The 144,179-nt window shown below is 32.0% G+C and overlaps 1 protein-coding gene across 17 annotated transcripts; it reads left to right on the plus strand.

The window, feature by feature from the left end:
* The first annotated feature begins 266 nt into the window (after positions 1-266).
* On the plus strand, positions 267-118,876 carry LOC129799618 (GATA-binding factor C). Of its 17 annotated transcripts, none has more exons than XM_055843653.1 (10): positions 267-461; positions 5,914-7,102; positions 49,669-49,737; positions 55,953-56,215; positions 60,292-60,685; positions 77,767-77,912; positions 102,835-102,969; positions 116,566-116,764; positions 116,828-117,039; positions 117,109-118,876. In XM_055843653.1, exons 2-10 carry the CDS (start codon positions 6,901-6,903, stop codon positions 117,133-117,135), a joined length of 1,647 nt encoding a protein of 548 aa, XP_055699628.1. In that variant the 5' UTR covers positions 267-461; positions 5,914-6,900; the 3' UTR covers positions 117,136-118,876. The 17 variants fall into 17 exon arrangements, with proteins under 17 accessions (XP_055699628.1, XP_055699630.1, XP_055699638.1 ...); XM_055843655.1 differs by having other exon boundaries at positions 116,849-117,039; XM_055843663.1 differs by having other exon boundaries at positions 60,292-60,427.
* Positions 118,877-144,179: the final 25,303 nt, after the last annotated feature.

Genomic DNA, 144,179 nt, shown 5'->3' on the forward strand with positions numbered 1-144,179 from the left:
CTACGTGAGTGCCTCCTTGTCATCTTTTCCCAAACATATTCACGGGGATTGCTCTTGCAATACAAAAGAGACAAATGATAAAAAACTACACCAGGAGAGGGAACACCACTGTGGTATCGTTGGTAATCACGCCTAGCCGGCTCGAAATCGATTGTAACTCCGCCTCGAATGTGTAATCAATTCCCAACTGCGAACACCGATTTTTTGACAAACCGAACACCAACGATTGTAGCCCGAAATGGGTAAAGTGCAACGAATATGGCTTTAGTCGGTCCAAGACCGTTGTCGTGTTTGCGTGTTTTTATAGCTCGCGTCGCGCTCGTGTTTCCAGTCCAAACAACATAATTTTGGATTGAGAAATTGTTTGTTAGAAAAATTATTTACCACGATTGCATTTTGTTTTTTTGCAACGTCAATCGACAAATTTGTTATCTGTGAATTTTTTTTGTGTGAACAATGAGGTACATAACCACTAAATATTTCTTACTGTAGAAAATACAAAAAAAATGCTCAAGTGTTTCGTGCATAAAAAAAAGTACCATCCGAAAAAAAACATCACTGATAAGTTCTACAATCATTTGGGATTTACTGTGCAAACGACTCTCAATATAATCAACTTATCTCCAATTTGTTCTTCATCTATCACATCAACATTTATTGACAATATAATGTGATTTATTTGCCATCATCGATGGATGATATAAAGTTCATGCGTTTTTGTTACTCGCATATTTCCATCTAACTCCATCAATAACCCATTGATGTGAATTATCTTGCCAAAAAAAAATGATTAGATTACATATATTGCTGTGAAAACATATTTTGACACAAAAAGTGATAAATAATTTTACAATGAATTTTTATTCATCCCCAATTGCATATGATTTGAGCATCAAGTTCAAATTTTCATGGAAATTTTGCAATATTGAAATAGTTTCTAAAATTAATTATGTGGTGTTTATTTTTAACGCTTCAACATTGAATTCCCAAAGGGAAAAAGAATTTATTTCACAATATTAAATAATATATTCTGCCGGCCAATTGTTTTAAAAGTATAAGTGAACTAGAGTCAAATATTTACCTTGAGGAATTATAAACTTGGTCTGCAAAAGAACTAGCGACGGGGACTTTGACTTTCAGAAGTTGAGGAGCGGCCAAGCGAATAATTTTCAATGAGAATTGAAGCTAAATATAAAAAAACTACAATTTCTACACTTAACCTTCCATCCAACTAATAATCTATATTTATTATAAATTCATTATTTAGCTGTTATGAGCTATAATTAACGACATATTTGATGGAAGAGCCAACACCTCCCTGAAGAAAAGGTTTAAGATAAAAAAAAGAGCAACAGATTCTTTCGCTCTTTCAAAACGATCATCAATCGATTATTCGAATTTGAAAAATTGAAATCACAGCGTGACTGTATTTCTTGCAGCTATTCTAGCAACATTAATGTGTTTGGTGGCGTTTTGAGTGTAAATTGAAAGTTTTTTTTTTTTTAAGTGTTACACACCTTACGCTGGTCCATATCTCCATGAGATGATTCCTATAGAGTTTTTGTATTGTATTGTGATTTATTGTTGAGTGAAATATTAAAAGAAAAAAAGCAAAAATTTTAAAATGAAAAATAATGGAGATAGTGTTGCGTAAAGCTAGGGCTTCACTCGGAGAAGAGAGAAAAAGGCTTTAAAAGTTTTTATGACTCAAATGAATTAATTTTAGCACAAAAGTAACTTGGATTAATTCGGAAAAAGAAAATAAATAGCGAGTATTATAATTCAATTGAACAAATTACGAGAAAAATTGATCATTTTTCTAGCTTGTCAATCCTTTGAAATTAATAGCAGTGTCTTTTTGGTCAGTAAAAAACAACAATTTAAATCAGTTAAACAAAAAATTGTTCCGTATTAATTTGAAAGTTTAAAAGAAGTGAAATTATTTTGTAAGTTGTGGCAAAGAGGAAATAAAGAGTACATACAGTGCAACTACAACAGTGCGAACGAGATTAACGCATATGTTTATGCAGTTCTCTACATGTATATTAGTCGTAGTTACTAGTTTACTTGTTAAAAGTTGTTTGTAGTTACTAAAAAGAATTTATTAGTTCGTCGTGTACTCAGTAGTTTTTAAGCTTTATTGAAGTCGCAATCTATTTAATTTTTCCCGCACTGTGAGAACCAAAATTAAAATACATTTTACGGTGGCTTAATTTCAGTTCCGCAAGAATAAAATATTTAGATGAAAAGAATAATTTTAAATACGAAATAGATTTAAATGAAGTTGTAATGGTGGAAATTTTTATCCAGTCTCGGGACGCCAGTCCTCAATTCTATTCTCAATTATAGGGAAAAGCGTACTACCTTCGGACGACTGAATTTGTGCCAAGTTTTAAATGGATTTCCCCTTACCTCTTTCCTGAAAATTTAATGCATTGGACAGTTATTAAAATAAAATATAATAATGGGCCAAATTCATTTGAAACACATTTTAGAAAATAAAATGTTCGAAGCTTGAGTCGTCCGAAGGTAGCGCGCTTTCCCCTATTATCTCAGGACATTTTTTAAAGAAAAATCATGAAAATAGAATTTTAATAACATGTTAAGTAACTTTAAAAACGATTTTTTGGTCTCTCTTATTTAAACTCCTACCTCATTCTTAACGGCGAGCAGTGTCCACTCAATTCTCTGTTTTAAATTAGTCACTAATTTACACCGAATAAATATTAAATAAATCACAAAGTATTAAAACAAATTAAGAGAGCCTCAAAGCCAAAAATCCGATTTAATTTCCGTGAATTTGATAGATTTTTCGCCGTTACATCAGGTAATACTAAAACTCGTTTTGGCTTTAATACTAAAGTTTATTCTTTTCGACTAAAATTAATAATTACTAAATCCTTATATTTAAGGCAAAAAAGAATTTAACTTTTTTCTCTCACTCAGTGGATAATAAACTATGCAATTTATATAAATTATTTTCATTTTTCTAAGATTTTAAATTAGTACCGACCAAAAAGGCTTTTGCAAATATAATGGAAGATTGTCGATTATTAACGTAATTAAAAAAAATTTGCCTTTGATTTTTGAATATTTTCACAAATTTTATGAAAGTTTTCCTTAGAATCTAATTTATTTATCTACATAAATATTAAGGTGATGTATACTTAGTTACGTACCGTAGATGCGACTGACCTTGCACTCAGGGGGTGAGTTTGCATCCTTACATTTAGCAAGCTTTTCCTTAATTTTAGCACCTAAAGATTATCATTAGGACATTTTAAAGTGCTTTTATTGTCTCTGGACCATCCTTAACCCTTTAATGACGAGACAGTTTTCGCTGATCGAAAATCAGCAATAAAAATGAAACCAATAAACAAAACTTGTGAAACGTTTTACATCTAACCTCCGAAAAGCCAACAGAGTCTGATTTGCTATATTTTTTGTCTCTATGAACGATAGGGACAAAAATAGCCCAAAAATTTAAGTATTTTGTCTGACGATCGATACCAATGATAGATAATTTTCACTCTAACGAAAAATATTATGTTTGAGTATTGTAGTTTCTTATTCCAAAACGGTTATGCTTGAAAAGAAATTGGAAGTATAAAAAATAATTAAAATCAATTTTCAATATGAAGTTAAAGGGTTAAACACTAGAATTTAAGAAAATCTTATGAAAAGCATGGTTGCAAAGTCACTCCCTGTATGCAAAGTCATCCGCATCTGCGTTATTTTAAATATATGCTTGAGTACTATCATTGATACGCTTTTCAGACTAAAGGATTAACCTTGTTCCTGAACGTAGTAAATGTCTAAAAAAATTTAGAATTAAAAGGATTGATTAGCTTAATTCTATTATTCTGAGTTAAGAATTCTCAAAGAATATCGATATCTATGAAATTATTGAATTTATTTGTAATTCGGACCTAATAAGGACTTCAGGATTAAGCTCTAGTCGGTTTAGCTATATGATTTAACTCCTCTCATTTCTCATCAGGCCAGATTTTTGAGAAAAATTGAGCTTGAACGTTAAAGACAAATGATCGATCAGAATTTGAAAAAATATAAAGAATACTCATTGTTTAGGATTCCGAGACGGTCGGGACCTGAGATACTCGTACAAGGTTTAACTCTGTATCTGAGCTTCTGCAATTTGGCATTAAATATGATTTTTACGGACATTTTGACTTAGTATTCTACACAATGTACATTATCTAGCAGATATTGAAAAATTACTGCAATTAGTTGTATTTTAGAAATTCTAATTCATCGGAAATCGGGATAACCCTGAATTGTCTACAAGAGCTTTTATAGCATTAGCTTTTCATTTATTTGAATTGAATAAAACCGGGTACAAATTCGATATTAAAATTAAACTTTTTGATTTATTTATTAGGAAAATGCAGAAAGGTTGGGGATACCACAACCATTTTTCACGTTCATATTTTAAAGAAATAAAAACTGTGATCATATTCAATTACATTCGGCAGGCATCTAGTGTTTATTAGCCAAAAAATTAAAATTATTAAGAAAAATTTTAAACATAATTCTAAAATGTAAAATAAGCTTATTCTAAAAGAATATCCCTATTGGGGAGACTGGTGCAGATTAACCAGCGGTAGAACTAGGCAGTTGGGTGTTATAGATCCCTAATAGGCTCAGACTGATCCTCGACAATATTTAGCCTGTAAAATTTAATAGTAAAGATTTATTCCAAACTGCCATATACTGAGGGCTTAGGATCATCGATTACCGGTCTTTTGCATGAGTTTTCTTTACCCAACCCTTTAGTGCTAAATTTTACAGGATTTATTCTCAATGTTCTCAAGAATGTTCTCAAGGATCAGCCTGGGTCTATTTGGGCCTTTACAGTTTTTCTTTCATTAAAATACTTATTTATCATTCTAATTTAAAACAGTTTTCCACAAATTATGAGCTAAGAAAAATATAATTTGTCGGCCAATCTGCCCCGCTCTCCTTTACTACCCTATTTTTCTCTTAAGGGTTTTAATTTTTTTTGAAACTGCACAAAAAGAAGGAAGTACGTCGGCAAAAAAATCCATGTTAGAATCTTATCGCAGTTTTAATTAAAACATGTAGTATGTCCCCTTTTCTAATCAATTTTCCCAAATAGACTTGTTTGTCAAATTGACTTTCTCAACAATGTGACAAGCTTCACGAAAAATTGCAAGAGAGTTTCTTTACCTTTTACCGACATTTTAATTCATAAATGTTCAAAAATGTCACATGCCACGTATGAGTCAGGGAACAACAAAAAATCTAATATTTATTAAAGATGAATCGTTTAAAGTGATCGATAATAAAAAAAAATTATTAGATAAGACGTACCGAAATTTTGCTTTATCAGTTTGTATGCACAACCTCACGCACATATCAACAATAGTTATATATTTTACAAGATATTTCCATCAAGATAAGACTAACCATCGAGTGTCTGCAATATTGGCCCAAAATATACTCACTTTTTTTTCTCTACTTACTTCTTCAGAATACCATCACAAATAAGGTGAAAAAAAGTAGTTCAAACACATATGAGAATCCGAAATTCATATATTAGTCTCGTAGATCGATCGGAGATGATCAGTTTGCTGGTGCGCCGATCGAATATAGCAATCAAGTTGTGCGAAGCAATAAATCATATACCCAAGAGTTAGCTATTGAATGGTTTAAAACGTGTGATTTGAGGTGTTGATTATTTGAAACATAGTTTAACAAATTATTCAATCTAACTCTTGCACTCCCAAGACATTTAACACTATGCCATATAGTACCATCTCTCATATAGATCCTCTAAATGCCATAAAGGAGGTAGCTTGAGATTTTTGGACTTACAGAGCAAGGGAAGAAAAAGCCTATATAACTTATTTTTCGTATTTGTTTTCATTGCAGGTTGGAAATACAATTTGAATGGTCTCCGACGACAACTGGAAGGCTCTGGCGCCTAAAATCTTTCCATCAGCATTGACCTGGGTGTCAGACATGACCGTAACAATAGAATGTGTCCAAAGTTGAAATTCTCAATAATGTGTTACTTTTACTAAAAGATAAAGAAACAGTGCATCCCTTTCTTTTTGATAATTCAGTGCAAAAAAAAAAGAAGTAATAAGCAAAAAGAAAGAGAATTTAATGAGTGACTGAGTGGATATCCAAGATTTAGGGCAAAACCTAGTTTAGGCAATTAAAAGAAAAATCTTTTTTTTTATGTGATAACAATAAAAATTGAGAAACTGCGAGTTTTTCATACCCCATTAAATGCCGAAATTTTGAAATTTAAACGACGGAGCATAAATAGCAAAAATGTATAGTGTGGCCATTATGCGACATGTGAAAAAATTGCGTTTATTGCCTCTATATGAATGAAAACGGCTCGGATTTTTTTTTCTTCCTCAACTTCCAAACCTCTACTAACAATTTATATCACTCATTTTATGCACAACACGAATTTGATTTAAAACGTGCATCATAAAAAGAGACGCGGAGTGTACAATCGAAGGTAGAGATCTCCAACTAATTATGACAGTTCTATTTTTCGAAAGTTTTCACCAGCAGAGATCTCGCTAATAGGTAAAAATTTTAGTGAAGATCGAAGGGTATTTTAATAATAAAAATTTTAATCGCACCAACATTAAAAGAATTTAACGGCTTAAGAGAGTAACTGGGCAGAAAGTAGCTACGGGTTGCACATTAAAACGCTCAAAAGTGAAGAGATAGACAGAGATTGGCAATCAGCGACTTCTGAAAAAAAAGTTTTCTTGATCGAAAGTTTCGTGTCTTGCAAGTGTTCGCGAGTTCTTTAGTCCTACGAGTGTTGTCGCGAAATTGTGCTAATTTTGGATTGTGGACGCAAAGGCACCCTACCAAACGGATCCCAGCACAATGGACATGACATCAACGGCGGAAGCCGCTCGGTGGTATGACAACCCACGCCTGGGTGGCTCACCAAACGCGGGAGCCGCAGCTGCCAGTGGGGCCCATCAGGCGGCCACCGGTGGCGTCGATACGTCCGATATGGGCGCCTTCTATGCTTTGGAGAATGGAGGGCATCGAAGGTATTACTCCACCGGATATGCACCTCATGGTGAGTTACTCTCCATTTCACTAATTCACCTCATTATTTCTATGCACATTTTGTACATTTGTCGCTGCCAAAAAAGCATTTTGTCGTGCCAAATATTTTACATAAATCGACGGCTGCGTGCAAGACGATCCTGAGGCAAGAAAATGTCATACATTAAAAATAACGAAACAAGAAGCAAAACTCCTATTGATTTAACACCTTTAATTATCCATTTTATAAAGGCTCAAAGGTACAATTTGACCATCCCCAACAAATATAAATTCGATGTCATCTTACATCGATCTTCGTTACGGCCTCTAAAGACCTGAAGATTAGCCAGGTAGTTTAATGTCTACAATTTTCATATTAGGAGAGATCTTAGATTTTATACTAGGAGAGGTTGTTCTTCTTATGGTGCAAAACCTGCAAGTTAAGGTTAAACCTTGAATGAAGAACCTATGTTAATAGGGCTTCAATTCTAAGATTTATCTGACAGTCTTCGGACTGGAGGTTTAGCTCAGTTCATAAGTGTCTTGAAATATTAAATAACATACAATATTATTGATTTTTTCAAAATCTAATGGATTTTTTGAAATTCGCGAAATTAAGCCATAAATCTAAAGCTTAGGTCTGAAGCCCGTGGAACCCTTATCCACCTTAGTAACTTAAAAAAAAAGGCTTAACTCTTTGAGGATTGTTCTACAGGCTTGAAATCTAAAGTTTAGCCATATGCCTTAACTGCTATAATTGCTTATCAGTCAAGACCGTTCTTTTAAAAAACCTAACTTAGGACTGGATTATTAAAGGCAAATTATCAATTAGAATCTGAAAAACCAATCGGGAATTGGACTAAACCTCTAGTCTGAAGAACACTGTTTAGAGTAATATTCTTAGATTTTATACTAGAAGAGGTTGTTCTCCTTATGGTTCAAATCCTGCGAATTAAGGTTAAACCTTGAGTGAAGAACCTATGTTAATAGGGCTTCAATCCTGAGATTTATCTCTGACAGTCTTCAGACTGGAGGTTTTAGCTTAGTTCCTAAGTGTCTTGAAATCTTAAATAACATGCAATATTATTATTTTTTTTCAAAATCTAATGGATTTTTTAAAATTAGAAAAGTTAAGCCATAAATCAAAACCTTAGGTCTGAAGCCCGTGGAACCCTTATCCACCTTAATAACTTTAAAAAAGGCATAGCTCTTAGAGGATTTTTATAGACTTGAAATCTAAGGTTTAGCCATATGGCTTAACTGCTATAATTTCTTATCAGTCAAGTCTGTTTTTTGAAAAACCTAACTTAAGATTGGATTGTTAAAGGCAAATTATCAATTAGAATCTGAAAAACCAATCGGAAATTGGACATATTGAATACAGGAAAATAATCCTAGACTTCTGCATTGCGTTTGGATATATAATCGCATTTTAAGTACAGGTTTATAAAATCTAAATGCAAAAAATCATATACTCAATCCGAATATTAGGTACTCTTGCGGTATTCAGACCTGTAACAGTCGAGTTGGTGGTCACATTGAACAAGAGTCAAACACCCTTACCAATTGCACCATGGACCTCTTTTTTCATTTAATAACTTTTATCAATTTTTGCAACTTTTAAGCCGTTACGATGACAATGCTTTCTGGGTTTTTAGCTGATATTCTTTACAATCTCAGCTTTTGTTACTATAAGTTGGTGAACCAAGAGAGTCGATCCGATCTAAACTGACAGAGGAGGACGTGTAGATTTGGATCTCTCGGAGAGTCTGGCTGACTTCCAACCTAACGTAGTGGACATACATGAGACTTAACCCTTTAAGGACGATTGGAACACCGCTGTCCCATAAAGAAAATAATTTTTCCTGACTACCTAAAGTTATTTCTTCCTTATGTACGTAATCGTAAACTAGAAGGTTGAAGGAATCTAGGATATCTTTTTGCAAGTCTTCAGCTATTTGCTACTAGTAAATTTTTTAAGCTCAAAGATGGCGAATTTTTAAATTATCATATTGAAATTTTATTTTAATTATTTTTTATACTTCCAATTTTGTTAAGTCAAACCGTTTTGGAAAAAGAAACTACAATACTCAAACATAATATTTTTCATTTAGAGTGAAAATTAACAGTCACTGGTATCGTCAGAAAAATTACTTAAATTTTTCGGCTATTTTTGTCCCTATCGCTCATAGAGATAAAAAGTACACCGAATCAGACTCTGTTGGATGTTCTAAGGTTAGATGTAAAACCTTTTACTAATTTTGTTTATCGGTTTCATTTTTATTACTGATTTTCGGTCAGCGAAAACTGTCTCGTCGTTAAAGGGTTAAACCGAGAGACTGCTTAACATATAATCAAAAAACTATCAGATTCAACTTATTAAGACGAAAAACGGTTTAGTTAGCGGGAAACTGATGGGAATTTAGTCAAGTTCTTATTTTGATCATAATTACGCTAAGCTACCTCTCGACTTAAGCCGTAAGTCTGTCTACAGTATAACGATCCTACCGGTAGTATTTTACAAATTTTTCATTTCTTCTATCTTTATTTTGCATCTTTCCACACTTAACCCGTAAGAAAGATAATGAAATGTCAGAATTCCACGATATAGACTTTATCAGTGTAACAAATAACTCTACTTAATATCTCATTTAAGTATTTTAATTTTACGTATTTATATAATAATTTTATAATAATTTATTCAAACTCTACATATCCCACCCTCCCATGCGTCTGCCGCCGTCTTAGCGTTGATGACCAGCCTCCGAAGCCAAACGGCAGAAATGCTTCTTCATTGGCTGTATAATCTTTCAAATATTTGATGTTACAAAATTCATTTTAAACATTACAATGGCAGAAATCTAGCGCAAAGGCACAAGGATGTAGAGTGCGTTTTTTTTTTTTGCAGAGTTAGCGCATAGCCAAAAGCTGTTCGCGCTCTCTAAATGGAGATGTGATCTCCGAGAAGTTAAAAAAAATGTAGAGATAGATAATTAGATAAAATAAAATGCAAAGAAAAATTAAAAAAAAGAAAGCAAAGCTAAACCATATCTCTTTTATTATTAATTGGCGTCATTGAAATTGAAATCCGAACGGACCCCCGCTAAATTTGAGTAAATATGCGATCATACATCTGGGAAATAGACATATTATCAGCTTAGCACAAGAGGGGTGCTTAACCCTAAAGCTAGGGTCATAAATCCGTTAAGTCATTTTAGTTTTTTGTCTAAAATATCTGCATGGGAATGGGACACTCTACCTAATGCTAAATCCAAAAAAACATAAGTTACGACTTCCGGTTCGTCGGATATGCACCGCTAGTAAAAACAGCAAGTGTTCTTTTATATTAATTCTTTGAATATTTTAGTCCTACTACAGTAATTGCAATGAGAAATAGGCTACTAAAAAGAAAAAGAACCGTATTTTTTTATTTCTGAATATTATAAGATTTTTGGAATTTTTAGCAATCAATGAACGACTATAAAAGACAAAGATTGGAAAGTAAAATTAGCTTTTATGTTTCGATGTTAATCGTACACTTGGTCTAAAACATATTAAAGATTTTTAAAATGGTGGATTTGAGGTGTTGAATAGAATGTTAAATATTTTTGTTCTTTTTTATTTATAATTTACATATCGTCTGTTGCATTGTCCGTTGCCTTATATCGACGGGTGCACTTCATACTATGCTATCGACAGTTTTTCAGGAGAGCCATTTTAAATTGGTAAATACTTATGGTGCCCGTTATAAACCTTGAAGGGCCTTACTTAAATAAATATTATAACTTATAAAGGGAAATTGGGGAACTGGAAGTGCCAACAATCTTTCAACTTCCTCGGAGTGAACTGTCCACCGCGACTGATGCTCACTCACAAAAGTACGGAGGCCACTGACTCAAACAAAAGCCCCAGTAACCTTCAGAACCCGCCTACGGATGATGAATGGGCGTGTGACAAAGAAATAAAGGATTAGGATTTTTTGGGTTTGGCCATCGACTGGGTTAAGAATTGTCGACTGGGCTCTACACGCTCTAAACGCTCTACACCGCGTATTTTTTTTTAAATTGCATATCTCGTCACCTGGGTAGGAATTCTGTAACTCTGTAAACGCTTGACTAGTGAACGATTCACAGTAAAAGGTTCACTAGCTTCCCTTCACAACTGCTAGAAAAGTTATTCTGTAACTTTGCGTGAAGCTGAGAGGGGAAATGTGTTAAAATTTTCATTAAATTTAAGATTTTCATCAATATTTGAACTAAATAACAATGGAAAACACTAGAATTGAGCATTAGAAATGATTTAATGTTGTTTTTCAAGCTGAGTATGGAAGAAAATTTCACTGGCTTCACCGAGTGATAACATCATCTTCACCGAAAAATTTAAAAGTGAAACACATAACCTCAAAGTGATCCTTTCACGTGAAGCTATCGCAAGTTACAGAATCTTTTTTGCTCTCACTTAAGAGAAGCGTTCACCAATTTTGACAGGTGATCACTTCAGAGTTACAGAATTCCCCCTTGTACGTCAGATGTTCACTAAATTCTCACCAGATAGGTCTATCTCAAGAAGAACATATTCCTCGGAGTAAAAAAGGTCTAAAACGATATAACATAGTATGAAACAGGTCCGTCGATATGCATTTGATATAAAATATTATACAAACATCGTCTCTTGCTTCAAATGATAATACCAAAGAAATGCAGACCATAGATATCGAGTTCCTCATTAAATTTTCTCACTAAAGCCTTGAACAAATAAAAACACTTTTCTATAGATCCAATTATTTAGAATATAATTTTGTCAATCTCAGCTGATGACTTATTATTTATATTTTTAAGTTCGTTGGGTTGCCTAAAATCTTACCCCTGAAATTTCGACGGTCAATGTGCTTGAGGCCTAAATGACATTTGAGAGTCTTGAAAATTCACACATATTAATTCTCAATTTGCAACTCCGTAACTACAAAATATTCTGAAGACAAAATTATTTTATTTAATGTCATTTTCGCAATATTCTCACGAAAGTTGCTTTTTGTCTTAACTTAAACACCTGTTAATCGTGGTTTTCACCATGGATATAGGTATCAGTACATATAAAAGACATTTTCAGTCCAGTCGCCATCAAAAGCCAAATTGTGATAGTCTTGCCCGTAGCTGTCGATACAATCTGCCAAGAAAATGGGATGGTTTACGAAAGTAGAAGAGAGATTGTTTATACGAAGAAAGAATTTGCGCGAATGCTATTCCCCACAAAACTACGCAAAACTATGTCACTGAAAATGATGTCTCAATTTTTTTTTTACTTCTCACTTGAAATGGCAAAATTCGGCAAAAAAAGAGGTTTTAAATGTACAATCCCCAACATTAATAGCATTTTAAGGCACGCCAATAACCATCAAACTCCCCATCAAAATTTATATTAGAAATTTATTGACTTTTGCGTGTTGTGTCTGCACCAACAAGTTACAGCCAGTTATTTCCTTAGAAGGAAAATGAAGAAAAAAAAGTTAATTTTAAACTTTATATAGAACTCCTATGCTCTCGATGCTTATTTATATATTGATCAATATCATTTTATTTAATTAAAATCCAATTCATTTGGGATTCTCAACACCAAAGTGCGGTCTAAGAAGTAGTCAACACTTAAGTGTCAATTTTTCTATTTGTACAACATTAAATGGAATCAAAATTTTAATGGTTATGTGTCCAATTAAACAGATATAATGAATGGTAGTATAAGGTAAAAGTTTTATATATATATTTTGAAATTCCCAAGAGGCTCTACTTTTGGAATAATCAAATTTTTATAGTGGAAACTTTGATGAAATTCGTTGATTGGATCTTCTGCAAAAAAAATACCTATATTCATTCATATCGTAAAAATCGCAATTTTTATCAAAAAGACAATTTAAACTTTATAGTTCAAATGTCAGAAAAGAGCATCCTCTTTCACAAGAACTGCTTTTTACCTCAAATATGCAATATTACTCTATTTGAGTTGTTCAACAAATTTTTTTTGCTACCATTTGCGTGTCGGTAGTAAAAGAAAAATTTAAGAGGCCCTCACTTTAGGCTCATGTTGTGACTCAAACTTGATGACCAGTCATTATGGACTCGTTACTGAGTCTAGGTAACTATTTTCCTTGATTACTATTGAACTTGAATTTTGCATGTTGCACTTGTTATATTGTAAGGAGGTACAAAAAAAACCAATGTGAATGGGATAATAGCCCCAGACCGAATTTTTTTTCTTTCAATTATCTCAATAAGAGTTGGTACATGAAAAGTAAATTCCTTTTTTGAGATTGGAAACCCCACCAAGAGATGCGTTAATTTATAAAGATACATATTCACAAGGACTCATTTATATTATTTTGTAGCTCGTAAATGTCTTGCTGGGCTCCATTTGAGATAAACAGTGAACAGTAGTTACTCCGACAAGCACTAATGGTTCACATTAATTTTAAATCGTCCGGCGTGATGGTTAAATTGAATTATCAAATGTAACAAGTTTATGTTATAGGGAAAAAAAGATTGAATTTGAATAAGTGTAGGTTGTATTTTGACTGAAGACGACAACTACTGGTTATAACTATCAAATTTTTCAAATCATTTCACAAATTTAAATTGGAAGCTTTATTTATTGCCGTACAACTTATTCATTACATCGCTCTTGCTAGATCACAGAGGCATAACACGAGTTTTTGCTATATTGAAATTTTGATGTACATTAGGAGATGATAAATTTCTGAAGATAAATATTAGAGTTATCTAAACAACTGAATAATTCCTTTTTTGGAATTTTGTTTCATTTATTTAACTTTTATTTTAAAATAGGTAATATGGATAAATGAACGATTTGTGATGATCATTGTGAGAAACTTTCGTCAAAATTGTGCATTTTGACGAGAATTCCTTCAAAGTTATCATTTTTGAGGAAATTTATTTTTAAAAAAATACGTTTTGACGAAAATTCTTTCAATTAGGGTAAGTGTGCCAAATTCCGGCCAGCTTGCAATTTCGGCCACCTTTTTTGTTCCTCGAATTTCCATGAATTTTTAGTTTTTACATACTCCAGAGATTATACAATGCAAAAGAATAACAAAAAATATAGCTTCGACAAACGAGATGATGTGAAAAAGGCATTGGAAGAATTCCTGAAGGGCAAGGAACTATGAGAATGAAGGTGGCCGAAATAGGGCACCAAGTCTACACTTTTATTCATTTTGAAATGTATTAAGAATGATTTAAAAGTAAATAAAGACGATAAACTGACTACAAGGTTCTAAGCAACACTCCTTAAGTAGAAGGAATAAAAAAATCAATTTCTATTAAACATATTGCATTTGAAACTTGAGACTTTGGCGCTTGCATGCAACTATGCCGAAATTTGGCACACTTACCCTATCAATTATTAAGATTTCTTGTGACATTTTATTCATTTTTTGAATGAGAAAGAAGTTCTTAGAATCGTTTGAAATAATGCTGGTTCCATTCCGTACTATTCTATCTCAGAACAACAACTTTTCATGAGAGCCATTTTAAATTGACAAATTATTATGCTGCCCATGTATTTTTTTCGCAAAAATTGAATATCTCGACCAAATTTTTCACTGGTTGTGGATCCCGATCCCATAAACAACAGATGTGTCTGAGTAATATAATTTTAAGATATTTTAAAGACGCATTAGTTTATGTCCAACGAAAAAATTTAGAGATGAAAACTCAAAATGGTTTTCGCAGAAAAATTGATGTATTTTTATGTCTAAAACCGAAATTTTATTATTTAAGAATTTATGATTAAATTATATGAAATATTTCAATTTTATCTCGATCTTTTTTTGGCTAGAACTTGAAAGTACTCCATTATTTAGCCAATCACATAACACAAAGTAACTAGGGGAACTGTATAAAATTTCGGCCAGCTTTCAATTTCGACCACTTCTTTTGTTCCTCTAATTCCCACAAATTTTTAGTTTTTGCATACTCTAGGTAAAGCTCATACGCTTCAAAAAGAAACAAAGAATGTCGCTTCGACGAACTACATAATTATGAAAAAGACTGGAAGAATTCCGGAAGGGCAAGGAACTATAAAAATCAAGGTGTCCGAAATATTACTCAAAGCTATGTCCGTATTTTAATGAATTTTAAATTATATTAGGGGTAGTTGTGGAGAAAAGAAAGACGATAAACTATCTACAATCTACAATCTACAAGGTTCGAAGTAACACTCCTTAATAAGAAATAATAAAAAAAATTGTAATAAAAATATTACATTTCAATTCAAACCTAAGACCTTGGTGCTTGCATCCATATATGCCGAAATATGGTGCAGTTATATCAATCACGACAAATTTAAACTTTTATCTTATATCGAGAATAGCTGTTCAGAATGAATAATGCCCCTATGATAACAAATGTGCGATAAGTCTTGTCTGTTTAAAAAAAATACAAGTAGTAATGAGAGATGAACTTTGAATATTTGCTCTCACCGTTCCAAATTAGATCTAAACAATTTCCAGTGAAGTCCTCCAGTGAAATGCTCCTACATATTTGTTTTATGAATATATGTAATGTTTTCTTCAAAACATTTATCATCAAATATTCATCTTATTTCCCTTATTATTGTTATTATTATTACGATTTTGTGTGTGCCTTTGAGGCATTATTTATTCGAATATTGTGTATGCCACCTCGATGGGACACTCATTGTGACAAACCTATTTCAGGAGTCCTTATAAATAAATATTAAGTTTTTTTTTCGTCTTCTTCTCCGGTAATCATCGCGCCACACAACAATAAAAACATCAATGTAGTATAAGAAGGTGAAAGAAAAAGAAGATGAACAATAAGGAGATAAAAGACATTGAAAAAAAAACAGAATTTATATTCGCTTTTGTCACCTTAAAATAGATTTTCTTGTCATTATTGCTGTGCACTTCGTCAATGGAGTTTTGAGTCTGTTAAACAGACAAAGAATAAAATATAAAAGGATCGACATTTTTCCTTACATCTTTTCTTATTTCTCCAAAAGGGTTTCAATATATTATAAATTTATGCTATAAGAAAAAAATAAAGATGCGACGCCATGGCATCTCAGGAAATAACCAAGTGAATGGACCTATATTGAAACTATCTAAAATCACTAGAATTCCCTTTTTTACTACAATGTTGCACTTTCGCTAAACTGTACAGTGTACACCTTGAACGTAATCTGCATTAACTACAAGTGCCAACTGCCGACGGCTTTAGGGCGTTTCTGTTATGTTAATTTCGATATCAAACTGCCCCATAGGAAGTTCATTTAAAAAAAAGGGAAAAAGATCAGAAAATAATTATATTTTATTGATCTAGTAATTTATAATAGAGCCATAATTGCTATTCTACCACGAAAAAAATAACACATCAATCCCCAATGATTGAATTAAATTTATTTATTTATTTCCATAAACTTATCTAATCGTACGCATTTCTCTAATTCATGCACAATTTAGCTTTGTTGAGATGTGTATTGTGAGTGATACGTGCGTTTTTATGTGTATTTGTGTAGGGAATGATGGAAACACAATAAACTAATTAAATAATCAAACTAATTCGCGGTATTATCGAGGTGGTTCATTTAATAACAGAGTGGCAACCAATCGTGAAATTAAATGACTTAATCGCACTTCGATTATCGATCGGTTGCTAAATCGATCAATCAAAATCACTTATCTTAATATTTTTTTGTCGCCGCATTTGATCAATAAAAAATGATCAAATAAGCTGAAACACTGTATTGATGCTATTCATTGTGTTTCAGAGCTTTTGACGTGTATCGGGCACTTTATATTGATATTATAGGGTGTGAATAAATTATTTTTACTCAATTTAGTGTATATTTAAGATTAAAATTTAAATATTTAAAACATATATGCAAATTCTCGTACAAAAATTAATAAGAAATTCTCAAAAATTAAAAGAAAGAGTCCAAATAAGTTTAACATTGCTGAAACATCAGTCTAAATGGTCTCTGAGATGGAAACAAAAAGATCTGAAAACTGCTATTAATACATTGAGTCTTTTATAAGCTTTATCCAGAAACAACTAAATATTTAATCTCACAAAACTATACTCTGATTGGCTAGAACTTAAGAGCTTTCAAAGCTTTAACCAATTAGAGAACGCTATGCTTTGCTTTACCATTTTAAATAAATTGAAAAAAATATATCTTTCGCGGTATTAGTTATTCACAAATTTGAGTAAAATTGCACAAACGTAAATAGAAAACATACTAATTGATAGACTAACATTTGTAATAAAAAGAAAAATTAGGTAAATGCAGTATTTAAAAAAGGCAATTGAATGTCCCAGCAGAGCAATATTATTTATTTATTTTTATGTACCGTGTCATCAAAGCAATACCTTAATTAAAAAACGATCTAAAAGTATTCATAGACTTAAATATAACATTAAGATTGCATTCCCATATAGAAAAACGTGTTAAAATGGTTTTCCAATGACCATATGTGGATATCAAAATATTGGCCTCTAAACTCACTAAATAACAATTACTAAAGTCCCAAATAGACTTATACGGGCTTCAGACCTAAGGGCCTCGACAGACTTGAGGATTAGCCGAGAGACGACTTAGCGTAATTTTATCCGAAATAATGGTTAAACCGCATTTCTATAATTTTCCAGTAAAAGTCGACTCTCGGCTTAAGTCGTAAGTGTGTCTAGGGCGGCTTAGCCATATGGCTTAAATCCTCTAATTCCTTATCAGGCAAGATTCTTTAAAGAATTGTTGCTTCGGATTCCATATTAAGGACAAATGGACAAACAATTCAATGGATTTTGAAAAATAAACAAAATTGTTTGTTATTTAGGCCTTTGGGAAGTGAGTTAAATCTCCCGCCTGAATCCGGTATTAGAGTGCATTAGATTAGATTTTTGGGGCGGAGTACAGCTCCATCCAAGTACCATTCAGCTTCACACTCACAGCCCCAACCCCAATTCCTGAACTTCATGTCCTTGTCAGCTCGCCGTCTGCACCCAGGCTTCAATATGGGACCATTGTATAAGCCTGTCCATTATAAGCCCTTGACATAAGGGTTGTGTGTACCGAGCCAGCCAGTCTTCCAGATAAATTCCATTATACAAGCTGGCTTTAATTTTAGTATAGATTTTTAGTAGTCTAAATTTAAATAGTACAAATAAAAGTTCTGCTTTTGTCGCAGAGGTAGTAAGTAACACCAAGTCGGTAATGGATAAATGAGTAGTAAAACCAGAAAATTTAAAAATTATACCGTAAAATTATATAGGGGAAGATTGTTAGCCTTCAAATATCATCATTCTTCGATATAGGGGATAGTACTCTCCCTTAAAAACGTTCATGCCTTCGAATAATGTGAATTTTCTTTTATTTTTCCTAAGAGAATTTTCCTCATTTTTGCTAAAGCAAAAAAAAATTAAAAACTCTTTCTTTACTATTATTCGTATTCTATTTTATTAATAAAATAAGATTTTTGCTTTTGAATAAATACAAATATTGCAATAGTTAAAGACTGATGACATACAAAGGCTGCCGACATCTTTTTAATTGTGGAACTTATTGGTAATACGAGTTTCAAATTCTAAATTTAGCCTCAAAATTCTAAATAGGCTTTAGTGGTTTTTCAGAATTTAATGGATCATTTGCAACCAATTTTAAGTGGCATTTTTTCAAAAATCTTACTTGATAAGAAATTAATGAAATTAATCTATATAATCAAACCCTAGGTCCCAACCCTGAATAACTCAAAATCAACCATTTTTGACGATTGTGAATGATAAAAATGATTTAGGATGTTGGAACAAATACGTTAGCTCTTAATTTAAATTCAAAGTGGGTTTTTAGAAATCAAAAAATGTTACGGTTTTTTTTTAATTAAATATATTGTAGCTAAGGAATTAATCGCACTCTTGTAAAAAATAGCTTAGATTTGGACATCCTTGTATTTTAAAATCATCTACAAGAATTGAATTCTTATTTACTCTGAATTATTAAAAAAAAAGGTTTTTCCTAGATTATCTATATTTTACTTTGGGCACCCACACTGAGAGAAATCCGAAAAAGTTAAAATAACATTCCAGAAATGTTAATTTTACTCTGCAGTATTGATCCAAAATCGGTGTAAATATTACCCATTTTAGGTGTATTATGGGTTGAAGGTACCCTTTTCATGTTAATTTTACCATTAATAAGGTGTAAAATTAACATTAAAAAATGTTTATATATTTTTATACGTAAAAAGTGCAAAATTTCTGAGGAAAAAATGTTAATCGCACCCTCTCTTTTCTCAGTGTAGAGTTAAAAGCTACGCGAAAGGGTTAATTGGATTAATAATTTGGAATTTTTGATAGTGAGAATACTTTTTATTCTTCAAATTTTATTTAAACACTAAATACGTATTAAATAATTAAATATTTTCTTCTGATTAACTGGGTAACAGTTGAGACTTGAAATACCTTTAACCTCTAAAATGTAAATTGAATTGATGTTTAGAGTGTTGGAGCGTATGTATCAATCGTTATTCTACAGTATAATTGTACGATTTCTCATAGATAAAAATGCAAACATTCAATTAATCTGTCGATAAGTCAAAACCTGGGCACTCTTCACAATTTAGACAAAACTTTACTTTTTCGATTTCATTTAAATATTTGCTAAAAAAATCATAGGGTCGGAGGAACGTCTGTTCGACAGGGAACCCCTATTGACACTTTTGTCAAAATGTTGAAAATTATTTAATGTATCTAGTAAAATATAAGTAATATAACGTTTTTTCTGTAATATACTTTTTACTATAAACAGAGATGTTCAAATTTCGTATCCCAAATGGTACAAAGTAGGGTGTCAATAGGTGCTGACACGAATTCTTCAAGTGTCAATAGGTGCTGACACGAATTCTTCAAGTGTCAATAGACGTTCCTTCCACCCTACTTCTATTTTTCTATTGTTTCCAAGTATTGAAAATGAGTCGTCTAACACTAAACCGTGATCATGGGCAATAGTAACATCGACAAAACATGGATTTAAGGGGTTTAAGACAATTATAGATAATTTTTATAGTTACCTGGAGCTTATTGTATATGGGTTATGATATCTTCTTCATAAATATCGTTATCAATATGATCACAGAGAGTGAAATATTAGTTGTGTGATATCATATTACACTCACGTTCTGGTGGAGCGAGAATTCTAAGGGAAGATCCAGAAGGGCAACGGGAAGGAGATCAACTCTCATATGTATACATTCCACGGATATTTTGTCCAGTCACTGTGTCTGTCGCGCTGGGGGACCAGGTGTTACCCTCCACAGTTCAGGAGATCCGCATGTCGCGCGTTCCATCCGCGCGCGATTTGGTTGCGATCCCACACTATGCCCAATAAAATCGACCACATACTGTGCTTCGATTGAATTTCATATAAACTTTCTTCACCTTTATCATTGATCCTGTCCTCACGTTATGCCTGCAATTCCTGGAGAATTGTAACAAAATCGAAAATCTCTCACTAAATATTGCTATCTTTGGGTAATTTATGTGATTTTTGGATGGGTTTGTTTGATTTTCTTGTGACTGTCCGGTGATTTAATTCTCACAGCATCTTGCCACACCAGAAAAATTTATATCTGCTTACACGGTTGTCAACTCATTTTTCCAAGAATCTGTGTCCACTTATTTTCGTAGCCATATACATTTTATTCCTCGTCTTTATACATATTAAATGTGCCTTCAACCCTCAGCCCATCGGCTCCGCATGCATTTTGTGTATAAGAAGTTTTGTCTCAAGAAATGCAGTTTTTATTGCAATTTTGCTCGTGCCTAATAAAACAAAGAAGTGCTTTATTATGAATTTGAGGACAAAACTTTGCAGAAAATACTCCGTGAGGCGGTCTCCCTTTATTAATTACTTTGAATTTTCAACTGTCTGGCGGTCAATTTACTTTCTGTCCGTTCCGTACAATGTTCCACTTTTTCCACAAAATTTTCTCCATCTCTATGCAAAAAGTTTGCTGTATTGTATACTTTTATACTTGTTACATTGAGGGGGAGTTGGAAATAATTACTATAACACAGACAAACACTTGGGCATATTCCTCAGAAATTCATCCAACTCCATAATCTCAACTCTGTTTTGCTTCACCAATCTCTCAAATGGGATGATTATACAAAAGTCTCTGGGTTCTTGCCTTAGTACATAATGTATATGGATTTGTACATACAAGTCTTGGTACGATGATGGCCCAGTGTGCCTGTGGAATTTGATATTTCTTGCGTATTATTTCACTGACTTGGGTGCTGCACTGCCGTATAATGACATAATTGTACTAATTAGAGTGTCTTATGCAAGTTTACAACAAAACACTGAACCAAAAAATGGACAATAAGTACTATCAAGAACATGCATTGAATCTCTCTCCATCGTCTTTTGTTTCATGACCATTCTGTCTTGTACAAATTACAACTCATTGATCCGTTGATGCATTATAGGGATAATTCTGGGAATCAAAACCAAGGTAAAGGTGGAGGATATCTTGTTATATTATTTATTGCCATCAATACCAATCTCTATCTTACCAATCTTCAATTTGCACCTACCATTTCCGCCGAATTATTGGGCTTTTTAGTTCTCTGATCCCATGCTTGTTATAGCCGAGATGTATAATCATATACCCCTCTAAATCAATGAATGTACAATTGCATCAAACTTAAATGAATATAAAATTATTTATATAAAAATTTTCTTCACTGAGAGATATCCGAAAAAGTTAAAATAACATTCCGGAAATGTTAATTTTACACTGCAATATTGATCCGAAATCGGTGTAAATATTACCCTTTTTAAGTGTATTAGGGTTAAAGGTACCCTTTTTCATGTTAATTTTACCCTTAATAAGGTGTAAAATTAACATTAAAAAATGTTGATATATTTTTACACATAAAAAATGTTAAATTTCTGAGGAAAAAATGTTACTCGCACCCTCTTTTTTTTCTCAGTGTTTACGTAGAATTTAAAATTAATTCGAAGACAAAATATAAGAATATTGAGCTAAGACACTTACCCTACAGCAGATAAGTTAAAACATTTATGATACATTTATTTGTACTTACTTATCTCATTATTCCAGTAAACCTTACCTACCATATATTCTAAGTTGTATTCTAATCTTTAAAAAAAATCTTAAAAATCTCTGATTATAGTTAAAATGACCAATGTAACAGGGTTAACTAAATTTTATAGGTGTGTCTTGGCTTATAGTTAAAATATAGGAACTCTATTGTAATGAATATCAATTTTTTATTTAGATAAAAAATTTTCTAAATAAATTGAATTGAATTTAATCTTTTATCCACTTAAAATTTAGAACTAAAATGTAGTTTAATTTATAAAGTCAAAATTAGAAAACCTTTAGCCATGACACACACCATATAAATCTTAAAAATCGGACATTTAGATTTGCACTTATCTTTTTGATTAAGTAAAACATATTCTTTCTCCATTCTTATTAAAAAGAACTTATGTATCACTATTAACAGTAATGATGCTCAAGATAGCAGAGGCAACTAAATTTTTTAGTGAGTATCTTGGTTTACTGGTAAAATTAGTAGAACTATTATTTAAAAAAAGTAAAATTATTTTGATAAACATCGTCCTCTGAATTTAGAATTTATAAATAAAATTAAGTTTGAATTATAAAGTCAAAAGAAAAAAACGTTTATCCGAGACACATATCCTACAAAGAAACGGATATTTAAAAATTTTAGAATTGTATTTAGTTTTTCTTGATTTGAATAAAATATTTCCTCTCGTATGCTCTTAGTTCTGAGCCTTTTCCTGTTCTCATTAAAAAAGAAAATATAGATCTTCTCTGATATAAGATAGAAAACAACCAAAATCGCAAGGACACCCAAATTTATGGTGAATGTCTCGACTTATAATTAAAATTTCTGAAATACTTCAACTTTTACATTCTTTTTAACACTAATTGAGGCTTTCAGAGCAAAGAACTCTAAGTCGTATGCATTTCCCTATTAAAATAGCGTTTTTTGGTTTGAGCGCCTCAATTTATCATTTGTAATGTTTAAGAACATAAAAGGTATGATGAAATTTCACTATTGTTAATCAAGGAATTTTACTATTTGAAATGAATGTAGAAATAAGAAATATTTATAAACTATCTATGATCTGTCATTTTCAAAAGTAAAATTTTTTTTTTCATAAATAATTTTCAATTATTTATGAATTCTACAATCGGAGTATGACATGCTATTATATGTATCTTTTGACTACATATTAACATCAATATTAGAAGCACGTTTCTTTAATAATACTAAACACTAAATTCCACTTCCAGCTTCTCTACCAAAAATGTCCCCACGCATTTTGCAAATTTCGTGTCGGAAACAAACAAACAAACACCATATTATTAAGCTTAAATTCACCTACTGAATTTAGTGAATCACTAATGTACCCTATTGACTTACAAAGTAACTCTTGATCGAGGTGATGTTTTCAGTGTCTCTTTTTCCACCATTGTGTTTTCATCCTTCTCCAAAAAAAAAAAGCATACCATAAACTTTCAAGAGTGTGAAAAGACTAATTTGACATTAATGTACCAGAAATAAGCATTTTGCACAGAATAAGATTTTGTCAATGTGAAATGTCCATAGGGCGATGACTGGCTATGCCGGTACTAAGCTTTTATCCAAAGTTTCAATGTTTTTTGTTTCAATTATATAAGATTTTAGCTAAGACTTTTACTTATCAGTCGCTTTCGAATACCTAGATTCATTTTCAGAACAAATTCTTGAAAAACTTTCAAAAAAAAAATTTGTTAATCAATCTTAATTCACCACTTGTGGTCAATTAGAACAATTAGGACCGAATTTGATTTTATGTTAATCATGCTGGGTGTAATTAGTTCACAATTGAGCTATTGCTGTGGGAATTATAAAAAAGTATTTTTTTTTGTTTAGTATTGAAAAACTATTTTTTTATGAATTTTCAGGATTGTTTTTTAGAAAATTGTTCACGAAGTGGTACAACTTTGTTTTATCTGAAAATTCTTGCATTTATCTTTAAAATTTCATCTAATTTCTGAGGAAATTTAATTAAGTAAGACTGACGATGATATAAAGACTGTAACAAAGAATTAATATATCTGGCCAAATGGTGCGGCCATGAGCGTAAACATTTCTCAATTTAATGTACACTTGTGGCCACAATTAAATTCATTAAAGATTTTTAAATAATGGACTAAAATATGAAACATTAATTTGTTTATTATTGAAAAGAAATCAATAAAGTTTAAATGAAAGGAAAAAGGTTAAGGGGGTTCCCCTAATAACAAAGTCAAAAAAGATCTATATTTTTTTTATTGCTTAAATAGACAGATAAATTATCTAAGAATATATCAGACGCCAATTCAAAATATTTCTGAAAATACAGAGACTAATGCCTAACGTACAATAACTTCTGTTTTGTAAACATGTTTGCAACATTTCAATGAGAGTGAATGAGACCTAGATCTAGTCATCTCTCTCACTCTCATATCCAATATTTAAAACATGTTTACATAACAAAAGTTATTGTGTGCTGGATATAAAGCAAAGATTAAGGAAACCTTGTTGCCCAAATGAAATAAATAAGTCTTTATCCTTAGAATTATTTTCTTTTCTATTTTAACTAAAGGAATTGATGTAATATTGCCTCAAAAATGCACTAAGAAAAAAACACTGAAAAATACGATTTCAAGGTTTTTTTTTCTGGTTATCTTACTTTAAATATTAAATACACTTATACGAAATGATTTATTTAGTTGCTTTTTCTCAGGCAAGAATTACGGGCTAGAGATTTCCCGAAAATTATGCAGTGCTGTCTTAAGGCAATCCAGCGAATTATTCATTAATTCGCCATTTTGTTAATATTTTATTTATTTTCTTTTATTTATTTATTTATTTACAATAACAATGCGTGCTTTTGAGATTGATGCCTAGCGCACAATAACTTTTGTTTGTAAATGTGTTTTCAAAATTTCCTATAAGAGTGAGCAAGATGACTAGATCTAGATCTCACTTACTCCCATTAAAATTTCAAAAACATGTTTGCTAAACAAAAGTTATTGTGCGTTGGGCATAATGCCCAGCGCACAATAACTTTTGTTTATAAATATGTTTTCAAAATTTCCTTTGAGAATGCGCAAGATGACTAGATCTAGATCTCACTCACTCTCATAGAAATGTCAAGAACATGTTTACAAAACAAATTTTATTGTGCGCTGGGCATAAAACCTCTGAAAGTACAGAAGGGCTTTAAGCAATTGAAGAAACAGTTATCGTCCACCGCCGTCTTAGCGTTGGTGACCAATCTCCATATACAAACGATGGAAATGCTCTTTCACCTGTTGTATAAGCCGTTTGAGCCAACCAAGTTCAGAAAGTACAAGTTAAAAAAAGAATTAAAAGAAAAACTAATATCTAGACAAGGGAAAAAAAGAATTCAATAGGGGGAACTGGGGCAGTAGTAAACTGGGGTAGTTGTAAACACTGTGATTTTTTCATTAATTTTAAGACTCGAGAGGATAAAACCCATAAGCATTCATAGATACCATGGGGATGTATGTCCACAGAAGATTTGGTCAATAAAATCCTAATACTTTAAAAATAAAAATCATTTTTCCCGAAAATGTTGATATTTCAATTATTTTGGTCATTTGGATTTCCACCTGGAAATTAAAAACTGTGTAAAATAATCGAAATGTAGCAATACCAGTTCTTTCCTACATCTTTTAGGATTATATTTATGGATTTACTAGACAAATTGAGATTCTCATTATTTCAAAAGAATTAATAATTGGTCAGAAAACAGCATTTGGGGTAGATGTAAACAGGCAATTTCAATTTCACAAAATGAGTAGGTAAAAGAGCGGGAAATTGACCTTCATGCGAAATATCTATAATTCATAGATTACGAAAAAAATTGGTGGCACTGTATTCAATAAAAAGTCACATGATGTCAAAATATGGGGAAAATCCATTGAAAAATGTCTTTGATATGCATGCTTTTAGTTTTTTTGCTATTTTAATTATTCTTTGTAAAAAGTGTCGTGATTTTTTGAAAAATATACAGTCTTTATATATCTCTTAAGTAATTAAAATAACCGAGAGTGGTGCAAAGTTAATTTCAAGGGTGGGAAGAAAGGTGTTTACATCCTCCCCAGAAAGTGGTTACTTCTACCCCAGGTATTTTGTGAAAAGAGAAAAATGCACAGTGACACAAATTTTATTTTTATGGAAAACTCAATTGTTTTCCAGCATCCGCATTACCCTCGACGAATTGCCTATACCCAAGGGTAAAACATGAGCTGAGAAATATTTTCCAAAAAATTACGGTGTCCTTGGAAAATCACCTCAAATTCGCATCTATCGAAAATGGTTACATGTGCCCCAGTCTCCCCTACATCACAAAGGATCGAATGAGCCGCTGTCTCATCTCGTTGGCAGGTCATTGCATAGAGTCACCCCCTTGGCAAAGAGTGAACTCCACTGAAATTATTTTATTAAATAATTATTTATTAATTATTAATTTCGAAAAAAAAATATTTAAAAAATTTCAAGAAGATTGGTCGTTTCTCTGTACTCAGAAAAAAAACTACAAATTGCGGCTCGGTTTTAACTTCCAAATCCAATTTAGGGGAACCCCCTTAAGTGAGGTTTACCAAGACTAGTTCCTCTCCAGTTCTCCTCTTCTGCCCTTTATTGTAAATCTAAAAATCTGTAAATTGATTGAAATTGACTTGAAATCATATTTACTTTCTAGATAGAGAAAACTATATCTTCTACAAACTTGTAAAAAGTGAAATACCCTATTTTACACATTTCCGAACGTTCTCTAATTTTGATTAGTCTTTCACATTACTGAAATATTTTTATACTATTAAAATATAAATTATTTAAAATTAATATTGAAAAAACTAGTTCAATAACTTCGATTGATGATAGTACACAAGATTTAATAATTTAGAAAAATTATTTAGATTTAAAAAAAAGAATATTCTTTGACAGATATAAGTTTAACAGACCATAATACATTCCATCACCCTAAAAAATATTTTTTGGTGAAACAATTTCCGCTAATATTTACTTTAGTGTCTTTAGCATGGCATAAAATTTCTAACACTATTGTTGTGTCAGTTGAGCTCTAAAACAATTTTGCCTGGTTTTTTTTCTGTTAGTTGATGGAATCTGAGAGAATATTTTGACAAACATATAAAAAAGAGCGTGTATATTTGAACGGAAGCAAACACCATGATTCTTGCCACTAGTGAGATTTAATCAACACCGAAATTAGCATCAAATTGTCGTTTATATTACAAATTGATATTAGAACATTTTATTGATACATATCAATAGTGGTTAAAGAGCATGGAACATAAATAATAGTTACAACGATTTTAGCATAATGCCATCTAAAAATTAAAAAAATCCCGTGCCAGTGTATAAAACTATTTATTTGTAGTGATAAGCAAGTGGTTCTGGTCAATTTGGAAAACATCCAAAAAATTTAATATTTTGTTTTTTACCAAAAACATTTTGTTAAAAATAAATCAATTGAATAAAAAAAAAGAGAATTTAATTTGTTCAGCGATGAGCTATTTGTTTGTATGAATAACCTAGTTTTTCCTTTTCAATTAATATAACGTGTAGTAAAAAAGTAATATTTCTTTCTTATTGCGATGCAAACACGCGTCATAATCGCAATTAATTTCCATTCATTATCATTAAATGTTAGACACTTGTTAACACAGGGAAACTATAGCTAACAAGACATTTGCTGCAGAGTAAAAGAATTAAAGAAAAAACTTGGAATATTCAATATTCTCTGAAAAAAAAAATATTCCAACGATTATTCGCACGGAGACAAAGAACTTTGGTGTGTATGCATTTAAGATAATTAATTAAATTACAAATATGACTCTGTATGTGCGTGGAAAAAAATAAACATATTTTGTTGAAGTTTGGCATGTACTTCAAGGGGAAAAATGCAGAAGAATTGGAGAACCTTCTTCAAACTCATCAAATTAGATATTTCCAGCAATTGCCAGTTTAAGTAGAATTCTTCTTTTTTTTTTCATACAGCACATCACTGTAGAATGCCCAGAACCTCGGCAAATGGATAAAAGAGTTTTCACTTTCTTTAGACACGCCATGTCTTAATCGTCAATAAATATTCATATGCATTCATGAAATAATGTTGTGCATTTGTGTTAAATGCACAACATTATGCAATTCCATACATACATGCAATTTATGCAATTCACATTAAAATAAAAAAAAAGAGAGAAAGAAAAAAAATACCATAAACTCAACACAAATTTCATTGAATGGAAAAACATGGGGCATTTGAGGTGTGCAAAATGGTAAAAGAAATTGAGGCGTTAGGCATGTTCTATGGATGGCATTTTGGATTTAAATGTTTTGTGAATGGGTGCTATTGAGGAAAGCATATTTGGATGCATGCGCCATCGAGAGTCAAGTGCAAATCCCGCCAGCTGGCTCTATTGGCATCATAATTGCTGGCCAGAGTCACCGCAAAGGTGCTCCTGGGCTTCATTTTCAGAGAGGCCTCTCGGTTTTCTCTTCTGATGCTCTTCCCGCGCCGTCACCCCAGCTAAAGGCATGTTCACATTGGGCGGCAGCAGCAATAAAATACCAAGTGCAATAAATAAATTGCCAATGAGACGATGGGACAGCCATCTATCAGTCGCGAATAAATAAAGCACGTCTCATGGAACAATACAAGAGCACCATGGTCACAAGCTGGATGATACAGAACTAACAAGCAGTGATGTTACATTACAACTTTTTTTTTGTTAAATTAACCACCCTTATTAATGTAAACAAATAAATTTCTACGTCGATATAATTAGTAGGAGTAAAAAATTACATTTTTCTACTTCTCTCTGCACCGTAATACATTCCTTACAAAGAATTGTAACTCTTTATAACACTTGAAATTATTCAAGGTGGCGCTAGTGTCACTAAAGGATTTTATTTTTTAACGTAACCTTTAATCGACTAAGCTTCAACTACTAGGGCAATGCTCCATGAAAAACTAGCCGTAAAAATTGGTTTAAACGCCTCAGGAATAGACTTTTTTCCACTGAGGACAGAAAGACCAAAATGAGTAAAAGACGCCTATCTGCAATTGTTATTGACTGCATTCGGATAAAACTGACAATGGACATCGTGAACAATAATCAATCAGTTTGAATCCATCGGAAATTTGTACATATAGGTTAATTCTAAATTTCAATTCACATAAAAATTATCTAATCTGTCCATCATGTATTCTTTATTACTCAAAAGGGGTGGAAAAGCATCCCAAGCTTTTGCAAAATGCTCAAAACTTGTGACATATTTGCTAAACCTCAAAAGTACTTTAGCATAATTTACCATATACCGTTTCTCAAGAGGATCTCAGTGGCGCAATAGGTAAGGCCGGGTCTTGGGCAGATGAGATCTCTGACTCGTCTCGCAAAGTTTTGAATTCGAGTCCAGGCCGGTAAAAGCAAAGCCCACCTCTGCACAAAGAAGCATCCACACTACGGGGATGGCGCTCTTGGGCGGTTTATATAGACTTAGAGCGAATTCTAAGCGGATTTTGCAGTAAAATATTCCGATACGATTAATAATAACTGATTCTCAACCGATTTGAAGCGATTCATAAATCACTCAAAAGATCCCCCAAAATAGTTTTAAGAAAAATAGAATTGATTAAAAAAAACTTATTGGTTCACTGTTCACAATCGATTTCAACCGATTTACAATTCACTCAAAACATTGCCCAAAAGACCTTAGGAGTAATCGGTTAGTTATCGGTTGTGAACCGGTTTCATTACGGGTTCATAGCTGATTGTAATCAGTTCAGGATTATCAAGAATTCTAAGACCTTCTCCAACGAGCACACACATGATACCATCCACTTGAGAAATACGTTCTCTAATGCCTATTCAACCTTTGACCTTGAAAAACCATTATTAGCAATGGTTCAACCCTATTTTTGCATCTGGAAGAAATATCCGCCTAGGTAATCATATCCAAAAATGAAAAAAGCAAGACGCGTTTTCGAGCAATCAAGCAGAGCAAATGTGATTTTAAAGTAATAAAATTTAAGAAAGTCCTTTACGAATCTTAAAAATAAAATTCATTCAACTTGATAGGACTAAAACGTTTAATCTGAACCAAGTATTTTATATTTTAAAGGATTACCGATTGGGACTAATACATCCACATTAGGGTGAAAGGAACACTTATTGACACTTTAAGAACTCGTGTCAGGACCTATTGACACCCTACTCTGTACCATTTGGAATACGAAATTTAAACAGTTATCCTTATCGAAAAACGTAGATTAATGAAAAAACGCCATATTACTTACATTTTATTAGACATTAAATAAATTTCAACATTTTGACAAAAGTGTCGATACGGGTTCCCTATCGCAGAGGTGTTCATTGGACCCTAATTTCAATACCTGTCAAAAAATTCCAAATTTGACCAAATTGATTTAGAAACAAGCCCCAAAATCAGTTGAGCTTTGAACTTTGTGCAATGCTTAAATAAAGAAGTTTAATTGAATTTTAATAGCCCAAACTCAAAGAGAGGACACTATGTATAATACGGGCTTCGGACCTAAGGATTAGCCATATGGCTTAACTTCTCTAATATCCTATCACTCAAGATTTTCTAGAAAATGTTGACTTAGGATTTGTTTATTAAGGGCAAATGACCTATTACATTTAGAAAAATCAATAAAATCGGTTGCTGTTTAAGGGTTTGAGACCCTCGGGAACTGGGCTAAGCCTCTAGTCTGAAGACGGTACAATCCGCATTTTCAACTTGTCATCGATCTTGAACGAAAGAGTTGTCAACTTCTGGTCTTCGGCTTGATTATTTTCAATTATTTTTCTTTGATTTTCGAATATATTTTCGATATAGCTTGAGTCAATATTTTGTCAGTAGAAACCTATGATGAAGCAATTTTTCAACATCGAATTTTCGAAAATCAAAATTCAATTGCTTTGTGGGGGGGGGGTGTTTAATTTCTAAACCGATGTGGTCAAATTTAGAGTTTTTGACAGGTATTGAAATTGATAGTACTGATTAATCGGCAATCAATTAGTAATGTACTTATATGAACGTTATGGAGGTATCTTTAGAAATTGATTTCAGCCAGAAAGAATGAACACCAAATCCTCAGTTCTAATCTGGGACAAGAAAAATTCCTGTCTCTACTCGGACTTGAAGAGAGGACCTTTCGTTATCTATGTGACAGCTCTACGCCTAAGCTGTGGGGGCACTGTCTAAGTATTCTGCCTGACTTTTACCAATTGCGCTTGTACTTCAACTTGTCTCATAATGAAAGGAACAATAATAAGTTCGAAAACTTGCTAACGGATTAGAAGCCAAACGGAAAGAGATATCAATTTTCGATCTTGGGCGACCCCCATAATTCGATGGTGTCTCAATATTTTTTCTTTTATTTTCAAAGTCACACTTAAATTACTACACAGGGTTCTTGTGGTTCTTGTAGAAAAATACATACAGTACGTAAATGTAATGTATTTAAACATCACTGCTAACAAGGCTTATTGATGATTTTTCTTCCTCACTCCCTACATATGTCCATACATACGTACATATACTTGTGCATGCGTGAATATTTGATGGGAAAATGAGCAATAAAAGCACTTGAATTGCATCTCAACGTCCCACAAAAGCAAGATACGAAAAGGAGAGGTTTCCAAGATGTTGAAAAAAAAGAGACTACCCCGGGATGACACACGAAGAAGATGAATGCGTTTTTGGTCCATGAAGATCCATCCCATGTGGAGTGTGAGCGAGAGAGGAATCCCCATTTATGCGTGAATCAATTGAGTGCAGATGGAACTACCGTTTTTGAATGTGTAAAGAGAACAGAAAGTTACTCACTTTTCATTTGATTGACGGCTGATTAAACCACCGAAGAGACCTCCAAACGTTCTGTCCATTGTTGGTGGTTTGATGCCTCTTTAGTCACACAGTCACAATTTTAAAAGCCCCAAACAGTTCCCTTGGGAGATGTTTATAAAAGAAATCAGAAAATTTTGGAATTCATCGGCATCACCATTGCCCAAGGAGTTATTTGGAGAACTCTGAAGATTTTTGTGAATTGACACCCCATGGAATAACTTTTGATTGGTGGCAGAATTAATAAGGTACAGTAGTAAATGGGCTATCTTGTGTGACATCTCCTGCCTCAAAGTATTCTTTTCGGCACGTCCATATCAATGGCGATAGCACCACAAACGTATTGTCATATGAATTATGATTGCTTTGTCTTCAATGGAAGCCCTTTGGGGATGTGAAAGAAGAAATCCAAAAAAAAAAATTGATGGTGCATTGTAAATTCAAATTCATTCTCCTTCGCATTATATGTATAACCCATCTACTGGATCACCCAATGATCTTTGGGGGCAAAAAGGAAGGAGTGAAAAATAAAAACGAGCAAGGATTGAGCGAAATCTTAGCTGCGATATGACGTGTCGACCAAAATGTTCCCCTTTTTGAATCCGCGAATCTCCTCTATGATAAATTGACGGGAGATCGCTATCGCGGTCGAAGCGATTGATATTTTGCGGAACAACAGCCACCGGCCGGTAAGATGAACGCGATAGTTCTTTTTTCATTCATTACTGCACCACCAGCAGTAGTCTTTCACGCTAGAGTTGCTTATGACAAAGATCGAGAATGTGAGATCGCCAATTTATCATCTAGAAAAATAAATAGCTATAACACCCATACCTTTGAGCTTACTCTTAAGGCACTATGCTACGGTGTAAATCGTAAAATTAGGACGTTCCGCAAAATAATAAATTTACCATTTGCTCTTACTGAAAGAAAGTTCACTTTTTTTTCGCTTCGCTTTTCGTTTACCTAAACTTTGTTAATTAGTTCACATACCGCCATCAGAGTCAGTACACAATTAACAAAAAAAATACCAAGGGTTGTTATCATTTTACAGATACAAGATGTTAAATCCAGATCTCTAATATGAAGAAAAAGCAACATAAAATTAGTATTAAAATATAATTTTCAATTGCAGTCTACATACTTTATTGAAGAAATAACTTACTAAAAATATCATACGACTGACAGGCTTGCGAATTGTGCAGAAATTTGAATTAAGAAAAAAGTAATAAAAATACTTAAATCGCCCATTAAAAATCATTCTTTTCTCCCCCTTTAAAACAAAATAAATAAAGAAACATTTTTTTTGTTTTATTCTATTTTAAGTAACGGTGTTTTGAATATATTACTTATTTTATGGTTTTATTTGCTACAAGCCATTAAAAAAAGAATAATTAGTGACGTACAATTGTTTTTGATATGTACAAGACTTAAAAATTATGCATTTGGAAGAATCAGACAAATACTTTAAAACAATTTGTAATGGTCTTTGTTGAAACTTTATCAAAAGTCATGGAGCATTACATTACATTAACTAAGATAAGGATTAGCATAGTGTGTACTAAAATAATAAAAAACTCGATTTTTGAATTAATTTATTATGAAACGGTTGAAAGTAAAGACAATTATTCAGACTTCATATCCCAAAAGAAAATCTTTTTAATTCTCTTCATTCAGGCTATCTATAGATTTTCTTCTAAAAGAATATTTCTAAAAATTGTACATTGATTGGTGAAAGAATAAAATAATCCAAGGATACCAAGAATCAAAATCATGGAGAAACCTGCAGAGATCGAAAGAATAAGTAAACTTCAAAAATGAATAAAATCCATCAGATACCCAACCTGGAGAATAAGAAATAACTTCATTTATTCTTATAGTTTTTTTTTACGTATTTTTTATATTAAAACGAATAATAATAATATCAATGAAACTAATATTGGGGCACTACTAAACACGGGGTAGCACCAAATACTAATTTTTATTTCTAAACTTCTTGGACTATCTCGACCATTTCTTTAGTGAACAAGCATCTCTATAATGCCTAAAAATTTATATAAGTCTTGTCCTCTGAAGTCGAATATCCTGTTAAAAAATTGCAGTGTTTGGTCCTACCCCGTGTTTGGTGGTGCCCCAGTTTCCCCTACATCAATATTCTTTCTTATACAAATAAATAAAGAAATTTTAAATAAAAAAGTAAATCGGATTTGCAGTAGGGTAACTGTACCAAATTTCGGCCAGCTTGAAATTTCGGACACTTCTTTCTTACTCAAATTTCTATGAATTTTTAGTTTTTGTATTCTAGCTAAAGCTTGTATACTGCAAAAAGAAACTAAAAATGTCGTTTCGACAAACAAGATGACGTTAAAAAGACTGAAAAAATTCCGGAAGGGCAAGGAACTAAGAGAATCAAGGTGGTCGAAATATTACCCACAGCTATGTCTATTTTTTTTACCATTGGTTTGAAACGGTTCTTACTCACCTCTGGACTAGAGGTTTACCCAGTTTCCGAAGGTCACAAAATCCTAAATAACAACCAAGTTTATTGGTTGTTCCGAATGTAATACATCATGTAGCCTTAACGATCCAATCCTAAGTCAAAGTTTTCCAATATTTCTTGACGACTGATAATAAATTAAAAAGTTAACATTAAACCTACCAAGACCCGGTCAAATTGACCGGTTTAAAATTAGCACATATTTAAACAGTACAATGTCATTATCAAACTTTTTGAATTTCTTAAAATTTGCATGTAATATATTTTTCAGTGTTTAAATTTTAATTTTTCGCTGTTTTTCAAGACAAAATTGGTGAGTTTCGTACCCTACCGCGGTTTGTCATTTGATCGAAAAACGAACAAAAACGGTCGGTAGGTTTAGTGTTAAACCATATGGCTAAGCCTTATAGGTCCGAAGCTCGTATAAGTCACTATTTTATTTTGATATATTTTTTGCAGTCTGTGAAGTGTTGAGCTTTTAAGAAGAAAGTAAAAGCTGTAGAATACTAACAATGAAAATTATATCTTAATCTTCATTCAATATATGCTTATACACATATTTTTAATTTTGGCTGTATCAGTTAATTTTCAACCTAAAGCACCGACTGCTTATTAACAAATTTATATAGATTCATTAAAGGACCACGGGGAAAATATTAAATGTTTGAAGTCAGAGTGTGTGCGAAGCCTGAAAGCTTTCCCCTATGTATTAATAAATTCTTTTATTGAATTCTTATTCTAAATTACTTAATAATGTAGATATCTTTTGTTGTAAATCTTAGTCCCTGGAAACGATATATAAAATTCTATGATTGAAGATTTTCCGGTGATCTCCAGTGGGAATGGAGTCACCTCAAGATTAAAATACTTTTTTTTTAATCTTCCCCAGAGCTTTCGGTCCGAATATGGACCTTGATCAGTGGTCGATCCTTGAGGATCGTTTGTCTTATTTACAATAACATAAATCATCACTATCAGTCATCATCAAATCATCACTATTTTCTCTACACTGTGTGATCTAATTTCTAATTTTTGATGAAGAGACTCTTTTTCCTTGCAATTTGGCGCTTTTACTAACAACTTTAGCGCCAAATTGCATGCAAAAAGAGTCTCTTAATCAAAAATTAGAAATTAGATTACACAGTATAGAGAAAATATTAAGAAAAATACAGTCCCAATTGATAGTTCCTGATAGTGATGATTTATGTTATTATAAATAAGACAAAAGATCCTCAAGAATCGACCACTGAAGAAGGTCCATATCCGGACCGAAAGTTCTGGGTAAGATTAAAAAAGTTTTTTAATCTTGAAGTGACTCCATTCCCACTGGCGATCAACGGAAAATCTTCAATCATACACTAATCACGCCAGTCCAAACATCCAATATAAAATTTCACGTAAAAGAAATTTTACCCAATAGTATTATTATCTAGAAAATTCTGTACTATGCTCAGCACTCAACTTTATCTGGCACAGAGGATTTGGTGAATTGAATTTTGCGAATAAATCTCAACTATGTCGATGACGGCGAGTAAAACATTTGAATGGGTGCGAGAGGGAATCATAAAAATTCATGTTTTCGAAAATTCGATTGTTGTCGAGATTCGCTATACAAAATATAAATTCGGGACCACATATTGAGAGTGTTGAAATAGCCGCCTGCGTGAGTCTCGCGACAAGAGAGGACCTCCTGGAATTCAGAATAAATTCGCGATCAATAATGGGGCATTTATCTTTTTTCCGGTCACAGTTGATTTAATGCGCCCTCCAGATTGTTTGTATGTATTTTTTTGATGGAGATGATCTCTCTCCTAACTAGAGATAAGATGCAATTTCACATATATCTAACCCATGCTCTTTTATACCTTTATTCTTGTTTCACTTCAATCTTGCTACTATTTATTATCATTGTTCCCTTCTGATGCTACATTTGTTGGCTATATATTCAATCCCAAAACATATCTTATGGGCCACGTAATAAAAGGGAAGCCAAAACTTCTACTTTTTACTTCCCTCAATTCCAATTTCCAATGGTCTTTTTCTTTTTCAACAAGTTAAGGGAATTCTGTCGATATCGAATAAAGTACTAAACAGGAATCACACGATCTGCGATTTTAGTTAATGAGGAATGTCCAATTACTATTATTTTGTAAACAAGTTTTCGAAAATGAGTATGAGAGTCCACAAGTCAAGTTCAATTTTTCATCATTTTCTGAGGATATTTAATTAATCTAAAACGAATATTACCTATTAAGCTCTAGTTCAGAATTGCTTTCTAGTGGTGTTTGATTCAAAATCGAAAATAAATTGTACCCCTAGTATTATCGACTTAATAAATATTTGCCTAATTTATTTGTTTTGACTGCATAACTTTAATATTTCTTAGACTTGAAAATATATTTTTTAATATTATTCTTTTAAAGGACAAAAATAAAATATAGTTTGAAATTTTATTCCAGTTGAGGACCTTACCACTTTCCTTTAATCCTCAAGTTAAATTTTACAAAATAAATATAATTTCTGTACTGGCTCATATGGGTCAAATACAAGAAGAGCAACAAAAATAATTCTCGTATCTTAATTCATCTTTAACCTCATGTCTTGAGTAGATTTCACAAAATTAAAAATTATATTATTTTCCTTTTTTCTGCTCAATGACTTGTGCTTTTATTTGCCAAGGAATTTCTGAGAGTAACCTTTGAAAATAATAACAATTTTTCATTAAGAGAAAATGTTAATTTTCTGTGATTGGACTAAAAGCGAAAACAAAAAAAATAATTAATTTATCAAGGCATTAACTTTATGAATTTCAGAAAATAACAGTTTGTTACATTTCCTCCTATACTTTTTCGGATTGTTTGCAGATGTGAATCTGAAAACAATTAAATCCATGGAAGAGCAATTTATCAAAAACAGTCCAATTCAAAACCAAAAATTTCAGCATGAACTTATTCATGAAAAAAAGTAAATACAAAGGGGGATTCACGACGTCATCGTCACAAGGTGTGAGACTTTTTGGCGGACACTGTTTTATTCATTGAGCTATAAGACAAGCTATTGTAAACAGTAAACTGTGTGGATTTGCCATATATTTCTTTTTTATGTGTTTCTCACACCAAAATACTTGATTTTGCTATATAGCCGTTACATTTGGCGAAATAAAGGTTTAGCACATGCCTGTACTAATGGATCTAATCACAGATATTTTGAGTTATTGTTATTTATTATGGCATGTTTGAAAATAAACACAAACGTTAAGGCTTTATTAAATTACAAGAATATAAGACTTAAGAATTAATACAAACATTTGTATTTGTACTAAAAACTCTGGTTTGATTACATGAATATAAAAAAAATATTTCTTAGCACCGAGCAAATGACTTGAAACAAATAATGTTAATTATGAATAATTAAAACGATTTTTATAATATCTTTTATATTTGCCATTTAAGTTTTCCATCCAATTTAACGTTTAGTACAATTTAACGCTAAGTCCCTCATTCCAGTCACATTCTCCAAATTCTAAAATTTTCAGGTTTTGAATATGTTTTTTCTCGCCTCAGTTTAATAGCTTTTCTCTTTGTTTTTAAGAACTTTTGTTAATACTCCTAAGTTTATTCCCTTATCACTTTAGTACACACATGTACTAAATACCTAAAGGGATAGCCGACGGTGGTGTAACTGAGCTAGGTTTTTCAGGACAATCTGCCCTTCCAGTGAGCGTCGGAATTTGTTGATCAAATCCTATGAAATAAACACACAATTTTACCAGAGCTTTCAACACTTATCGTGTCTTCCTCAGTACTAAATACCTTTAAATACTTTTAAATACATAATCTCTAACAATACTTCTTAACTCAATTTTACAATTCCTTTTATCTTTTCTTTCAATATTTATATATTGTCCAAAATTTTACTCATGCGTCGTTTTAGTACATGCCAGTACTAAATATTTATATCGAATGCCCAACATGTTCTACTGTAGAGTTTTTTCGTAAATGTAATTCTTCCCTGAATCATTTTCCACTGTAAGAATTTCATGTAGGTCTGAGTACCTAAATTGCTGACGGAAGAATTTTTTATTGGGTGAAATTAACATGGAAAGAAGACGAAATTGATCATTTGTAGTCGGATAACGCAAAGGCTCTGCTTGGCTGAATTCTTGATGCCTCCCTTGAATTCGTTCACCTGGTGAGCTCGTTCTCTTACACTCTCTTGAACACGCTTTGACATACACCTTCTCTCAACATTTTTTATCGTGCCACGATGGTAAATTTTTACATAATTATGGATATTTTTCATCAAGGCACCACAAACTATCCGCCCACGCCGTTGACCATTCCCTGGAACGTCCTTTTAGTACTTTAATATTGCTTTTACCTCCATCGCGACAAATTGCAAATGCACATCGCCTCCAAAAGTGATTAGTTTTTCCACCATCAATGTGACAGGGGACAAAAGCTGCGAAAAGGCACGAGTGTCAACCAAAACGCCAATAGAACAATTTAATTAAAGAGTAGATTATAGAAGAATGAAAAGCATACAATTCCAAGAATATAGACATATTCCATTTAGGCGGAAATGCATGGTATTTGTGAGAGAACACTTTGAATTTGCATAATGGAGAACGCGTTTCAGATATACAGGAAAATGGGGCAGTTTCGAATATTTTATTTTAATTTCATGGGTTTTCTAAAGAGAATAAATGCTTTTGATTAAATCATTTTAAAATATTGTAGGACTGTCGAGCTTAGAGGTGTTGGAGGGAAGGGTTCGTTTTGACGAAGACTCTTCTAAGCCAACGATACGAATTACTGTTCAGCTGTGGTGGTGATTTGAGGGGAGCTATAACGGCGGCTAACTTCAAGTTACGATATAGCTATAGTTTCTGTAGATGGGGTTGGGAGTGGTCGACAAGTTATACGACGTTAAATTCGCCTAGTAGTTCTTTCCTTAAGGCTTCTAATTTAATCAAATATTGTTAATTGGGATTAAGACAAAAATTTTAATATCTTTGGAAAAAATATTCATATTTAAAATGAATTACATTAACCTACATTGCTAAATTCAATATATTCTCTACAATAATATCAATCCAAAATAATTGTTTTGTTTACAAATAAGAATCAACAATTTTTAGTAGAATCAATCAATTTTTATTTTTATAGAATAATAAAAATTCCGTATTTTCCCACTCTCCCCTATTGAAATTCGTGGTTAATCTATACGTGGTTAGTTTATAGACAGTCAATACGATTCCACAGAGCCAGATGAAGTACAATGTCCGATAGATATTTTATCGAGAACTCACCTTGGACCCAATAAGTGAGGATTAAAGTCCTCAAGGGTGCACTTTCGACCCCACGTCATGCTCTTCTGTTCCTTTTCTCCCAGCCAACACTGAAAATGCTGGAAACATGATTAGTGCCAGACGACGATTCATTTAGGAAAGGTTGTTAATCTTCAACAGCGAGAATAGGGAATGAAACGCCACCGCAATTCCTCAGCAATTAAGGGCACTATATGCAAATTTCATCAACGAATTTCAATAATTATTGTTGTACAACTGCATGTTCTGTTGCATTCTTATTTATTAGTGGAAAGATGTGCAAAAATATGGGGGAGAAAAGTCTAAGACCCCATCTTATATTCCGCAGACGGTGAAAGATGGAATAAGATGAGAAAAAAAAACCTTGAAATAATATAAAAGATGTATGAAAAAAAAATCTAATTTTCACTCATAAGTTTGAGGTTTGCTGATAGACTCTCCGTCAGCCACTGATCGATTCATCCGAATGGGCAGGTGTATTCTTGAGGTGTTTCGTTTTCTCTTGGCCTTGTTCCCCTCCACCCCAATCCATTTTTCTTTCACTTGATCCGCGCACACTCTCTAGAGGGGCAGGTGAATGAACACTCCAACAGACTTATTACATTAATTTGGAAATAAATACTTTAAAACGTCTTCTCCTCCGGTTTTTTTTTCCTCTTGCGGACTCTGTGAATTTAATTTCATCACATAAATTTTCGTTGGAGAAGTCCCTTGTGGGAAATGCCATAATTGCTGGTGCAAAGTTGCTGGTGGAATTATTCCAAAAAAAAAAAAAAACAGGAGGGAGGAACATCGATTGGGGCCTTCAGACGTCTGCCAGGAGTAACGGTTAAGATGTCATCAACGTTAAAAATTATTCACACTTTGGATCTTTGCCTAAAGTCTTAAGCAGATTGGGGCTTCTTTTCCTCGCCAGGAGCAAAAACACCAACCTCAACAACAAAAAAAATCATGATACACATATGTATATAGTGTACAATATAATTTTCTGTGCAAGCGCCATTCCCCAATAAAAGAGACCAACCACAAAAGAATCACTCTGAGAAATTCCCTGGGAATACGCCAGGAGAAAGAGAATGAACTCCAAATTGGGATAATTTTCTTCCACAATAGCAATACACAATGCAAGAAGTTGACAATCGAATTAAACGCGAAATGCCTGAGAAGCTCATCTTTAAATCTTGCTGGCCCCCTCGAAGCACCAGAAAAAGAGAAGGCAAAGGAAGACAAGAGACTGGAGAGAAAAAAAATAGATATATATTTTTTTTTCATTCAGCTCAATTGCAACATATCCCAAGAACTTGCGGAAAAAAAGTGGCTAATGACAATAGAAAGAAAATGAGAGGAAGCAATCGGGATTCAAAAATGGTCAAAGTACTCCAGGACAGAACTTTGGCTCCAGTTGTGTCTTCCAGTGGGACCCCATTTGGGGGCATTCTTGGGCAACAACAGAGAGAGAGTGAGGTAAAAACGCGCGATAACCAGTGCTTGTGAGACGAAAGCAAAAACAAGAAGATCGTTTGTTTAACACGCGTTTAAATGGTGAGACTGTGAAGATGGTGCCTTCTCTGGTAGCCACCAGACAGAATGTGACTACACGAATTATCCCACACATTCCGGACGTCTGTTGGTATTTCTTATATTTCGGAATGTTATCACAATGCCTCATCATCAGTATCATATGACCCATCGATCGTAATGATGAGGACTAATGAATAAATGAAACGCAGAGTCAGTGATAATGCACCAAATCAACATAAGATTCACTTTTTCTAACACATCCTTTCTTCACGGTCTAATTTATGAGAAGCTCCCAGTTAAAGACTCTATCGGAAATTATATACCGGGAAGACATTTAGGTCTTTAATTAAAGAGTTAAGAGAGATTCTTTACAATCTCATTATCCTCAATTATCAAAGAAACCTTGTTTTTTTTTAGATTATTTGACACGGGGCTTTCTTCTCATGATTTTACTAAGGGTCCGAGAAACGATTTTTTAGAAGGTAACGACTCCGATATCCCTTCACGGTTAAATTCAAAGTGCCCTATTGCTAAAATTACTATTTTAGTTTCTAAGGTTTCTAACAGAGGATAACGAAGTACTGCATTGACGGAGAAGTCCAGGAAATCCAGGAAACCCAAGGGAAATATCATTAGTTGTATTCATTCGGAACGCAACTACATAGGCTTCTTCTGGCATAGTATCCTACTTAATTAGTTCTTTATATTTTTCTCTCCCGAAGTATACGCTTAAGTGTTAATTTCTTTGCAAAGATCAAATTGATAACTTTAAAGTATTACTGGTTGGGATCCTTAACTAAGATCTTTCGAGGATCTCAGTGGCGCAATAGGCAAGACCGTTGGGTCTTAGGCGATGAGATCTCTGACTCGACTCTCACAGCTGTGAGTTCAAGTCCGGTCCGGTGCAAGCTACTGAATTTCATTAAAAGACATTTCTATTGCGATAAAACGTAACATAATGAACCGCCTCTGCCCAAAAACTCCGGGGGCGCGGAAGAAGCGTCCATATCGCGAGAAAGGCGCTCCTGGGTGATCTACAATGGAGTTAGCACATTCTTTCAAGGGTTCCGGTCAACATCCCAAAAGCCAAAATCCCGAACGCTAAAATCCCGAAAGCCAAAATCCCGAATTCTTAAAAGCTATTCCCACGATTGCACCCGCGCTTGCTGCAGGCAAAGGGAAATTTTCTGTGTCTTGGAAAATTATTTTAAACATTTTCCCCCGTTTCCCCCATATAATTTCATCCCTTTCAGGATTTTGAACATTCGGGATTTTGGCTTTCGGGATTTTGGCCTATTCGGGATTTTAGCCTTTTCGAGATTTTGGCGTTCGGGATTTTGGCTTTCGGGATTTTGTCTTTCGGGATTTTGGCTGCCACCTCTTCCAACACGGATATACAACATTGCAGCATGATTAAATTGTAAAAAAAATGTATCCCGATACGAATAATAATAATACTAAGATCTTTGGGATGAAACTTTGTAGAAGAATAATTGTCATCTAAGCCCTGAAATTATCTTTTTGAGCCATAATTCTTTTGGAAGTATTCCCGAATATTTTTAATTCTTTTTAGGGAATGCTTAATACGGGTTTCAGACCTAAGGCTTAGCCATATGGATTAACTTCTCTAATTTCTTGTCAATCAAGATTTTTTTGGAAAATTATCACTTAAGGTTGGACAACATGACAAATGATCCACTATATTTTGAAAAAGCATTAAAATTGGTTGCTATTTTGTAGTTAGAAATCATCGGGAACTGGGCTAAACCTTACGTCTGAAACCTGCATAAGTCTTATTTCAGTCTTTTGAAGACTGTATTTAAATTGTTCAAGAAGTTCTAATTTTATTGTTTATTAGAAATTGTTTATTTTTAATCAGAATAATCAGACAGAATAATTAAACATCCCACAGCCAATTATCGCAATTGAAGAATCATATCAGAAAACGATAAATCGAAAATCATATTCTGATAGAATTCCATTAAAAAAATATCGATTTTGTGTACATTGTAATTTCCGATGCAGTCTTTAATCCCATTTCCCGGTGTGACATCTGAAGAGTCACACTCAGAGCCACTTCTTCCCTTCAATCAAGTCGCACAATCACTAATCCGACTTTGGGTTTAGAATCTCCACATTGAAATGTTTGGTATTGTAAGGGAGATTGGAGATTAGATTCGAATGATCTGGCCCCTAATTTATTTCCCTCTCTCCCTAATTCATTGGGCAAAAATTGAATTTTAAACCAAATCGCATAACTTTCGGATGGTTTAACACTCTATTCTTACGGCATTTCTGTGTGCATTCCACTGGCACATGACAAACAATTCCTCACAAGAAACCCAGAATTCCAAGGATCAATTCTTCAAGTCCCAATGAGATAATGGCTTTTCTCCCTCCATGGTCCCTTATATAAAACATTTTTGGTATCTCTTGAAGATACTCACAGAGCAAGCTCCATGATAGAAGCTGCTTAGTGGTTGGAACTTTTCCCAGATTTCCTCCCTTTTATCGCGTGCGCAATCACGAGATTCCTCAACTGTGAATCAATAACTCCCCCATCGTCCAATGACTCTTCGTCTGTGTTTGGGAAAACACTATGAGGTATAGAGGAGCAATTTTGTGGTAGACAAAATTCAAAGTCATTCTCTGGAACCTAAATATGGTCACTCTATGGGAAGTTTCCTGCGAGAACCAGATGATATGACTAAAACTGACTGGTAAAATGTCCTGGATGGGTTTTCTTTGTGTGCCGTGATACATTTCTGTATGTTAATGCTGTTCTGTATGTTAAAACTGGGGAAATTCAATATACATAATGTAGCATACGTATGAGTGAGGCCAAGGGGCTGCTCACTTTCCCATTATTACTAATGAGATTTTATTGTCGAATATATATGTATTTTTGATTTTGGGGAATATTAAGAAGAGATTCTTAAATTATCTCACTTATTATTATTATTATTCGTTAGTCGGGTGGTAAAACGATCTTTCCTAAACATTGACACATTTCAACCCTTTGAACCACTTTATAACCATAGTTATCGTCATTGAAATATAGTCTATTTAAAATTATTTATTGCTATTAACTAACTAAAACTGATTAACTAGCAAAAAGAGATGAATCCATTACAAATATTTTTATGATATACTAAATGAATGATAAATACATAATATATAAATATATATGGTTTGTTTTGATAAAAAATTTGTAGTTTAATCAGGAATTTTAGGATATTTTTGCTTCTGGATAATCCCTACAAGAATTGTTGCTAAAAAAGAATTTTTGTTCACTTTCTTTTGTGTACGAAATTACGCACGGAACATTTGATATCGCGTCGTTTTCGTTAATATTTTCGTTTATTTTATATTCTGATTAGAAATTTAGGTTACGAATTCTTTTCATAGATAGTGACATTAAATAATATATAATATTTATACTGGATTTATTTAAAAACACCGTTAAAATGGGTGTTTCGTAGGAGCTCTCCACTTCCGAAATAATGAATAAATAATACAATTTTGAAAAAAAAATCTTTATATTTATTTTGATGTACTGGACTGTTTCTGCCATTCTGAACATTGTTCAGTTTTTACAAATTTATTATTCAGTTTGCAATGTTTCGTGAAAAAATGTCCTTCAGACATTTTAATCATTTTCACCGGACCGTACTCGAACTCACAACTGTGACAGTCGAGTCGGGGGTCCAACCGTCCAAGAGTCGAACAATCTTATCAATTGCACCACTAATCCCCTTTTTAAAAAATAAAAACAATTCATTTCCAATATTTTAGTACATTGTTCTAATGAGGTTATGTGAAATTGCCTACATAACATCGACTAAAATAATATACCAGACATGTAACACTGATTTCAAATTAAAAAAAAAACAAAAATCATCAAAATAAAATAAAGACAAAACGAAGAAAACAATCAAAACTTATTTAAAGATACTAAAACATTTGCTTTACAAATTTTAAAATCTAACAAATATTAGGTTAATCATTTTTATAGAATTTAATTGATTATCCTTGGTTATTTTAAGGTTTTCATATTCCTTTAATAAATATAACATCCCTCCCCTATATCCCAAATTAAAAATATTTTTTATATAGAATAATAAACTCAAAATCTAATTGTCCTGTTAAATTTGAATTGTAGATACTCCATTATTTCTTTTGGCACTAGTTTCGAATTTTTCGCATTACCAACTACACTTAAAGCCAATTGAATAGCCCCTCGCGTATGACCGAGGAACATAATGATGATGGCATATACGACGGGTGGTTCATGAGCATTAGATGGAGTGTTGGCAATGCGACTACGCGTACACATTTGGCCAGGTAAAGTGCTCAAAATAATAAAAAAAAAAGAAGAGAGAGGGAGAGAAACAGTGTAGAGGAAGGTATGAGTTCTGAAAGCTGATTTTTATCGCGGTATTCTGTAAAATGGCGGACACAGCTGTCAGTCACATTGTTGGCTTGAATGCATGAAGCAAAACGCACATAATGCCGTATATTTTATATATTACTCTTCTATGTACCATTAGACTATACGAGCTCAACTTTCTGTTACCATGTACGACCATACTTGACCAATGGAGTGTCTTCCGCAGAAGAGAGACTTTGGAATGTTCTTTAGAAAATTCTATACATCCCAAAGAATTATTACAAAAAACCATAAGTATGAATTATATTTTGAAGAAATGGGCATCATGATGATTGTATCACAAAATCTTTGTTAGTAATTCTTCTTTCACCAAATATCTTATTCCTTCTTTGGTGTTGTTGTGGTACTCTAAACGTGAGATCTTAAGGTAAAAAGAGTTAAAAAAAAATTTCCAATAAACAGAATACCAAAAAGAAGTGCAATATAATTGTTTTATTTGCAATATCTCATTAATGATAATTTAACATAAATTACAGACGAATGCAAAAGTTCAAGTACTTATTTTGTGTAATTAAATACTTTGATGAATTTCTGAGTTCAGAAGTGAGAAAGTTCTGATGAAGAAGGTTTTTGCTAATTAATAACAATCAGAAATTTAATATCATTATAATCATTTTGGGGTAGAATCATATTGATCAACCCTTAAGCGGTATTTAGACCAGAGGCTTACTCAGTTCCCGAAAGCCTCAAATTTCCAAGATAAACTGCAAGTAGTTCTAGTGATTTTTTTCTGAATCCGATAGTTTAATTGCCTAAGTACAAGTGAATATTTTCCCAATAAAAATTGCTTCTTAAGAAACTATGTAGAACTTGAATTGAAGAGTCTTGATTAAAGAGACTAGATCGAGAATAGTTAAGCCATATGAATAAACCTTAGACTAAAGAGCATACTCGTAACACTCTTATCGCCAGAGCCTGATTCCTTTTATCCAATATAAGTTTTCTAAAACAATTTTCAGAAAATATTGCGATGATAAAACTTATAAAAATGAATGAAAATGAAATGAAAATAATTCTGCCGGGGATACTGAGGATGTTTAAGACACTTTTTCGTGTTTTAACCGAGGCATTATTCCAAAGTGCCAAGAACCTCTTTTAGAATATTAATATGGCTCATCAAATATTCACAGGGATTGATTTTTATAAGAGGATTCAATGGAGCTTAGAAAATAATTGGGATATCTTGGAAAAGGAGAATGTTTCACGTGTCGTTTTGTCTCTTACACTCCCACCCAATCTGGGGTACACTAGGACCAAAAAGGGATGCTCGGGGTAGGTTCTTCTGGCATATGGTATTTCTGACCACAAGGAGGGCTGAAGGAGCTTTAGCCCTGGGTCAAGTATTTTCTCGGGTTCAATCTCATCTATGGATCGCAACCTAAATCCATTTAGTCTTTTTCCAACAGATGTTTTTCCAACAAAACCAAATTAAAAAGGAGTGGATGCATCATTGAAATTTAAATTTTATTTTATTTTAAAACATATTTTGGTTGATCAATTTTATACAATTTAATTAAGCAATTAAACAAAATATACTAACGTGTTCATATTTTGCGCAATTTTAGTCAATAATCCGCAAGTTGGATTAACAGGAGAAGCCAAAATTCCATCATTTGACCTGATCAATTCCAAAATACTTGCAGAAAAGCTTACTTTCAAATTAGATTAACCCTTTAACGACGAGACAGTTTTCGCTGACCGAAAATCAGTAATAAAAATGAAACGGATAAACAAAACTTGTGAAACGTCTTACATCTAACCTTAGAAAAGCCAACAGAGTCTGATTTGGTGTATTTTTTGCCTCTACGAACGATAGGGACAAAAACAGCCGTAAAGTTTAAGTAATTTTTCTGGCGATACCAATGACAGATAATTTTCACTTTAAAGAAAAATATTATGTTTGAGTATTGTAGTTTCTTGTTCTAAAATGGTTTTGCTTAAAAAAAAAATTGGAAGTATAAATAATAAATAAAATCAATATTCAATATGGGAATTTAAATATTTCCCATTTTTAAACTTAAAAATTTACTATATAGCAAATAACTGTAAGCTTGCAAAAAATATCCTAGATTCCTTCTTTAACCTTCTACTTTGGAATTACGTACAAACATAAGAAAAAAATAACTTTAGGTAGTCAGGAAAAATTATTTTCTCTATAGGGCACGGGTGACCCAATCGTCCTTAAAGGGCTAACATATATCAAACATTTTTGTTATCTAATTTTCAACTGAAATTTAGTCAAAAAAAATCCATCTGACATGGTGGTATTCCAGCAAGAGTTATCAGTCGGTAATTGGTACAATCAGCCTCATTCTGGAAATATTTCTGGTACTTTTCTCAGAATGATTGACTCGGTCAGGCCCACCATTATAAATAATATTTTTGATTTTGTTTTCAATTATAATTGACGAAAGATGAACAAATCAAATACCTTTATTATTATATTATCGCTTTTTTTAAGTATTTGTTATATCTGCCACGAACGAGACGAATGGCCTTATTTTCCAAAAATATTTTTATTTGAAATTTTATCTACTATCACTAACACAAGTTTTTGTCGCCGTCAAATTTGATTTTTACTGACAGTTTTTACCAAAATACTACCTTAATGTGCCTTATTCAACTCAATCACTATTTCATTACGCTTCCCTAAAATTAAAGATTAAAATTATAGATTAATTTTATAAAAATTAAACTTCAAAAGTCGGTTACATCCGTTAAACTGGAGATACTACAGAATTTTATAGATATAGACAAAAATAGTCAAAGCTCATAAAGAGTTGAAAGAATTCTCGTAGCGATCGTGAAGGTTCAGTAAAGTCACAAAGGCAGCGGAGACGCCTGGTTGTAATTACTGGATCATCCAGAGAATGCTCATCGAATGTAATTACCTGGTGCATCGATAACAATGTGCAAAATGAGAAAAATGAAAGTGCTGCTTATGGTTCTGCTGTACTTGCAATCAGTCCCTTTGCCAGCAGAATCCATGAGATGTTGATGATCACAAGCACCAGGGCGATCAAAGTATGGAAAAATATGTGTGAGATTGAGTCAACAAATTATCGACAACCTTGATGCTCTAGGGAGAAGCTGGGTATCTGGAGTGCAAGTGTAGCAGCAGCTTCAAGCCACAGTATCGTACACTCTCTGATCACAGCACAATGATTATAATTTATTTATAGTGTGATCGCGAGTGTCTGCCGGGTGAGAGATTACGGGATTTCTGTGCACCAGCAATCTGTTCGACTATGTACATACATATTATAGCGTCTACAGCAATCATTGACCAATGCTGGATGATTAATACAGAAGAGTTTCCCTCTCGGATTCACTCTCGAGAGAGAAAATGACATCACCCAGAGTCATAGACCATTGTCACGATCAAATTGTGAAAAACCAACAGGGCAATTTTCTTGAATTTGACGATTGTTACCACAAAAGATTAAGATCAATTTCTCCGCAATTTTCTTCAGATTGCAGAAGAGAATTCCACTAATTGAGTCCTTTTTGCAGATATTTGCCTCAATTCTAAACCATTATTATACGGTTATTGATACGTTTCTCTTTTTCAATTGCACGAGAATGATATTTATCGAGAAAATGAATCAAAATCATATTGTTTGTCAGTAAACTAAAATCAATCTCTACATCTATTTTCCACACCATTTTCTGCCAGTTCCATTCATTTAGTTTATTCAAATAAATTTCTCATTTTATTTGCTATTTTGCTAAACCAATTGATTTTTGATTTTTTTTTCACCAGACACATTTCATCTTTCAAGCCGAGCCGCTCATACTGCACACCAATATTCGTTACAGTCTAGATCGTCATGTAAGTAAATTTTCTTTTAAATTCTGCTATTATTGCTTGTTCTATAAATTCTGTTAGACACCTTGCAAAGCATGGCGATCGACATCGTATCAGAATGTCGCACGATTTGTCATTAGTCTTAAATGACAAGGATTCAAAAACCTTTTCTTTGTATCGATCGACAAAAAACGGTACATAACGAATGTGTATCGACTTTAGCAAACGATACCGATGACCTAGAACTTAGAACTGAGAAACTGAATAGACGATTGATTTAAGAAAAATAAAATCTATAATAATAACAGGAATAGCTTTTCACTCTAATTTACATGATAAAACTTAGGAAAGATATCTTAAAACTTTAATAACATTACTCGAAAAAACAAGAAACACATTTTCGTTCCATCTTTCCGACATCTGAGGGCACTGTTTTTACCGTAAATGGCGCTGGCAACTGTTCTCAATTTTCAATTCTCAAGTTTAAGGTTGAAACATTCTTATTTATTAAATATAAAATGAAATAATTATGAATTCTTTTTAATTTATGAAGTTTCTAATTTTGCAGAAACTGTCCAACATGTTATATTATACAAGGGATAATTCATTTCGGGGAAGTCTAGCCAATCTGGCCGAGGAACTCGTGGAACTTATACGTTTCGTCGGGAAACTCAATGAGAACTTAGGGAACTTACATATTTTTTAGAGAACTTATTTATATTTTTTCGAGGAACTGGCAACGCGAGCTACCCTAATTACTTATAAAAAAAGAACTAGATATTATAACATAGATACGAGTGACTTTAGTTTCCGAAACTGACTTTGTCCTCCGCTCTTCGTAAGTTCTTCTATAATTCTAACTTTTGGGGATGATCTTTACCGATCTGATTTACCATGTTCGATTTGTGAAGGTCATCCTTAAGGCGAAATTACGCGCATCTACGATACATTAGAAAGCTGCTAGAGAACTTCGTATAGTACACATAAAGTTCTCTCTTGCTCTCATACATAGAATGCTCTTACGAGAAAACAAGGTACAAAATTTTTTCTTGTCATCTTTCGAGCAGTTTGCTAGAATTTTATCGTATTTCGAGAACATATAATCTCTTTCCCATTGCGATTAGATAAAGAGTGATAAAATATTTATCTTTGCACAGCAGCGAATGCCTAAAGATAGCAGTTTACTTTTATTGCTAGATTTTTACTGGTTTTCTATGCGAAGTATTTAAATTAAAATTCAGCACTTATAGGCCCTGTAAAGGTCTGCAAAATAATATCATATAAATTTCCATTGTTAAATATTGGTGAAGAGAGAAGATGACTCAAAGTTCTTAAACATTTATTTTATGAGAATATAATATTCATACTCGCCGCATTGCTCCATTAAAATCGGTCAATTAACTTTGCTTCGCCAAACTCATTACTTATCACAATCAAATCTTAATGTGGCCGTGTAAAAAGTATTTATTGTTGGCAACAATCATGGCGATTGTTACTTGGGCTAAAAAGTGCCTCACCCTCCTTCCGGGCACTATTGCATCCTCTCATATCTCCTCGGAGCCATTCATCCATTTTCGTCCGAAAATTTTCAATGGTTTTATATGAAATTGCTGTTGCATATTGGTGCATTTGCAATATAACAAGGAGGAAATAATAGTGAGCACTTCTTCGTATACGCATTCTCTCTATAACTTGGGAGTCATGTGAGAGGCAAAAGGCAGACAGTATCCATAAAACACAATTGTTACCGATATAATCATATCGGTGATCTTGGGGCTCGACTGTGTACAAATTAACGGAAAATACTACTTCAGTAAGCACCATATGAGAAGGTTATGGGCTGCTCCTATTGGGAATACCTCATGGACACCCATTCAGCCCCCGATTGAGCGCAACGAGATGAAGAAAAGCAGCAAAAAAATTAAATTAAATTGGTTAACGATGCTCACTGACTATATAGCAATTGTAATTGGGAATATAATTTGGATGGAAAATGCTTGTATATTGAACAGGTTAGAAAACTGCAATTTTAGGCAAGAATTTCATAGTGAGCAATTAGCAAACTAACGATCATGCATTTGAATTATTTAAATATTATACAGGGTGCAACAGAACTTTACAAACAATAGATTATGAACAATATTTCTCCGTATTTAGCTAAATCAAATTTGGCTAGTAAAAACTTAATTTTTACGAAACTTAGTCTAATCTAATCCATAAAATTAGCTTCTAAAAATTTTATAGAAAACAACTACAATTTTTTTTGCTAAAAGTTACATCATATTTTCATGACTCTTAATGTCTCCAGCACATCTTTTAGATCAGTAAAATCTCATGAAATCGAAATTCACACCGCGTTATTGACCGAAAAAAATCACACTTAAAATTCACGTGAACTAAATTGAATTTATTGTAATATGCAAAAGAAAGCAATGCAAAAATGGTATAAACACATTGAAACATTAGAGAGAGAGAAAGAGATATGAATTTTGATTTGGGGCATTAGTTTCTAATGGATCCGACACACCTTAAATCAGGAAAATCACATCAAGTACACTAAGAAAAAAAGAGGGTGCGATTACCTTTTTTTCCTCAGAACTTTAACATTTTATAGATGTAAAAATATATCAACATTTTTAATATGAATTCTACACCTTTTTAAGGGTAAAACTAACATGACGAAGGGTAACTTAAACTTCTAATACACCTAAAAAGGGGAATATTTACACCGATTTTGGATCAATACTGCAGGGTAAAATTAACATTTCCGGATAGTTATTTTAACTTTTTCGGATTTCTCTCAATTGTCTTCCCTTTCTTTTTTAGAACTCTTGCATATGTCTATCCTCTTCTTACGCACTCTTCTTCTTCTTCTTTTAAACATCACACCAAATTAAATTTAGTTCAATACAATTTTGAGTTCGAAAGAGTGAAATAGACTTAACCAAATCTCTTGGGATAAAAGGGACACAAATTTTGATTTATTGAAATTTTACCGATCTAAAAGGTGTGCTAGAGGCATAAATTTAAATTTCAAAATCGATTTTCGGTTGACTAAATTTGTTTTATTTCAAGTATTTTGTGTAAAAAAACATCTGTAAAATGTATAAAAGTATTTATATTCAAAGATTATGTTGATAAAGCTATTACAAATCAGTAACCAACTGATTTAATTCACATTTTTCAAGTCTGAGGTAAAACACACACCGTTTAATAAGCTTGTATTAAACATCCTTATAAACATGTTATTTAAGGGAAATTTTCAAAAATTGTGTGATTTGAAAATTAGACATAAAACTGTATCCGAACATCCAGACACATTGGGATAATATCGAATATGCAAAATCGAGCAATGAAAAATGTATCAAAAACTGAAAAAATTACATATTTTTAAAAAAATGTTGATTAGATCGGTTGTAAGGGTTGTAAGAGTTTGTTAATTCTACGAGTTCTCTGGTATAACGGGTATAACCTACCCTATCTTGGAATCATCGTCGTTTTATAGCGTTATTCGCAATCTTCTGTGTAAAATCCAAAAATATTTCGTATGTTTTTAGGATTTCTCTTTTGCAATTTATATTTATGTGAGGTTGCCCTTGAGTGAATTAATGGCAAAATTTAAGGCCTAGTTTTAATAACCGTTCGGCCATTATTCATTAGTAAATTAATCTGGCCATAGTTCATTAGTAAAGAAAAGTCAATAACAAAAGAAGAAAACAGAAACCGACAATTAGCTCGTAAAATTGAGGGTAGTTACATATCATCTGCGTGCAACCGGCTACCGGGCAATTTAATGTCTTTCAGACGATTTGGAAAACATTTGAAATTTGAAATCACTTCACAAAGAAAAACACTTCTTCAATCTTGCCCAGAGCTTTCGGTCCTGGATATATATCACGGATACATATCACGCCAGTTCTTCATTCAATTATAAACATTTGAAACTTTCTAACCTTGCTGTTTTACGAATTATTCCTCGCAATTCTAAGATATTTATTTGATGTTCAAATCTTCAAATCTGGTTTAAAATTCTGATTTATATTCTCCCATAAACATATTTAATTTTGAAGTTATTCACTGCCTTAAACCCTAAGTTTAAATTCAACAGTTTCTAATTAATTAAATTGATATAAAAATACAAAAGTCTTTTCTTTTTTGGTTATGTTTTATTTTAAAAGCTCTACAGATTTGAAGCAATTTCCGGTAGAAAATTGTCTTTGTAACGGAATTTTGAACTTTGAAAAATATACCCTCATGTCGCTCCTTGGAATTTACAAGATACTATCTTAGTTTATTTTGAGATTTTGAGATTTTAATTCACTTATATAGAAAGTTTAATAAATTTTCAAATGATATAGGGTCAAAGGAACACGTATTAGCGCTTTAAGAAATCGCATCATGACCTATTGGCACCCCATATTGTAGCATTTGGAATATGAAATTTGAACAACTATTCTTATACAAAAAGATATTTTATTTTATTTGTCCATTAGTTAGAATCAAAAGGATCCAACGGAGAAACAAGCATTTTTTGAAAGGAAAAATCTGAAAGATTCGATGTTTTTATTAATGCTCAGATATATTGAATAGAAATAAATAGTTTTTAACTACTCGGAGTTCACGAAAGAGCAGTTTTTACAATCCAAATGTTATCCAGACATTCAATTGAGATAATTATTTAGATAAAATTGAATCTTTCATGCTGTCTCCTGAAAAATGATTCAGAATGAGTTGACTCCAAGGGGGAAGCATGGTTCTCTTTGGCTGCCGATCTGCACGATCCTGAAGACTGATTGCGCGATCAGCGCGACCTTGAATATAGATCGGTGCGATCTGCCGATCTGTCACTCACGGTTTACTTATTAGACATGCTTATTCATCCACTGGTTGGGCCCTAGTAACTTCGAAGGAGCGATGAAATTATTTAAATTTGTGAGATGATTTTATAATCGTAAGGCTTGTAAGAGCTTGAAGGTGTCTAGCCTTTAATTCAGAATATCTTACTTAGAATAAAGGACATGATCTTCTAAATTCATCCCGGAAATTTGGCACACCCTGTATAAAGAGCCATATAAATAATTGTTATTTTATAATTTTTTGTTTTGTCTGCAGCCTTATCTCTCACTAATTTTCGATTTAATCTTATGAGGAGGCAGAGCTAACAAGTATTACCAGCACATGTGTCATCTCTCAAGAATAAATACTGTGATTCTCAAACCGCGAGGCAATTGAATATAAGTTATGGGCCATCTTAAATAATAATATGTGATTTAATTTATTGTAATTTGCCCCTTTATTAACAGGTTCCATAGAGCCTGGGGGCATTTTGAAGAAAAAAAATGACAAGAAAAATATAGCTCATTAGAATACTTAAGAGGAAAAATTTTGACATAATAACTACTTCCTTTTTCTCAACACACTCTCATCAATTCCTCTATGGCTAGGCACAAAAAAGGTCCCTGGATAGACATTAAGGATAATTTTCACATGGTTTTTCTCAATCTTACAATATGTCTCTCGAGTATTAACACAATTATTTTATTGATGCGGCTATCTTCCTTTTTTTCATGATATATATATGGATATATGTATGTGAATCTGTGGTAGATTTTTGCGACTGTACGTGGCAGAGGCTGCTCACCACATTCCGCCGGGGGCGCCAATGTGATGTATGGATGTTCGATCTCATTCCTCTATAATTCCACCTATTAAGCGAACGGTTATTGCGAAAAATTATACACCCTGTTTGTTGTTTAGGCGAATGAATTACGTCGCAATCGACGCAAGTAACCAACACAATATAAGTACATACCATAGAAAACTTCTTTAATCCACTTGATACCGTGTTGTCTTCTTGGCTATATATACACCGGGAGGGATGACGATGCTCCATGGCAGAAGATATATGTGGAAGGAATTTTGCTTCTCTTTCAGAAAGTGCCATGTCTTATAACTATTATTATTTTAATATTAATATTACACAGCGTACAGACACTCCATATACAATAAGTAATGACATGGTCCCGACCAAAGTATCATACATATATATAGTTCGGCCTTTTTTAACCTCACCACCAGGCTTTGACACAAGAGCTCAATAACACCTTTCGCGATTTATTTGAGTATTGAAGAATCTGATAAAATGTGAAACATTTACAAATTGTTATGTTTTAACTATTAAGCAACTAACTAAAAATTGTATAGCAATTAATCCAAAAAAAAATACTCTCTTGTTTCAGCAGCATCTAGAATGCCATCATCTCATACCTCACCGCAAGTATGTAGGCCACATTTTCATGCACCTATCCCATGGTTGAGTGAACCAAAGCTGTCAACGCCTGGCAGTCCGTGGGGAAATCCTTTCGCCTGTCCACAAGATCCACAGGACAAGGTTAGTCAAGTGCAAAGTCATCAAACGGGTCAACATTTGTTCTCGTTTCCACCCACCCCACCGAAGGATTCCACACCTGATTCAGTACAAACGGGACCAGCAGAATATCAGGTATCTCTCACTTAACACGTTTGGATGGACGTCCTTTAATCCTTTTGTTGCCAAACTTTCCGTCAATCATTCGCGAGTTTGTTGGAAACACAGTTTATTTGAAAAACTCACTGTACTGCTAATTTACTCTAGTATACTCTAAATACCCTGGATTAAAATATTTGTCAAAGTTAATAGAATTAGGGGAGACTGGGGCAGATTAGCCACGTATAGTATTAGATAGTGGTATCTTATAGTTTTCCTGCGAAAGAATACTGAGGAAACCACTCTTTATTCTAAATATATAGGGGAAGCTGGGGCACCACCAAACACGGGGTACCACCAAATGCGAATTTTTACCTGCGAATTTTTAATCGGATATTCGACTTCAGAGGATAAGACCTATCGGAATTTACAGGCACTATAGGGATGCTTGTCCACTGAAGAAATGATCAAGATAGTCCAAGTAGTTTAGAAATAAAAATTAGTGTTTTGTGGTACTCCGTGTTTGGTGGTGCCCCAGTTTCCCCTACTTCCCTTCCTATTCATTGAAATATTTATCAGCCTCATACAAACGTTTTTTTGTACAAATTATACGTAATTAAAAATCTCATTTGGTGACTAATTCTGCCCCGATCTCCCATACTGAAATTGTATAAAACCGATTAGGAAATTGAAGCTTTAGTTAGAGACATTTTATTTTCTTTGGGCTCCATACTTTCTTTAAACGTTGAGATATGAGAATGCAAAACGGTGGGGGTGGTAGGATGTACAACTATAATTCAGACTGGAGATTTATACCAATTCCCAGAAGCCTTGAATTTCTATCCAACAAAAAATTGCAGTTATTTTTAAAACCTGTTAAACGAACTGCCAAAAAATTACAATCCTAATGGCATCCTTATACAATCTATAGATCGGAGGTTTATCTAATGCCAGACATACTTACGACTCAATCCGAGTGATGGTTTAACGTTATTATAATCAATATAATGTTTTGACTAATTTCTCATCAGTCTCCCACTAACTAATCCCTTTCTCGGCTTAAGCCAACAGACGGAATACTATTTAAAAACTGTTGAAAATGTCATAATGACATATTTGTTGGCTGCGATTTACCATCTCATCTGAGAATGAGAGCAGTGATTTCTGGATGTCCTGGGTACCTGTCGTGTCTTCTGGTTAGGGGGAGTTCTGCCAGAGTTCGAGGACTCATAGTACCTAAAGTTCAAGATGACTGCCTCTATCGGTCGCTTTTTGTAAAAGGCGTCAATCTGTTTAATTCTCTTCCGAGTGAGCAGCCGCAGAAATACGGCACTATATTCGCAATTTCTATCTTGAGGCTGGATCCTAGAAGCAATTAATTTGTTTCTTGAACACTCTTAATTCTGAATTCTTGTCATTTTCTATTTTTTATATTTCTCTTTTTTCTGATTTTTTTTATTATCACAATTGTAAAAGGGATGACCCTATTCTTGTGATTAAATAAAGTAATAATAATAATAATAATAATAATAAAATGTAATCTAATCATTATTTTGATTATAACTACGTTAAACCATCTCTTGACTTAAGTCGTAAGTTTTACTCTAATTACTCAAATTGCTTGTTATTTAGGATTTTAAAAAGATTTGGGAACTAGGGTAAAATGAGGCAATTTGGAACCATTTACAATTTGGGACATTTGAGATTTTCTCACTGTTTAGGATGAGCAAAGTGAAAACAAGGACCACGAAATAGAAAAAATGACGATTAAGAAAAAAGGAACAGCTTTTCTTCTTTTTGAATCTCCAAAACAGTGAAAAAATCTCAAATGTCCCAAATTGTAAATAGTTCCAATTTACCTCAATTTACCTTAAGTTAAACTTCTAATATCTAATCTAAAACTCGTATTAGATATGAAGTTGCGGTAGGCAGTAAAACTCCTGTAAATCTACAATAGGCGGTATTTCAAACGAATATTGAAAAAAGTGAAGGTAGAATTAAGGAAAACAAAAAATTATATCTTTAAAAATTAGCAGCCTTACATACGGTTTAGATATGGGAAGCCTCGACTTAGTTAAATCTGCAATATGTAGCCCGTGTATGTTTAATTTTTGATTCTACTATTTCAGGACAAAATTGTCCTTCCGGTGAGAGTCGGTGAGATTGTTTAATTCAAAATTAAAACACTCAATTAAACCACCTCACCGGAAGGACAATTTTGTCCTGATATAGCGGAGTAAATACCTCATTGTTAGTTCACCTACCAGAAGTTAAATTTTTGAAGCCATTCTTAAATGGTTTTAGACAAACCTGTTTTAGATCCAAATTACTCAGAATCGCTGCTTCTTAACAAGGGGATTGCCATTACAAAATTTTATTGCGAGAGGTTAATCATTTTAGCGATAAGCTTTTTTTATTATTAATAACACGGTTATAATAGGGCTACTGGAGACCGGAAGCAGTCAAATACCCGAACGCCAAAATCCCGAAACGGTCAATATTCCGAAAGCCAAAATCATAAGATAGTTTTTGTTAGTAAATTTCCTTTATCCGGCAGTTATTAGAACAGTTTTAATTAAGAATAATCCTATAGTACATGAAATTTCGTAATTTTCATACATTTTCAAAAATTTCACAAGATTTTCCTGTCTTATTGCACTTAATAATAAAGTTTTTCAATGTCTTATTGTCGAAAATATTACCCGAATTTAAGATTTGCCTGGTTAAACATCGTTTGCATCTGAAAGTAATATTCTTTAAAAATAGGGAACTGTATCACAATACAATGTACCGGAGGTTGGGAATTACGTTAAGACGGCGGTGGTTGAAAATGAAAGGGGAATCCTAATTTTCATGAATAAATTTGAACTAAAATGAACTAAATGAAAATATTTATAAATATCTGAAGCATCTGAAACTGTTAGAATAGTAATAGAAATTTATTAGTCAATATAATATTCTAGCTTATATTAGGCTGAATATTAAACAAAACTTCATTTCGTTAAACTAAGTTCAAATCCCCATATTCAATAAACTGATATACTTGCCTGATTCTAAGCTGATATTCTATTCTTAGCTGATATTCCTTACAATCTCTTTACAATTTGTATGTAGTAAAACAATTAGCGTAGCCTCTTTCTCCTTTTTTGATCAGTAAGCAACAGAAAATAAAACAAAAAACACCAGAAACCAATTAAAAATAATTTTAAAAAATTTTCAGGCATTTTTTGAACACTGAAAATCCAAAAATACCAGAAAAAGATTTTTTTTGAGTCCTAAATCGAAAATTGAACACTAAGTTTATTAAATTAAAATTTTTAAATAAAATTTTAATTATATAATAATTTGTTTCCTGGCAATAAATCTTAATTTTCCTTAATCGTTCTATAAACTATAACAGGAGTTGTAGCTGAGTTTAGCAAAGTTTTTTTTTCCAGTTTCAATTTCTGTTATTTAAGGAGCAACCGAACCTCGACCGATCAAATCAAAACTGTGCAAGGAAGACATTTTACGAGTTGTGTGATACATCGCGAATGCAATATTATATAAATACATTTTTAACGATTTAACTAGACTTTAAAAGTCCAAACTAATGTTCCTGTATATGTAAGCTATAAATAATCGTAAACTTAAATAATCGTTACGATCCGAACAAAAACGGTTAAACTATCTATTCAGTTGTACAAGAACATTTTGAATAAAATTCTTTCAAATGATACGGCAACTAATCTCAGAATAAATTTGGAATTCCGCTCTTTAGAATCGCATGATTATTAAATTATTATACTTGATTAACTATGTCCACACTTTCGAATTATTTCGGAATTCTGCATTTCCGGTATTCAAAAATTCTCCCCATGATAACGGATTACTAAAACCCATTACATTGATGATCGAACTTGTAAGTTCGACCCATTTATAGAAGACTCAGATTATCAAACGAATTAAAATTGCCTTCGATTAGACAGAGTTGTACTACTTTAAAAGTGCAAAGGACGTGTTAAACCGATTTTTGACCGATTTAAATTTAACTGTTTTATATTTTTGATGATTTTGGGTTTGAAAGTAACATAATCCAATGCAATGTTTTAACCATTGTTCTCCAATTTCAGGCGGCAGTGAATGCATTTATGCATCAAGCACAGGCGTCCACAACTACCTCAGTCACAACAGGCGAGACGAACTGTGCTCTGGATGTGAAGCCACAAATCCCAAATGGGGCCCAATCAACCCCAAAACAACGTGAAGGTACGACGACTGCCAATAACAACAACACCAGCAATAGCAATAATAATAACAATAGCAGTAGCACAAGTTTAAATGGTGGCGGCGGCGGCCTCTTCGATGCATCCCAGAGTGCCGCCGCGGCCGCCTATGCTGGATATGAGAGCAGCGGTTATGGCTACCACCAAAGTGGCACAGGCACGTTCCAGACGGGCCCTGCGCGCCCCACAATGAACAGTCCTCATACGAAGCCCCAACGAAATAAAGCGAGAACAAGTGCTGGTAAGACTTGGACACGGTGTGGGTTTTTTTCCAATATTTTTTTGTTTTTTTTTCACTTATGTGTATCATCTTTTTTTTAATCTTATGTTCCGTCCCTTCATGTTCTTTTCTTTTAATTTTAATTTTATTTAAAAAAAAATTGTTTGGTGTTTTAGCATAATGACATAAAAAAAGCTTCAAAAACAACTTTTAAAAAAATAATCAGCAGGAAAAGCTTTTCATTAACATATCATTTTTACGTGTATTAAAAGCTTATTAATCAAACAAAATTTTACGCTAAATTAGGGTGTGATTAGATGTGAATAGGAAATGAAACTGATAACGTGTTATCGTGTTTAGTTAACCTCACAAAAATTAATGTTGACACTCACACCATTTATTGACTTTCAGTTGATTTTTATTTATTCACCGTATTTCAAAACTACTGAAAGTTTTTTTTACTAATATATTTTTTTAATTCTGTGATTTTTATTAATTTTAATGAATATTTTTTGTATATACCATACTCGTATGTATCGTGATCAATGAAACAGGATGAATTTACAAGCAGGGCTTTGATGCAACATTCAGACTAAAGCATTATTCACATGTTTTTTAAATATTTTATCTGATTGGCTAGAGCTTGAAAGCATTCAAACCTACTCCAATCAGAGAAAGCGATGAGACTGATATACTTTTTTACGGGATGAAATATACAATAATATGTGGATAAAACTTTACGTTCAGGAAAATCTTTTCACTAATTCGAAATGTTAGAAAAAGCCCTAATTGTGAATTAATCAAATGGAAAATGCACCTAATTTCACTAAAATTGTGTTTTCTCGCACACGATGTTTTTTGTTTAATTCACGTTTGTGTTTTTTTATGATTAAATGGAAAAATGGGTGGTCTATATTCCAGGATAACTGTACTAGATTTCCTAGTCTATGAAAATACTCCTTTATAAGGAAATCTTTCATTCTTTGTGGTTTAATTGATTGATAATTTACTTTGAAATAAAATATGGCTTAATTTAAGAAAAGAAAGAAAATTTAAATTCCTAAAGTAAGAAAATGATAATATAATAATGATAATAACCTAAACATGTGACAATGTAAATCTTAAAAATAATTAATAACGTAATCATACTTACTGTGTCGATTGAGCCACTAAGTATCGTATAAGCATTTCGACAATTTTTAATTATGAAATTTTTAAGTCAATATACCTTTAATTTTATTGATTTTTTTATAAAATTAAGTTTATTAAAAAAATATTGGTATATTTATTGAACAAATTCGGAAAATAAACGAATTTTTATCTCGGTCTTTTTTGGAGGTAAAAACTGCAGTATAGCTTTAGAAATATTTCATTTTAAAGAAGAAGTTTTTAATAAGATTTATACCATGTTCCTTGACTCGAAAAACTAAAAAATATATATATTTCTTTCTTACCTATAAGAATAATTACGATTTCTTTAATAATTTACATATTTATTTAATTTTTAATTGCCAGATATTTCTTTTTTAATAGACGTAGGGGAAAATGGGACACTTTTGAATATGGGGCATCTTTGAAATTGTCATTTTTCCCCCATTTTTAAATACAATTGAGCCTCATCATGATATAATTTAGCTGCACAAACAGATTGAGAAGCTAGATTACATTATTGATAAGGCTCAATTTTATTTAAAAATAGGAGAAAAATTCCAATTTCAAAGCTGCCCCACTTCCCCCTAAACTATTTAAAATGCGACAAGTGTATAATATTCAATTATAAATAATAATCATTAAAAGACTTTACTATTACATTACGTTAAATCCCAATTTCTTTTATAAATATACGAAAAAATCGTATACCAATGTAGCCCCACAACTCAAACTAACCCCACCTCCCCTTACTGTTAGAGATTAAAATTTTAGTCCTAAAGAGGAATTTATACCTTTGATTCAAGCTGTTTATTAAAAAAAAATCTAAGAGAAGCAGTAAGAAATCAAATTTAATTAACATTAAACTCAGTCTACAAAAATACAAGTTTTTGCAATAATGGATCCATTTTATAGAAGACCTATAAGACGGTTACGGTTAAATTGACAAGGTCTTAATTTTCATTTTGGCAGAACATGCATGAATGTTTCACTGCTTCTACAGTTCTAAATCTAATATTATAAAACTTTTTTATTGATCAGATATTCCTATTTTAGGAAATGTAAATAGGGCAATAAAAATATTGATTCAATTTTTCTTTCAATGTATTTAGATACTTAATTATTATAAATGTTGTTATGATATTATGGCATTAACAGTTTTTAAAACTTTTTTGTTGAAATAACAAAAAAATTGCAAATATCAAAATTTCCTTTTCATTTATTTTTTGAAATTGAAAAATTGAGAATTGATAGATAATGATATTAGAGATCGCTAAAAGTTAGAATTTTGATCTACAATAGGGGAAGTGCTTATAATTTTGGACAGTCTGCATATAAGCATCGATATCCCAAGTTTGAAGTGCGATATTTTCAATACTAATTGACTTTTTTTGTTACTCTCTTTTCAGAAGGATTGTTTAGAAACTTGGCAAGCTATTTATCATCTCATTTTTACTAAAATTAGTTTTAATACGTTTAAAAATGAATTGATATGTAGAGGTGAATTTGACTCTTATTTTGGACAACTTGGTTATTAATTTTTACAACTTGTCTGTAAATTTGGACAGATAATCCGCCTCAACAGGATGCCCATTGTTCTTCATTTTATGAACCAATCTTACCAAGTCCTCTTCCTGTTCATGTAAGGGAAACGTAGAATGTCACAGAAGCCCAGAAACTTTCCATATCATTCATTAAAGTGAGTTGACTTCGATACTCCAAGTACGTGCAGATTCGCTCATTCCCTGACCTTTCCGGGAGCCTTTCAAGGCATTTCTCGCTACATCTCTTTCGTAGAGATGATGCTCCTTTGTTTCTCCAGACATTTGTCCAACCTAGTCATCACAAAAGCTAAAACTTCACGAAATTTCGTGAGAAAAACACCTGTCCAAAATAAGAATCATCACCTCACTGGTGAATGTCTTAAAAAATTTCCCATTTTTCACACGAAAAATATAATTCACAAGGCAAATCTCACTTCAGGTCAAATGTACAAATCATCAGTAACGTGAATCAACACAATATTCAATGAATATTCAATAATATCACTCAGAAACAGCGAACAAACTTTGTTAGCACTTCACCAAAACTAAATAAGACTGAAGTAAGCCACGAAGTTCTGTCATATTTCTCGTAAGCAATTGCTCACACTGAATTTTCAACAAAGCAATTTCAACTCAAATCATATTCAAAATTTAACGTATTTAGTGTCAAAATCTTCCAAAAAGAACAAATATTTAGATAGAATTCATTTTTCATCAAATATTGGAATAAAAATCCATCATTTTAATTAATTTATTTTTAGTGTCCAATGTTATCTTCAAAGTGTCCAAAATAAGAAACTGGACAAAATTATGAGCACTTACCCTAATCTTTTTCGGCCTGTATTTTTAATATTCAATGTTTCGGTCATAAGCTAACACTTTTTGTATGACCCATCAATCATAATTTTAACAGTCTGTTATACAATATTAGTTTATTTTCCTTATACCGTAGTTACGGATGACTTTGCACTTCAGGGGTGACTTCATAAGCTTTTCTATAATTATGGCACTTAAGAACGGTCTTTACTGATCGGAAATAATATATTAGATCGATAAAGATCATCCTTAAGCGTTAAAATTAAATAAGGCTTACGACAAGTATAGTAGGAAAGTTACCTTAGGAGTGTAAAGTCATCCCCATCTACGATACTAGGGGAAAGTGCTCTCCGTTCGAACGTTCATGCCTTCGAATAATGTGAATTTACTTTTATTATTTCTAAGAGACTACATTTTTATTATATATTATTTGGCTTATTATCAATTGTTGATAATTCTGTGATAATTTAGTGTAAATATCCTACAAAAAACAAAAGAAATTCACATTATTTGAAGGCATGAACGTTCGAACGGAGAGCACTTTCCCCTACATTTTTAGCACTAGGGGAAAGTGCCCATGCTTGATACCATTGGAAGCGTCGTAATGACTAAATTTTTCCTATGTTTCTCAATAAACGTGACTCCGCAATATATTTTAAAAATTGGCCACTTTTCTATAGTTTTTAAAATATGGTTGCGATGAGTTACATATATTGTGGAACATAGAAAATTTAGTCATTACGAAGCTTCCAATGGTATCAAGCATGGACACTTTCCCCTATTTTTCGCATATTTCTAAATCTAGCTGGATTTTAGCGTAGAGTAATTTAGATAGACAAAATAATTCTGAATCCAAATTAATTTATGACTAGGTCAAGCTTTAATTAGGAAAACGCAAAAAATAGCTCAATGTAGCCCCACCTTCTTTTAACGTAATGAGAGTTACGGAATAATACAAATATCATTAAAATAAAATTGTATAAATAAATTATCAGAAGTGACCATTAGAAGAATTTAATAACAAACCTTTAGACTTAAAGTTGCTATGACGTCCCCTGCCTCTAATTAAATAACTACTAAACATTAAAAAATATGCTCCCACTGTTCCGAAAAATCATACCTTTCAGTAAAATTTTAGGGTTAAAAATTGACTTTTAAGAATTTTTTGGTTAGTGCTAAAAATCTGAAGATAAAAGTCTCAATGATTTAATCCGAAAAAACGATTTTCCTCAAGAGAAGGATAGAGAATATATTTTAATAAGGAAAAGTGCCCCTGCTTTGTACGATCCGAAGCTTCGTAATGACCTAATTTTTCACATAGAAAAATTTAATCTTTACGAAGCTTGGAATTGTACGAAGCATAGGCAAGGCACTTTCCCCTATTCTATCAGTTAGCTAATCATGTTATACGGGCTTCTGACCTAAGACTTAGCCATATGGCTTAACTTTTTTTTTAGAAAAATTTAACTTAGGATTGGATTATTAAAGATAAGAGACCTATAGATTCTCAAAAAGCAATAAAATTGCTCGCTATTGAGGATTTTGAGAACTTTGGGAACTGGGCTAAACCTCTAGTCTGAAGGCCGCCTTATGCCCTAGACACACTTACGACTAAAGTCCAGAGACGACTAAGCTAGTTCATAGCCAAGTCAGTTCCTGACACACTACAAACGAGGCTTAGCACCACAAAACATAACTTTCCTGGGTTTTTATGCAGATATTTCTACTGAAATGCACAAATACTCCTATGAAAATGAAACTATTTGTAAATTCATGTCTCAGTAGACGTGCAATAATTATTGTTAATTACAATTATTTGTGAGGTGGAAGCTAACTCACGACTTAAGTCAATTTCTACGATTCTAGTGCATAATTCTTATTGTTATAAGTGAATTGTCAAGTAAATTTACAAGTGGTTTCATTTTCAAAGGAGTCCTAGTGCATTTCAGTAGAAATATCTGTATAAAAACTCACGAAAGTTATGTTTTGTGAGTGCCAGAAAATGTTAAGCCTCGTTTTTAGTGTGTCAGGAACTGACTTGGCTATGAACGAGCTTAGTCGTCTCTGGACTTTAGTCGTAAGTGTGTCGAGGACATTAGGGTTCGGATTCTGGTTATATTGTGACTCTATCACTTAACAAAATTTCTAGTACTTATTTTTCTTTTTTTACAAAGCCCTTAAAGTTATTCAAAATGCTTATACGATACTTGCTTAAAGACATATTTCAAGTTTTTTGCGAAAGAAATGTACTGGCCAATCAAATTTAGAATAGTCAGCCATATTGAAGTAAAGCGTTTCCTATTGGTTACTGTTACGTTTTCCTGCTTTTTCTTAAAAAGAATTGCAGTTTATTAGAATGTATAATGAATAACGATCATATCAAGGATATCAAGGATAAAGGGTGTAAAAATCTAACCCAATTTTTTAACCATGCATTTTGTACTGGTACCTATATCTATCTGCATAGATTTGCGAGAAGGAAAACACTTCAAAATTTTTCCCAGAGAGCAATTTGAGTTGGGAATCACGTTACAGTGAATAGGCGCGCTATTTGACTTGGTTGAAAACTCCTCGATAACATGTGTGGGAGGAGAGGATGGTGGCTAATTATTCCCTCAGTTGTTTTCTTGCCATAGACAACTTGAAGAGAGTTACATGTGAAAAGGTTTGCGACTATTTTTTTTTGTTGTTGTAGAGATTCCTCTTCAAAGTGTCGCCATTCTAATGAACACATAAGAATATGTGAATATTTTCGCGCGTTCAAGAGACATTGTTCTATGGGACGTGATCATTTTTCACCCACAGATTTTTTTTTCATCTTTTATTAGACTTTAACAATGGATTCTGAATATTTGCGTGAGTAATTATGGGAAAATCTCATTCATAGTTAATACTGTCTACTCAACATAGGGGGGAATAAGTGTTTTTGCCAGGAAAATTATTGTCAAACCATAAATTTGTATGTAATTTTAATTGGATGGAAAGACACCATGGATAGAGAGGAAAGAATTATCATCCCATGTTATTTGTGAACGTAAAAAAAATGTTCCTGTTTTGCCTTGCTTGGTGAAAAAAAAGGGAAAGGAATAAAAAAAAAATAATTTAGGCACTTGTGTCACGGACGAGAAAATTTATTTATTTCAATATAGAAGACACTCAACTTAAATGCACCACGTATATAAAACAATATTAAATTTTAGTAGAACAATAATTTCTATAAAATTTGACATTTTCTTCTCTATCCTCTACACTTACCTTCTTTCATTCTTGGACCCCAGAATGGTGGTGAAGATTTCTTATAGTGTGGCTTTTTTCCTCTCCCTGTACAAGCATGAGGAACAAAATAACGAAAAATTTAAAGACAACAGAGCACATAATAAAAAAATCGACAAAAAATTTAGTGCCGGACAGGGGACATAATTTTTAAGTGACAGTTTTCGGAATTCTGGTGAAGAAAACCTCTTGTTAAATAATACCACGGAGGGATTTTTATGTTACTCGCTGGTGGTGGTTTAATAAATATACCAATAGACCAAAACTTTGGTTATTTCTTTCCCATCTTATATACTCGTATTTTGTATTTTTATTCTTCTTACTCCTGTTTATTTTCTTATTTTTTTATTGTTTTATTTTTCAAAATAAGAAAAACTCAAAAAAATAAGACACAAACGTCTCACCACCAAAAAGTGAAGGTGCATTTCCGCTTAATGATTCACATCTCACGATATTTATTGTATGAGAAGCCAAATTGACTAAATACACGGTTTAATTTCCTTACAAAATCAATTTTATAGTAGTTAGTTTGAGCTGTGTGAAAAAAAGAGCAAGCAGAATAATCGATTTCACACCAAATGAAATAGGTTGATTTATAGTCTGTGTACTTTTGCTAGATGATCTTCAAATTATAAGCCAAAACGAATAGATAGTGAACTATAAACCTGCTATTGAAGTTTAATTATTCCTTTAAAATAGGAAAATCATGTCTAAAAAAAAATCTCGCCAAAACCCATTGTGAGCATTTTCAATATTATTTATTTTCTAGCATTACTTATTTTCTTTTTCTTTCACTTTATTATTTTATATATTTTTATGTGAAACACAACGTGTCTTTGTCTTACATATGCTTAAGCTTTCATTATTCTGTTTATTCAAAATATCATCTTCTATATAAAGAGTCTAAAATGTCATCTATTTTTTTTGATGAACGATATAATGACTAAACAGCAAGAACGTGATACTCTAGCCCAAAAAATCTCCTTCAAACTAAGCATAAAACACAAAGAGTATACACAAAATCTATTCAGTGTGTAATTGCCGAATTATATAAAAGGTTTACTAAAAAAAAAGAGATCTACTTTTGATAAACTCACACTTTGACACGATCACCAGTCACAAATGGTGTTCATTCCCTGCGCGACTTTTGAGCACTCTAATGACGATTACTAATTACCTCTTGTGAAAAAAATAACCACTAAAAAAAAGGCGATATAGTGAGAGAACTTTTATAGACAAACAGATGCTGAAGTCAATATTCATAAAAATGAGAGGCAAAAACGAAATTTATGTACGAATGTGATGCAGTAAAATCTTAACCCACCTCAATAATTTTAATTAGAAGTAAGCAACATTTTATTGAATACTATAATAGTGCCTTTTTTTGTCCTTAGCCCCAAACAAAACGGAATGTCGGTTGGAATGTTTTAAATGCTTCTCTCTTTTACAGTCTTGCCATTAAATAGTGAAAGAGCAAATTATCCTAGTTTGATTTGTTGCTAGAAAAAAAGAAAGGTCAAGACTATAAAGTATAAAAATAAAAATAGTGATAGGCTTGATTTAGCTTATGGGAACTGTGATTCTTTCATTGGAAAGCTATTCAGTGAGCCAAATTGCGCGAAGTGGAAACTGTATGTTAAAATTTAATGTTTTTTTTTCTAATTAAATTTGTTTGAGTTTTCAAGTTCAAAAAATTCACTTATTAACTTTACTTCACTTTAAATTAAATTAGGGGGAAATGGGGTACTTTTGAATTGGGGCAGCATTAAAATTGGTTTTGTCTGTCCTATTTTTAAATGACACTGGATCATATTGTTGTATAATTTAGCTCAACAAACCAATTTCGAAGCTAATCTACATCATGGTAAGGCTCTGTCCCATTTAAATGTAAAAGGAAAAACACAAATTCAAAGCTGCCCCAATTTAAAGGTGCTCCACTTCCCCCTATTTTTGACCTTCAAAAAAATTTAAAAAGATAAGAATTGAAAGAAATAAGAAAAATTCACAGTTTTTTTTTCAAAATGTTGTAAAATATAATATTATAAATATATTGAAAAAAAACATTTTTATATTTTTACATGAAAATCTTACCAATAATCTTCAGTTTCCAAAAAAATATTGGAAATTAGCTAAGATCAAAAGGCCATAGTGTATTAATCCTGATTAATGCAAAGAAATTGGGGATAGTTATTAAGTTAAAACAACTTCAAACCTATTTCTTTTCAGACGAAATAGCGTAGTACCGGCTTCAGACCTAAGGCTTAGCCATATGGCTTAACTTCTGTAATTCCTCATCAGTTACGGTTTTGGTAAAGTTTTGACTTATGATTGGATATTAAGGGAATGAGCCATTATGCCCTAGACACACTTACGACTTAAACCGAGAGACGACTTAGTGGAAAATGATGAAAATTAAATTTAACCATTATGTCGAATATAATTACGTTAAGCCGTCTCTCGGCTAATCCTCAGGTCTGTCAAGGCCCTTACATCCTGAAGAACCAATAAAATCGGTTTCTTTTAACGATTTTGAGACCTTTGGAGACTGGGCTAAACCTCTAATATGAAGACCCCGCTTATGCTAAAGTTAGGTATTCCTGGCGAACCATTTTAGATTTCAAAATTTGAAATTTAATAATCTGGTAATAATTTAGTAATTATCCAATTCTAGATTACTTTGAAGACATTTTAAGTCAAATTAAGGTAGTGGTTGGCACTCTTAATTGCATTAACCGGATTTCTCAATTTTGAACAACTATTATATTAAGAAAAGATTTCTGACTATGTCTTTCAAAATGTTATTACTACATTTTATTTTTTAGTAAAATTAACAAACAGTTTTTTTGTTTTTCAAATCAATCAGACTAAAAAACAGGAAATGGAATGGTTAAATGTACCACATTTAAACATTTTCTGAAATTCTTATTAAAAAGAAAATAAAAATTTAGCCTTTCGGAAACTTCAGATTTTCGGAGTTTTTTTTGAAAAAAAAACTTATAGGGGAAGTGCTTATAATTTTGGACAGTCTTCATATAAGCATCGATATCCCAAGTTTGAAGTGCGATATTTTCAATACTAATTGACTTTTTTTGTTACTCTCTTTTCAGAAGGATTGTTTAGAAACTTAGCAAGCTATTTATCGTCTTATTTTTATTAAAATTAGTTTTAATACGTTTAAAAACGAATTGATATGTAGAGGTGAATTTGACTCTTATTTTGGACAACTTGGTTATTAATTTTTACAACTTGTCTGTAAATTTGGACAGATAATCCGCCTCAACAGGATGCCCATTGTTCTTCATTTTATGAACCAATCTTACCAAGTCCTCTTCCTGTTCATGTAAGGGAAACGTAGAATGTCACAGAAGCCCAGAAACTTTCCATATCATTCATTAAAGTGAGTTGACTTCGATACTCCAAGTACGTGCAGATTCGCTCATTCCCTGACCTTTCCGGGAGCCTTTCAAGGCATTTCTCGCTACATCTCTTTCGTAGAGATGATGCTCCTTTGTTTCTCCAGGCATTTGTCCAACCTAGTCATCACAAAAGCTAAAACTTCACGAAATTTCGTGAGAAAAACACCTGTCCAAAATAAGAATCATCACCTCACTGGTGAATGTCTTAAAAAATTTCCCATTTTTCACACGAAAAATCTAATTCACAAGGCAAATCTCACTTCAGGTCAAATGTACAAATCATCAGTAACGTGAATCAACACAATATTCAATGAATATTCAATAATAGCACTCAAAAACAGCGAACAAACTTTGTTAGTACTTCACCAAAACTAAATAAGACTGAAGTAAGCCACGAAGTTCTGTCATATTTCTCGTAAGCAATTGCTCACACTGAATTTTCAACAAAGCAATTTCAACTCAAATCATATTCAAAATTTAACGTATTTAGTGTCAAAATCTTCCAAAAAGAACAAATATTTAGATAGAATTCATTTTTCATCAAATATTGGAATAAAAATCCATCATTTTAATCAATTTATTTTTAGTGTCCAATGTTATCTTCAAAGTGTCCAAAATAAGAAACTGGACAAAATTATGAGCACTTACCCTACTCTGTGATAGTGACGATTACTCAGAGTGCCGCAAAAGAGGGTGACTTTGCACTCAGGGGACTCTGCACCCTTGTTTTTTGTAAACTTTCCTTTAATTCTAGCACCTAAGGATGGTCGTCGAATTAGGATGATCTTTGGATCACCCTTAAGTGCCCTTATGGTCACTGGACCATTCTTAAATCCTAGAATTAAAGCAAAGCTTACGGAAAGCAAAAGTGCAAAGTCACTATTAGAGTACAAAGCCACCCGATTCAATGGTACGTTCATCTAAAGTCAAAAAAATAAGTATTTTCTATTAGCAGATGAGTTAAACAGTACATTCACAAAGGATTTTTACGAGATAAAACGTGGTATAGAACACTCCAAAAATATGTTATATAAAATTCTAGCAAAAGTAAAAATTTCATTTTTTTTTTTAAATTATTCGTTCAAGTACGAGTTGAACTCATCTGTGAACACGATTTTTTTTCGATAAATCTACTTTGAATAATCATGACTACTTCAAAGTAAGTATTTTCAATAGAGATCTCTGTAAATCAAGTCCAAATGGCTATTTTCTAAAATTTTTATTGAAAATTTTGAAAAAATATAGTTTAATTCAAAATTAAATGTTGTGCTTTTATGTGTTTGAGAGCTCAGATTTAGAAGAAAACACTAAATCAAAAATGTTAGTGAGGATATGTTTCACAGATCTAAGGAATAACATTGATGTTCAATTTCAAAATAATTAACTGGGGTGGGACTGTTTCACTTACTGCTAAATTTTCCACGTCTCTTACGTCAAACGAGTGTGATAGCTACGTTCTGTCACTTTTTATTGAATATTGACTATCAGAAAATACAAGCATAATTACTAGATGTTAATCAATTATCCTGTCAATGAATATTTTCTGAAGTCATGCATGCGTGCAACTGTCTCAACCTTTCATAATGTCGAACTCAGAACTTTTGCAAGGTGTTTATAGACATTTTATATTTATGTAAAACTTTAAATGTTTGGCAGTCTTACTGTGTTATCACACTTGCACATTAAAATTTTAATATGATTCACATTAATTGTCGCTGGTGAGAGTCCAAATGTGTAATTTGTGTGTTTGAATCATTTTATATTCAAAATTTGATCTATTTGTTGATAAAAAGGTAGACTTGGCCCGCAAAATTTGATATAAATTGATTTATAGCATTGATGCGAAAAATTAATGCGATTTTCTCTTTAATTTTTTAATGTGAAAAATATTTATGCTTTAGGTAAATTTAAACTTATTTTTTGGAGGGCAAGTCCACTTCTTTATCAATAAATAGAAAAATCCCAAATATTAAGTGACTCAAAGACACAAATAACATATTTGGATGCTCACAAGCGACAATTAATGTGAATCACATTAAAATTTTAATGTGCAAGTATGATAACGCCGTTACACAATTTTAGCGAAATGAAAATTTCGGTTTATATTTCAAAAATTATTCTAAAGTACGTTCTATTTTAATAATCTGCGGATTTTAGCCGAATTTTCGTGTGAATATGAACTCGATCGATTATGACTGAGATAACCGCAGCATTACAGTAGCTGTGACTATGAAAGAATCACAGATAAATGAATCACTTCTGAGATGCCTAAATGCAAATTTTCCCATGGTAATTCTACAGGTGAATCATCCTGTAGTCCAATATTTAGTGTCAGACGTCTCATGGAGAAAAATGCGAAATTATTTTGTGCTGAGAACTATTAAGATTTAGCTAATTGACAGATTCATTTGTAAATTATATCTGAAATGTTTGCCTTCTCATTTTCATTCATAATTAAATCAATTTGTTAATATGAGAGCTATGAGAAAGAAAAAAGAAAAACAAAGATTCACCAAGGAACTACCTCAAGTCAAGAGTTTTTTTGTTGTTGGTCCTTCTGGAAAAAGATGGAGTGACATAAAAATAAAATATATAAAAAGGCAAAATAATATTCCCATGAATGAGAGAAAGAGAAAAGGTACAGATTCGAGTTGTCAAAAAACAATTTAAGTATAAAATATCGTCTGGTTCCTGAATGCCATCCAAATTTCTCATACCTCATCGAGAGAATCACTCTGGAGACATTCCGTAGAATACCTGAGCTGTCCTCACAGCTATATTTTGAAGAAGATCATTAAGTGACTGATTTATTAACGGTCAAAGTGGTTTTCTGAAACTTATACTAAAAACACCATCTCACATTTGTTAGTCTCGTTAGAGGAGACTCTCTTTTTTTTCTTATTTTAATCTTCCCCCCTGCTCTACAATTTCTTATACAGTCTTTTTTTTGGCTCTCTTCATTATAACACGTGAAAATATACATATAAAAGTCGTTGTATAGAGATAGTATTCAGTTAATCATTTTCTCCCCAGTGGATCTACCTTAAATATCGATTTGGACAGATATCCCCGTAAAATGGTAAAAATACACAAGACTTTTATTTATGTCTAATTGCTACTGAAACTCAGCGATTCTGATGCGAGAAGAACACATCACGAGAAGACATCCAATCCAATTCACTTGGCTGTCCATAATTTCGTTCTCCCTCATTTTTTCTCTTCCTCAAAATTCATTTGTTCAAATTCCTCCCAAAAAAGAGAAAGAAAAAAAATAAGAATCTCTTGGTAGAACTTGGGAACAACCGTTGAGGCGCATAAATTAATAAATTTATTAGTAATTTCAATATTCATGATTATTACAAACTGACTGGACGTGGTATAACATTTCGTACCTCCGTCACCAAAGTACATAAATCATTCCTCGAACCAAGAGGCAATTGACACTTCTTTGGTTGGACCTGATACTTTTCCACAACTCCATTTACCCATCTCGCATAATACATATAAATATGTTATTTTTATCAAAAAAAAAATATAACCAAAAAAGATGTGTTTGTCTTTGGAGTCTCTCACTGTTCTCACCTTCTCCCAACACCACATCAAGTCCTCGTTATTCTTTATATTCCTCAATGTCACCTCATCGCACTTTCCAATCATGTATGACACTTTTTATTATTGTATCAACGATCGATTAGGGGATCTCATTAATTTTACACCTGATATAAAATGTTTTTTTCCTGCTTCTTTGTCAAAGAAGAAATCCTGTGTTAAGAGAGGCATAACGGAATTTGCAAAAACCCTAAATCGAAAAGGTCAATGAGAATAATATGTCCTTAAAGACTTAAGGAATTGGACAGATGTTTAATTTGAAAATATTGAATTCCGCTTGTTCACAGCTGTACATTACCTGCCTGAAAGTGTCTCGGGTAAAGGATGGCACTATTTGGACATATCATCGTTTGTATCCGAAAATTCAAATTGAATTTCGAATATCCAAATCAAAATTTAAATTTGTAAAGAAATTTTGTGAAAGGAATATTGAGAATATCAATGCATTTTGTAACTGTTACCAAAATCGAAACATTTATATTTTTGTACATAGGGTCAAAGGAACACTTATTGGCACTTTAAGAACTTTTAACATGACCTATTGGCACCCTAGTTTGTACCACTTGGGATATGAAATTAGAAGATATATCCTTATAGGAAGATAAAATAATCTTCATATTACTTACATTTTATTAGATACAATCATTTATTTTCAAAATTTTGACAAAATTCCCAATAGGATAAGATGGGGTAATTTGGAATAATGTAGAATTTGTAACATTAAGATTTTATAACAGTTTTAGGTGCCAAAAGGAAAAACCAACGAAGGAGTACTCTAGAATATAAAGTCTCATACTTATTCGTGGTTTTCTTTTTCTCTTTAACCATCTGAAACAAAATTTCAAAATGGACATGATTCCGAATTACTCCGTCTTACCCTAAGTGTTCTTTGCCGAAGAAGTGTTCATACGACCATAATATTAAGAAAGAACATGAGCTTAAATTAACAAGAACTCAAAATGTCTTTCTTTGGATTTTGACACCGATCCTTGAATTTTTTCTTTAAGAAATCGCAATAGTATTGAATTCGAGTTCGAAATTTTTGTTAAAAAAAATTTAAAAAGGTTTGATATCTACAACGATAAATAAATAAATTTCTTTAGATTTACATAAATCCTAATAATTAGGTAGTTAGTTATCAGAATACTTCAGGTATTGTTAATATTCGGAATATTAAATATTATCGCAGTTCCTTCAAGAGAAATAGAAATCAAAAATCAATTTCGAAAGGTAAATAAGGTATTTTGACTTTTCAATTTTGTGTTTTTAAATTTTTAAGAGCCCATTGTTATAAGGAAAATTAAAATAACAAGCACCCCAAAAAGTCCAATCCTATTATAATTCTCTGAATAATTACCACTTTTTTGCAGATTATGACTTTATATGACAATGTAATTTATGCATTCGAAATTCAGTTTTAATTTTGGAATAAGAACGATATCTGATTCATAAATTGTCCGATTTATCTTTTATCCTAGATTCTTTCATTAAAGAACAGTGGAACAAAGCAACATTTACTTAATTGATGAATAGTGATCTTCCTAAATTTCATAAGATTTTTTCAGACATATCTATAAAACATTGAACAATAGTTGTTCTTTCATAGCCTCCGGAATGAATTATCATAAAACTTCTTTGTTTTAAATTAAAAATCTTTTAATCTTTTCTAGATAGATAGAAATTTGAATGGAAATTGACACATACATGATTTAAATACTCAAATCTTTAAATTATCTTCCTATCCTCAAAGACATTGGTACTATTTACATTTAAACGTATATTCTTCTAGAGCAAACAATTTTTAAATTTTTTCCAGTAAACGATAAAAGTAAATTCTTGCTTGTTTTATGTAAATGCTCTGATTTTTTAGTAATATTGTCCTTAATGGCCTCTACACATTAGAAAAATTTCTTTTCATATTGAAGAGTTTTTTTTCTACACAAGCCTAGGAAATTTGCTCCAGTATGGACATAAATTTCTCTAGTGTGTAGAGGCCATTAGCCTCCTAAATATTTGAATCTAACTTGCACATATAACCTTAAAGAGAAAGAGAAAAATGGACATTAGAACCGTTTTTGCAAAATAGTTTCTTCATAAATCAGTTCATTCTTGTGCGAAATATGGATCCCTTCAGTTTTTAGGGATATAGGGTAAGGCTTGATGGCTTTATATATACTTTGACCTCGGACACTTCATATTTTTCCCATATTCCTTTAATGAATATGACCTCATAGCAATATATTTTAAAACCTCTAGTTTTAAGTCATACATTTCCTGAAATAATAAGGTCAGAAAGAAATGTAGGAAAACTAAATATTAAGTGATCGAAGCCAAGCTGTGTGCGAAGCCTGGAAGCCTTCCACTACGTCATTCTCTTTAGGGTAAGGTGACTAACAGCTGCTAATTTTTGTAGCCAAAAGCATTTACTAATAATTCATAGTCCTGCAGTAGCGGTAATGTAAATCATTAAAATAGAAAATATAAATTGTTTCACAAAATGAATCTGATCAATTAGCCAATGTGACCCTTCGATCAATAAAAATTAAATTTGATCAGTAAGAAATCAATTTTTGCCATTAGAAAATAAAAGAACAGGGTAAAATTATGTAATTTGGAACCATTTACAATTTGGGACACTTGAGATTTTCTCACTGTTTCAGATGAGATCAAATTTATCTACTGAAATTATCATAATTTTGTTAAAGGAATATAAGCTGTAAGAACAATAATCTAAATAAAGAAATTACTTTACAAAGCAAACTTTAACGTAATTGTTTTCTATTAAGATTTCAGAATACAGCATTAATAACAATTTTCTTTGTTGTGTATAACAAAACTCATACCTATGTTTGAGATAAAAAATTACATTTACGATTTTCTCAAAGCAGAAGATCGCATAAACTAAATCTGAGATCATTTTCAATGCAAAAATTAAGAAACAAATCGTAAAATTTAATAGTATTCTAACTTTACCATGGCTTTAACTAATTTGACTTAACAAGCTTTTCTGGAGACTGCAATTGTTCTAAACTCTTCCTCTCTCAACTTATCTTCCGCAGCATTCTTGGAAAATAATTTTCCAGTTATATATCGCAAAATTTATTCTTTAGAATATTGTAAAAAAAAGAATTTTAGCACTTTACTTAAATCACTAAAACAATGAATAACAAAATGGGCGAGTAACATCAGAGGCTTCATATCAGCATACTAACAAGATTTAGATAAATACAGGCGTAATTTCTGAATTATTGAGCTACATAAATTTGTCTAAACATAATGTTATTCTCTTTTTCAGAGGGTAGAGAATGCGTTAATTGTGGTGCAACATCGACGCCTCTGTGGCGAAGAGACGGTACTGGACATTATTTGTGTAACGCCTGTGGATTGTATTATAAAATGAATGGACAAAATAGACCGCTTATTAAACCTAAACGAAGACTGGTAAGTGTATAAAACAAATCATTAATCAAATATCATCTTCACCTGTGGTAGAAATATCAAAGAAATTTTCCTCAAATTGTCGATTATTACTTATAATTTTAGTTATTAGACACCTTTGACAGTTTATAAAATTGATGTCTAAACCCCATAATCCAAATATTTGTCAAGAACAAACTATTCATTTGGAATAGTCATTGCCAAAGACCCTAATGACTGTACATCGATTTGTGGTAGATAAATATAGGGAAGGATATGGGAAGAGAAACAAAGCCAAATGGATAGGACATAGCGTTGCTCATACGAAGGATATTGAGATTATTTAGTGAATCAATTCAAAACTCATAAAACGGATAAGTTTAATTGAAATAACTAATCTGTAATCTTCTTCTTTGGTTAAATCAATTAATTAACAATTCAATAATATATTCGTTAAAATTATTTGTATTGTTTCAAATTAGAAAGATATGCAATATTCCATATACAAGTTGTCCACGATCGTAATCACAGCGTGTTCGGTGGCTCATCGCATTAAGATGGTATTTATAATTGATACGCGTCTGTTTAAATTGTTGTAGCTCATCTTGTTAATGTCTTTTAATTAAATGTGATATTTTGTGGTGTGTGCTCCTCATATTAATTCCCATCGGTGAAAAATTTTTTTTAAGGGTGGAGGAAATTTTGAACTCTTCATCCAAATCAAATTAGTAAATTTGCATTCGAATCGCTTGTAGATGTCGATAAATTAATTAGCATATCGTGGATTCGTGTTATTTTATTACCAACTTAAATGTATTATACACTCAATTCTGGTGGAGATATCGTAGAAGTTAACATGATAAGGAAAATTCTTGCCGCGTGATTTCTTCGTAACCATGAACTGGGGAGACAAAAACCAAAAAAAATGAATAAAACCAGTTGACAGTATTACATGGAGTTCATTTTAATTAAACAGTAGTAAAATTTTCAAGTTGTCAGCCAATACCTTTGTACATAAACGCACGATATGTATCACACATTATATACAATTCTCCTATGATATATTTGAATAAAAACTCCAGAATATATTGATAACATCTAACATTTTTTACAACTAAGAAGACGGAACTAGGCAAAAAACAGAAGCAAATGTATTAGGTATAGAATAGAAAAACTATTAACCCTTCCCTACAGACTTTTGATTTGATTTGAACTGTTAAAAAAATATTTATGTAGGGAAAGGTTTCCAGGCTTCGCACACACTCTGGCTCTAAACACTTCCTATTTTTTCCATAGTCATTTAAAAAATCTGACTTATTTTCAGAAAATGTGTGACTTAAGACTGACTAATAAAAAATATTGCTATGAGGTCAGATTCATTAAAAGAATATAGAAAAAATACGAAGTATTCGTAGATAGAATGTCTATGAAGCATCAAATCCTTCCATGGGCGTACCCAGCTAGGGGCAGGGGGGGGCAGCTGCCCCCCCTAGAAGCGTCAGAAAAATTCAAAAACAAGCGAAAAGTAAAAAAAAATATACTTATTCAGCAAAAAAATTTAGTTTGACCGGTAAAAAAATCCAAATCTTTCCAAAAATGGGCTTAATTTTCAATTCATAAAGATAGAAAATTTCATGAAAATTCTATTGCTTTTAAAGTTATAAATTTAGTCACTTCTCATATTTGATGTTTTACTGCTAATTTGTAGAGGATCAATACAAAAATGAACTTATATAAACTCAAAAACTATTAAAAGCCCAATGGGGGGGGGCAGGACAAGGCACTTGTCCGTACTGTATTACATTCAAGAATTTAAAAAAAAATGTAAAAATGGGCAAATATTTCGTAACTATTTTTGCTTTCTTTTTCTAACGAAATTTCAGTAAATAAATTCATTCAGTAATGTATTTTTCGAAAAGAAAGAAGTTGTCACGTAATCTTTTTCATATATTTAAGGTATATTTAAGAATTTATAACGAAAGCCTAAAAATCCACAGAGAAAGTAAAAATATAGTGTTAGACTATGTTTTAGAAAAGTCGTACTTGAGTCTTCTAAAAATCGTATTTTTTGCCACTAACGGTTCACCATATGAGAAGAAAGCAAGTTTCTTAAAATGATTCTACCGATTATTTTTAATAATCTTCTTCTTAATGGCCTATACACATTGGGAACTGTTTTCGTCAAAAATTGCATTTTTGACAGAATTGTGACGTTTCCACCTAGAGAAGTGCAGAAAATTTTCTTCTAAAAAGCATTTGCTTTTTTGAAAATTACTCCCAATGTGTAGGCCTTAAGACATCTTAATAACTTGTCCTGATGGACCTTTAATTTCCTCGGGGGATATGTTTAAAAAAAGAAGCTCCAAGGACTCCGGAAGTTTATTTGAAGCCATCAAATGGAGCAACAGACGTGAAATTTAAGAATATGTAATTAAAGCTGAGGCCGTATATTGACTTTGAACTTTGATCTGATGAAGGGCTATGCGGGTCAAAAAGGCTGAAAATAGCATATTTTCTAACTTTTTTTCTCAACATAATAAAAATTTTATTAAATTCAAGCTCCTAGGCATATAAAATCATAACATTTAAACTATTTTTTTCACATTTTTATTAAAAAAATAAATAAAAATTCGGCCGTTAGGACCTGATTGTCGGAAACGTTTATTGAAAAACTTTCGTTATTAATGATTACATAGAGTAGATTCATCTGACCCTAAAAACCGTTTTTTTTTCTGTTCAGATGAGTTAAACCCGTACTTGAACTTCAGGACTTTTGAAATAAAGATTAAATTGGGTTTTTGGGAAAATTTAATACATAAATATGATTTTCGGAGTATTTTTGTTTCGCCTTGCAAAATAAATTGTTATCAAAGCAACAAAAAATCCATAGTTCAAGTTAGTGTAACTCGTAGTCTAATAGGAAATAATTTGTTTTTTTTAACGTTAGATTAATCCACACTGAGTCATCGTGATTTCCAAAAGTTTTTTTTTTGAAAAAGACGTTTCCAAAAATTAGGTGCCAAGTTCCAAGGAGTAAAGGTTAAATAAAAATTTAAAAGAAATGCAGTTGAAATGTTGTATTTATACATACTTAACACTGGTAAAAAAAGGAGGATCATTTTGATTCAAAAATGGATCATATTTGATCCATTTACAAAGGATGGATCAAATTTGAAACTTTGAATGCATATTTTTCACGATAGAACATGTTTTATCGTAAACTTGTTACTAACAACATATTTCTCTTATCTGACGGAACACCAAATGTAACTTTTCATTGTTTTTATTAGCTTAAATAAATGTAAAAAAAAATGATACATTCGAATGGATCCTCGGTGATCCTTTCATTTTTACCAGTGAAGGGCTTTAATTGAAATAATTTTATTACGTTGACAAAAATGAAAGAAAACGTGCTGTTATTAGGCTGCGTGATCCATGTAACCCTTTAAGGGGTTACGTAGATCAAACTGACTAAAAAAAAGCACATTTTTCTATAATATTTTTACAACATAATAGAAAGTTTATTTAATTCAAGCTCTTAGGCATATAAAAGCACAACATTTAAAGTATATTTTCTGAAATTTTCTTTTAAAAATTCAGCTGTAGGGATCTGATTTTCGGAATACGGAGACCTTTTTGAAAAAAAAACTTTTCGATGGACAAGATTTCTTGAAATAAATTCATCCGAAATTTAAAAACCAAATATTTCCTGTTAGCTAATGAGTCGAACCAGTCCTTAGTCATCAGCATCATTGTCATTTTCAACAGCATATCCCTTATTGAAGTTTGCGTCCTTGAACGAATGGCATTTTTGAAGTATTTTACACCATGTTTTGTTTTATAGAATAAGTTATGATCAAGTAAACATAAAATCCTTCGTTCGAGGACTAGTTTTATTCATCACCTAACAGGAAATATTAACGTTTTTAATATTAGAAAACATAGCTAAATGGCTGAATTTTGATTTTTTTCTTAAATTAAAATGCAGCAAATATAGTTTAAATCTTCTTCTTATGTCCAAGAACTTGATTTTTTTTTATTATGCTGGAAAAGAAATTTAGAAAAAAGCATTCAGTTTATTAGTCTTAAGTAAATTTCGTTAAATAAAAATGTCAAAGCTGGAAATTTTTAGAAGCATATCATTAATTCTATAAAGACTGATAGTCCTTTTTGCCTTGAAGGGTTTCACAAAACGAAATGTTAAGACCAATGTTCCATATTAAGTTTAATAAAATATAAGCTCCAAAACATTATTTAATGTTTTTGTATATGCTTATTATTATCAGAAATGAATAAAGACAGGTGTAATAGTAAAAATGCACTGTGTTCTACAGATCGGAAGGGGCTTTATCAGATATTTCAGATTAAATATGAACTAACGAAATGCATCCTTGCTGTAGTTATTTGGTAAGAAGTTGCGAATAATTTCTAAAAATTAATTTTATTTTTGGTCAATAATATGAGAGACAATGCACACTGGTCCGAGGAACACTGATGATCGTTCCTTAATCAATACCTACAAATTGGGCATAGGCTAATCTCTCGTGAAAAGTAGGACCAGTTTGTATATAGATATTTTTTATCTCATTTTGTTTTTTATGTTTTTTTTCAAAATAAAAATTATGTAGCCCCCCCCCCCACCGCCAACAAAATTTAAGACTTAGCCCCCCCCTAACTGAAATCCTGGGTACGCCCTTGAATCCTTCCCCTACTCTTTTCATAATTCCTTTAATTGTCAAATTAATTATTTTTAAATAAATATATTACAACATAATTTCAAAAGGGAAATGTTAAATCATTTAATTAAACCTACCTAAATATTCCTGAATTTCTTAATTTAAATTGTAAAATTGTTGTCTTTCTCACAGAAATATTAACCATAATTCATTGAAGGCTTTATGGAAGTAATCAAAAATGTTAGAAAAAGGTTCTAGATGACAAACGCTTCGTACCATTTTATTTTTTTTCAATATTCCTCAATGAATTTTAACCCTAGCCCTTTCCGTGAAATTTGATGAGATATAGGGGAAACTGGGGCACCACCAAACACGGTGTACCACCAAACATTGCGATTTTTTAATCGAATATTCGACTTTAGAAGAAAAGACTTATAGAAATTTATAGGCATTATAGGGATGCTTGTCCACTGAAGAAATGGCTGAGATTGTCCAAGTAGTTGAGAAATAAAAATTAGTGTTTGGTGCTACCCCATGTTTGGTGGTGCCCCAGTTTCCCCTAGGAGTAAATTTTAATTTTATATTCTCATGGGTCAGATTCAATTAAGAACACAGGAATAAACCGAGTGATAGGAAACTTCCATCATCCAAAGCTTCAAAGCGGCTCAAAGCAGCTTTCCCTATTGATTTTCGGTTAGCTTTTGCTTGTAATTGAAAATTCAAATAATAATTAAAATTTTCAAACTGTGAATAATAACTGCAAATCCTCGAACTGAAAAAAATTCACGAATATTCATAGGATATAGTTAAGTTTTCTTTAAGATTTTAATATCTGCCGATTCTTGCACTAAATTCGATCGATTTTGCAATTTATGGGCAAAAATCTGGCAATCTTGCTCTCTCTGTCTGAGAAATTGTCAAATTTTCCGGGTTTTTCATTCACAGATTACTCAAAAATGTACCAAGTAAACTAAATCATTCATTTGTAGATATTTTGGATGTCTTTTACTTTAATTTTGTCTGTTAATTCGTCTTATGATACCTCAGAAGTCTGAGATTGATTTTTCCTGTCCATAAACTCAAAATTTATTATTCAAGATCAATTTTAATTATCAAGAACTTAATTTTCTTCGGATATTAAAGATTAAACACTAAATATTCCTCGGGATTTGTAATAGATTACATACCAAATTAATAACGGTTCAAATCAATATCTGTAATATTCTTGATCTTGATATTTTTGTCAAAATCGTGTTTATGGAAAAACCTTTTTCAATTAAATTAACTTATCGTTCTTTACTAATTAATTAATAGTTGTGACTTTTTGAACATCAAAAAATTAAATTTGAAATTTTTGACCAAGAGACAATTTAAAGTTTTTTTTTGTTCCTAACATTCATTTAACATACTAAAACCTGTAAGATTTTAGTTCTAATTACCAAAATTATTATTTAATTGACCATAATTTTGATTTTATACCGCTTTTTACTGATCAAGAGTATTTCTACCGAAATTATTATCTTGGAGGAATTTTCGGTCTAATAGGTTGTAGCAGATTGTGAACGGAAAAATAGACCTTTCTTGACTTTTTCTCTTTAATTCTTCACCGTGAAGAATTAAAGAGAAAAAGTCAAGAAAGGTCTATTTTTCCGTTCACAATCTGCTGAAATTATTATCAAATTAAACCCCTTTCAAAATACTAAAGTACGGTAAAAAAAAAAACTGAAGTAAAATTGCAATCAACAATCAGGGATTCAGGAATTAGACGGGAAATAACAATCACTTAGGAATACACATCCACTATCCCCAGAGCTTTCGGCGCAGTCTCAAAGCTTTCATCGGTGGTTGGACCAATTTAATCGGGAGATAGTTTATGTTTCCCTGAGAGATTATTGCTTTCCGACAACTTCCGGAATCTCCTATTGTTGATCAAAATGGTAAAGGTTTCAAAATATTCATTAACTGTAGAGCTTTAAAAACTCAAACCAAATAAAGGATATTGGCGTCTAAGAATGAAATGTTCTATCCATCTACATCCGAGTGTACCTAAAAAAAATATCTTAAAAACGTATTGTAAATATCTTTTCCAACTGTTTCAAAATAAATAATTTATCTTTGAAGTATCAATTTATAGGGGGCTATAATAAGACCTAAAGTCAATATCTCATACCGTTTAACCATTATGCTGATTAGATACAAAGATAAATTATTATTTAAAATTTCAAAAAATTATTAAAATTGGCTTCTTTGTGACAAGATATCTTCAATATTTAAGTAACTAAATATCTATGTTTTTTACATAGATCTTTGTTTCGCATAGAGCTGTTAAACTTCTCAGTTTTTTAACTGCATATCAGTAAACAATTGCAAAGTAGTATATCCTTAAAAGGTAGATAAAATAAAAATATTCTTTGTCTAAAAGTGACAGAAATATTACCAGAATGAAGCTAATAGGCACTATGTTGCCAACATTCTACTATGTATTAGTGATTTAATGCCATCATTACCATAAAAATCAATTACTTGACTTCTCTTTTAGCTTCTGCTCAACATCTTCCCTTTTGTTAATCTTCTCCTATCTCACACCTCTCAATCCCAAAGAATTAATGATAAAATGTGTGCTCACAAGAACATCGAATATCTCACTAATTCTCATTACAAATGTACATATAATAACACATAAATTGTGGTTAAAGCCCAATTCGGTGATGTAATAGAGAAGTAGTAAAAGTATAGTAAAAGCTTTCATTGAGTTCCTAAATAAATTTACCCAAATTCACTATGTCTGCCGCAGTAACTCAAAGTGTAACCCAAGTTAATCTGTAAACAGTGTATTCTAAATCTCAAACCGTCCAATGAAATATCAAAATCCATTGTACTGCTTTTGAATCACTGAATATGTGAGGTGTGAAAGATATGTTCACTGATAAGTACGAGTATATCCAATTTTAGCTTATAAATTTGAACAAATTGATATAACATCTTTTCTATCGTTTTATCCTCTCATATAAACCATATTATGTATATGGTGAGCACGAGGCCCAAAATAAAGGAGAGTTATATTTGCGTTTTTGTGCCTCTCCTCTTAGATATTCATGGTCAATGAATTGGAATCTAAAAGCACAATAAAAAAAAGAAAGTATCATATTTTTTATTGCACTTCTGATCCGAATTCATGACAGTGTGAGTGGTAGATTCATACCACAATTATTTACATATGCGTAACTCATATGTGAGTGATCTTATTTAGTACATAATTTTCGTGAATGAAATATCTTGATTTATGAGATAGAGGACCGAAAATCAGAATGATTGTCGGCTAACTGAATTAGAGACACTGACTTGATGGAATGTTTTTGTGAAGAAAGATATGATAAAAAAAAGGAATATTAAAATAAGACATATGACCATCAGGTAACAAAACTATTACTGGAATTTTACAGCACAATATCACAAAACATTTTATGGCAGAAGCACATTGACTGTAAAATCGTTACCGTCTTCGTTCTTCACAAATTTATGTATTGATATTATAGTCACTTAACTCTACAATTAATTCCGAATTATTAAGCTTGTCTATCGCATATAGGTATTATGAGATAATAATAATAATTCACACTGAACTTCATCATTTCTTAGGATTCTCACACCTTTATATTTGTAATTTCTTTGGACACTTGCGTCGGAAAGCAAGCGCCTTACCATTTAACTACTAATCTTTATATAGGGGGAGGTGGGACCAGTTTGAGCTGTGAGACTTATATATTGACATATGATTTTTTTTTCATATTTATCAAGACAAGCGGGCTTTAATTGAATGTAATTTACCTCTATAAAACAAAAGTGGAACTATAAATAAAATAATTGGAAGACCTCACTTTATTTATAAATATGCGAAAAACTAATATCAATGTAACCAAAAAGCTCAAAGTAGCCCCACGTCCCCCTAATATGAAATATTAAGTTACAAGAAATAGGTATAAAATGTAAAAAAAAACCGCGATCGAAATCACTATTTACGCAAAATTGCACTGACACTCAGGCCATTTTTATGATGTTTTACTTATTTTTTAAATTTTATTTTAAAATTGTAATATTATAACAAAATGCGGCAAAAACCTTTAGGAACTTTAACTATAATAATAGGAATTTTACGTCATATGATTAAATTGAAGTCTTACTTGTTCAGTTTGACGTATTTAAATTAATCTTAAATGAAATAAAAATTGATTGTACATATTGAAACTGAAGTATTAATTAAATAATTATAGATGTCCAATTCATTTACACCACATCAAATTAAATTACACTTCTGAACATTTCATAATTCTACCCAAGTCATGATGTTTGATCGATTTCTGAGTCCATCACAATTGTAATGATCATTCATGATCATAACATGAACGAATTTTTTTTCTGGCAAAAATTGCTATGTAATTAGCATGCAACGATCTCTTCTTAATTAGTATAATTTTATTTAAAAGATGTGTAATGTATACATATGACAATATGTATAATGCAGTTAAATTATCTACAGATGCCAATCGATCGCGATCGTATCTTACAAATTATTAAATGTCAATTACACCATTGAATTTTGTTTCTGAAAAAAAATCCCAAGGTAACAACAATAGACACGCCAATTGTTTTCTTGCATTTTGCCCAGAAATTGTTTTTACTTCGAATATCATTGTCAGTAATTCTGCTCATAGAAAGAAAATATACTAATAAAAATGATCTTCTATTATATAATATTAACCTTTAAACTTTGCCTTTTCCATACAAGGGTAAATATTTTTATCGCTATAGAATCTTCCATAAATATCGTTACTTTTTTAAAAATACTTTCCAAAATTCGCCCTTTTGCTATCGAAGTGACATAATTTAGTTTTAGCAAATTGGCAAGATACCAAAGAGAAATTTAGCTTTACTATTATTAGCGATTTATTTATTTATTTTTTTCTAAAATTACATTAATTAGCTGTTGTAAACGAAAGAGATTAAGTAATAGAACACCCATTCTATGGTACAAGTGTCCTGGGTTTCAAATTACTTTTCAAATCAGCACGAATGTAGCGAATATAGTGATTTAAGAACAACAATGACAAACCTCAAACTTATACCTTTGGCAAGGGTATTTCCAGAATTTTAGTACTAATTCTCAGAGTGCATCAGTAAAGTATGCATCAGTAAAACAAACAAAGAGAGTAAAACTTGCTTAAATTATGAGGCATTTTGATTAAAAGCCTGCGTAGGGTAAGTGTGTCAAATTTCGGCATAGTTGCATATAAGCACCGAAGTCCTAAGTTTGAAATGCAATATTTTTAATTTATCTTGATATTTTTTGTTACTTCCTTTTCGGGAAGGTTGTGTGGAACCTTGAAAACTAGTTTATCATCTTTGTTTTCTTTAAATCACTTCCTAAAATATTGAAAAATTAGTAATAATATTGCTTTGGGTAGTATTCCGGCCACTTTGAGTGAAATACCGGCCACCTTTTTCTGACCAACTTTTGTGACGCAACGGATAGAAAATTTCAAAACGTCAAACGGAGCGAGTTTAATACATTTATATGATCCATAAGCCCTGAGATCTTCCGTGTAATTTGTCCTGAAGATCTGGAGAGTAGCATCTCAAATTCACGCGCAGATTCCCGTAGCAATTCGCCCTTCGTGAACTCTTCCAAGGCCTTTTCCACATCATCTTTTTCATAGAAGCGATGTTTTCTTTTTCTCTGGACATTGTAGAACTTAGAAATTAAAAAAACAAAACACACAGAAAATGAATAAGAAATTTAGTAAAGCAAAAGATGTTGCCGGAATAAGCAACACTACCTCACCGGGGAAACGCTCACAAAGTATCTACTTTTTTACGCGAAATACAGGATCCAGCAGGGAAATTTCACCTGAAATTTAAAGAATTATTTCACTATTAACATAAACAGAAACAATATTTAAAGAAAACTAACCCATTTTCATCAATTTTCACCACAAATCGCAAGACTGCTAGAAACACAATCGATCTGTCACATTTTTTTAAGACTCTTTCCACACTGAGTTTTTACAACACAATTTAAATTCAAATTATACCTAAAATTTAACGGTCTTTGTGTTAATACATCCAAAAATGAATAAATATTTAAAAGCAAAATGAATTCATTGACTATTCGAAGATTACATACATAATTTTAATTAATTTATATGCGTGGCCGAAATTACACTCAAAGTGGCCGAAATTAGAAGCTGGCCGAAATTTGGCACAGTTTCCCTATATGGTTCTACAACGTCTTACTTAGAGCATTCTACAGAACGTTATAAAGAAGGAAAACCTTGTTTTATAAAGTGTGATTTTGCCACTCCTTCAACAAACATTTAAAGCCAAAATTCTTATAATAATCCTTTAAAAGTTTAAATATAATGCCCTTACTTAAGCCTTAAGCCTATACTTGATTTAAGCCGAAAGACGGCTTAACGTAATTATGAAGAAAATAATGATCATTACATTTCCGTTAGTTTCTGACTAATCCGTCTTTCGGCTAAGTCGTTAGAATGTCTAAGGCACAAGTTATTTGAAAATTATGGTTCCATAAGATAAGTCGTTTCCTTTTAATTCATTTAGTCTATTAAAGATCTTATCAGTATGCTGCAGTTGGAAACGATTTAATTTTTCAAAAAATATTTTTTTGATTTTTTTACAAAAATCTTTAAATCCTATGCCAGTATCATTGCATAAGTGCTAAATGATTTTGTCTCTGATGCACATCTAATTTAGGTTTATGTGACTTCTGGTCTCAAATACGATAATAACGCAGGTAAATCAGAAGAAAGACCCAATTTATTAATGGACTGATATGGGTAAAGTAGTCCAATGTTGCTGGTTACGCGCAATTTTGATACCCAATAAAAATGATTATTGTTGGCAATAAAATTACAATCCAGTGGAAGTGCTGCTTACACATGTTTTATACCATGGATAGATTGCTGCCGCGCTCGCTTGTTTAATGAAACCCAACTCAGTGCTAAATCAAAATGAAGGCGTGCCGATGAGGTAATGAACGAGCTCTTTCATCCTGACCAAAGACCTCTCCATCCGCCGTATTCAGCTGTATTTAGGTTAACGCTGGATATTATTCTGCTTGGGCATAAGCAAAAGCTCACAAATATACTCAAAAAACTTATACCATTTTACAATCTGCAAGATGAAACACTATTGAAAGTTAATTCTTTTCCCAATATCTTCTTTTTACTTCTACCTTCTTCTTCCCAAGATTCCTTCATCTGGTTGCTTTCCTTCATGATCGAAAAGTATTTGACGCACGGTGAATAAGGAGTACTTGTAACAATATGTAGATGTAGAATTTTGCGTGTGAAAACGTGCTCATAAATTGGTCAAGTTGGCAGTATATTGTCCTCCTCCCAATCAATAAAAAAAGGAGAAGCGCATCGCCACAATAAAATTTCATAGAACTGCAATAAATACAATTATACATCTTGCTTTATGAGACACACCGTGATTTTCCCCTTTAATTGATTTTCTCTCCCCTCAGTGCTTTGCTATATATGAACAAATATATATATTCCTATTCTTATACATGTGCATATATATAGAAATACATGGATTTCTCTCTTTCTGGGAATCTTTTTCATTTACAGTATTGGACTTTGCCTTCTCGTTCCCATACATTTAAACCCGGAAATCGATTTAGGGAAACATTGATCCCTATTATGCTCACGCAGTCTTTGGACTTATCTCAAGAGTAGCTTTTCTTTGCGTGCATAAAATTTTCCTTAAAAGCTACTTCACGAAAAGGATCTCACGTCACTTCAACCCTTCACATGAAAAGTTTTCTTTGCATTAAGGATTTATCAATTATGGACATAAATAAAGGAATATTCACATGATTGAAATGTTACTCTAAGAGGACTGTAGGACATTGACCGTTAAAAACTTATCATTCTACCTAGAAACTACGTTATTCTTTTGTTAATTTAATGTAAACTCGGAATTCATGCTTGTTTAACAAATAAAATAAGAAAAAATTATAACAAATAGCAAAAAAAGTTTGCATCTCGACAAAACTGTTCTATTTTAACATTACATTCACGTAGACAATATAGTTAGACGTCATAATTTCCCTCTTCACACAATTCTTAAACAAAATTTGCATTCAAATGTAAATTATTGGTAAATGTAAACAAGATCAGAAAGGAGCACAAAAATAAAAATAAGTAGAATAAAATTTATTGAAAACACAATGCGTTAAAAATCTTCAGTAAAGACACACACCATGTAAGAATTATTTATTTGCATGTGTGTGATTTTATTTTTTACGGATTAGCAAATATTTCTAGATAAAAACCGTAAAAATGCGTTTTAGATTTTTTTCATTTAATTAAGGTTTTGAAGAAAAACATTTTTTTTTTTTAAATTGATAATTACAGTATCCGGATAACACATAAGGTACTTATAAATCACTTAATAAGACCTTTCCCTGTGTCGTCCGAGTAGTATAATGTTTTAAATTTTATTTTATTTTCTCAACTACCTTGAAAGTGTCCCGGCTAAAAGTTTTAACCTTTCAACTATCAATGCATTTATCTGTTTTACTCGTGAAATTTAATCTCTAAAAAGGTTTGATCTTTAGCAGAGGATCAATTGCACCAAAATAGCAATTTAGCGATGCTTTCTACAATTTTGATATTTAATAAAAAATACTAGGGGAAAGTGGCCTGTCTTTGAATGCGACAGCCTTTGAATATTTCAATTTTTCTTTTATTTTCCAAAACAAAAAACCCTATTTCCTAACTTTAGTCAATACAACAAACTATTTTCACTAAGTCACGGATTATACGAAATAATTTATATTTAACTCAAGGATTCCTTTTTTTTTAAGAAATGCAATACCCATTTGCCTATTCTTAAACCCAAATAAATTCAGGCTGATCATCGAGAATATTCAGCCTGTAAAATTTTATATTAAAAAATAGGGTAAAGAAAATTTAAACAAAGGACCCCTAATTAGTGACTCTAATGCCATAAACAGACTTATGTACAAGACACATATACGGCTTAAGCCAAGAAACGGCAACAAAATCTATAAAGTCTGTCTAGGACGTTACGGCGTAAAACGAAAGCCGGCTTAGTAGGAAACTAATAGGAATGTTGTTTAATCATTATTTTGAATCTAAATATGTTAAGCAGTCTCTCGGCTTAAGTCGCAGGTCTATCCAGCAAATAAGTCTTCAGTGAATGACAGATTCAAAATACCATAGAATACACTTACAACTTAAGCCGAGAGACGGCTTAGCGTAAATAAAAATATTGATTTGAGTAAATTTCCATCAGTTTCCCACTAACTAAACCATTCTTGGCTTAAGCAGATAGACAGATTAGTCATAAACTGATGGAAATGTAATCTAATCATTATTTTGATTATAAATGCGTTAAGCCGTATCTCGGCTTAAGTCATACGTGTGTCTAGGGCGTAAGGGCCTCGACAGACCTGAGGATTAGCCGAGAGACAGCTTAGCGTAATTACATTCGAAATAATGATTAAAGTGCATTTCCATCATTTTCCGCTAAGTCGTCTCTCGGCTTAAGTCGTATATGTGTCTAGGGCATAAGTCATTCTAAGTATATTTGGGCCCTACCCCTACTGTATTTTTGTCTCTATCAAGGCTTATGTAAATCCTGACAAAATTTAACATTCGAAAGGAAGAAAGGAAATAAAACTGAATACTTCAAAATCCAACTTGGATAAAATTAATTCATAACTCCTGATAAGTATTTAAGAATAGAAAATGTATTAATTCAAGCTGTTTCCTTTTTGGTTAGAGTAAAATTGAGTAATTTGGAAACTCATCATTTTGGAATTTTGAGATTTCTTCAGTGTTTTAGATGAGGAAAAAACTAAAATAAGCATTTCTTTTTCGTTTTGCTTTTCTTTTTTATTTTGTGGTCTTCTTTATTTCTTTGTCCATATGAAACAATAAGGAAATCACAAATTTTCCAAATTGGAAATGGTTCCAAATTATCCAGTTTTGTCCTATAGCCTATTAGAAAGTTATATAGGGGAAAGCTATCAGGATTCGCACACACTCTGGTTTCGAACACACGTATTTTAATAGCTAGTCGCTAGCCTTAAGTCATACACTTCCTGAAAAAAATAAGGTCAGCTTCATTAAAGGAATACGGAACATTATGAAGTGTTCAAAGCCAGTTGTGTGCGAAGTCTGAAGGCCTTTCCCTATATAACACATTTTTATATATTAATTAATTCATTAAAAAATAGAATATTCCTAAAAGTTATCCATGCGTGAGACTGTCCCATCTTCCCCTAAAAATTGTCAATTATGCATGTAAAAATTGTTTGGTCCCCGGTTATATTAAACTGAGATCCTACAAAATAATCTAAAACTTTCATCCCATCATAAGACAAAGGCAAGCATAATGTGAAGATGCTACTAAATGTTAACAACAGAGCACGGAAGCTCGGTTTAGGATTTTCTATCTGAAATAAATTTTAATATAATAAATAGCACATAAGATAACCCCTAAAATAACTGAACAGAGGGAACAGAGTATTCTACATGGTGTAATTTTTGAAGGGTGAGAAATATCGACCAATCACGTGACTCTCAAAAACCCTAGCAACCCCACGAAAATGCTTAGCAACGAATAATTTCACCACGCCCTTGGGGCGCATTTAATCGCTGATGCCTGAAGAATCCCCGTCAAAATGAAGAGAATTGCAGATATGGGAGATATTTCAGGAGCAACTTAAAGGTGATATGTCTAGGAAATTCCAAAAAAGCAAAAATCTGATTTTGCCGAGTTTTTGGAGAGGACTTAAATCCTTTTGTGTACAAAATCCTTTGATATCTTAAGTATTGATTTTGTGTTTGGGTTTTTTGTGTATTTGCCCTGCTTATGAAATTAGTCCTAATGGGTGTCAATGTCAAATGGTTGTGTTGGTCTCCAGGGGCAACTAAGTGGTACCAAAACAAATGCTATCGTGCGAAATAACACACGTTCAGTGGTTTTTTTTTCGATAAGGCTGGCTTTGCAATAGATCAGCCGAAAATCTTTAGCTGATTTTTCAGATGCTATTCAATATCCTGTGTCTGGGATGAGCTGTCCAGATGAGAACCCCATTATTTGGGGCGTCACAATTCCTATATAGGTTTCAGTATTGAAGAAATTCAAAATCGTTGATCCCATTCATGTTTTCTCACAATCTTCTCTCGATGCTTCCTCTCTTCGTCAGCTATTTGGCAAAATTTTAATTTATCGGAAATCCGTGCAACCTCCCAATCTGCCTGCATTTTTAATAAGAATCTCATAAATGAAATTAATTTTGGGTCGAATCTACAAGTTCCCACGGTTTTATTTGTAACCCCACTATACGTATTTTATTTTTATATCTTTTCATTTAGGACCACAACTCTTCCATATAGTTGGACATGTGGTCCTCCTGCAGTTTTATTGACTTGTCCCAAGAGCATTGAAGATGGCGATGATGAGGGGGATCTTTAGCTCGATCATCTTCTTAAGCTAAACTTTTTTATTTATTTTCTACAAATCTGTTCATCATAATATGATTGACGTTATTTGTTTTCACATGGACGATGACGCGATATTTCTGTCTTCGTTTCAACCAATTCAGTATGTTATTGGACGAATTAAATGATGAAATTTTTCGATTCGTCCAGAGAAATTTGATACGTGAAGGTGATCTATCCAACTTTCTGGTCCTTTCTATAACCTTTGTTTTTTTCTTTAGTCCATTCCTCTTATAGCACCCAGAAATATGTTCAATTTTCTCATATGTTCCCTCTGATAAAATACGCATATATAGCATAAGAAGGGACGGAGAGAAAGAAAGATAAAAAGATTTAAAGGTATGATCATACACTCTGTAGGTGAGAATGACTCTATGGAAAGTTGATTGGCAAGATGTTTTGGCACAGCAAGACATTTTATTATTGTATTTGAAGCGCTTTTTGTTATTTTTGTATGGTGCGATTCATTGTTGGTTTTTTATATTTACTCGGTATCTCTGTATTACATTGTTTCGATAAGAGGATAAATGGGTTAAGCAAGCTATTCTCCACTCTCGATCGAAGATGATCTGCCAGATTTCCTTTCAGATATGATTTTTTATTGCTCCCGTTTATATTTTCATTCTCTTTTATAAACCACCTTTTTTCCGTATGACTGTGTATATGTGCCTTATTCGGCCACTTCTTTCGATTTTTGATTTATCGGTTTACCTCACCTCCATATCGACTATTGAGAATCTTCTTTCATGATGCCACTAAATACGATTGTTCATATTGCACCTGAACTCACATAATGGCACAATTTATTTGTAATATTTTGGCCAAAGGCAAGTTTTAGACATTTAAACTTTTAACGAAATTAAAGGAGAGAGAAAAACATAATGAGCAGTAATTTATGCAAATGACCAGTAAAAAACGTTTAGTCATACAATGTGGTCAGTAAATTAAATGATATAAAAAGAAATTATTAGCATGTAATTAAAAAAATCAAAAAAAAAATATATGTTATGAGTGATCCGTCAGAAGCATGATCTTTGACAGAAATTATCAGTAACAATATTAACAAAAAAACAGTGAAAATTACAAATTCAATGAGGTGATAAATACGAAGAAACCCTTGTCAACTGCCCCAGAAACGTTTTGCAAAACCAAAGAAACCTGAAAATTGTATCATGAAACTCTAGAAACCTAAAAATTATTTCACTAAACCCGAAAAACACGAAAATTGCTTCGTATGACCCAAAAAACCTTAAAATTGCTATACAAAATCCGAAAATCCCACAAAATGCTCAAGAAAATCCGCCAAACTCAGAATTCGCTTCAAAAAAAATCTAGAAAACTTAAAAATTCGTTTTCTAAACCCCAAAAAAAATAAAAAATTGCCTTGAAAAACCCAAAAAATGCTCTCCGAAACCAGAAAAACCCAAAAATTGCTTCTCGAAACATGAAGAACCCAAAAATTCCTTCGGAAAAACTTTAAGCCCAGAAAGGTTTGTCTGTAGAAATGGCGATGGGTCATATAAGATTATATTATTTTTTGAAAATCTATTTTTGAATTATTACATCTTAATTGTTTTTGGTTTTCCTTTTATCCAATTTAAGTTTTTGAGAAAATCACATTTTGAAATATCAATCAAACAATACGAGTTTGATAAATAGATAATTAAAAGAGAAATTAGAAATCTATAAAAGTGAAACTTAAGAAAAAAGACTAATAAAAACTTATGCTTATGCGAGACTAAGTGATAAGAAACAATTAGGGAAACTGTACCAAATTTTGGCATAGTTGCATGCAAGTTCCAACATTTTTAATTTGAAATGTAATATTTTCGATACCACATGAATTGTTTTGCTGATTCTTCTTATGGGGTCTACATACCAGAAACAATTTTCGTCAAAAATTGCCTTTTTTAAAAAATTCTGACGTTTCTGCCTACAAGGATACGGGAAATTTTCTTTAAAAAGGTATTTTTTAAAGAAGTTGCTCCTAGTGTATAAAGGCCCAAAGTCTTAAGTTTAAAATATAAATTGATATTTTGTTACTTCTTACTAAGGAGTGCTGCTTGGAACTTTGTAGATAGCTTAGCGTCTTTGCTTTCTCCAAAATAATTCTCAAAATATTTTAAAATGAATAAAAAATAGGCATAAGCTTCGGGTAATATTTCGTCTACGTCGATTTTCATAGTTCCTTACCCTTCCGGAATTCTTCCAAAGCTTTTTTGACATCATCTCGATCGTCTAAGCAACATTTTTTTGTTTTTTTTTGCATTGCATGATCTCTAGTGTATGCAAGACCTTAAAAAATCATGGAGATTTAAAAAACCAAGGAGTGGTCGAAATTATATGCTGGCCGAAATTTGGTACAGTTTGCCTATTCTTAATGGTTCCGGCACATCTTTTTAGGTTAAGAAAATTTCAAAAATTATAATTCACTTTCCTTTTTTTCTCAAACGTTTTGCATATTTTTATCCTACTCCTTCGCACTCTCCTTCTCTTTCTTTTTTGGAACATCGCAACAGTTTCAATTCAGGTCAATTCAATTTGCAGTGAAATCGGCCATTTAAAATTTTGTTTTCCTATAAAAAGCCAGAAAAACTTAATCTGACACCCAATTTTTAATCCTCTCGTCCTTAAAGGATTTAACTGTAATATAAGCATGTGCAAAATATCTGAGAAAGAAAGGTACGTGAATTTTGATTTCATAAATTTTCCTCAACTAAAAATCGTGTCGGAGGGAAAAAAATTTAAATTCTTTTAATATAGCTGCACTGTGATTATGTACGCGTAATTCTGTTTGGATGACAAACTGATTCCGAAATTAGTTTTTTAAAAGATAATAATTAAATAATGTATCTAAAGTTAAGTGAGAGTTTAAGACGTAGGGGAAGTGATTATGCTTCGTACGATCCCAAGCTTCGTAATGACTAAATTTTTCCTATATTTTTTTTTTAATAAAATTGACTTAGCATTTTTTTTTGAAAACTGTGCCCTATCCCCTATCTCCTAGTTTTTGAAATATAAGTGCGATGTGCCCCATTTATTAAAAAAAAAAACAGGAAAAATTTATTCCTTACGAAGCTTCGGATCGTATAAAGCATGGGCACTTTCCCCTATTTAGTTTTACCAAAAAGAAACAATCAGGCATTTTGTTTGAAGATAAATTTTAGAGAGATAATAATTCTTTTAAAATATAATAAAATGTGCCTCTTTGGGTTTCATGAGCGACATTGTGGTCTGTATAATTTCTGCATGAAAAGTGCAAACACCAGATTACCAGTCATAAATTATAACTTAAAACACATGACACTTCTTTAATATCAAATTGGACAATATATAGAATGATCCATACAGACACCCAATAAAATTTATTTTCAAATAATCCTGAAAATTATTCATGAGCAATTATTGTCCATTGTGGGCAAATGCAAAAGGTCTAAATGCATATAATTTATTAATAATTTTGAGAATAATTCGTTTACAAGAATTGACCCAGACAAAAATCGTTAATTTGTAACTTGTAACAATTTGTGAGAAAATTTGTTTGAATGATTATGCCAGTGAAACATGTTACACACCTGGCGTGTGGGTCGATAAAAGGAAATTTCTAATTAATTTAATTAAATTCCTATATTTAAGCTCAATAGCTTGGAATATGTAATACGAAAAAAAATTATGCAAACTCATCCAAGTTTAATATTTACCCCGCAAGTGAACATTCAGAAGAGAAAATTTAATGTATTGTTATAATCCATCATAGAGAAAAAATCATCTTGATTATATAAAATTTGATTAGATTTTCATTGGTTCTATTTCAGAGAAAGACGAAGGGAAAAAACATGAATAGAAGATTCTTTTGAAAGGTTCTTTACTTGTCACATTGTATTTAATGCTTCAATTTAAATAAAATTTATTATAAAGCAAAAGTGAAGATATTAAAATTTGCTTGTAAAACTTTTAGATCAAATACTTGGTGATCTTACAGATCATCCAATAAATGAAATAGGGGATTAGTCGGAGTAAAGATGAGAGATGACTTAAAAAAAAAGAAATCGTTTTCTTATGGTGTTGTTTTGTGACCGTGATTGAAAATCTTGATTTTTTTACAAAATCATTTCGGACTTATTACAGTAACAATGAAATCTAACATGATGGTTTCTTATAGTGAAGTATTTTAATGGAATAGCATAACAAGAATTAAATGTGTTTTTTTTTTCTATATAACCAATCTGTATAATATTGGGGAAGACTATACCCATGTATTTATATCCCAGAAATTATTATGCAATGTCATTGTGGAATTCTCTTCGGGAGATCTTTAACCATTGTACCTCATATCGCATACTTATGGATCTAATCGGACAGAGATTAGATGTCTAACTTACCAAATGACTTCTCTAGCCATCTCTCTATTCTTACATTGAAAAATTGACTGATCAACAATGCTTCAGATATTTTTTTTTCTCTGTATTATAACTTTCATGGTCAGTCTGTTATCCACTTAATTAAATTGAAAGATTTAAAGTTTTATATACAAGAAGACTTCAGACCAAAAGACTCCGTGATTTCTCCCACCAAGAGTGATTAATGACTCACTTCCGTTAAATGTGAAAGAGTTTTTTTTTATTACAAAAGCTTCGCAATGAAAATCAAAGGTTGGCACTATAGAACATCAGTAGCATTATGAAGTTTTTCAAAATTTTGTAACTCATCCGGGAAATTCATCAACCCTGAAATATTTTAGTTAGATTTCTTAAGATGATTGTGATCATAGGGAGATTGCAATATTTAAGGCTAGATCATACCCCAAGAAGCATTTTATTCTTCATGTCATCTCTTTAGGGATATCTAAAATAGAGAGCATAGAATGAAGCCGAAAAGCAATATGCCTGTTTTATAAAATCGTAAATTTCACGGTTCTGTAAAAAGTTGTAAGAAAGCCTATAAGAAAATGTTGGGTTATTATAATGTTTAAACCTATCTGATCCTTATCATAATGTAATTTAGCTCCAGTTTCACTCCAGTTTCATTGAAAAACAAGAGAAAACAAACTGATTTCAAAGGTACCCCACTTCCCCCTATTAAAATCTCGTGAGAGCCCTACCTAACCTACACTACTTTACTAAAAGATCATTGCAACAAAATGAGAAATACTGCAACGTGTAGGGGGATGTGGGGCACATTTGAAATTGGAATTTTTCACCTATTTTTAATTAAAATTGAGCCTGTTAAATTAGCTGTTTAAACATATTAAGAAGTTAAATCACATTTAATAGGAGAAAAATTCCAATTTCAAAGGTACCCCACTTTCAAAGATGCCCCATTTCCCCCTATGGAGAAAAATATTTTGCTTGTGAATTATTTGTGAATTTGTGAATAATAGGGGAACTAGGGCATTAGTAGCTAATCATGGACTATTTCAAACACTGAAAATTTTTAAATTAGATAGTAGACTTCAAATAATGATACCTATTTTATAGGGATCCTTGTCCACTGAAGGAATATTGATCGTAAGTCCAAGTTATGTAGACATAAAAATCAGTGCTTAGAACTATCCCATATTTACTACAACCCTTGTTTCCTCTGTAAGTCGGTTTTAGAATATACGGTTCTATAATCTTCTGCTTAGAGGATGTTACAAAATGAAATGAAAAGGAAATAAGATACTAAAGAATCTAAGCCAAAACCATCTTATTAATACTCCTTCCATTCCGAGAAACGATATACGGTTAGGTCAAATTTTTATCGTGAAAAAAGTTGTTTTTTTTGGTAAATTTATTAAGAACAAGGATTCTTTTAAGGTAAATACTTAATGTTCTGCAACTTGTAAACGTTATGCGGAATAGCCGTTCCTTTGACTCGGTGAATACGCTGACTAGGACTAGATAGATGATGCCATATCAAGGGACAGGAGAACATGTTAGGTAGGCTTGGTGAGGCTTGAGACATCAGTCTCTTTTAGGTTATTGACATGGCTAGAGGTGCTTTTCTAGGTGTACCTCAGGAAGGTTACAAACTACAAACTGTCTCGTGTATGAAAATATTTAGAATTTTAACCAATAGCTAAACATTAATCTCTAAGTCTCTAAACCTCTTCAGCCATCCTCTCTCGTCTCTAAAATAAGGCGACCGGGCGACAAGTAACCGGAAAGTCCGGTCACATTCACTGTGGCCGCAGAATATATATTTCCTAAAAGTACGACTTGTTTTCGAAGCAAAGGAAATACTTGTTAATTTGGAAATATTATCAGTAGATTTTAAGCAGAGATAATTAAAGAATTCTATAAGGCATTATACATTGAGAGAAATCCGTAAAAGTTAAAATAACATTCCAGAAATGTTAATTTTACCCTGCATTATTGATCCGAAATCGGTGTAAATATTACTCTTTTTAGGTGTATTAGGGGTTAAAGTTACCCTTTTTCATGTTAATTTTACCCTTGAAAGGTGTAAAATTAACATTAAAAAATGTTGATATATTTTTACACCTAAAAAGTGTTAAAGTTACGAGGAAAAAAGGTTAATCGCACCTTCTTTTTTTCTCAGTGTAGCGAATAGAATGCTTCTCATTAAGTATTTATGAATTTTAAGATGATACAAGTAAATTTTAAGTAGACAATGCATCAATTAAAGACTTCTTCGGAACATTAATTAAATAAAAATGCTTCTCATTAAGTATTTGTAGACTATGCAAATGAATTTCAAGGATACAGTACACCTCCAATTGTGTTAAAGCATTCTATTCTTGTATTTCAGTAGTTTCAGTTATTAGTCGTTGTAGTTACTAGTTCACTCACTAAAAATTGCTTCACTTTCTATGCCAAAAAGCAACCTTGAAATTTTACTTAGATATTTTTTTAATGATTTTTTTTTAATTCTTCGGGGTTGCCGCTATTGGAATTGTACTGCATATTGTTCTACATTACTTCCTGAAAGAATTCTACAAGACGTTATAAAAAAAATCTCATGTGAAGTAGGGGTAGGTGGGGCTACTTTGAGCTGTGGGGCTAGATTGTTATACGACTTTTCCGCCTATTTCTAAATGAAGCGGGTCCTTACAATTATTTTATTTAGATCCACAATTGTATTGTCTATCTAAATTACATCATGTTAAAGTGCAATTTCCATTAGAAATATGTGAAAATATTGTGTAACAATGTAGCCCCACAACTCAAAGTAGCCCCACCTCCCCCTATTCTAAGATCCATTTATATAAATCTTTCTAGACGCATTAAAGCTTAGTGCTATAAAACTTATGAACTTTAATTGAAAGATAGTTTAAAATTTACCTTCATGCATCATCATCATTTTCAACCGCTTGTCCTTATTGGGGTTTCGGGCCCATGACATCCAATTTAGCAGCCCACGCTTGTCGATCCTCCGCAACTTCAGGAAGATGATCGGGTTCGATCTCAAGGCGCTCCAAGGCAAGATTCCGAATTTCATTCAGCCACCTTGTCCTATTGGTCTGCCTCGAGGTCGGCGCCTCCTCACAATGGCTTGGACAGCTTTTCTTGGGAATTAGCTTCCTGCTGCTAATACATTTTTTACTAATTTTAAATTTATAAAAAATAGATATTTAGAAGACGCGAGTGGAAAATTCTTTAAGAAACTTTTCTTAAATGTTATGGTACACTTGAAAGTGGAAGAAAAGGAGGTAAATTTATGAGTTCTTAGTTGGAACGTCAACAGGAAGTGCGTGAGGATTAATTTTAGGTAAAAGAATCGCCTTCACCCACAATCCCTATCGGAGCTTCAACCGTATACCCTCGCTGATAGCCTCATTTTAATGGCGTTAATTTTATGTTTATGGACATGCCTTTCTAACATACATATATGTCAGTACTCTATTTAGTTTTATGGGCTTTTCGCGAGTTTCTCATGTCCAGTAAAGCGACTTATTAAAGATCACGGGATGTCTTGACCTGAATTTCTTACAAGAATACCTATAAATAATCATTTACAATCACAGTGATATATACATTTCCATCAGTGTGTACTATTTGTCATCAATTTGAATAAAAGATGGTTGACAGTAAATTAAATTTGGAAGCTCATTCGGAGAATTTTTTATTGAAAAAAAAATATAAAATCGAAATATTTTTTATCTTAATAATATTTTTAGTAAGTCCACTCATACATGTATGAGTCGACAAGATGATGGATCATCCATCTTTGTCATGACGAGTGACATTCAAAATTTGAAATAAATTGATCGAAGTTCTTTCTGATTCCGCGTCAGAGAGTAGCTAAAGGAGCATTGAGGAGAAACCAAATATGCTTAACATCACAAATTCTTTAGTTATTTTTCACTCACATTTTATATTATATTTTTTTATATATAGCATTACATCTCCTCTACTGAATATCAAATGTGATGGATTTCAGACATAGTTCATTTTAACCCAGAAATAAAGCAAAAGAAGTACAAAAAGTAATAATGAGTGGGCGTTTAGAGAGCAACTACTCGGTTTTGTCTTTATATCTTGTATACTGTGTATATTTTTGCTTTTATTTCATTATCTTTCGTTATATAAATTACAATTTATTCAGGGTGGTATTCAAAGAGAGAAGAAAAAAAAGCTATACCAAAGAGGAAGTTGATGTTATTTTATTGCTTAATTTGATGCAAAATACATTCACAGATGTAATACTTCAGCTATTATTGTTTTTACATAAAAATCTAATAACCGACCATTGGCCTCTTTGCAGTCACTCCAAAGTGCCGCCAGAAGAGCGGGGACCTCTTGTGCAAACTGCAAAACTACAACAACAACCTTGTGGCGACGAAATTCAAGTGGTGAACCCGTCTGTAATGCCTGTGGACTCTATTTCAAACTACACAATGTAAGTTATATTTCCAACTGTAACAAATTATTAGAAAGATTCAAGGGGTTAATATCTCTCACTTAACCAAAAGTTGTCTAAAAAACCAAGTAACTGTCAAATACGCTATTCCAAATTGTCATAATGATAACTCAGTGAAGTTCGAATAGGGGTAGGTGGAACAATTTTACACAAACAAGATTTTTGATAAGGCAAAATTCTGGGATAAAAAGTTAATTACCTTACCTCATTGCATACAGTATCGGCCAAAAATTTCTTGACAAAGCTACGTCCGAGAAATCTGGCGGAAAAGATTATAGAAAAAAGAGAAAAAAATACTTTTTTTGAAAATACTAATATGCTATATTATTTATATGTGTCAAAAAAAACTAATTTTATTTCATATCAAAAATAATTCTTTTCCAAAACTTGGTTATTTTTTATCGATCAAAAGTTTCTTGGCAAATTTTAAAAAGGGCTCACAATGGTCAAATACATTCAATCAACATCCTGTAACCAGTTATGTTATGAAGTTATGTTATTTGAGAGGCAAAAGGCTGGTTTGCACATTTCTAAAGTCTTCAGTATGATCAATATAAGCAAAAAAAGTAATGATGAAAATTGTATGTTTTGTTAATTTATAATTTAGGTTAAAATGGAAAGTTACAAGAAGATAAAAGAAGGGCAATCGTCCATAAATATTTTCGGAATAAGTCTGCGTCGTCTTTTGTTTAATTTTATGGAAAATCGCAACAGGATAAATATAAAATCGTCAAAACTTATGGTGATGAGGCACGCGTAAATTTAGAAGACGCTGCTAGCAGACCAAGGGTTTCGACTTAGAAGGTTAGAAACCGCATTGTAAGTAGGGGAGACTGGGGTAAAAAGTCACAAATCGAAAAATTCAAAATTCAATATCTTCCAAGGTAAAAAAGATAGCGGCTCATTTTTTTTCTATAGAAAGCTTCCATAGACCTTCTTCAATGTCGTAAGTTTCTTAAAATTCGAACAAGGAATTTAGAAAATAAAAATATCGAAATTTTTAGCCCTATTTTTGAAATATTTTACTAGCAGAAGATAACAATTATTCTACTTATTTTCCAAAATTGATGTACTGGTGAATATTTTCTAAATAATTTGGATTTTTTGAATACGAATCCGCTATCTATTTTAGTATTTTACAAAGATTCTTTTCTCCAGAAATCCTTTTATTAAAAATGGCCACTTGGGGTAAATAGTAACAAAAGTTATAGAGCAAAAAATAACAAAAAAGCGAAGCAATTTCTGATGTCTCACGGCGAAAAGAAACGTCATTATCATGTCTCGCCGCTTGTTATTTGCATTGGTCAAACGATTTGTAGTCTTTTGTGTGTTTTTTCTAAAATAGCTTGAAAAGCGCTTTTCTCGTAGAGAAAACAGTGTTTTACAAAGGTGTAGAAGAATAAATTTTCAATGAAAATATGTCCTCTAGGTATTTTTTCAAATTTACGAAAGCCATTAATGAAGCGTATCAAAATGTGATAATACCCAATGTCTGGTACTATCTGCCCCAGCATTTTTGAGAATAGTCACAAAATTACCTTTTAGAAATTGGCTCGATAAACGTATTTCCTTACAAAATAGAAGAATATTACTTTTACAAAGTTGTAGAGCAGTAAATTTCCTATAAAACTGCGCTAATTAAAAATTTTTGACGCGCTCCAGTAGCTTGTAAAAAAATAAAATATCCGTTTTGTGACTATTTGCCCCATTCTCCCCTATCTTTAATAGTGAACCCATAATGTCTTTTCTAGAAATCAAAAATCAATTGGTTTCTGAAGGCACATGAGTTCCTAATGTTACAAAAATCAAGCTCAAATTGAGTAAAGTGGTAAGAATGGTTGGGTAATTCCTTGGATTTCATAGGTAAGCATGTCCAATCTGAATATGGTTGCAGATTAACTTTTTTAACGCGTTTTAAGGTAAAATTGCAACCCTGGATCCAACCATTCATACCACTTTAGCCAATTTGAGCTTGATTTTTGTATCATTAGAAACTCCCATGTCCCTTCAGGAACCAACTGATTTTGGATTTCTGGAGCAGACATCAAGGGGTCACTATCAAAATACTTACAATGTGGTTTTCAACCCTCTGAGTCGAAACCCTGGGTCTGCCAGCAGCGTCTTATAAAACGTACTCGTGCCTTGCTACCATAGTCTCGTAGAAGAAAAAAAAGCACCTTTGAATTTCGCCGTCTTTGAAATTGGGTTTCTTTGTCCGATTTTTAAGTGAAACTGGATCTTATCTAGATATAATTTAGATTAACAAACCAGTTGAGGAGCTGAAATACATTGTGACAAAGCTCAATTCTGTTTGAGAATATGAAAAAAAAAACAATTTCAAAGCTGCCACAATTCAAAGGTGCCCCACTTCGCCCTATAATGAATAATGTCATTCAAAGATTATACTAGACTTATGGATGGAAAACCTACAATATCATATGCAGCAAGAAAAAAAAAATAAGAAAATAGATGTTTTTTAAATAAAACTGCTTTAAATTTCAGAATTGTTATAAAATTTGAGCAAAAAACAACTGAACAATAAAAAATTAAACATAAGTAATAAAGCAGTAATTAGTAAAATAATTAGTAAAAAGTCCAAATATTTATAAAAAAGAGTGTATAATTTACATAATTAACATCTAGTATAGCTACAGGTAAAATGGGAAACACTTTCTTTTCCCTTTGCCAAAACCTACCTAACAATTTCGCACCTTATAATTTTTTATTACTTCTCAAATTGATTTTTTTTACTTCTCACTTCAACAGCAACCAAAATTCAATAAATTAAAATGCAATAAAATTACAATATATTTCGATTTTTAATGCTTTTTATTTCTGTTTGTTTGGTTATTTAAACTAATTACAACTTTCCAAAATTACTGTATAATTTTAAATTTTGTAGTCACGTCACGTCATAACCTTTAATTACGGTTGATAAAGTGCCCTAAGCTGTGTAAGACCTACCCTTTGGAAAAAATATAATTATTATTCGGGATAAGAGTCGGACACTGAGAAAATCTACCCAGACAATTCCTTTGGAATCGTTTAAGAGTTTATAAAAAAAATAAATAAAATGCTGTAGTCGGAAATCCTTTACGTAGGCTACACTTTTCTAAATATGCTTAAGTTTCTTTTTTATTGTGCGGATTAGAACAGAGAGGGGAGAACACTAGACACCCTAAATGGTTTCTGGTGGACGGTGATTTAAGCACATTTCCTACCCTCTGATTCTACCAAAAGTCTATCAAGAGGCAGCATCATCCTGAAGCGGATGCATTGACTCACAAATGAGGGGTTGACTGAATAATAATATTGTTTTTCGATACATATTGCATTCATTTGCTCGTTAGGGGAATGATTTACTTGCCTATGGGGTGACCTATCTCGAGATGCTTCATATGACGAATGGTATTTAATACCCCAAGGAGGGTATGGAATTGCTTAAACGATTTTATACCCCATTGACCAGTAACTGGGCTATTTTGTACACGGATTAGAGATCACTTCCCACATGAACAATGAGGACACCGGAAAGGGTGGAAAATTCAATTTTTGGGGGCGTCGATGTGGAAACACTTTTGCGTCTTATCCGTCGCCACATATGTATGTGATTCATTCCCTCTGGTACCCTCTATATCTCAGAAAACTTTGTCAACATCATCGAATGGAGGGTTGAAAATTTCTCAGAGACAGAGAGAGTGAGAAAAAGATGAATTTTCACGCAACTTTTAATCGCTAATTTATTCACATAGCCTCTTCTAATGCTTATGCTAACCCAAAGTATAAATAAGTCAGCACTTTCCGGAAGTGGATAAATTAGAAAAGTTTCTTCTCCCAGAAATATCTTAAACAGGAAATTGCCTTAGGGGTATGCCTTTCCCATAAACATTATTTCTTTTCGTGGTACTTCCCATCTTCTGCTTTATTCAATCTAATTATGCTAATTTTTATGTATGGGAAAAATTGAAAAGAAGCTATATAAATTTCAAGAAAATGCAAAGAAAAATACTTTAGAGGAGCTTGAAAATATTTTCCAATTATTTGTATTTATTTGGGTTTGCTCCTACTTCGAATTTTATCGTTTTTAGATTGCACCTTTGAAGTTTACCCAAGAAATATTTTTATCTCAATACCATATTGTGTATAGGGATGGGAGTTAAAAAAAACATATTGTGTAAATCTCTATGTAATGGGTAATAATATAATATCAAGGATCTTTCAATGCTGGTTGAATCGACATTTACTCAGCTACGTGATCCTTATAAGAACAGCAGCGCACTAATAAGTCTCTCATAGACTTCTATAAGTACTTATACTAAAAAATCTTCTAGTAATAATAATCACATGGAAAGATCAGTTCGTTTATTCGTTCGTTTATTCGTTCGTTTATTCGTTCGTTTTCCAATCATTCTTCCATTAGATAAATTATCCAGTCCAATTAACTACCTATAATGGCTGAAAAATTTTGACTAAGGATTTAGTATTAAGAATGATCAATCAGGTCCTAAAAAACCAGTAAAACTGCTTCCTATTTACGATTTTGAGGGATTCGAAAATTGAGTTAAACTTCAAGTATCAGGACCGTTTACTTAGAACGTTTTCTCCGATCTCTCTTTACTCCGTTTTATCGCATCTCTTGGGGAATAAGATTTTCCCTTATTATTATTATTAATAATAATAATAATAATAATGTTCGCACAACATTCCATAGAGGAACTAGGCCCTCCCACAAGGGGAGTTCGGGACATCCATTATTATTTTTTCTTATACAGAAAAATTCCTGGTGACCTAAAGGGAATTCGAACCTGGGACACTTGCATCATAGAGCGAGTGCTCTACCATTTGACCCATTGTGTGCCCATTATTAACCCATTATTAAGGAGTATATCAAATTTCATTAGACAAATGACATATTGGATTCTAAAAAAGCAATAAAATTGGTTATTATTTAGGATTTTGTGACGTTCGGAAACTGGCCTAAGCCTAAAGTCTGCTTTTGGTCTAAAGACCGCTTTACTAATTGATTGAAAGATTTGCGTTTTTTTCCGGATTCGAGTTAAATATGAAAATCAAACCTAGAACCACTACATGACCAAGATCAGTCCAGCTTGAACTCCTAAAGAAACAACAATTATCATTACAATCCTTCAAAAGGCCGATTACAAAAGATTAAGAAGTCTTCATATTATAAGACAGTTATTCTCCTTCTTGGACTATTTCACAAATTCAGAATGATTTGAAATTTTAGAACTTATGCACAAATTATACTGAGTGAGATGATTAGGGACACAACAGACCGTATAGCTTAAGAGCATTATATCAGAAGATCTAGTCTAAAATAAGCATTACGGTGCTGGATTTCAAAAATAGTTGCTCGCACCAGAGAGAAATGAATCAAGGTTAAGATTTGCCAATGATAAGAATATTATTTCGAGATGAAGATTTTGAATTTATTCCAATTTTTGTCTTAGTGCAGTGAAATATAATAAATTTTACTGCAAATGTATGTTGCATGTATGTGGATTTTTCTTGGAAAATTCCTCTTCAGCTCAATGCAGTATTACCCTAATTAATGATGGTGGAATCTGCAATTACTCCCAATTGAGCTTTTCAACAAGTCCTCATGGTACATTCTTCAGGCAATATTTGTCTCATAATTTTTTTTTCTTCGCAAAAAAAAAACATTTAAAACATTGTCATGATTGTATGACACTCTGTCAATTTATACAATATTCACTGCGATCATTATGGGGACTGTGTGTGGGTACGAATAATCAGGCAATTAATTTACAATTAAATTGACATTTTACAAAAGTAGAACAAATTTTTACTGCTGTCTTATTTAATTCCTCACACATTAATGTCCGCCACTATCTTTGTCTACTGTCTTGAATTATTGCTTAATTATATGTTTTGAACCTTTTCAAATTATGCCAGTGTATTTTTCTTTAAGTAAACTCAGTATCACAAGGAATATGATTCACATATAGTCACAAAAATCCTCTACATCAGGTCGTAGGACAATGCGATAATACCTCCTTGACAATTATATTGTAACAATAAATAACCACTTATATCTTATAAAAGATATTTTTTTTTCGACTCTATCCCTCCCTCATTTCATCAAAAAGAAGAAAAAATCCATTTTGCACATTGTGTAGAAAATAAGTATACTTCGGTTGACACAATTCGAGCAGTCGGAAGTTTTTCTTTTGGGCATTATTGTCACAAGACAGGAGAAAAGCATAGGCATAGGGCTGGGGAGGTACGCATAGAAATTAAATAAAATCACTCAAGGACCTACCACTTAAACATATAATCACATTCACTCCAAAGGGGCCTTTTTTATTTCCACCGATTGTCGGCAATTTCTGCACCACATACCCTATATCCTCATCCACTAATCGTATCGCTTACTTACACTATTCACGATACATTGTATTCCGGCAGATTGAACACCAAGGGGCGCACATTTGGGTTGTTTGCGAAAAAAAAAGAAATTGATACCTTTTTGGTTCACAAGGACCCTTAGGTCTCTTTTGGTCCTTCTTCACATCTTTCTGTTTGGATTTAGAGTATCAATTGCATGAGAGATTTGTGAAGGAATTTCCTAAGATCTATGGATTTTTGTTTTACTTTCACTACCGATTTTTGGAAAAATTTTCATCATCCGGATTAGATTAACTTTTGAGGGAGTTGTTCAATTTTTCCAGTGTACATAGAGGAGACTGGGGCAAAACTTGTCAAAACGCATATTTAATTCTTTCATGAGCTCTGAGAAAACTAAAACGTTTTATAATGAGCATATTCTTATAGGAAATTTACTGCTCTACAACTTTGCAGAAGACTATTTTCCTCTATCTCGAAAAAAATGTGATTTTCGAATCATTTTCTAAAAGTCGATTTTGTGGAGATTCTCAAAATTGCTGGAGCAAATTTTGTCAGTCTGGATAATTTGTGACGTTTTACTCTCGCAAACGTTAAAAATATCAAATAGGTATATTTTTATAGGAAATTTGTTACTCTAGCGTACAGTAATATAATTTGGAATTAGTGTTACAAGTTGGACAATTCACCGGTACAAGTTGGACATGGTTTTTTTCTTGATAAATACAGTACAAAATTTGTTTTTAAGCACAAGGAACAAAAATATAAAACTAAAGCATTAAAAATATACAAATAAAAATGAAGTACTAAATTTATCAAGACAAAACGCCCTGTCCAAATTGTACCATTGTCCATCTTGTACCACTTTACCCTACAACTTTGTCGACGATAATTTTTCTCTATCTTAACGATAACTGTGCTTAAATTGAGCTAATCAGTATTGATATTTTCTGTAAGCCAAATATTCCAAAAATATGGCTCAAAATTTCATTATATTTTATTTTAAATAATCCTTCCTCGAATTCCTTGAAACTTTGTAAGAATAAGAAGGTTCATGAAGGCTATCTATAATAAAAATTTCAAGCGTCAGTCTCTTTTATTTTAGAAAATAGTGAATATTGAAATTTTCGTTTTGAAAAATTTTGCCCCAGTCTCCCCTACCTCTTTCAAATTAAAGGACTTCAGCTTGTAAAGAAAAACTACTACTCATGAGCTCTAACGCTGAAATGTATTTCAATCCTGTATAATTTCCAAACCGTAGGATGGCACGCCCCTAAATATCTGGATTAACCTTATACGTCTTATACGTTTTCCTTTAAATACATTATCAAGCTTGACTTTAAAATATTACCAAGTTTGAATCTGTTTGAACGACTTTATCCTCGGTCCACTGCCAGAGGTGTATCAAGCCTAATAAAAAGTGAAGCTATTTTTCGCTTTTCGTTGTAAAAATTTTGCAGATACTGCACTGAGACTTAATCAAATTTACTCGTAGTTCTTGTTTATTTCGGCGAACATTTATGGAATGTATTTTTAGATAGCTTTTAATGAACAATTTCGAAATATATAACCTATATAACAGACTGATAAGTCAATTGTCTTTAGAAAAAAAAACTTGCCAAATTCTTCAGTGACTCTATGCAAAAACGTATGGAAAAATGAAATGTCGAGAAGCCCCTGTCCACTGCCAATTTAAGAATAGGGGTGAACCTCCGAGGTCTTCGAAATTTCGCTAAAATTTGAAATCTTACATGGGCTTCAGACTTAAATTTAATTTGAATGACTTAACATCAGTAATGTCTTTATAGCCGAAATTTCTGGGAAAAATTTTTGATTAGGATTGTTCATCAGGGGAAACTGATCTACCAGGTTTTGAAGAGTCATTTTAATTGCTTTTTGTTTTGGATTTAAAAATGTTCCAGAACTAGGTTAAACTTCTAGTCTGGAGAGAGTATTACCCCATGATTATTTATAGCAACTGTATTATTATGCTTTTATATTTTCCTGTATTTCAAGAAGATTTCAAGAACTGCAAGTTCTTCTTGCAAGCAGTAAAGAACCAAGTGCAAAAAAGTGCAAACATCTATTAAAAATGTATTTTAAATAGTCAAAGATAGAAAAAAATTCCCATGAAAAGTTTAAAATCAAAGAGAAATTAATAATATTTCGCATATTGTCATTTTACAGTTTAGTTTGGAGCTGTTTTGTGTTCCACTTCAAATTCCAAAGAAAACTTACATTTTAAAAATTTATAGATCTTAATCGAAGGATATGAATCAGACTATGAAGACCGATTAAAATCATAAAAATAAATTTAATAGAATTGTAAAATAATACATTCATTTGGCAATTCAATATCAATTCAACTCAGACATGTTTTGAATCCTAATCTCTAATTCATTTCCAACTTGATTTTTAAAATTAGATAAATTAATCGACCTTGAAAAAGAAATGTGCATCTGCAATATCCGCAATACCTATAAAAATGTATCGAAAAATTAAATTTTATAGGGATTAGAAACTAGTCAAAAACATGTTAAGATCAAAAGTTGAATAATTTATTAATCGATTTTCAGAAAGGTCCTTCTTAAATGTTAAGTCGAAATCCAGAGAGGTTTAACATTTTAGTCCTCGAATACGGATCCTCGAAAGTGTTTCTAGATAGTGGGAGTCATAAAAGAAGTGCTCTTTCTCTTCTGAGAGTTCAATGAGTAAAAATAACAAAAAGAATGAATAGTGAAACAAATGTTATTGTATTTGCAAAATCAACTGACAAACACGTACAATTTCCATCAAAACGGCCATCCCTTGTTGAAAGCATATGGGTTTCTAAATTCCAATCCTAAAACATCTTATAAGAAAACGATAAATCACTTTGATCTCTCTCTCTACAAGATGATTTTGCGAAATATGAAACATGTAATTAAAATGCTTGGTCCATGTTCACACTCCATGTATAAAATACTTTCATGATGAACATAGTGTTATAAATGAGTTTGTTTTGTGGCACAAATACCAATTATAGACCGATTTGATACATGTTTGAAAAATGCATAATTGTTACTAGTGCTATTCGGTTTATTCAATGGCAAAAGAACTTTTTATAATTAATTTTAGAAGTGGACAAAATGACCAAAAAACGTTACTCTGTGTAGAAGTTAATGAGAAGAAATGCAAAAAATACATTAATAACTGCGATATCCGTAACAATATAATTGCTATATATGCATGTGTTTTGGTAAAAAAATGAGCACTCTGCCCATTTTTTCTCTCTTTAACATTTATTACTTCTCCAGCAGAATATAAAGAATAAATTGTCGAATCATTTTGTACGCACATTAATCTGATAATGTCAGTGGATTCATCTCATTTAACCATCATCGCTCATCACCAGTTCACAGACTTTCATGTCATTTTTCTTTCTCTCTTGACTTTACCCACTAAGTTCGTGTATATCTGATTCGCCCTGCATTATAATCTCTTCTATCCCCCTAATCTGGGCCGAATGGTGTGGTACAAGTGGGATTTGAGGAGTAATCATGCCAGACATCAGTTACTGAAATTCTCGGTAAAGCCTCTCTCAAAAATTTTTGCATTGGTCTCAAGAGGAGGTCACCGCACGCGACACTCTGCGGAAGAAGAGGTCTCTGTCGTCGCTAAATCGAGCGGAACGATCCACGCGCACAACACACGGCTCTCGCGACTAGTGCCTAAACACACCTCGCTCTTTTCCAAACCAATTCATCTCTCACTCTTCGGTTCCTACAAAACACTCCATTCACATAAATCATTTTATGGAAAATATAAAAGATATTAAAAAAGACACAATTAGGCCCATAATAGAATCATCAGAACTTATTCGCAAGGGGCCAATAACTTGATTCTGGAAAAGGCGAATAGTGCAAAATTCAAAAATTTCAATTACAAAATTGTGAAATATCATATGGAATTTACGGAATCTAACACAAAGTGGTATCAGTAGAACCTGTAAAAAATATAGCAAAATTAAGAGTCTAAGCCAAAATTTATTATATTGCTTTTTCTTAGAATACGAGTATAATAAATATCGTTACACTAAGAAAAATAAACGAGTTACTCGAATTGATGTTAAATTAACTCTTTTTCGTTGTGATTTTCGATTAACTATATTTTAGAGTTAATTTTACTTCTATTTAGGGCTAATATTCAGAAGAGTTGTATCAACTTTTTCGTTCTAAAATTTACATGACAAAAGACTATAAATAACTCTTTTTAAGAGTTAATATAACTCGTATTAAGAGTTAAATAATTCTTTTATAGAATAAAAATAACTCTTTTTCAAATCTGAAAGTGGATAGATTTTTCAATTTTATGTTTTCTTTTATGTTATCATTTCCTTTTTTTTTTGTTCTTGATTTCAAGTTTCCCATATTCCGAGATATCACATATGATGCACTGCACATGTCTGCATTAAACACTGTTAGGAATATTTCTAATTGATGTTGCATATGAACTTTGTTACACGAAAATCTTCTTGACTGAAGTATATTTCTAAAACGAAAACATTTAAGCATATACTTCAGTCGAGATGAAATTTTACATGGAAAAGAGTAATAATTACATCGATATCCGACGAGATAATTCAACTCGCAATTAGAGTAATTTTAACTTTGTTTACTAAAATTTACAACGAAAAAAAGTAACATTTACATCGATATTCTTCGAGTTAATTCAACTCGGCCATAAAGTTGTTTCAACTCTACAGATTTTTCTTAGTGTAGTATACTATGAATATTTAGATATTTAAAAGAAATCAAAAAACATGTTTCTAAAAAGGTGGAAGAAGTGTTTTAAGAAAAAAAAAGAAAGTAAATTAAAATCTCGACCGTTTGGCATTCCGGGTATATATAATCTCAATAATTTTAATTTACTAACTAAATAAAAATAATATTTTATTAAAAACGAATAGTAATAATTTGGGATTAATTATGATAACGTATTTAAAACGGAATTTTTAAACTTTACCTTCCTCATTTTGTCTTTACTTACAAATTATACTTTATAACAAAAAATGAGAAAATAATAATTAAATTTCCAACTAAATTGCTCTGAAAGATAAAACGTTCTTAAAAGAATTTTAAAAAATATATACAGTTCAAAACAATTATAATATCTTGTGAAATTCCCTTCCTTATTAACTATTAATCATAGACATTTTTTAGAGCTTACGCTACATGTTATAGATACTTAATTCTAGATTTAAAATATCAAAAGTATTTTTAAAATACTTATTTAGTAAATTAAAAAGATATAAAAGAATTACACCTAAAGTCTTACTTATAAGTAATTTTTCAAAACTCTAAAATAACCAAGAAAACGTGTATATGGTATATATGCTATATATGACATAATTAGTAAAAATTACTAATTACGATCATTAAAATTATCAGCTTTTTCAGGATGCTAACCACGATCAATATATGTAATAAAATTTGTTAAATGAAATCATTAAATACGGTTAATTTTATCACTAAAAATCCTTAAATACACTCACTGAAAATATTATTAAATTAAATGATTAAAATAACCAATAAGTAAGGTTAGTTTAAATTTTACATAAAAAAAAGCCTTCCTTATACCTCTCACTCATCTTTCTTTTACCAGAAAGCATTAGTTGATATCAAAATGTCCATATATTTCCTCCGCAAGTGTATTGAAAACGTCTATACCACTCATTCGCACTCTTCATTTCAATCAAAATTCAATTTAAATTTGACTGTGAAAAACTAAAATGTATGTCCAATACGTTTGAGTGAAAATGGGACGAAAATTTTGATTTTATGAAATATTCATAACCGAAAATGTATGTGACATTACAATTCAATTCAGACATATAATTATGTTCGAAATTTTGTGTAATATATAATATATAAAATATTTCAATAAGAAAGAAATGTAAATTTGGGTTTTATGATACTTTTCTAATCTATAAAAGATTTATTTCACAAAAACAATTTTATATATCTCTGGCACACCTTTTAGATCAGGAAAATTTCATACAATCAAAATTCACAACCTTTTCTATTCCAAATGTTTCGCATTTGTTTATCCTACTCTTTGGTTCTTAAAATTTAATTTGTTGTGACGTTTAAAAAAGAAGATTGCGAAAAAGTGGGATAGACACATATGCAAAACATTTGAGAACGAAAAGGATGTGAATATCGATTTCAAGATAGTTATCGATAAAAGAGTTGTCCAGAGAGAATAAGTCACGGTTTTGGCGTCTTGAGCCTTTTTTATTTTTTACTTTTAACTCTAAATGCGAAATTATAGTAACGCGTTCTCTACATACTTAATGTGTTACTCCTGGCATATATACGACCTACGAAAGAACCTTTCCACAGATTTGTTCTGGAGATCTGACACCAATGCTAAGATGGCGATGGACACTTGTGGCCCTTTTTCATAATCCCACAAAATAAATAAATAAAAAATAATATTTTGTTAATAATTATGCCCAACGCACAATAACTTTTGTTTGGTAAACATGTTTTTGACATTTCAATGAGAGTGAGTGAGATCTAGATCTAGTCATCTCGCTCATTCTCGTAGGAAATTTTGAAAACATGTTTACAAACAAAAGTTATTGTGCGCTGGTCATTATGCCCAACGCACAATAAATTTAGTTTGTAAACATGTTTTCAAAATTTCGCATGAGAGAGAGCAAGATGACTGGATCTCGGTTTCATTCACTCTCATTGAAATGTCAAAAACATGTTTACAAAACAAAAGTTATTGTGCGTTGGACAATAAAAGTATCCGTATATTTAAGCTTATTGAAATAAATATTTTTATTAGTAAATTAGTAATATAGTCAGTAAATAAACCATTTTATTTCTTAAAAGAATCGAAATAGCCTAAAAAATATTTCACTTCGGTCATAAATAATACAAAATTAATCACAAATCACCTTAAATTGAACTTGCAAAGATATAAGTTCTTAATTCCTTTATTTTCTTTCAACAAAAAATATTTCTCTAATTTGAGTTTTACTTGTCAATTATCTTACTACTCAGTCTGGAGCAGCCTGATTTAAGCAAGGTTCCTCTTAAATGACAAACCCCTTGGTCTTTTCAGATGACACAAACCAGAAATGGTATTATAGAAAACCAGCTTTAAACAATATTAATCATTGCATTGTCTTTGCAGGTAAACCGGCCAATGACGATGAAGAAGGAGGGTATTCAGACGCGCAACCGTAAGTTGTCATCAAAGTCGAAAAAGAAGAAAGGTGGAGGCGGGTGTATCCCACTTGGTGGTCACTTGGGACTCGGTGGTGGTGTTGGTGACATCATGAAACCTTTGGATCCATCTAAAGCTTTCGCCGGTAGCTTTTCGGCATCAATGGGTAAGTTTTGAGCACCTTTGTGCATGGCTATGGGAGAATTCACTGACACAAACTTAACCCAAGGCTATCCATGTAATCCTGCAGGTCAACATGGCCATTTGTCCGGAGGACTGCATCCTGCCCATGCTCATATGCACAGTGGCTGGTATGCAAGTGGAATGGGAGCACTTGGTGCTTCTGGGAGTCTACAGGGTGGCTTCTCTACAACAGGAAGCCTTGGTGGTGGCGTAGTTCCACATTCACAATCCTATCATCTCGCTGGACTTGGCTCAATGGTAAGTCCCTTTTGTAGCCTTTAGTGAAGATTTAAGCAGCTTCTCATGCAAACTTTGTCCCTTGTATAGGGTTCATGGCGATCAGATTATACGTGATGGAGTGATAACAGCCTAAATAGTAATATCTTCACGTTTGGAGCATCATCAGCGTCATGTAGCAAATCACTACAAAAATATGAATCAAGTACAAATTACTGAATTTCCTTGCCTCTTCCTTCTATTTTTTTTTCTTCATTGCGGTGTTCTCATCTTTTTGCCGCTCGTGCGATGGGTTTTTAAGTTTTCAAAAAAGAAAGAAAAAAAAACAAAACAACAATAAATAAAAATTTCACCCTTGACTGCCAATTGAGGAATTTCTTGAATTTCCAAGCCAGTGGAGGAAATGTTGACAGAGACACCTTCAATGTTAAAAGATACAAAATTCTGTATCAGACGAAACATGTGGAATTGTGAAATATTATAGTTACGCAAAAATAAAACAGCAGCAAAACACTGACCATCCAGCCAACAAAACAATGAAAATGAAAGAGATAATGAAAAATTTACCCCCATTAATTTGAAATTCAAAGAGAACACCTTATAAATTATTAATGAAAAAATAAAATTTACACGCAGAAGGAGAAAAAACGGTATTATGTTTAAAAAAAAATAGTCAATTGTGGAATGATAAAAGATTCTTTGCAATGTACAATGTAAGAAACTTAATGAGATTTAAATTTTTGACAGAAACAAAATAGGTTCATTTATTTAAAAAGAAAAACTGTATGATTAGAATTTCTTTTCTTGTCATTTTTTCCCCAAGAAAAGTCCTGACTTTTAGATGGTTCTGTAGGAGAATGTGTGAATCCTATTCACATTTTTTTAATAAGGGTACAGTCTTGATAAAAAAAAAAACAATACAAAATACCTGTAACAATTTGTTCAAATCGTGCAATGCTCCCTCCCTAATTTAATTTTTACTAGTAATTATTTTCCTAGAAATTTAAAGAATTTTTGTAATTATTCAAAATACATACAACCATGATTGACATTGATATCCGCAGATGTTTTAATTAATCCAAACTATCCATAAATTATCAAATGAAATCACATGCATTTGATAAGAATAAAAAAATAGAACAAAAGAACACCAAAAGACACCACACTAAACCCATACATAGACAGACACTCATGTAAAATAAAATGATTCTAAATTGAATCACTTTCCATATAACAAAGATGCAAGCCATCACCAAGCAAAATTAAAAGAAAAAAAAACGTTGCATGGGCAAGATCGAACCGATAGCATTATGCGAAATTCCATACATATTTCGGCATTAAACTGCGATGTAACAATTCAACAAGAAAAAGAAAAACTCTTTGGAACCCTAATCTGTAAATATATAATCTACGCTAGTAATATATATGATGGATAAAAAAAAACAAAAATAAAAGAAAATAAACAAGAAGAAAAATCTTGCGATGTGCATATTATCGGAAAAGGAAAAAAAAAGAATACAAATTATTCTTCTTGTGACCTATAATTACATACAGAAAAAAAGTATATAAAGAAAACTTCAAAATAGAAATATTGAAAAGGATGCCATATTCATAAGTAGACTGTATAGAAAATTGTGTAAATAATTATGAAAGTAAATAGCAAAGAAACTTGTGTAAAAAAGGTGAATTATACATAATTTAAAAAATTGGAAACAAAACACTTCTTAATTTTATGTGAAGTGTACACTATAAAAAAAAACAACTAAATAGTGAACAAAAGTATAAATAAAATAATTAAAAATTGTCTTGATGTGTTGATAAATATTTCAAATAAAATATTATATAAATAATACAAAAATGCATTGTTTGTTTGTTTTTTTCAATCCACCTTAATTTAAAATTCGCCGAAATTATTGAACTCGTAACGTTTTTCAGCTACAAAACGGATAACAAACCATCCCAGCAATGCGTTATGACCGACCTCATGACTTAGAAGCTATACTCCAGGAGAGATTTCGCATTTTAGGGGAAGGTTTTCAAGTTTCGCACACACTCTGGCTTTGAACACTTTATGATTTTCCCACATTCCTTCAATGAATCTGACCTAGTGGTAATATGTTTTTTTAATAGTCTTAAGTCATACATTTCCTTGAAAAACTTTGGTTGGATTCATTTAAAAAAAAAGCAAAAGATTGTGAAAAATACGAACACTGAGAAAAATCCGAAAAAGTTAAAATATCATTTCGGAAATGTTAATTTAACCCTGCATTATTGATCCGAAATCGGTGTAAATATTATGCTTTTTAGGTGTATTATGGGTTAATGTTACCCTTTTTCATGTTAATTTTACCCTTATAAAGGTGTAAAATTAACATGAAAAAATGTTGATATATTTTTACACCTAAAAAGTGTTAAAGTTATGACGAAAAAAAGTTAATCGCACCCCTTTTTCTTCTCAGTGAAGTGTTTAAAGCCTTTGCAGACCTTCCCTGAATTTTAAAGAATACCTATTTGGAGCAATTTTCTGAATTTGGTTATTGTACCCAAGTAAGTAGATAATTTTAAAAAATGGAATTTATAAATTTTTGGTTAAATATTTTTGGTAAGTAAAAAATTAAGAAATTTTGAAGCATCTTACTAATAAGTTAATTATGGTTGAAAGTGATTTTGCATTAATTTTACGTTAATTTATAGTAATAAAATTAACCAAAATGAAATAATTTAAAAGCCTTTGCATTTTTTTTTACTCGCCAAAATTGTTATTTTGCTGACTGACTGAACATTTAACCTAGCTCTCGACTCTCTATAGTCTATAATTTCTTGACAATAATGAGGACCATGGGACTATTAGGTACAAAAAGTTCAATAACTTTCATTCTGTCTATTATCCTAAGTTAAAATTTAACCAAAAGATCACCTTCGCTGAATTAAAGAAAGTAAATCATGTAGCTTTATCTTCTTACTTAAAACCTGAAAATCTTATTAAACACGTATGATAGTCTTCGAGAAAAGTTTCTAGCTCGATACATAAGATATTCTGAATTTTCTACTGCCACCTCGTCGTAGGTGCGCCCCAAGGTGAATCACTCTTCAAAATTGCTCAAAAGCTTTTCTTGATAATCCTCCATCACTTCTTTGGAACTGTGATCTATCAACGTGAATAGTTCCTTGACTCTCGGGCCAACTTAAACAGTCAGAGAGCACTTATCTCCTAGTCCCATTACCGGAAGTCATAACAGAAACTGGTACAGCTTTGAAAATTACTTTACTATAATAAAAACAAAAGAATCACTAAGGATTTTTTCAAAAGAATCATAACCATAGCACAAAGAAACGCTTTTTATAAAAACGCTTAAAAAAAATTCTTCTTCTTTAAAGTATAACGAAATTGATCCAAGTGATGCTTTCTAAGTTTAATCAAGTCGATACTTCACTGAGAAAAATCCGAAAAAGTTTAAATAACATTCTGGAAATGTTAATTTTACCCTGCAGTATTGATCCAAAATCGGTGTAAAAAATTACCCTTTTTAGGTGTATTGAGGGTTAAAGTTACCCTTTTTCATGTTAATTTTCCCCTAAAAATGTGTAAAATTAACATTAAAAATGTTGATTTGTTTTTACACCTAAAAAGTGTTAAATTTATGAGGAAAAAAAGTTATTCGCAACCTCTTTTTTTCTCAGTGTTTCTAAAAAATTAACACTCACGCGTATACTTCAGGAGAGAAAGCTATAAAAAATGAACTAAATAGAACAAACTAACAAGTCTCTGAGGAATCTCTTACACTCTTAGAAAAGTTTAGACGTGATTACTAATGAAAATTAGTTGTTCGGGCGATTATTATCAAATCTATTTAAAATAGTTCTTATATTCTTAAAACATTATACTCATAATAAATTTATTAGTAGTGAGAATATAAGACAATATTTACGTGGATAAGTTGCGGCAATTATTTCATAATGCTTTCATACAATTATATTTGCTTGTGTTAATTAAATGAAATCATTATCCCAACTAATATTGGTCACTAATTCCTTTTAGTTCTCACAACCAATGTATATAGATGGGCCTATATTTTCATAAAGTTATGACTACTTTTCCAATAGTAAAGAGTGGTTTTTATTTTAGTAATGCGTTGAAGCTCTTTCGAATTTTAAGCAACTAATAAGAAATATGCATCACAATGAATGCTATATAGTAACCACAACTAATATGATATAGTTATTACAGCCAATAAGATGGGTATCAACCCCATTTATAGTAATTGGAAGTAATATGTTATAGTACCCATTACTATTTTGATTTAGTTGTGATAACTAAATGAGAAGGATACTTTAACTAACTGTGGTCAACTATTTCATTTAGTTACCCAAACTAAATATATAGTTGGGTCTATATTTACTATATTTTATAGTTCTAATAACTGCATATGAGCTTGTACGAACTAATTTTTTCTAAGAGTGTAGAGGGAGATTTTTTTCCTAGAAAGATCCAGATTTTGCAACTGGATATACTTCCTGGAAGCCTTCTGTAAGAGAAAAAGTCCTGCCCAGAATATCAAGTTAATATGGTTAGATTTGAAAATTATAAATTGTAAACCTCAGGCTTGTTGACTATCAAGCCCGGTGAGCATATTTATTCCCTTTTGGAATCCTGTAATGTAAACTTTTTATCCATAAAGATCGCTTCCTGCTTGTGCACATCACGAACATTTAGATTTGTTATCTCCAATTCATTCTAGGGTCGAAGGAACACCTCTTCGACAGGCAACCCCTATTGACACTTTTGTCAAAATCTTGAAATTTATTTAAAGTATCTAATAAAATGTAAATAATATGACGTTTTTTTTCTTAGTCTACGTTTTCTGTTAAGGATAGATATTTAAATTCCGTATTCCAAATGGTACAGAGTACAGTGTCAATAAGTCCAGACACGACCTCTTAAAGTGTCAATAGGTGTTCCTTTCACCCTACGACCATGAAGCTACCACCTTTTCAGATGGGTAAAAAGAAAAAGAAAACCACGATTAAATACACTCACGTACTTCTTAGTCGTTTTTTTTCCTTTTTCCATTTAAAACTGTTAGAAAATCTCAAAGTTCCAAATTAGACATGATTCCAAATTACCCCATCATATGACCTAGACACACTTGCGACTTAAGCCGAGAGACGACTTAGTGAAAAATGATGGATATGTGGTTTGACCATTATTTCTAATATAATTACGCGAAGCTGTCTCTCGGCTAATCCTCAGGTCTGCCAAGGCCCTTACCCTAGTACAAAGAGGCGGACTACAGAGTAATTAGTCTCCGATTATACAGTGATAAAAAAAATATGTGATGTCACCCCAGACTCCCTTATGGATATTTTAAAGAATTTTTCTCTGTCTAAACGATAAATTGAAATCTCGTCTAAACTTTGCATAAATGCCTGAAAATATCCCGTCGTTATCACAAACTGTATGGCCCCTATCTCTGATAACGGCTTTACCAGATAGTTGGACAAGCAACGTAATGTTGTTTTCGGAAATCATCTAATTCACAAACATATATCAAAAATTCCGTCCCCCAGGGTAGAACGTGGAAACTTCGAGGTATCAAAAAATCAAAATCAAAATGCTCTCTTCGTCAAGGTCGAGCAATAAAAATGTGGCGTTCGTGTAGTGACAAACAATTCGCTTTAATTTTATTTCAGTGACATCTTCTAATTGGAACATTTTACCAAAGAACCCACCGAATAAACGTTTTCGACACATTTTTTTTGGATACACCAATGAGCAGGTTAGAATAATAGTTAAGCACAGTTCTAAATTACGTAATTTTGTGCTGGAAAAGCTGTGAAATTTATCCACATCTACCAATTTGTCAAGTTAATAATCCTTCTCATGTTCCAAATGCTTAACTAAACTTTATGATCTCTCTTCTACTAAACATTAAAAAAAATGTTGCATCGTAAAACAATCACAATCCTCAACATTTCAATACTTTTATGTTCTTCTGTCATGAAGATTCACGAGAATCACTAGTAAAAATTTACTCTATTCCATGCAAAACATGAAGGTAAAAACCTTTCTTGCGTGAAGGTGTTTTACGAAAGAGTTTGTTTGAACCGACAAATTATTACAAATAGATCAGGAAAAAAATAAATAAAAATATCTTCCAATTGGCAAATTTAAACTTTTATATATCTAAATCCCAAATTATTTTTAATATTAAAAGCGAATTCTCTTCTTGGGCCCCCCCTTTCATGATTATCATCAAGATATCGTGCTAATAATTGACATATTCAATGACTTGATTGACAAGATAGCACAAGGGAAACGGATATGGATAATTGTGTATAATATTTTATAGCACACAAAAAATACTATTTTGAAACAATTGTACTATAAATTAATAATTTTAATTCCAACTCATTATTGCCGCGCTCTGCACGGAAATGTCGAAATTGTCCTGCATCCATAGAAGTACTTCATTTAGTTATAATTGCAAATGTTATTTTAATGAGACATTCAAAATTATTTTCAATGCAATAATTAATAATTGTGATTGTTTTGAAAGGTAAATCATCGCATATTGATTACTAGGTCAAATAAGTTCCTTTGGAACAAGAATTGCAGAGAAAAGATTTTAAATTGCTGGGTTTTAGATTAAAATTCTTACAAAAATTTTCCCTTGGGCTATTTACTTGTACATTTGCATTTTCTTATGCACTAAAATAAATTTAAGATTTTGTACTTTTTCTTACTATCAAAATAATTTTTATTTTTCATCTTATAAAAGGAAATTTTACAACAATTTCTGTAAAATATTTAGGAAAGTAATTATAATAGGGGAGTGAGTGGAAGGCTCTTGAGATAAATTTTGTAATTCATTATTTGATTTCAATGAAATATTCTGAATTTTATCTGTCCGGTGTTATCTACTTGTGTTTAAAATTATAAGAAAATTGTTTGATAAATCTATAGCTTTAATTTACGTCATATTGATTCTCTTATATTTAATTTTTTTCAGAACGAATGGATAATGTTATCGTTTTTATTACCCAGTATCATAAAGCATTTCGGGTAACTGTACCAAATATTAGCATACCTGCATAGAGGCACCAATATCTTAAGTTTAAAATGTAATAAATCTGTAAAACAAATTGATTTTCTTTTTGTTATTTCTTTTTCAGGAACATTCTTTGGAAAATTGTAGATAGTCTATCATCTTTGTTTTCAATAAAATTATTTCAAATATACATTTTAAAATGACTAAAACTATAGACATTGCGCTTTAGGTAATATTTCAGCCACCTTCATTCTCGTACCTTGACCTTCCGGAAATTTTCTAAAGTCTTTTCCACCTCATCTAGTTCGTAGAAGAGATACTAATATGTTTTTTATTGCGTTGTACACCCTCTAGAAAATGAAAAAAAGAAACAAAAAGAACTGAAATAAAAAAAAACAAGGGAAGTGGTCGAAATTGCAATCTGGTCGAAATTTGGTACAGTTCCACTACATTATTTTCATTGTACTTTTAAAAATTAGGACTTTGATATTCTAGTAATAATTTATTAATTATGCAATTTTATAATTGAAGCCTGGCAATATCACTCCTATGAGTGCTTAAGTGTGTAAATTACAGTTTTATGTTATTTACTTATTTATTTTTATTTAAGTGCTTGTGAGTTCAATTTTCAATTCAATTCAATTCAATTTATTGTTACACTTAGTGTCTTACAAATCCATAGATTCTATATTAAGACTATACAATTAGTTTTTTCTTTTTCGTTGTTGCAACCGATTCTCCGATCGAGTTAGTGACAGTTGTTTCACCATGTAGGTTTTCGATCATGATAGCCTTAGGGCCTAAGACCTGGGTATAGAGAGGGATGGGAGGGGATATAAAAAGCAATTTTATAAGTATAAATACTTTAGAGATTATTTTATTGATTTTTTTTTATTTTAAAATACGAACTTAAATACTTACGTAAACTTAAATACTTACTTCCGCATTGTACGACTTCGTCCTAACGTTTTACTCTATGAAGTTAAATATAAAGGTGAGATTAAAAAATACAAAACTTAATTAAATCATTTAAAATATCATTAAGAAAAAATTATAGTGTAACGTTCCTAAGAACGAAAATGTAGATATTTATGGTACAATGGGGTAGTTTTAAACACAGTATAAATTTGAACTTTGAGATTTTGTAAATTTTTTCAGCGAAAAGAAAAAGAAAACCACAATGAAGTTCTACCCCAGCAGATAAATAGGGGAAACTAGTGCACCACTAAACACGGGGTAGCACCAAACACTGTGATTTTTAATCGGATATTCAACTTCAGAGGACAAGAATTGTAGAAATTTATAGGAATTATAGGGATGCTTGTCCACTGAAGAAATGGTTAAGATAGTCCAAGTAATTTCAAAATAAAAATGAGTATTTGATGCTACCCCGTGTTTGATGGTGCCCCAGTTTCCCCTATACTTCTTCGTGATCTTTTCCTCTTGAGCATCTAATGCTGTGAGGAAATATTAAGTATCATTACAGCAGTATCATTGCAGCTAATGAGCGTTCAAATGTGAGAAATAATTTATTAACTTAAAGGTACGTTTAGTCCGGAAAAATTGATTAATTAAATCTGAATATTTTAATAGCTAATTTAAAATCATTATGTCCCATAAATATGTCCTATATGTCATATAAAAATTATGTCAGATTCATTAAAGAATACAGAAAATTTTGAAGTGTTCGAAGCCAGAGTGTGTGGGAAAACTGAACACCTTCTAATAAAATGTTTTCATACTTAAAAATTAATGAAAATATTATTATTTTTCTATTGTGGAAAAAGGGAGACAAATCTAATGTATCAAACTCTAATTCATTTAGTAATTCAAGACACAAATCATTCGTTTAAACGCACATTTGCGACAATTAATGTGAATTGCATTAAAATTTTAATGAGAAAGTGTAATACTAGGGTATAAAGAAATACACTGTATTTTAAAATATCCCCTTCCTCTCCTATTTACATATTCAGTATTAATCCCAAAGAGTCCGATATCTCGCAATATTCTGCTATACTCTTAAGCATAATTCAACAGTCACTTTTTATAGAATTTCCTGCTATAAGAATATGGGCAAATAAAAACAAGACAAGAAGCATTTCTGCTGTGCATCTACAAAAAATGCTCTGCCCAACACAAGTAGCCAATTATTAAGTCCACAGAGCCCCGTTCTTAAAAAATACGAAGCCTATCATATAAAAAGTTTCACCTGTCAAATTGTAGGTGAATGTTAAAGAAGAAACGGTAAAACATATCTCTACTCACATTTCTTTATTGTTAACTACTCTTAGTTGAAGGCAGAAAAAAACAACAGGGTCATTCACTGTAAAATTTTTGTTTTTTTTTAATTTTTAAAATTGATCAAAAAAGTTAGAGCAATTTTAAGTGTAAAATATGAACAAATCTAGAATCAGTCCTTCAAACAAGCAATTCACAATAATCTCTTTTAGGCGACAGAAATAATCCAATCTAGGCCATTCTGTCCTAATTCTTCTTTTTATTGTGCTTAGATCGAAATGAAACAAATGCAAAATCCACTCTACAAAAGAGGCATATCAATAAGGGAAGGATTGATCCAATAAATGATTTTCTCTTCAGTAGATATCCATTTGCACAGATTTGCTGTTTGCGAAAAGGATTTTCCATAAGATTGAAGGTTCAATAAATAGGGGTATATCGGTGGACAGAAGGAGTTTTATTACTCTAGGAGCAACCCTCTGCGGATAAGTAATATGGACAAGAGTAAGAAAGAAATCTCCCGAATGTGTCACAAAGATAATTTTTCCAATTTCACAAGTTCAACGGACTGTAAATTTCAAGACTATTGCCTCAAAAAAAAAGCACTTAAGTGAAATCCTTTAGAGGCGACACAAACATATATCTCAAGGGAATTTATAGTTTAGAAAATTGTCCACGGATTATGGGATTTATAAAAGAGGAAAGAAACTCGGCCCTTTCTATAACCCAAATATCATAAAATTTCAAGGATGACGAGTGCCTGAAAATAGAAAACGGAATTTATAAGAATTCTTTTAACTTGATTATCATAATCACCATTAACTCCTGGTGAGAGACTCGTGTTGTCTCATGTGTCTCATGAAATCCATATATAAATTTTTAAAAGTGTTACATATCACCTGTTTGAGAATTTTATACTTTAATAATTTTTTAAATTTTGACGTGTGCCGTGGTCTTTTATTAAAATTAATACAAAGAAATTCATTTTTTGTTTACAATGTCTTAGGAATACTTCACCATCAATTCCTCCACACATCTAGTCCCTTAAAATGAATTAAATTGACGACTGGTACGCGAGGGAATGTCATCACCTGCCCTACACAACATAAATACATAAATACACCGTCAACGGCTTCAAGAAGAGGGAATGTTTTGAAGTTGCTGAGAGTGAGTAAAAGACGGTAGAACATCTCTAAACATTCTGCTTTCAGGCTTTTTCAAAACATTGAAAAAATATTCAATCGTCCTTTATTAATCAAATCAAACGCGGATTAGAGGATAGCGGGGCATTTTTCACATAGAAAAATGGGAAATTCTTAAACAAAAACACCCAGGAATTTAATTTCAAATTCCATCTGTTGAATGCCAATCAATGCCCTAATTCTGAATCCTTGAACATTTAGTTTTAGTTAGAATTTGCAATTCTCAAGACATTTTTCATTTTTCAGGTAATGCTGAACTTAAGTTCCCGATCACTCAGCGCGATAGAGATAGGGGATTCTAACTCATATCATATAACTCAAGCCCAATTTAACTTGCCAGGGTCTTATATTTTCTTAAATTTATTTCAATTTTTTCTGTGTGTTCTAAAGTTCTATTAAATCTAATATTTATGAAAGAAATCGTAACTATTGTTAGAAAACTGCAAATACGAAAGACCGTTTTAATCAAACTGGAGCATATTCTATATAAGTTCTCATTCATATCTAATTCAACGATATTATAAAAAATAAATTAAATTAAATTATAAATTTTATCTTTAAAGTTTTCTTAACTGCTAATCCAAACGGATTATCCTATAGCAAAAAGTAAGACCATAGAAAAAGACTTGATATTCTCTACTACAAATAAATAATTGGTCTCGGTCAAAATCCAGACAGCCAAAATCTTGTAAACCAAAAGCCCGAAAAACTAAAATCCCAAAAAGTTGAAATCCTGAAAGCCAAGGCCTTTTCGGGATTTTCGATTTCGAGATCTTCACTTTCGGTATTTTGGATTTCGAGATTTTGACTCTTCGGGATGTTTGCTTCCGGTATTTTGGTGTCTTAAAATTTTGACCCATTTTCGGGATTTTGCCTTTAAGGGATTTTGACGCATTCGGGACTTCGGCCCATTCAGGATTTTGTCTCTTCGGAATTTTCACTTTAGGGATTTTAGCTTTCGGGATTTTGGCCGGCGTCGATAAATAGGGTAGGGTCAGCCCCGTTAGCCCTCTTCGCCAGCACTTAAGCAATTTTTGGCTACCTAAGCTAGCACTTAAGAAGCCATTAAAGTTTAAGAGTGGCCAAAAGCACTGAATCTACCCTAATATTAATATTCTAACTAAACATAGGCTTAAAAAATCATTTTAAAAAACTTCCGGTATAAAATCTTTTTTTATATACTTAAAACATACATACCTTTACATACTTAAAGTCTTACTAAGCACTCTTCTCACTTCTAAGTAAACTCCATAATTCATAAAAATTATTATCAGAGAGTTTCTGTAATTTCTTTTAACATTTTTAAGTGCACAAATATTGCAAAAAAAAAACATCAAAAATTTAAAAAATTTATTAGAAAGCTCATTTAACGTGACACTAAAAAGCTGAAATAAAAAATATTAAAAATAATTTTGAAAAAAAAACTTGTGAAAGGAAATATTTTTTACCAGCTAAATACAAGTCATGGGAAAGTATAATAACAAGTTTATATTAATTTATTTAAGATTTGATCGTATTCTAGAAAACATGGTCTTCAGAATAACTCCGATTTATTATACCTTTAGTGTAATGACGAGATTAGTACGGTCGACTAAATTCCTTGTCCTTGAAATTGAATTCAAAATACAATTTACACATGCTTCGAATTGTCAGAACACCATGTTCTGACAATTCGAAGCATGTGTAAATTGTATTTTGAATTCAATTTCAAGGACAAGGAATTTAGTCGACCGTACTAATCTCGTCATTACACTAAAGGTAGGGGAAACTGGGGCACCACCAAACACGGGGTACCACCAAACACTAATTTTTATTTCCAAACTACTTGGACTATCTCGACCATTCCTTCAGTGTACAAGCATCCCTATAGTGCCTATAAATTCCTATCGGTCTTTTCCTCTGATATCCAATATCCGATTAAAAAATCGCAGTGTTTGGTGGTACCCCGTGTTTGGTGGTGCCCCAGTTTCCCCTATAATAAATCGGAGTTATTCTGAAGACCAAAAATAGAAAATAAGAATTTCAAATAACATTGACAATCAATATTTCACATAACCCAGTGATCTTACGAAATTTCTGTTTCTTAAAACCTGTCAAAATTTAAGACCTGAATTATACATTTTATCTGCAATGATCTGAAATGATAATTTTATTAATCAAACCAGCTTTTGTAAAGATTTATGTTTTTTACTGACTAAAATTTAATATTTCACTGTATTAATTTAAATAGATGATTTCCGGCCAATAGATTAAATATCAAGAACAGTAAAAATACGGAATTAGCCTTTACCACCTTTCTCTGTTTAATTTCTTAAGCATTTAAAAGGAAAATAAAAAGAAGATTGAGTTATTAAAACGAGAAAAAGGCCTAAGGTCATTTGTGTGTTTTACTATCTCTGGAATAATTAGTTCTTTTATAGACAAATTTTAATTTTTTGCTCACCAAATTTAATTTTTTAGCGCTCATTTTTTTTAGTATTCCAAAGTGGTTAAAAAATACATAAGATTTTAAGCGTATTATAACCAAAGGCATGTTAACGATCCTTATGTGTGGGTACCCTGAAGGTCCAAAGTCACTATTTCTTACCGTTTGGCCTTTAGCGCTGGCGACAGCTAGACGGACAGACGAACAAACAGCGTGTCTCTATCTAAAGGTGCCTTTGGATGTCTCAATCTTTGAACAACTTAATTTTATTCTATGCTCGTTGTGAATTTGACCCATAACTCTTCTTATGAAATTATTCAAATTCATTAAAATCATTAAAATACTTTTTAAAAAAAAATGAATTATGAAGCTTGCGGTGCCCCAAACTATGCCCCATGTTTTTCATAAGCTTTTCTTTAATTCTAGTGCTTAAAGATGGCCTTAACCGGTGAGGTTTACCATATTCAATCGATGAATACCGTTCTTAAGTGCTAGAATTAAATTCTAGTACTCCGGAGGCCAAAGTCATTCGCTTCTACAGTAACATTCTTTCCTGAATCAAAAAAGAAAAAAAAATCAAAATAATTTCTAAAAAACGATTTGATATTTAACTAAAAGTTCGGAAATTCTCACTATGTCTTTTTAGTTAATTATTAAAACATACTAATAACACTTGAATAATTGCGTGGGGATTAATGGCCTCTACGTCTACGCACTAGAGAAATTTATGCCGATATTGAAGCAAATTCCCTACACTTGTGTAGGAAAAACTCTTCAATATGGACATAAATTTCTTCAGTGTGTAGAGGCCATAAGGCTTAATTAAATATCAATCATTAAAAAAGAAAGATTGAAGAGAACTAGGGTAAAATGATATAATTTGGAATTAGTGTTACAAGTTGGACAATTCGCCGCTACAAGTTGGACATAGCTTTTTTCTTGATAAATACAGTACAAAATTTGTTTTTAAGCACAAGGAACCAAATTATAAAACTAAAGCATTAGAAATATACAAATAAAAGTGAAGTACTAAATTTATCAAGACAAAAAGCCCTGTCCAAATTATACCATTATTGTCCAACTTGTACCACTTTACTCTATTACCTTTTCATGAGTAGCATAATCTTTACCTGATGAGATCGGTAGTGAAGTCGGTCGGCAGCCGCATTCAAGCATAGTGAGAGAATAAATTGAATTAAAAAAAATGTTCACATATCCGAAATACCCGGAGTAACCCCATTCTCCCCTATGTAAAATATTGAGATCTCAAGCTTATACTTTGCTTTGCGATTACTCAATCTAATCTCATTGTCAGAAAATGTTTGTTTTACGAATTATACACTATAAGTACGTATTAAATTAAAATGCTTATAAGATTGCCTAATTTGTGACTTACGTTTATTGTAATTTCTTTATCAGACAGCATTTTCCACTTCATTGCGCAAAAGGGTGAAATAGTGATATGAGTTAATAAAGGTAAATTTCTTATATTATTTATATGGACATGGCACGAAATTAAGTGAAAATATGTATTTATATGAAAAGCCCTATGGTCATGAAAATGCTTTCGTTATTCTTCCATACAATTTTCCACATTATGCCACAAATATCATAGGGTTAGTGTTGATGTTTAAAACATTTATTATATTGCATTTCACATGAGATGTATTATTATTACCTAAGATGATTAATGTTACGTCCAAATTCATGTTGTGTGTATTTTGGAAAATTGAATCATTGTACTTTACAAGAATAGCAATTGCTGGGTCTTGCAATTACCGCTCCTCTGTGAAGCATTGTATTGCAGGATGAAAGGACAAATAGTGGGCTTTTTTCACGATACATATATATATATTTTCATAAAAGTCCACCCACTCAATGTGCGAACAGCATTCTGAGGAACTTGTTGGGTCTCATGCTAAATTGGAAATTGATATTTATTTGAATGCTGTGTAACACTAAACGCCTCACACCAAGTACTCGATGGACAATCCACATCACCAGGTGTTTTACCAGGAAACGTGATTATCGTAAGCACGCCCCACAGGTTCAACAAGATTGCCTCACGAAGGTCCCAACATGCTCTCCAGTCTTTCTTTCTTGCCCTATTCCTCTTCTTCCAGCCAACACGCACATCACCAAGTAGATTTCGCCACTTCTGCATGTAGCTTCTTCTCTTCTTTTTTAGGAGTCGATTGGGCAAAATGCAAATATACCATTCGCGTCTTCTGGCTCTCCTCGACTCCTCGATATACATATGAATATATATAGTTTTTCCTTGAAATGTGCATCCCATTTACCCTCTTCTGTGGAAATTCATGGAAAAAGACAACCACAAACTTACTTACGTACACATAAATATGGTGCGCTCTCTGGTACATGAACCAGCTCCTTTTTAAGACTCAGACAGATTTCCCACAAAAGACTTGACCATTGCTCCAAATAGTACTCCTCTCACATGGATACATCCTCTTTCTTCCGAGGAAGGCAGGCAAAATATCGCTCGTTATGAATACATATGTACCATCCACTATATACACTTTTCACGAATTTATAAAAATTACCTGCATAATATTGCAATCTCGAAGAACAAATGACTGCTCACATTATCTGCATTGTTCATCGCTCTTTGAATGAATTGTTTCTATTTCTGCTCGATGCTTCACGTTGTCCCGGAATATTTACTGGGAGGTTATAAAATACAATCGTAATAGCACATACAAAAGCGCGAGAGCGCATTCACGTCAAATGTTCATGCCAAATCACAAGGTTGAGAGCTTTTCTGAAGTAATCAAAATTCTTTCCAAAAGACCATCAAAATAGATAAAATAGTTTTATTTTATATAAAACCAATTATTCTTTCCCCCAAAATAAGTAAAAAGAAACACTAATAAATAATACATAGTATTACACAAAAATTATCCCTATAATTGTTCCTCGTTAATAAGCTAGAAACTTGCCTGATGGCTTATTAATATACATTTTTGCATACAGCTTTAGTAGAGGGAAGTGAGGCACCTTTGAAAGTGGGGCACCTTTGAAATTGGGATTTTCTCCTACGTTTAAGTGGAACTGAACCATATCATAATTAAATTTAGCTTCTCAATCTGTTTGTGCAGAAAAATTACATCACAATAAGGCTCAATTTTATTTAAAGGACAAAAATCACAATTTCAAATGTGTCCCACTTCCCCCTATTGTTCGCTCAAGTGAAACAAAATTTTGGCTTTGCAACAGTTTTTTATGAGTATTTAGATGTATTTTTAAAAATGATTCTTAAACTCCCTAAAACATTGATTTATTTTGACCATGCCAAAATCACCACTTATGGCCACTTTTGTCTAACACATGATTTGTATCTGTTATCCAGACACATTTTAAGACTTTCTTAAATATTATTGCTTTCAACTAACACATATTAAAAGGACTTTCCACAAGATCTAAAATTAAACTAAAAAATTTAAAAAATATAATGGGAAATGTATTTTTTTTGTTTAATTTTAAAGTAGGGAAAAGAATTAGTTAGATTATTTTATTACAATTTGTTACTTTTAGGAATTTTTAGTGATAAAATTTTAGATAATTTGAGACTTCTTAACAATTTCTCGAAATGTCGAATTCTCAAAAGAACGCTAAAATAAATATCAAAAAAAGAAATATTGAGAATTACGGTTTTCAGGGCCGATTTTCGATTTTTTGAAAAAACTGTAAGGGGTTAGCCTTACGATTTTTTTGGTCAAAAAAATTTTTGTCGAGATTTTGCAAATTCCGCAATGGAAATCAATTAGTAGGACCATTTCAAGTATTCTTTGCGAATTTCATCCAGAAATATTGAGAATTACGGTTTTTAGAGTGGATTTTCGATTTTTTGAAAAAACTGTAAGGGGTTAGCCTTACAATTTTTTTGGTCAAAAAATTTTTTGTCGAGATTTTGCAAATTCCGCAATGGAAATCAATTGGTAGGACTATTTCAAGTATTCTTTGCGAATTTCATCCAGAAATATTGAGAATTACGGTTTTTAGGGCCGATTTTCGATTTTTTGAAAAAACTGTAAGGGGTTAGCCTATCGATTTTTTTGGTCAAAATATTTTTTGTCGAGATTTTGCAAATTCCGCAATGGAAATCAATTGGTAGGACCATTTCAAGTATTCTTTGTGAATTTCATCCAGAAATATTGAGAATTACGGTTTTAGGGCCGATTTTCGATTTTTTGAAAAAACTGTAAGGGGTTAGCCTATCGATTTTTTTGATCAAAAAATTTTTTGTCGAGATTTTGCAAATTCCGCAATGGAAATCAATTAGTAGGACCATTTCAAGTATTCTTTGCGAATTTCATCCAGAAATATTGAGAATTACGGTTTTAGGGCCGATTTTCGATTTTTTGAAAAAACTGTAAGGGGTTAGCCTATCGATTTTTTTGATCAAAAAATTTTTTGTCGAGATTTTGCAAATTCCGCAATGGAAATCAATTAGTAGGACCATTTCAAGTATTCTTTGTGAATTTCATCCAGAAATATTGAGAATTACGGTTTTTAGGGCCGATTTTCGATTTTTTGAAAAAACTGTAAGGGGTTAGCCTATCGATTTTTTTGATCAAAATATTTTTTGTCGAGATTTTGCAAATTCCGCAATGGAAATCAATTAGTAGGACCATTTCAAGTATTCTTTGCGAATTTCATCCAGAAATATTGAGAATTACGGTTTTAGGGCCGATTTTCGATTTTTTGAAAAAACTGTAAGGGGTTAGCCTATCGATTTTTTTGGTCAAAAAATTTTTTGTCGAGATTTTGCAAATTCCGCAATGGAAATCAATTGGTAGGACTATTTCAAGTATTCTTTGCGAATTTCATCCAGAAATATTGAGAATTACGGTTTTTAGGGCCGATTTTCGATTTTTTGAAAAAACTGTAAGGGGTTAGCCTATCGATTTTTTTGGTCAAAATATTTTTTGTCGAGATTTTGCAAATTCCGCAATGGAAATCAATTGGTAGGACCATTTCAAGTATTCTTTGTGAATTTCATCCAGAAATATTGAGAATTACGGTTTTAGGGCCGATTTTCGATTTTTTGAAAAAACTGTAAGGGGTTAGCCTATCGATTTTTTTGATCAAAAAATTTTTTGTCGAGATTTTGCAAATTCCGCAATGGAAATCAATTAGTAGGACCATTTCAAGTATTCTTTGCGAATTTCATCCAGAAATATTGAGAATTACGGTTTTAGGGCCGATTTTCGATTTTTTGAAAAAACTGTAAGGGGTTAGCCTATCGATTTTTTTGATCAAAAAATTTTTTGTCGAGATTTTGCAAATTCCGCAATGGAAATCAATTAGTAGGACCATTTCAAGTATTCTTTGTGAATTTCATCCAGAAATATTGAGAATTACGGTTTTAGGGCCGATTTTCGATTTTTTGAAAAAACTGTAAGGGGTTAGCCTATCGATTTTTTTGATCAAAAAATTTTTTGTCGAGATTTTGCAAATTCCGCAATGGAAATCAATTAGTAGGACCATTTCAAGTATTCTTTGCGAATTTCATCCAGAAATATTGAGAATTACGGTTTTAGGGCCGATTTTCGATTTTTTGAAAAAACTGTAAGGGGTTAGCCTATCGATTTTTTTGGTCAAAAAATTTTTTGTCGAGATTTTGCAAATTCCGCAATGGAAATCAATTGGTAGGACTATTTCAAGTATTCTTTGCGAATTTCATCCAGAAATATTGAGAATTACGGTTTTTAGGGCCGATTTTCGATTTTTTGAAAAAACTGTAAGGGGTTAGCCTATCGATTTTTTTGGTCAAAATATTTTTTGTCGAGATTTTGCAAATTCCGCAATGGAAATCAATTAGTAGGACCATTTCAAGTATTCTTTGCGAATTTCATCCAGAAATATTGAGAATTACGGTTTTTAGAGTGGATTTTCGATTTTTTGAAAAAACTGTAAGGGGTTAGCCTTACAATTTTTTTGGTCAAAAAATTTTTTGTCGAGATTTTGCAAATTCCGCAATGGAAATCAATTGGTAGGACTATTTCAAGTATTCTTTGCGAATTTCATCCAGAAATATTGAGAATTACGGTTTTTAGGGCCGATTTTCGATTTTTTGAAAAAACTGTAAGGGGTTAGCCTATCGATTTTTTTGGTCAAAATATTTTTTGTCGAGATTTTGCAAATTCCGCAATGGAAATCAATTGGTAGGACCATTTCAAGTATTCTTTGTGAATTTCATCCAGAAATATTGAGAATTACGGTTTTAGGGCCGATTTTCGATTTTTTGAAAAAACTGTAAGGGGTTAGCCTATCGATTTTTTTGATCAAAAAATTTTTTGTCGAGATTTTGCAAATTCCGCAATGGAAATCAATTAGTAGGACCATTTCAAGTATTCTTTGCGAATTTCATCCAGAAATATTGAGAATTACGGTTTTAGGGCCGATTTTCGATTTTTTGAAAAAACTGTAAGGGGTTAGCCTATCGATTTTTTTGATCAAAAAATTTTTTGTCGAGATTTTGCAAATTCCGCAATGGAAATCAATTAGTAGGACCATTTCAAGTATTCTTTGTGAATTTCATCCAGAAATATTGAGAATTACGGTTTTTAGGGCCGATTTTCGATTTTTTGAAAAAACTGTAAGGGGTTAGCCTATCGATTTTTTTGATCAAAAAATTTTTTGTCGAGATTTTGCAAATTCCGCAATGGAAATCAATTAGTAGGACCATTTCAAGTATTCTTTGCGAATTTCATCCAGAAATATTGAGAATTACGGTTTTAGGGCCGATTTTCGATTTTTTGAAAAAACTGTAAGGGGTTAGCCTATCGATTTTTTTGATCAAAAAATTTTTTGTCGAGATTTTGCAAATTCCGCAATGGAAATCAATTAGTAGGACCATTTCAAGTATTCTTTGCGAATTTCATCCAGAAATATTGAGAATTACGGTTTTAGGGCCGATTTTCGATTTTTTGAAAAAACTGTAAGGGGTTAGCCTATCGATTTTTTTGGTCAAAAAATTTTTGTCGAGATTTTGCAAATTCCGCAATGGAAATCAATTGGTAGGACCATTTCAAGTATTCTTTGTGAATTTCATCCAGAAATATTGAGAATTACGGTTTTTAGGGCCGATTTTCGATTTTTTGAAAAAACTGTAAGGGGTTAGCCTATCGATTTTTTTGGTCAAAATATTTTTTGTCGAGATTTTGCAAATTCCGCAATGGAAATCAATTGGTATTTCAAGTATTCTTTGTGAATTTCATCCAGAAATATTGAGAATTACGGTTTTTAGGGCCGATTTTCGATTTTTTGAAAAAACTGTAAGGGGTTAGCCTATCGATTTTTTTGATCAAAAAATTTTTTGTCGAGATTTTGCAAATTCCGCAATGGAAATCAATTAGTAGGACCATTTCAAGTATTCTTTGCGAATTTCATCCAGAAATATTGAGAATTACGGTTTTAGGGCCGATTTTCGATTTTTTGAAAAAACTGTAAGGGGTTAGCCTATCGATTTTTTTGATCAAAAAATTTTTTGTCGAGATTTTGCAAATTCCGCAATGGAAATCAATTAGTAGGACCATTTCAAGTATTCTTTGCGAATTTCATCCAGAAATATTGAGAATTACGGTTTTAGGGCCGATTTTCGATTTTTTGAAAAAACTGTAAGGGGTTAGCCTATCGATTTTTTTGGTCAAAAAATTTTTGTCGAGATTTTGCAAATTCCGCAATGGAAATCAATTAGTAGGACCATTTCAAGTATTCTTTGCGAATTTCATCCAGAAATATTGAGAATTACGGTTTTAGGGCCGATTTTCGATTTTTTGAAAAAACTGTAAGGGGTTAGCCTATCGATTTTTTTGGTCAAAATATTTTTTGTCGAGATTTTGCAAATTCCGCAATGGAAATCAATTGGTATTTCAAGTATTCTTTGTGAATTTCATCCAGAAATATTGAGAATTACGGTTTTAGGGCCGATTTTCGATTTTTTGAAAAAACTGTAAGGGGTTAGCCTATCGATTTTTTTGATCAAAAAATTTTTTGTCGAGATTTTGCAAATTCCGCAATGGAAATCAATTAGTAGGACCATTTCAAGTATTCTTTGCGAATTTCATCCAGAAATATTGAGAATTACGGTTTTTAGAGTGGATTTTCGATTTTTTGAAAAAACTGTAAGGGGTTAGCCTTACAATTTTTTTGGTCAAAAAATTTTTTTGTCGAGATTTTGCAAATTCCGCAATGGAAATCAATTAGTAGGACCATTTCAAGTATTCTTTGCGAATTTCATCCAGAAATATTGAGAATTACGGTTTTTAGAGTGGATTTTCGATTTTTTGAAAAAACTGTAAGGGGTTAGCCTTACAATTTTTTTGGTCAAAAAATTTTTTTGTCGAGATTTTGCAAATTCCGCAATGGAAATCAATTGGTAGGACCATTTGAAGTATTCTTTGCAAATTTCATTAAGAAATATTGAGAATTACGGTTTTTAGGGCCGATTTTCGATTTTTTGAAAAAACTGTAAGGGGTATTTGATTAATTTTTGTCTTCTTTTTGTCAACGGCAGAAAAAAAGAGGCCGAGAATTATCAAAAAAGGCAAAAATTAATCAAATCATGCAATGTGTTAATAAATTTGATGACCATAGCGGTCAGCTTTGGTCACTTAGAGATCAAGCGCCAATATCAACCAACCTTTTGACGCTTTTCTTTACGAGACGTCTCTATTGCACTATATACTAAATTATCTTGTGTACAGGCAATATTTCTATTTTGTATTTTTTTTAATCAGTATTCAATCTGACTTTAGAACCACAACCCTATATGATTTTTGGATCTCGTGTTTGTTTAGATTTTTATGTAAGTTAATTTTTTATAAAAGGTTTTTGTATATATTGTTGGAGACCGGTTTTTCTTAATAATCTTATCGGTTATTATTTCTCCACGAGAGGACGAGAGGTCAGACAGCAGTGGAAAAGAACACAGTCTAGGGAGAACCACGGTAGGGCATCAGGTTTTAAGATTTGGGCCTCATGGAATAAATTTAGTCATCCCAGGACCCAAGACAACAATATTACTGACTAGAAAACAACAACAAAAATAATTCTTGGACTGCCAATTGTCTTTTATCAACAATGACAAATATCTTTTGCTAAATTGATCTCAAACTCATCTTACACTTCAACTCATGCAAAGTTTTTGATCAAGGCAGACGGAAAATTTGATATACCGTAGAATTTATTAAAATTGGCTTTTATTCTCTTTCCTAAAATTTAATTCTAGTTGCCAAGATGTTTTCTTGGATAGTTACTCTACCTAAATCAATAGAGTTTTTAATGAATTAAAATGTAAAGAATTTAAATTCAATGACCGTTAAGACGCGTGTTTGATGATGATTTACTTAAAATTTAATACAATTTCTAGACATTAATTAATTCTAAATAATGCATATGCAAAGTGATGTGCAGTACATGTATCTTCTACAATCTTCCCTGCCATAAATTTCAACCATAAAGGTCATTATCCCAAATGCACTATGAAAAATGCACAAATTACGAAATTGTTGAAAAATAAAAAGAAAAATTAATTAGATAGTATTTAGTCGTCAATATATTCATTGAAACCTACTTATGAAGGAGATTTTACACAATTTTCCTATTCAAAAGATATGTTTAGGCATGAGACATAGCTTAATGAGCGAAGCAAAATACTAAAGAATAGCAGGATAAAAGTTCAAGCATAATAAAATTACAGAATCATAACCAGTTAAAAATATTAAAGTTTTCTGAGATTAAAATATTCTTTTTAGATATTTTACATAAAAAACTTTACAACGAGTAATACAAGATAATTGGAACTAATACCTAAATTTATACACTTTCTGCTGAATAATTTTTTTTTTTAAATAAGATTAAGAAAATCTTTGAAATCGTTGAAGAGTTCAAAAAAACGTCTATATTGGGCGTAAGAGACAAATTGAGGTACAGTAGTTAGACTCTCTCAAATTCGGGCATATGGGACCGAAATGTCAGCCGAATTAGACAGAAATTCGGGCGACAAAGTTTTTGAAATGCAACGATTTTTTATTCATGTGCATATAGATATTGAGTTTACGCACTCATATATAACGTAAATTTCATAAAAATCCCTCAATAATGCAAAATCATATCAACACTAAGACAAACCATGCCAAATTTGAGCATATTTGATACATTTGATAATCATAATCAAACTTGAAAAATGACAACAAACTTTTTTCAAATGTAACCGCTGCCCGAATTAAAAAGTAGCCCGATCTTAAAAGAGCCGAATTTGCGAGAGTCTACTGTAAATTTTAAGATGTTTCATTGACATGGACATGCCGTCCCAAACCCAATAATGTCTCTTACAATTCAGTCTATATATCTAAAGATGACTCGTTATTCCAATAAAAAAAACATTGTATTAAAATTTATTTACTGAAATATATTTCCCTATCACAACCTGAGTCCTGATAAAGAATGCTTTGTATTATGGTGCAATTCCAATCAACAATGGAAAAAAGCAAATCTTTCTCCTGAACATTTTTTTTAGCATTTCACTGTTCTCAAGTACTTCTGCTTTACCGATTTTCTTTGTGTTAGTTCCTGTAACGACTGTGTGGTGGCTTCAAATACGACGGGAATTGAGGGAAAGAGTCGAGACGGGAATCAACACAAAGAAAAGTCGGTAATGTAGAAGCAATTGAGAACAGTAAAGAGTTAACCATTAGTAGCTTCCTTCGAAAAAAGTACTATAAAAATATGTCCATTTTTCATTGGAACAGTACCTTTACAGATTTTTCCCACAATATCAACCCCATGAGATTCCCATTAATATTTCTTCATTTAATATATCAGAATAAAACTAAAAAATAAATTTACTTATAATTCGAGAAACACAAACATGGTAATTTTTTACTTTCAATATAAATAAAACAGAAGCTTCCTAATAAAGTGTATGTATTTTAGCAGAATATTTCTAAATTTCACAATTCATAAATACTTCCTAAAATCAATTTATCCAATTCTTTTGATTAATATTCTCAATATAATCTTTCAAAATAAAAACAGAAACAAGAGGTAAATGTCTGAGTTGACTTTTATTTTCTTACATTTTTTCCAACGGAATAGACTTGAGAAAATGAATATGACATCCCGATTGGGACAAGGAGATAGGTGAAGAAATATTAGCAGAAAATAAGTTAGATGTATTTACTTGTATTCTCGTGTATAAAATATAGTTACTGATATCCATTTTTGATTTTCCCTCAACATTATATAAGAAAAGGAGTGAATACAGATTTTGCAAAACTATAAAACACACGTATTGTCAAAGAGTTACTTAAAGGCAAAGAAATTCTCAAGAACTCTTTTTGCATTTTTGTTCTACAAGTGGTCAACTATAAGCAAGTATAAGGATGACTAAATATTGGAGAAAAACATATATTGAAGTTTTATTTTATTTGCAAATTTGTTCCTTGTGGTGCACCTTTATATAGGGAGATGCAACTGACCAACAAGATCGGACAAAATGGTATAAAGAAGTGTGCAGAAACATTTAATCGCTATTCAGATCCGATATTTCTCTGTCAACTTCAGGATTTTTCCTCTTCGTCTGATTCATCACATCAAACCATCATGTTTTTTTTTTCGTACAACACATAAGGCCATACATTTCATAATTTATGCTACTCGCCTTTACACCTTACCTTTATAATCCAGGTAACCACCAGACATAATGATCATTTTAATCTCCTCCACTTTTATGCATAATGCACCCAAGACTTTTGCCAAGCCAGATTAGTAATACAAAACACTAAAGGATTGTGCATAATTCTCTCTATATGTCACATCGAAAAACTATTTTGAGCTGATATGTGCGTGAGAAGGAGAGAGAAGAACATATTTCATGAATTCTCCGTAGACTTGTTGTCAACTTTGAATGAACCTATGTGAAGAAAAAATTAATAAATTGTAAGTGATATTAATCGATTTGCAACACTTGTCTTTTCCTGTCAACTTTTCTGCTACCAGTAATTTGTACGTGATGCTCATAAGCAAAGAAGCTTATGTATACATATATATATATATATAAATATGTATATATAAAGATCGGAGATTGTTCAGATTAAGTAAGTTTGAATCAGTTTCAATTATTTTCATATCAGACACCTTTGGTTTCTCAGAAAATTTAAATAAGTATATATCTCTAGGGACGGATGGGGCAGTTTCAGGGACAAGCAGTTTAATTTCTAAATTGATGTCGCTCTCAATGATACAACTCGCACTATGCGAGTTGTTTAAAAAGTACTCCGGTCACTCCGGTGGATAAGCTTTATCCCAGGGGAGTGACATTAGCTCTAAAAAATTCGACCCGTTTTAGTGTAATTTTTTTCCAGTTTCCGTACATATTTCACGAGATATCTCCGAAACTATGTAGGTTACCTATTTGGGGTTTTCGGTTGCCTATTCTATATTAAATTGGCTTTTACCTTGTATTGGTATTATTTACTAATTCATTCTACAATGACAGAAAACAGCTAATAAACTAAAAAGTTTTTTCGGCACGCTAGAAACATATAGGAAACATAGGAAACGTCATGCGACTGCTTTATCCTCTAGCTGGTATTGCTCCACCGCGAAATAGAAGACAGGTCGTGTTCAGAAGAGAGATGTCAAGGCTCTGAATGAGCCTAGACCCCCTCTTCATGGTCACAAGAAGGTCAAAGTAAGGCTAATATCTCTTAAGAGTTTCACCTACTTGGTTCTTGTCGATCAAAAAGAATGCCTTCCTCTCCGGAGTGACCTGGACTGGAAAACATAGAGAGTTCTCAACCATTTGAGGAGTGGTGTGGCGCAGTCGAAGGACAACTTGAAAAAGTGAGGTTTCCTGGATGATAATGTCACTTGGGACTGTGGAGAAGTTCAGATCAACTCACATTTTTGTGTGAGATGCTTTTGAACGCAAACTCAAATGCAATTAACGAGGCCCGATTCTGGGTAAGCATGTGTAAATTTTATTTTTGAAATTGTCTCAGCACGATCTTTCATTTAGCGATCTTTTCCCGCCCTTTTGACTGGGATGGCCAATACCTTCAAGCAATACTGCTGACACGGTAACAGTAGAACCTCATGTTCATTGAAGTTATTAGCTCAATTATTTTGAGTTCTGCAACTGATTTCATAGAGTTTCTTAAAAAAACGAAACTATAGAATTTATAATTTTCAACAAGAAGTAACCTAATTGCAGTTTGCAGTAATTTTTAGTGCTTTCATGAAATAAATATTTCTAAGGATAAATATTTTCAAGGTTCAACCTGAATTTATTTGGGTTTAAGGATAGGCAAATGAGTAGGGGAAAGTGCCCATGCGTTACACGCTCCCAAGCTTCATAATGACTAAATTTTTCTTATATTTTTCAATAAATGTGACTCAACACACCAACATTTTAAAAACTAGAGGAAAGTATCCTGTTTTTAAATATATTGCAGAGTAACATTTATTCAGAAACATAGGAAAAATTTAGTCATTATGAAGCTTGGGTCCAAGCAAAACATAGACACTTTCCACTATCTAATATTCTAAAGCGGTTTTCAGACTAGAGGTATAGCCTATCCCGAAGGTCTCAAAATCTTAAATACCGGGCAATTTTATTGCATTTTGAGAACTTAATAAGTCGTTTAGCTTTAATAATCTAATCCTAAGTTGAATTTTTCAAAAAACATCGCAATTGATAAGAAATTAAAGCAGTTAAGCCATATGGCTAAGCCTTAGGTCTGATGCCCGTATAAGATGATCTATTCTAAGATGATTTTGAAAATTTTACGCTAACAAGGGAAGTACTCCAACCGCACTTATTTCGATTTTGTTGAAACTTTGCATCTTGCCTAATTTTGACATGACAAATCGATTGATGATAGTCACTAATTTCGCAAAAAAACCCCTTAAGCTTATATTTTTTCTCTTTAAAAAGCTCAAATTAACCAAAAACTATTTTTTAAGTAAGTAAAGAGAAGAACATAGTGAACTGGTGCTAAAAAGTCTCATATTAAAAAAAAACTATAAAAAAATTAAAATTGTAATTTAAAACGAATCTTAAATTTCAAGCTTAGAATTTTGGCTAATTTTTCCTTCTTAGAACCTAGCTTTTAATTTGGGAATTATTTTCAGGTATTCTTCTATTCAAATAAAATCGTGTTTATCATCAAAATGAAGATCATGAATTTATTGTAACTATTTTTCTTTTAAACA

Source organism: Phlebotomus papatasi, chromosome 1, assembly GCF_024763615.1.
Source record: "Phlebotomus papatasi isolate M1 chromosome 1, Ppap_2.1, whole genome shotgun sequence".
Lineage (NCBI taxonomy): Eukaryota > Metazoa > Arthropoda > Insecta > Diptera > Psychodidae > Phlebotomus > Phlebotomus papatasi.

Bases quoted from the DNA above. Each gene is read 5' to 3' on its own strand.
- LOC129799618 (XM_055843653.1), top strand. From the start codon at position 6,901: ATGGACATGACATCAACGGCGGAAGCCGCTCGGTGGTATGACAACCCA. The intron at 49,738-55,952 runs GTAAGTAAATTT...CTCTTGTTTCAG, and splicing joins GTTACAGTCTAGATCGTCAT to CAGCATCTAGAATGCCATCA. The intron at 56,216-60,291 runs GTATCTCTCACT...CTCCAATTTCAG, and splicing joins CGGGACCAGCAGAATATCAG to GCGGCAGTGAATGCATTTAT.